Raw genomic sequence first — 117,014 nt, forward strand, 5'->3', positions numbered from 1 at the left:
CTCTGTTGCTGGGTTGTGCAAGTCAGCAAGAACTGCACAGTGACACAGAGGAAAAGTTCTGTCTCACAGCTCCAAAGACCTGGGTTCGATGTTGACCTCTGGTACTGTGTGTGTGTGCGCATGAAGTTTGCATGTTCTCCATGTGAACATGTGGGAACACCCCCCCCCACCCCTCCAATTCCTCCCACATCCCATAAATGTGTCAGCTGAAAGTCAAATGACCACAAGGTTGTTGGTGAGTGCTAGAATGGGAGGACAATTGTTGAACATGTGGGGAGGATTTAAAACATGGGATTAGTATGGGATTAATCTCAATGTGTTGGTGCAGACCATTTCTATGCTCTGTCTCTCCAATTCTATGACAAAACACTCTAGAAATCAGCCTCGCATATCTTGTCCATCACCTGTCACTTGTACTCAGGCAAGTGAGAGAGAATGTGTGTGTGAGACAGAAAAAGAGGTAGGCTGCCCAGATTTCTCCTGTGACAGCAGACACCCTGATGGGAGTTGTATACAGACCTCCAAACAGTACTAAGGATGCTGCCTACAAATTACAACAGGAGATAGAAAATGCATGCCAAAAGGGCGATGTTACAATAGTCATGGGGGATTTCAATATGCAGGTAGATTGGGAAAATCAGATTGGTGCTGGATTACAGGAGGGGGAATTTCTAGAGTGCCTATGAGATGGCTTTTTAGAGCAGCTCATGGCTGAGCCCACTGGAGGATCAGCTATTCTGGATTGGGTGTTGTGCAATAAACCAGAATTGATCAGAGAGCTTAAGGTAAAAGAACCCTTTGGGGCAAGTGATCTTAATATGAACAAATTCACTCTGAAATTTGAGAAGCTGAAGTCAGATGTATCAGTTATACAGTGGAGTAAAGGGAATTACAAAGTAAAGTTGGTCAGAACTGATTGGAAAGGAAAACTGGCAGGGATGACAGCAGAGTAGCAATGGCTGGAATTTCTGGAAGTAGTTTGGAAGGCAGAGGATATATACATCCCAAAGAGGAGATATATATATATATATATATATATATATATATATATTCTAAAAGAAAGATGACACAACTGTGGCTAAAAAGAGTAGTCAAAGTCAACATAAAAGCCAGGCAGAGGGCATATAATAGAGCAACATTTAGTGGGAAGTTGAAGGATTGGAAGTGTTTAAAAACCAATGGAAGGCAACTAAAAAGTCATTAAGAAGGTAAAGATGGAATATGAAAGTAAGCTAGCCAATAATATTAAAGAAGATACCAAAAGGTTCTTCAGATACATAAAGTGTAAAAGAGAGGCAAGAGTGGATATTGGACCACTGCAAAATGCTGGAGAGGTAGTAATGGGGCACAATGAAATAGTGGATGAACTGAATAAGTATTTTGCACCAGTCATCACTGTGGAAGACACGAAGTATGGTAGGAGTTCCAGGTGTCAGGGGGCATGAAGTGTGTGAGGTTACCATAACTAGAGAGAAGGTTTTTGGGAAACTGAAAGGTCTGAAGGTAGGTAAGTCACCTCAACCAGATGGTGTGCACCTCAGGGATCTGAAAGAGGTGGCTGAAGAGATCATGGAGGCATCAGTGGTGAACTTCCAGGAATCACTAGATTCTGGAATGGTTCCAAAAGACTGGAAAATTGCAAATGTCTCTCCACTCTTCAAGAAGAGAGAGAGGCAGAAGAAAAAAAAATATAGGCCAGTTAGTCTGACCTCAATGATGGGAAGATGTTGGAGTTGATTATTAAGGATGAGGTCTCAGTGTTCTTGGAGGGCACATTATAAAATAGACTGTAGTCAGTGTGGTTTCTTAAGGGAAAATCTTGCCTGACAAATCTGTTGGAATTCTTTGAAGAAATAATAAGCAAGGTAAACAAAGAAGAATCGGTTGATGTTGTGTACTTTGATTTCAGAAGGCCTTTGACAAGGTTCCACGTATGAGGCTGCTTAACATGGTACAAGCCCACGCTATTACAATAAAGTTTCTAGCATGGATAAAGCGGTGGTTGATTGGCAGGAGGCCAATAGTAGGAATAAAGGGAGCCTTATGAACAGTTGTGGGCCCACCACCGACCTCTGCGGCACACCACTCACCACTAATTGCCAACTAGAGTAATACCCATGTATCCCAACTCTCTGCTTTCTATTAGTTAACCAATCCTCTATCCATGCTAATACATCACTCCAAATCTATGCATCCTTATCTTATGGATAAGTCTTTCATGTGGCACCTTATCGAGCACCTTCTGGAAATCCACGTAGATAATGTCCATCTGTTCCCCTCTATCCACTGCGCTCATTATATCCTCAAAGAACTCCAAGTAAGTTTGTCAAACAGGACCTGCCTTTGATGAATCCATGCTGTATCTGACTGATGGATCCATTTCTTTCCAGATGCCTCGCTATTTCTTCTTTAATAATAGCTTTCCCAACTACAGATGTTAAACTAACTGATCTATAGTTACCTGCCTCTTGCCTACATCCTTTTATGAACAGTGGCATGATATTCACCATAATCCAATCCGCTGAGACCTGCTCAGAGTCGAGACAATTTTAGTAAATCATCACCAAAGCCTCTACTATAACTTCTGCCATTTCTTTCAGAACCCTGAGATGCATTCCATTAAGACCAGAGGACTTACTTATCTTCAGGCCCACAAGTTTGCTCAGCACTACCTCTTTAGTGATAGTTATTGTATCGAGGTCCTCACCTCCCATCGCATCCATAACTTCCCTCTTTGGCATGTTAGAGGTGTCCCCCACCGTGAAGACTGACGCAAAATAGCCATTCAAAGCCTTTGCCATTTCGTCATTACCCAATATCAAATCTCTCTTCTCGTTCTCCAAGGGAACTACATTCACTTCTCTGCTTTACTATCCGTTTTTATATTTTGTGCTAGTTTATATTCATAATCTAGCCTCTCTTTGTGTATTGCTTGCTTAGTGGAACTTTGTTGCTTTTTAAAGTTTTTGCAGTCTTCTAGTTTTCCACTACTCTTGGTAATTTTGTATGCAGGAGTTTTAGTTTGATGCCTTCTTTTATTTCCTTAGTTGTGTCATAGTGGGTGCGCTGGGAGGTGGACCCAAATGCAAGGCACAGACACTGAGGTACAAGGAACAGGACTAGGTTAGTCATGAAAGCAAGTGAAATGGGGAAGAAAGGTCGCTGGACATGACACAGGCCCTGGACAAGACAAGGATAGAGGGCCTGGACTAGGACTTGACTAGGATAGTGGAACCAGGACATGGAACTTAGAACTAGGATCCTGGGCTTGGACTCTGAGCCAGAGACTGGACAAGGACCCAGAACCTGGGACTTGACTCGGGCTCGAACTCCAGAACTAGGCGAGGACAAGATGTGGCTCCAGGGTGAGGACTGGCAAAAGGACTGGACGTGAGACTCCTGGATAGGACAAGGGAACCCCAGCACAGGACAAGGGAACCCCAGCACCAGGCTGGGGAAGGTACTCCTGGGCTGGGCGAGACACATGGACAAGACAAGAACACAAAGCCATGGCTTGGACAGGACAAGTTTCTTGGATCATGGCTAGGACTGGACAAGACCCTGAAGCCTTGACTTGGTCGAGGGAGAAACAGGAACGCAGAGCCTTGGTTGAGGGAGCGACAGCAATGCAGAGCCTTGGTTGAGGGAGCGACAGCAATGCAGAGCCTTGGTCGAGGGAGAGACAGGAACATGGAATACAGAGCCGGGACCCCTCCTTGGAAACAGGACGTAGGGCCGGGACTCATTACACAGAATGCAGAATACGTGGAGACAGGTAGCAGCAGACGGCCGGACCTACCTAGCAAAGGCATGGACACAGACAGTTCCCAACGTAAGGTAGCAGCAGACGGCCGGACCTACCTAGCAAAGGCATGGACACAGACAGTTCCCAACACAAGGTAGCAGCAGACGGCCGGACCTACCTAGCAAAGGCGTGGACACAGACAGTTCCCAACACAAGGTAGCAGCAGACGGCCGGACCTACCTAGCGAAGGCGTGGACACAGACAGTTCCCAACACAAGGTAGCAGCAGACGGCCGGACCTACCTAGCGAAGGCATGGACACAGACAGTTCCCAACGTAAGGTAGCGGCAGACGGCCGGACCTACCTAGTGAAGGCATGGACACAGAGACAGTTCCTTATCTTGCTCCAGCGATTGAACTTGAAGGCAGTGCAGGCAAGGGTTACACGCGAGGCACGGCTTGAGGTGAGGCAAGACAAGGCAAGGCAAGACTTGAGGCGAGATGAGGCAAGGCTTGAGGCGAGGCTTCAGACGAGGCGAGGCTTGAGACAAGGCTTCAGATACAGGTTGCAGGGGCATGGCAAGATTTCAGGAAGAAGGGGCAGAGAAGGGATTCAGGCAAGGGGTTAGGACAGGAACAATCCAGCAGCCAGAGGCTGAATCCTGAAGGTATTTATGAAGCCAGCCCAAACGAGGATCAGCTGCCTCAACAGAAACTGGGGAAAACTGGAAAACCTGGAATAAGGAACATGGACCAGACCATATAACCATATAACAACTACAGAATGGAAACAGGCCATCTCAGCCCTTCTAGTCCATGCCGAGCTCTTACTCTCACCTAGTCCCACCAACCTGCACTCACCCCATAACCCTCCATTCCTTTCCTGTCCATATAGCTGTCCAATTTAACTTTAAACAACAACATCGAACCTGCCTTAACCACTTCTGCTGGAAGCTCGTTCCACACAGTTACCACTCTCTGAGTAAAGAAGTTCCCCCTCATGTTACCCCTAAACTTTTGCCCTTTAACTTTCAACTCATGTCCTCTTGTCTGAATCTCCCCTACTCGCAATGGAAAAAGCCTATCCACATCAACTCTGTCTATCCCCCTCATAATTTTAAATACCTCTATCAAGTCCCCCCTCAACCTTCTACGTTCCAAAGGATAAAGACCCAACTTGTTCAACCTTTCTCTATAACTTAGGTGATAAAACCCAAGTAACATTCTAGTAAACCTTCTCTGTACTCTCTTTATTTTGTTGACATCTTCCTATAATTCGGTGACCAGAACTGTACATAATACTCCAAATTTGGCCTCACCAATGCCTTGTACAATTTCAACATTACATCCCAACTCCTATACTCAATGCTCTGATTTATAAAGGCCAGCATACCGAAAGCTTTCTTCACCACCCTATCCACATGAGATTCCACCTTCAGGGAACTATGCACCATTATCCCTAGTTCTTTCTATTCTCTGTTCTACTGCATTCTTCAATGCCCTACCATTTACCATGTCCTATTTTGATGAGTCCTACCAAAATGTAACACCTCACATTTATCAGCATTAAACTCCATCTGCCATCTTTCAGCCCACTCTTCTAACCAGCCTAAATCTCTCTGCAAGCTTTGAAAACCTACTTCATTATCCACAACTCCACCTATCTTCTGCATACTTACTCATCCAATTTACCACCCCATCATCCAGATCATTAATGTATATGACAAATAGCATTGGACCCAGTACAGATCCCTGAGACACACCACTAGCCACCGACCTCCAATCTGACAAACAGTTATCCACCACCAATGTCTGGCGTCTCCCATCCAGCCACTGCTGAATCCATTTTACTGCTTCAATATTAATACCTAATGATTGAACCTTCCTAACCAACCTTCCGTGTGGGACCTTGTTAAAGGCCTTACTGAAGTTCATATAGACAACATTCACAGCTTTACCCTCATCAACTTCCCTAGTAACCTCTTCAAAAAATTCAATAAGATTTGTCAAACATGACCTTCCACGCACAAATCTATGTTGACTGTTCCTAATCAGACCCTGTCTATCCAGATAATTATATATACCATCCCTAAGAATACTTTCTATCAATTTATCCACCACTGACGTCAAACTCACAGGCTGATAATTGCTAGGTTTACTCTTGTAACCCTTCTTAAACAATGGAACAACATGAGCAATACGCCAATCCTTTCTCACCATCCCTGTTTCTAATGACATTTGAAATATTTCTGTCAGAGCCCCTGTTATTTCCACACTAACTTCTCTCAAGGTCCGAGGGAATATCCTGTCAGGACCCGAAGACTTATCCACTTTTATATTCCTTAAAAGCTCCAGTACTTCCTCCTCTTTAATCATCATAGTTTCCATAACTTCTCTACCTGTTTCTCTTATCTTACCCAATTCAATATCCTTCTCCTTAGTGAATACCGAAGAAAAGAAATTGTTCAGAATCTCCCCCATCTCTTTTGGCTCCACACGTAGCTGTCCACTCTGATTCTCTAAGGGACCAATTTTATCCCTCACTATCCTTTTGCTATTAATACAACGGTAGAAACCCTTGGGATTTATTTTCACCTTACTTGCCACAGTAACCTCTCGTCTTCTTTTAGCTTTTCTAATTTCTTTCTTAAGATTCTTTTTACATTCTTCATATTCCTGGAGCACCTCATATTCTCCAAGCTGCCTATATTTATTGTAGATCTCTCTCTTTTTCCAAACCAAGTTTCCAATATCCCTTGAAAACCATGGCTCTTTCAAACTTTTAACCTTTCCTTTCATCCTAACAGGAACATATTGATTCTGTACTCTCAAAATTTCCCCTTTAAATGACCTCCATTTCTCTATTACAACCTTCCCATAAAACAAATTGTCCCAATCCACTCCTTCTAAATCCTTTCACATCTCCTCAAAGTTAGCCCTTCTCCAATCAAAAATCTCAACCCTGGGTCCAGACCTATCATTCTCCATAATTATATTGAAACTAATAGCATTGTGATCACTGGACCCGAAGTGCTCCCCAAGACAAACCGGAATGCGGATTTCATGGACCAGACCACGACAAGTTGTCCAAGGCTGGTTCTCCCCACCCTTACTGTCCTTGCTTTTAACTGCAATATACTTTTGTTGAGTACCGTGTAAAATCTCTTTGAAAGTGTTCCACTGTTCCTCAACTGTCCCACCATACAGCCCGTGTTCAAGTCTACACTAGCCAAATCCTCCCTCATCCCATTGTGGTCTATATTGTTTAGGCACAATATACTGGTTTTAGATTGAATTATTGCCCCCTCTATTTGTATGAGAAATTCAAATATACTGTGATCACTATTTCCATAACTATTTTAAAACTAATAGAACTATGGTCACTGGTGCCAAGGTGCTCCCGCACTTTTGCCCCTTAGCCATTTGGCCTCTATATATTGTCTAAAGAAAGCTACCCTGAATGCACTTAAAAAATCCAACCCCATGTAAGCACTTAGCACTATGGGAGTCCCAGGAAAATTAGTAAAGTTAAAATCTCTACTATGAGAACCTGAGTATTCTTACAAATCCATAAAATCGCCCTGCATTTGTTCTTTTAATTCCTGCTGACTACTTGGAGGCTGATAGTGCAATCTCAACAAGATGATCACCACCTAATTTCTCAGCTCCACCACAGTCTCACTCAATGATTCCTCAGTAAGATGGCACCGCGTGCAACAGCCGTGTTGCGAGCTCCATTCCAACTGTACAGTATACCGTTGATTTCTGCGATTTCCTTCGCATTCCTTGTTCAAGTAGCTGATCGTCACATCAGATATGATAGACTGACTCTCCTGAACCCTGGAAAGACGGCATTTACCCACTACATGCCGCCTTTTCTACATTGGGAACCCCTGCTTGCACGATCAATGGGAGGCTCACTTACCACTTTGCTGCTACCGCGAAAGCGACATCAGAGGCGAGGGAGAAGGGACGGCATCCTGGTGAGGTTGAGACGGCTGCTAATCCGCCACTGCTCCCTAGCATATCCCTGGCTAACATTCAGTCCATTGACAAAAAACTGTGCGAACTGAGAGCTAGAATCTCCTATCAGCGGGAAACAGAGGAATGTAACATTTTGTGCTCCTTGGAGACCTGGCTGATAGATGAAGTACCAGATCATGCCATTGAGCCCTCAGGGTTTTTTCTGTTCCATACAGACAGGTCAAAAAACCTCTCTGGGAGGAGTAAAGGAGGAGGGATATGCTTCATGGTCAATAATGTCTGGTGCGACCCCCGGAATGTGCATGCCCTCAAATCCTTTTGTTCCCCAGATCTGAAGTACCTGTTGTTGCTGTGTAGACCTTTCTGGCTGCCTAGAAAGTTCACTGCTGTTATTATCACAGCAGCTGTGTATATTCCGCCACAGGCTGATACTGACCTGACTCTCAAGGAACTGTACGAGACCATCAGCACCCTGGAGACCACACATCCAGAGACTGCCTTCATCGTCGCCGGTGACTTTAATAGAGCGATACTGTCTAAAGTCTCTCCGAAGTTTTGCCAACACATCCAGGTGAGCACACGGGGAGATAGCATACTCTACCACTGCTACTCTCCCTTCCGCCACACTTACAAAGAGCCCCTTCAACCCCGACTTGGAAAATTGGTCACTCCTCCATCTTGTTGCTGCTGAAGTACAGGCAGAAGCTGAAACAAGAGGCAGCCACAGTTAAAACCGTCCACTGTTGGTCCAACCAATTGGCCTCCATGCTGCAGTACTGATTTGATGATGACTAAATGTCGTTCATGATGAAGATGTCTCCGAGTTCACGGAAGAGGCCGTGAGTTTCATCCAGAAGTGCATCGAGGATGTTGTCCCCCAGAAATTGGTCAAGGTCTATCCCAACCAGAAACCCTGCATCATCGGTTCCGTGCAAACAGCACTTATCATGCAACACAGAGATTAAGTTGCTGGTAATCAGTAGGAGCTCAAGAAATGCAGCTATGATCTGCACAAAGTCATCAAGGCAGCGAAACAACAATACAGGGACAAGATCTGGACACAACTCTCCATCAACAACTCATGCAGCTTATGGCAAAGTCTGTACACCATCACAGACTTCAAAGCTAAACGCAGTGGAGTTTCCAACAATGCTGCCTCTCTCCCAGATGAGCTAAGTCATCATTTTACGCTCGATTCAATGTTGCCAACACTGAGCCCCTGAGGAGACCTATAGCTGATGCGACCTGCAGCTTGGTCACCTCTGAGGCTGAAGTGTGCTGGTGTTTCCAATGGGTGGACAGTCACAAGGCCGTGGCACCAGACGGCATCCCAGGGCGGGTACTTGGAGTGTGCGCAGCGCAACTGGCAGGTGTGTTTACAGACATTTTTAATCTCTCTCTATCTGTGTAGAGTGCCCTCCTGCTTCAAAACATCCACCATTATTCCTGTACCTAAAAAGACATCTCTAACGACTGGCGTCCTGTCGCAATCACCTCAATAATAAGTAAATGTTTTGAGAGGCTGGTCAAGGACTACATCTGCAACATGCTACCACCCACACTGGACCCTCTACAGTTCGTCTACCAGCACAACCAATCAACAGATGACGCAACAGCCACAGCTCTACACACCATCCTTACACATCTGGAGAAGAAGGATTCTTATGTGAGAATGCTGTTCTTGGGACTACAGTTCAGCATTCAACACCATAATTCCCTCCAGGCTCGACACGAAGCTCAGAGACTTCTGCCTTCACCCTGCCTTGTGCAGCTGGATTCTAGATTTCTTATCAGATCGCTGGCAGGTGGTAAGAGTGGGCTCCCTTACCTCTGCCCCTCAACACAGGTGCCCCTCAGGGCTGTGTACTAAGCCCCCTCCTTTACTCTCTGTATACCCATGATATGGTGGTGTTAAGAAAACGACTTCTCCCTCAATGTCACAAAAACAAAGGAGCTGGTTGTGGATTACAGGAGGAATGGAGACATCAATGGATCTGGGGTTGAAAGGGTGAACAGCGGCGTAAACATCACCAGGAATCTCACATGGTCTGTACATACCAACTGTGTGGTGAAAAAAGTACAACAGTGCCTCCTTCACCTCAGACGGTTGAAGTAGTTTGGTATAGGCCCCCAAATCCTAAGAATCGGTGCGGGAGCAAGGAGTGCTTGAGGTCAACGGATGACTGGAGATCGGAGGATCGGAGGATCAGCCGTTGTAGTTAGGGAATTGGAGCTGGAGCTGGATGAACTATGGATCATTCGGGAGGCAGAGACAGAGATAGATAAGAGTTATCGGGAGGTAGTCACACCAAAAAGACGGGAGGTAAGCAACTGGGTGACTGTCAGGAGATGGAGGGGGTGCAGGCAGAGAGAGCAGAGCACCCCTGTGGCCATTTCCATCAACAATAACTATACCATTTTGGATACAACAATAAGTATACCGTTTTGGATACTGTTGGTGGGGATGACCTACCAGGAACAAGTTGCTGTGGTTCTGTCTCTGGCACTGAGGTTGGACCCTCGACTCAGAAGGGGAGGAGGGAAGAGAGGACAGCGGTAGTGATGGGGGATTCTATGGTCGGGGGGCAGATAGGAGATTTTGTGGAGGAGATCGGGAGTCTCGGATGGTAGGTTGCCTCCCTGGTGCCGGGGTCTGGGACATCTCAGATCGGGTGCAGGTTATTCTCGAGAGGGAGGGCAAGAATCCAGATGTTGTGGTCCATGTAGGGACCAACGACGTGGGTAGGAAGAGTGAGGGAGTCCTGCGTAGTGAGTTCAGGGAGTTAGGTGCGAAGCTGAAGGTCAGGACCTCCAGGGTAACAGTCTCAGGATTGCTACCTGTGCCACGTGCGAGTGAGGAGAGGAACAGAAGGATTATACAGATCAATACGTGGCTGAGAGGATGGTGCAGGAGGGAGGGCTTCAGGTTTTTAGATAATTGGGCTTTGTTCCAGGGAAGGTGGGATCTGTTCCGACGGGACTGTTTACACCTGAACTGGAGGGGTACTAACATTCTTGCAGGAAAGTTTGCTAGTGCTGCTTGGGGGGTTTAAACTAAATTTGCAGGGGGCAGGGATCCAGAATGTGAGAGAGGATAGCGAGATGAAGTATAAAGGACAGGTGGGGACTACATGGTTCCAGAATATTAAGTGTGAAGTAGAGAAAGATGAGGCGGAACGAGTGATAAGGAGGATACACGTGCAGAGGGATGGTCTGACGGAGCATGGAGTTAAATGTGCAGAAAGAGTAGGTAAATTTAAGAAGGACAACAAAATTCAAGGGGTGAAGAGCCCGGTGAGAGTTCGGAGAGCTGGGTTATGCACAATAGGCAGCGATTTAAACAGAGAGAGGAGAAATGGGTTAAAAATTCTATATCTGAATGCACGAAGTGTCAGAAATAAGGCGGATGAGCTTGAAGCTCAGGTGCGAATGGGTAACTATGATGTTGTTGGGATAGCGGAGACATGGCTGCAGGGGGATCAGACCTGGGAGTTGAATGTACAAGGGTATACGTGCTATCGAAGGGACAGAAAGGTGGGCAGAGTGGGTGGGGTGGCCCTGTTGGTGAGGAATGAGATTCAGTCCCTTGCAAGGGGGGGGCATAGAATCAGGAGAAGTAGAGTTAGTGTGGATAGAACTGAGGAACAGTAAGGGCAAAAAGACCCTAATAGGTGTTATCTACAGGCCCCCAAACAGTAGCATGGATATTGGGTGCAAGTTGAATAGGGAGTTAACAATGGCATGTGGCAAAGGAAATGTTGCAGCAGTTATGGGGGATTTCAACATGCAGGTGGACTGGGAAAATCAGGTTGGTACTGGACCCCAGGATAGGGAGTTTGCAGAGTGCCTACGGGATGCATTTTTGGAGCAGCTTGTATGAGTGCCGACCAGGGATAAGGCTATTCTGGATTTAGAGTTGTGCAATGAACAGGATTTGATAAGTGATCTTGAAGTAAAGGAGCCATTAGGAGGTAGTGACCATAATATGATAAGTTTTTATCTGCAAGTTGAGAAGGATAAGGGCAGATCAGAAGTGTCAGTATTGCAGTTGAACAAAGGAGACTATGGAGCCATGAGGGAGGAGCTGGCCAAAGTTGACTGGTCGGATATCCTAGCAGAAAAGACAGTGGAACAGCAATGGCAGGTATTCTTGGGAATAATGCACAAGGTGCAAAATCAGTTCGCCCCCCAGAGAAAGAAGGATTCAAAGGGGGGAAACTGGCCACAGTGGTTGACAAAGGAAGTCAGAGATAGCATAGCATTAAAAAAGTATAACAGAGCTAAGGTGAGTGGGAAGACGGATGATTGGGAAATTTTTAAGGAGCAACAGAACTTAACTAAAAAGGCTATACGGGGAGAAAAAAATGAGGTATGAATGCAAGCTAGCTAGCAAAAGTTTTTTTTCGGTATGTGAAGAGAAGGAAGATAGTTAAGAACAATGTTGGGCCCTTGAAGAATGAATTGGGAGAAATTGTTATGGGAAACAGAGAAATGGCAGACAAATTTAATAAGTACTTTGGATCTGTCTTCACTAGGGAAGACACAAGCAATCTCCCAGATGTATGGATGGGCCAAGGACATAAGGTAACAGAGGAACTAAAACAGATTGACATTAGGAAGGAAACGGTGATGAGTAGACTGATGGGACTGAAGGCTAACAGATCCGCAGGTCCAGATGGTCTGCATCCTAGGGTACTAAAGGAGGTGGCTCTGGAAATTGCGGATGCATTGGTGATCATTTTCCAATGTTCCTTAGATTCAGGATCAGTTCCTAAGATTGGCAAATGGCTGACGTTATCCCACTTTTTAAGAAAGGAAGGAGGGAGAAAACAGAGAACTATCGCCCTGTTAGCCTAACATCAGTAGTGGGGAAGATGCTAGAGTCCATTATTAAAGATGAAATAGCGGCATATCTTGTTAGCAGTAATAGGATTGGGCCGAGCCAGCATGGATTTAACAAGGGCAAATCATGCTTAACTAATCTATTGGAGTTTTTCGAGGATGTAACCAGGAAGATAGACGCGGGAGATCCAGTGGATGTGGTGTACCTTGACTTTCAGAAGGCGTTTGATAAGGTACCACATAGGAGATTGGTGGGTAAAATCACAGCTCATGGCATTGTGGGGGAGGATATTGACATGGATAGAAAACTGGTTGGCAGATAGAAAGCAAAGGGTAGCAGTGAATGGGTGTTTCTCGGAATGGCAGGTGGTGACTAGTGGGGTGCCACAGGGCTCGGTATTGGGACCACAGCTGTTTACGATTTATGTCAATGATTTAGAGGAAGGCATTGTGAATAACATCAGCAAGTTTGCTGATGATACTAAGCTGGGTGGCAGTGTGACATGTGATGAGGATGTTAGGAGAATTCAAGGTGACTTGGATAGGCTGGGTGAGTGGGCAGAAACTTGGCAGATGGTGTTTAATGTGAATAAGTGTGAGGTTATTCACTTTGGAAGCAAGAACAGGAAGGCAGATTATTATCTGAATGGTGTAGAGTTAGGTAAGGGAGAAATACAAAGAGATCTAGGAGTACTTGTTCATCAGTCTCTGAAGGTGAATGAGCAAGTGCAGCAGGCAGTGAAGAAGGCTAATGGAATGTTGGCCTTTATTACAAAGGGAATTGAGTACAAGAGCAAGGAAATCCTTTTGCATTTGTACAGGGCCCTGGTGAGACCACACCTGGAGTATTGTGTGCAGTTTTGGTCTCCAGGGTTAAGGAAGGACATCCTGGCTGTGGAGGAGGTGCAGCATAGGTTCACTAGGTTAATTCCTGGGATGTCTGGACTGTCTTACGCAGAGAGGTTAGAGAGACTGGACTTGTACACGCTGGAATTAAGGAGATTGAGGGGGGATCTGATTGAGACATATAAGATTATTAAGGGATTGGACAAGATAGAGGCAGGAAATATGTTCCAGATGCTGGGAGAGTCCAGTACCAGAGGGCATGGTTTAAGAATAAGGGGTAGGTCATTTAGGACAGAGTTGAGGAGGAACAACTTCTCCCAGAGAGTTGTGGAGGTGTGGAATGCGCTTCCTCAGAAGGCAGTGGAGGCCAATTCTCTGGATGCTTTCAAGAAGGATCTAGATAGGTATCTTATGGATAGGGGAATCAAGGGATATGGGGACAAGGCAGGAACTGGGTATTGATAGTAGATGATCAGCCATGATCTCAGAATGGTGATGCAGGTTCGAAGGGCCGAATAGTCTACTTCTGCACCTATTGTCTATAACTTTCTACAGGGGCACAACTGAGAGCATCCTGACTGGCTGCATCACTGTCTGGTATGAGAACTGTACTTCCCTCAATCACAGGACTCTGCAGAGATTGGTGTGAACAACCCAGCACATCTGTAGATGTTAACTTCCCATTATTCGGAACATTTACAAAGCCAAGTGTGTGAAAAGGGCCCGAAGGATCATTGGAGACCTAAGTCACCCCAACCACAAAGTATTCCAGCTACTACCATCCGGGAAACGGTACCGCAGCATAAAAGCCAGGACCAACAGGCTCTGGGACAGCTTCTTCCACCAGGCCATCAGACTGATTAATACATGCTGACACAACAGTGTTTCTGTTATATTGACTTTATTATAAGTTACTATAAATGGCACTTTGCACATTTAGATAGTGATGTAATGTAAAGATTTTACTCATGTATACGAAGGAGACAAATAATAAAGTCAATTCAATAATTTCATCTTTTGCTGTGACATTGCCCTTAACTAAAATGCAATTTTCCCCCTCTCTCTCACCTCTGCCAAGCCACCTAAAGCACCTGGATTCAGAACATTAACCTGCCATCCTACCTCTCCCTTAGATGTTTCCATAATGGCTATAATATCCCAAGGCCACAGAGCTATCAAAGTCCAAAGTTCATCCATCTTAGCTGTCAGGCCTCTTCCATGGAAATAAGTGCACTTTGATCCAACAGGTTTTCTTTGCTCCTGGCCATTCTCATGTTGGTCAGTCCATTCAAATTGCTGTCACTGACTTCTGCATCACTTTCTGGTCTCTTATTTTCCTCCCTGAAGCTTGGCATCCTCTGCTAAAGGGGCTTGTCTGGTTCATTCTGGGGCAGCTCACTCACCTTTGGTCACTACGAGATAGGCAGCTCTCACCTATGGTTCCAAGTAGCTGCAAGACTGGCCACACCCCAGTACACCACTTTGACAGCTGGGTCTCATACCTGTGAGGTAGGGACATGGCTGTCCTAGCAGGTGAAGTCAGTTCTTAGCAGACAAGATGGATAGGATCAACAGTGGCCAGGAAAACTTTGCAGAGTGCAAACTGCATGACAAGGCACAGAAGTCACAGTCATCCACTGCACTCAAGGAAGATACCAACTGTGACAAATACTCCTACCACATTTCAATTTCTCCTGCATGTTTCTGACTGTCATCAGATATGACAGACAACCAATAGCACTAGGAAATCTGCCTGCCAGAATATTGCCAGGAATTGAGTAGTAAGATTATGCTTCACCTGAGGCATTGGTGAGACCATATACAGATTTGATCTATTTGAAGGAAGTAACAATTAGTAGTTCAGAGGAACTGAAGCTGGAATGAGAAGATTGTCTGACAAAGAAAGATTGAACCAATTAAGTTTATACTTGCTTAAGTATATTACAGAGAGATGATTTGAAAGACTGAATGTGAGAAGTCTAGAACAGCAACTCGGAGGTGGGATGTCATTGCTTAAAAATAAGTAGTCACCAAGAATGAGAATTCTTCTCCCCCCCCCCAAAAAAAAACATCATACACTTAAGGAACTTAGGACCTTTTAATATTTAAGGCAGAGGTGGACCAACTTGATAGATAAGAGGGTTAGAAAGTACTGCAGGTGGAAAGGAACATGGCATTGAGGTTACAAATCCGATCCACCAAGGATTTATTGAATGGAAAGGCAGGTTTAAGGGGGCAGGTGGTGTACTCTGGTTCCTAACCTGTACAAAAATGTTGATATTAACCAGGTTTTGGAAGGGGAGGAACTCTGCCCATGACTCTCTACAGAGGCACACTGGGCCAGTGGACACAGGGTAGCCCATGGGAGGTTTGGAGCAATAGGTGTGAAGTGGAAGCACTGATCCAATACCCCACTTCTCTAACCAAACCACTAACCTCAAACACCTCCCTGATTTGCTGCAGATTCAGGAGACATTCCCAGTGGTGAAAAAACCATGCTATAGCCAGTTACCTAGTTAACTACATCCTTGTACCTTTCTTTAAGTTGAAGACAGTGGTTTTGGACCAGACGCAATTGCTCTTGAACTTTATCTGGAATTCTACCCAATTTGTCTTTACTACTGCCTTGTAGATCTTGAACAAGACCTCTTGAACACACAACAAACACAAAGTGGTAAATATTTAACACAATGTGTTAACTTCCTTCCATCATTGGCATGTTTAAATTCAAACCTATTCTTCTGAATTCATATACCATGGGTGACATGGTTAAGCTGGTATTTAATGCTCATCCCCAATGTCCAATGGGATTCCCAGTACTAATACCAGGTGAACCAAGATGGCCACTACAGCTGTAAAGATGGAAGCAAAAGGTAACCAATTCTGTTCAGATAAGCTATTAATGTTAAAAGACAAGCAGAAATTAAAATAATTTCAAATTTATTTATTCCACAAAACAATTCAAGACAGAACAATTCATTCCACCTTAAACCAGCTGAAAACTGATTGGAATTAACAAATAATCTGATCATAATTTTTGGCTTAGCATCAAAGTAACTGAGATGATTTATTTTGCATTTTAATCCAAAAAGGTACAAATGCACCAGCAGTCAATTATCAGACAAGGTGGAGATCCTTGGCCACAAGACTAGCGGTGATCGGATGCATGCTGGGTTTGTTTTTCAGAAAGGTATCAATTGCTTGCTGACGGGCCTTCTCAAAGTTGTACAAATCCCTGTAACATTCATTTAATAACAAAGGTAATATTAATTAAACATGTAAACAGAAAAAGTACGGCACTTTAATCTTAACATTTAGTTTCATTCTAGGTTTTATACAAACACTAACAAATACAACACTCATTATATTGAAGGAAAGGTCTACCCCCCCTGACAATAAAATTCAAACTGGGTTTTACAATTGAAGGTTTTCTGACCACTGATAATTGTATTGGGATTAAAAACATTGTGGCCATTGCTGTCAATTCAGCATCAAAAATAAGAGGCGCACACCACATATTCAGATTTATTAGTTAAATAGAAGGAAGACACTTGCATTTCATACCGTGTTTACTTTGATATATCATTAAATTGTAGAAAATAAAACTGAATATTTTTCAATCCCACACAAAAATATTGGTAAATGACCCACTTTGTCAATTTAACTATTTGCATTTGCTGCATAATTATATATTTTTTTAAACATTTAAATCCTCAAGCTTGTATCTCCCCGCTTCCAACCTGCACCCAACAATACCTGAACAGCTGGTCCCAAGTAGTTCACATGGACTATTCTGGCTCCTCTGGCTCCTCTCCCTTTTTGGATTTCAAGGAGCATCATCCCACTTTCATACTTCTATGTAACCCAGACCTCTATCTTCCATAATCATTCCAGTAAATCTCAACTGTTCCCCTTAAGACCACTAAAGCATGGTGGCAAAGACAAGATAACTGAGTTTTAGAAAGATGCATTACTTCCTTGCTCTTACACTCTAAGACCTCTGCTTATGTACAAGAGCACACTTTTTTTTTATTTTCTCCAACAGCTATGGCATTTTTAACCATGCAAGTCCATATTCCTTTACATTTTTATACCCCTTTTAGAAATGTGCCTCTCTCATTTTATCAGAATTGTGACATATCTTGGCATTAAATTTCATAGACCAACCATCCAACTACTGACATCATACTGACAATACCTCTGCAAAGTCTTTGACTATCCTGACAATTCACTGGGCCTGCAGATTTTGCCAGAATCATCTGGATATTCAGAAATTATGCTCCATACACAATCAGTGATCCTTGAGGAACTTCTCTCCAGCCGGAAAAAGAACCTTCACTACTGTACCACAAATTTAAATGCAGTAATACGACCAAAGATGTATATACCTACTAATTAAGCATATATTAAAAATTTACACAGCAACTAATTGTCAAACTAAAAGTACCTGTAAAGGGGACGAGTGAACTTCATTCTGCCTTGCACAGTAACCATTTCCAAAGCAAGAGGAATGGCCTTCTCCCACTGACTCCGGAGGCATAATCGCAGCCACCTTGCATTGAAAAAAGAATGTTTTCAAAACAATTCCAGTAATTACTAAAAACATCATTCAGTTTAAACAGCAAAATGACATGATGCTGTTATGGGGAGATGGCATGTATAAGATCTAGGCAGTTCAGCTCAGATCAGATAGTCTGCTCTTGTGGTGTAAATTCAAGGGTCTAATCTTGATGAATCAATTTAATTCAATTCAGACCTTATTTTGTGTAATATAAATTACAAAACAATGCAGATTCAATGTTTACACTTCTCATCTAGGCCATTTTCCTCTGTTTAAGTTATTGTACAAATACTGTGGCCACATTAGGTCTGATGACAAGAATTTAGTAGCAAGTGACTTCCTAAAGCCTTTCCATTTTTGATGAAACACAAGTCAGGAATGTAACTGGATAATACATCTTGCTTGAATGCATGTACAGTGGCATGCAAAAGTTTGGGCACCCCGGTCAAAATTTGTTACTGTGAATAGCCAAACAAGTAAAAAAAAAACCCGATTTCCAAAAGGCACAAAGTTAAAGATGACACATTTCTTTAATATTTTAAGCAAGATTACTTTTTTTAATTTCCATCTTTTACAGTTTCAAAATAATAAGAAAGGAAAAGGGCCTGAAGCATAAGTTTGGGCACCCTTAGTAACACCCCCTTTGGCGAGTATCACAGCTTGTAAACTTTCTGTAGCCAGCTAAGAGTCTTTCAATTCTTGTTTGGGGGATTTTCACCAATTCTTCCTTGCAAAAGGCTTCTAGTTCTGTGAGATTCTTGGGCTGTCTTGCATGCACTGCTCTTTTGAGGTCTATCCACAGATTTTTGATGATGTTTAGGTTAGGGGACTATGAGGGCCATGGCAAAACCTTCAGCTTGCACCTCTTGATGGATTTTGAGTTGTGTTTAGGATCATTATACTGCTGTAGAAGCCATTCTCTTTTCATCTTAAGCTCTTTTTTTTCCTTTACAGATGTTGTGATGTTTGCTTCCAGAACTTGCTAGTATTTAATTGAATTCATTCTTCCCTCTACCAGTGAAGTGTTCCCCGTGCCACTGGCTGCAACACAAACCCAAAGCATGATCGATCCACCCCCGTGCCTAACAGTTGGAGAGGTGTTCTTTTCATGAAATTCTGCACCCTTTTTTCTCCAAACATACCTTTGCTCATTGCGGCCAAAAAGTTCTATTTTAACTTCATCAGTCCACAGGACTGGTTTCCAAAATGCATCAGGCTTGTTTAGGTGTTCCCTTGCAAACTTCTGACGCTGAATTTTGTGGTGAGGACGCAGGAAAGGTTTTCTTCTGATGACTCTTCCATGAAAGTCATATTTGTGTAGGTGTTGCTGCACAACAGAACAGTGCACCACCACTCCAGAGTCTGCTAAATCTTCATGAAGGTGTTTTGCAGTCAAACGGAGGTTTTGATTTGCCTTTCTAGCAATCCTACAAGCAGATCTTTTGGAAAGTTTTCTTGGTCTTCCAACTTGACCTCCACCATTCCTGTTAACTGCCATTTCTTAATTACATTACGAATTGAGGAAACGGCTACCTGAAAACACACTACTATCTACTTACATTGACTTCTCAAACTTCCGCTAATGCCCCACCTCCCCCTCATACAACATCCGTTATTTATTTATATACACACATTTTTTCTCTCTCTCCTTTTTCTCCCTCTGTCCCTCTCACTATACCCCTTGGCCATCCTCTGGACTTCCCCCCTTCCCCTTTTCTTTCTCCCTCGGCCTCCTGTCCCATGATTCTCTCATATCCCTTTTGCCAATCAACTGTCCAGCTCATGGCTCCATCACTCCCCCTCCTGTCTTCTCCTATCATTTCAGATCTCCCCCTCCCACTTTCAAATCTCTTACTAGCTCTTCTTTCAGTTAGTCCTGATGAAGGGTCTCGGCCCGAAATGTCGACTGTACCTCTTCCTAGAGATGCTGTCTGGCCTGCTGCGTTCACCAGCAACTTTTATGTGTGTTGCTTTTACTATCCTTTATGTTCTTGGCTAGCTTACCTTCGTACCTCATCTTATCTCCCCGTATTGCCTTTTCAGTTATCTTCTGTTGCTCCTTAAAAGTCTCCCAATCCTCTGGCTTCCCGCTCATCCTTGCTATGTTATACTTCCTCTTATTTTTATACTGTCCTTGACATCCCTTGTCATCCACAGTCACCCCTTACTCCCCTTAGAATCTTTCTTCCTCTTTGGAATGAACTGATCCTGCACCTTCTGTATTATTCCCAGAAATATCTGCCATTGTTGTTCCACTGTCATCCCTGCTGGGGTATCTTTCCAGTCAACTTTGGCCAGCTGCTACCTCATGGGTCCATAGTCCCCTTTGTTCAACTGTAATACTGACACTTCCGATTCTCCCTTCTCCCTCTCAATTAAAACTTATCATATTATGGTCACTACCTCCTAATGGCTCCTTTACCTTGAGTTCCCTTATCAAATCTGGCTCATTACGCAACACTAAATCCAGAATTGCCTTCTCCCTGGTAGGCTCTAATACAAGCTGCTCTAAGAATCCATCTCTGAGGCTCTCCACAAACTCCCTTTCTTAGGGTCCAGTACCAACCTGATTTTCCCAGTCTACTCACATGTTGAAATCCCCCCATAACAACCGTAGTATTACCTTTGTGACATGCCAATTTTAACTCTTGATTTAACTTGCACCCTATATCCAGGCTACTGTTGGGGGCCTGTAGATAACTCCCATTAGGGTCTTTTTGCCCTTACAGTTTCTCAGTTCTATCCATACTGACTCTACATCTCCTGATTCTATGTCCCCCTTGCAAGTGACTGAATTTCATTCCTCACCAACAGAGCCACCCCACCCCCTCTGCCAACCCGTCTGTCCTTTCGATAGGATGTATATCCCTGAATATTAATTTCCCAGCCCTGGTCCTCTTGCAGCCATGTCTCTGTTATTCCCACAACATCATACTTGCCAACTGAGCCTCAAGCCCATCCACTTTATTTCTTATACTCCGTGCATTCATATATAATACTTTTAATCCATTTAAAGTAATACTTTTACTCCCCTCACCTTTCACATTGATTCCTATTGCACTTGGCCATACTCTCTGATCCCTTCTTGAGCTTTCTGCCCCATTAATTCTGTTGTCTTTCTTAACTTTTCTTATTTCCCCCTTTCCCTTTCACTGCATCCTTATATTTCCAGTTTGTCTCCCGCCCAACTACTTAGTTTAAACACACCCGTGTACCAGTGGCAAATCTGCCTGCCAGAACGCTGGTCCCCGTCTGTTAAGATGCAACCCGTCCCTTCTGTACAATTCATCCTCACCCTAAAACAGATTCCAGTGGTCCAAGAATCTAAATCCCTGCCTCCCGCACCAGCTCCTCAGCCACCACACATTCAGATCCCTTATCTCCCTGTTCATGTCCTCTCCAGCACAAGGAACTGGAAGCAAACCGGAGATAACCACCCTGGAGGTCCTGCTTTTTGACTTTCTTCCAAGTTCTCTGAAGTCACGCTGCAGAATTTCTTTCCTCTTCCTCCCGACATCATTTGTGCCGACATGCACCACCACTTCCGGCTGTTCACCTTCACCCTTAAAGATGCCCTGCAATCGGTCTGTGACATCCTGGATCCTGGCACCAGGGAGGCACCACACCATCCTTAAATCCCGCCTGTTGCAGTAGAAACCCCTTTCTGTACTTCTTACTACAGAGTCCTCTACTACCACGGCTCTGCCCGACTTCTGTCTCCTCGGCTTTGTTTCAGCGCCAATTTTTGACTCGCAGACCTGTCCGCCTCTCAGACTGGCAGTGTCTTCTGTCCCGACAGCTTCCAAGACAGTGAACCTGTTTTCAAGCGGTACCTCCCCCAGGGTCTCCTGTACTCCAAGCATCCATCCCTTCCTCATCGTCGTCCCCCTTCTCTCTTCCGGTATCTTCGGTGTAACGACGTTGCTATAGGTCCTGTCCAGAAAACTCTCGGTTTCCTGGATGAACCTGAGGTCATCCAGTTGCTTCTCCAGTGGCTCAACACGGTCCTTCAGGAGCTGAACCTGGACACACTTTCCACATTTGTAGCAGCCAGAGGCACCATCAACGTCCCTGACCTCCCACACCATGCAAGCAGCACACTGAATCAGTTGACCTGTCATTTCCTCACCACTTCTCACCCTCTCCAACTGTGGCGAAGTCTCCTCCCGCAGCCTCCTCGCCGAAGACTCTCGAGACAAAGACTCGCACTTTTCTCACAAGGCACTTCCCTCTACAAGGCCGCTCCCAGACAGGCCGCTCCCCTAGAGCAAACCTTGATTATATTGGCTGATATTCTGACAAATTCGTTTCACTTGTCACATCTCGGCCGACCTCGAACGTTTGTGCTGCTGGATGGTCCCGACCGGTTTTTAAATCAACCGCTTCTTCTCAGCCAATCCCCTCACTCACTCCTTCACTTGGCGCACCTTGGCCGACCAAACTATCCATGTCAAAAAATGGTGTTGGGTAAACTGATGGGACTGAAGGTGATAAATCCCCAGGGCCTGATGGTCTGCATCCCAGGGTACTTAAGGAGTTGGCTCTAGAAATCGTGGACGCATTGGTAATCATTTTCCAATGTTCTATAGATTCAAGATCAGTTCATGTGGATTGGAGGGTAGCTAATGTTATCCCACTTTTTAAGAAAGGAGGGAGAGAGAAAACAGGCAATTTTTCGGGTGCCCAAACTTTTGCATGGTGCTCCTTTCCTTTTTTTCCCCCACACTAAAATTGTACAAAACAAAAATAATACACTAATCTTGCTTAAAATGTTGAAAAGAATGTTTCATCTTTAACTTTATGACTTTTGGAGATCAGTTCATCTTCTACTCACTTAACTATTCACAGTAACAGAAATTTTGACCAGGGTGCCCAAACTTCTGCATGCCACTGTAACTCCACCAGAACTACCCATGTGACAAGACACTTACAACTGTAAGATGCAATGTAGCAACTTAAAGCTTCAGCACGTCCCAAAATTTCAACCTTGACCACTTAGTGCCTGCTGCCTTTGTTCAACAATTACCTGCAAGTTCCCCTTCAAAACTTACATTATGTTAACTTAGAAATATATTACTATTACTTCATATCCACTGTTCAAATCCTAGAGGTCCTTTCCCAACTCTACAATTACCTGCAGAACAAAGACAGTGGTGTCATGGGTAGCAATTCATGGCATCTTTAATGGCAAATAGGGTTGAGTATTCATTATCGGCCTTACCAGTTGGACCCAAATCCTGTTAATGTAAAACATTTTTTGCTGAACCCATTGCCAGAATCTGCTTATATTAAACACTTAGAGTGTTCTCTGTTCATCGTGCCCTTTCATCTGAAAGAATTGTCTCCAGCAAGAATGCCTGTCCTGGTGTCCTCATTAATGGGTACTTTGTTCAACTGATCATTCATGTGGGGTTGTGAAATCAAGATGGACAGCTGTTTGGGCACACAAATACTGGAAAAAGTTGTTTTTCCCCAAACATGAATCTAACAGAACAATAATATAGTGGAAACCAATTGGTTTCCCACTTTCATCCCAAAATCATTCAAGGTTGGATTACCTTGACAATACAAATATGTCAGGATGCTGATTATTGACTATAGCTAAGCATTTAACACTACACTCCTAGAGCCCTGATCAAAAAGCTACAGAACCTAGGCCTCTGTACCTCCCTCTGCAACAGAATCCTTAGCTTCCTAACTGGAAGACCACAATCTGTACAGATTGGAAATAACATCTCTACCTTGCTGACAATTAACACTGGCACTCCACAGTGATGTGTGCTTTGCCCACTGCTCTACTCTCTCTACATCCATAACTGTGTGGCAAGGCAGAACTCAAACAGCATCTACAAATTTGTTGATGATACAACCACTGTTGGCAGAATCTCAGTTGGTGATGAGAGGGCGTACAGGAGTAAGATATACCAGCTAGTGGAGTGGTGTCGCAGCAACAACCTCACACTCAACATCAGCAAGACCAAAGAGCTGATTGTGGACTCCAGGAAGGGTAAGATGAGGGAACACAAATCAATCCTCAGAGGGATCAGAAGTGGAGGGAGTCAGCAATTTCAAGTTCTTGGATGTCAATACCCATGAGGACTTAACCTGGTTGCAACATATTGATGCAGTTATAAGGAAGGCAAGATAGCAACTACATTTATGATTAATTATGATTATGAGGACACGCAGTCCCCTTTTATTGTCATTTAGTAATGCATGCATTAAGAAATGATAAAAATGTTTTTCCAGAATATCACAAAAAACACATTACAAACCGACTTAAAAACTAACAAAAACCAGATAATTATAACATATAGTCACAACAGTGCAAAGCAATACCGTAATTTGATAAGAACAGACCATGGCACAGTAAAAGTCAGAGCCTCTCGAAAGTCCCATCATCTCACTCAGACAGTAAACCTCCAGCGTCGCCAACTTGCCGATGCAGCATCCCTGAAGCATCCGAGCGCAGTCCGACTCCGAGTCTGTCCAAAAAATTCCGAGCCTCCGACCACCTATTCGACACCGAGTACGATCTCTGCCGAGCGTTTGACCCCGGCCCCGGCAACAGGCGATAAGCAAAGCCAAGGATTTGGGGCCTATGTCTCAAGAGATTCTCGATCGCACAGTAGCAGCAAAGCAGGCATTTCAGAAGCTACTCCAGATGTTCCTCTGTGCTTTCACGGCTGTCCCCATCAAATCCGGATTGATGCATGGTCCCTAGTTACACATATCGATATTCATTTGGAACGGCCGCGCGCGCTGCGTCACGTCGCCATCTTCTCCTCCCTCCTCTCATTAGGAATTTGAGGTTTGGTTTGTCAATTAAAACACTCTGAAACTTCTACTAACGTACCACAGAGAGCAGTCTGACTGGCTGCACGGCCTGGAATTGGGGGGGGGGGGGGTGCGCTACTGCACACGATACAAAAAAAAGTTGCAGAAGCTTGTAAAATTAGTCAGCTCTAACATGGGTACCAGCCTCCTCAGTATCCAAGACATCTTCAAGGAAGGCAGCATCCATCATTCAGGATCCCCACCACCAGGGACATAACCTCTTCACACTGTTACCAAAGGGAAGGAGCCTGAAGGCACATACTCAGATTCAGGAACAGTTTCTTCTCCTTGGCCACCCAATTTCTAAATGGACATCGAGGAGGAGGAGAAGATGGCGGCACAACGCAGCTCGCAGCAGCCACTCCGGTGGTGATGTCTGTTATCTGTCAAGTAGGGTGCCATGTTGGAGACAGATGTGAGAGCATGAAGGATCATCTGGTGAAACTTTTGAAACGCCTTCTTCACTGCTGCTGCTACTGTGTGATCCAGAATCTCTGGAGAAGGCCCCGAATCCTCGGCTTTGCTCGTTGCTTGGCGGCCAGGGCGGGCTCGAAGTGCCCGGCAGAGATGGTGCTCGATGTCGGAGGGCTGGTCGGAGGCTCGAAGTTTTCGGACGGACTCAGAGTCGGCTGTGGTTGGGAGCTTCCAATGCATCAGCAGTTGTCAGCGCCTGGAGGTTTATGGCAGGGAGAGTTTCTCCCTTTTGCCACCTGCCATCGGGACTATCGGGAGTCGATCGGAACTTCGAGACCTTTTTTTTTTAAACCGTGTCCATGGTCTGCTCTTTATCAAATTGTGGTATTGCACTGCACTGCTGTAACTATATAATTATGTGGTCTTGCCAGTGTTAGTCTTTGGTTTGTCCCGTTTTTTTTGTTATATCACTCTGGAGGAACATTGTATCATTTCTTAATGCATGCATTTCTAAATGTCAATAAATGAGGACTGAGTGTCCTCATAATCTAATCTAACCCATGAACACCACCTCACTACTTTTTTTATTTGTTATTTTGCACTTATTTTAACTATTTAATAGACATATATAAACTTAATGTAACTCAGTTTTTCTTCTCTGTAGACATTTATCATCTATTTTATTGTACTACTGCCATAAAGTTAACAAATTTCACGACTTATGCTGGTGATATTAAATCTGATTCTGAAGATGTTCAGTGAATTTTACCTGAATTTTATCTCTGCATTTTTGACATCATCAAATTTGTACACTTCTTGCATTCTTTTCACACTGTTGAGTCGCAATGGAGGCTAAACCCAAACAGAAATATATTTACTGGAAAGAATTTGTATTAACATTAAGTGAACATTCTCACACGCTTTCAATGCCATTCTAATTCATTATGAACTGCCACTTTAAAAGCATTTTACATAATTTCTGAATTATTTTGTAACATTCTACAATTAATTTTATAGTATTAAACAGTTTACCATTTTAATGGAAGGTACAAGATGTTAATCTTCATTTTGGGTGCAATTATTTACTCCATTTAATAATCTAAACCTTAAAAGTTGTGTTGAATTTAAAATTGCTGTACAAAGGGTACATTCATAAAAGTGAAGTTCAGAAAAGCAGAAGTTTCAACATTATTTGCAGGAGTCAAAGGGGAGAAAACACTATTAAAACATTACACTTCTTTCCACCTTTAGATCTGTCCTTTTGAATAAATTGTTCAAACATAGAATCTCAGGAGGCTGAAAAGTGAAATGCTTTGGGGTTCCCATGTAAAATATCTGAGCATGTCTCATTACATTAAAGACACCTATATATTGTAAGTTGTGTGTGGATTTAGCTCTAATCACACATTTTAAAAACAATTTTCAAGATTAAGGAATCTGTAAATTTATGAACACCTTTGCATGACTCAGTGGTGCAAACAGATAGTGTAGATGTCCTACAGCTCCAATGATCCAGTTTTCTTTCTATCCCCTGCAGCTCTTTTTCTGGAGTTTGCACATTCGCCCCATAACCATGGGTGATTCCACTGGGTGCTCAGATTTCCTCCCACATCCCAATGATAGCTGCTTATTAAGTGAATTAGCTACTATTTTTTTGCCATAGTATTTGTGAGCTGTGATAGGAAATTGGAAGAGGAGTTATTAATAGAATAAGAGAACAAGGTTTCAAGGAATAAGTGGGAAAACAGGAATGATGGAATTGTTTGGCCAAATGGTCGCTTCTACTTAAAAAAAAAAAAAAAAAAAAAATTGCTATTTCTACTGCAATAAGTCAACTCAAGAAGCAATGTTTCCATCATCCTGGATGAATGCCCTTAGAATGTCTTAGATTATTTTCTTACCTTCTGTAGTAAGAGAGAAAGAAACTCTATTTTTTGGTGTGATGACATATCTTTCAGATCCACTTCACTAAAGCACCCCAGCTCAGAATCAGATGCCTGCAATTTATTTAACTTATTTTTGTCAAAATAATCTCCACATTCACTTATAAACGTACAGATACTACCAGAAGATTATCTTACAAAAGATAAAAATAACAGATTCAGAAAACTCTTTAAAATACCAAGCTAAAAGATATAGATTTAGTTTAGCAAGTACGTTATTGAAAGTAGTAAAATAAAAACCAATTTAATGCTCTGATGCAACAAATTAGCACCAAATTCCGATTAAGCTACATTACACTTCATCATTTGGAGTTGACGGCATCTGAATGAACCATCCTGGATTTCAGTGCATTAAAAGGGATAGAGAGGGCGGAAAAAGGGGAAGAGGGGTGGCATTACTGGTCAGGGATACTATTACAGCTACAGAAAGGGTGGGTAATGTAGCAAAATCCTCTTTTGAGTCAATATGGGTGGAAGTCAGGAACTGGAAGGGAGCAGTTACTCTATTGGGGGTATTCTATAGGCCCCCTGGTAGCAGCAGAGATACAGAGGAGCAGATTGGGAGGCAGATTTTGGAAAGGTGCAAAAATAACAGGGTTGTTATCATGGGTGACTTTAACTTCCCTAATATTGATTGGCACCTGATTAGTTCCAAGGGTTTAGATGGGGCAGAGTTTGTTAAGTGTGTCCAGGAGGGATTCCTGTCACAGTATGTGGACAGGCCGACCAAGGGGAATGCCATGCTAGATCTAGTACTAGGTAATGAACCGGGTCAGGTCACAGATCTCTCAGTGGGTGAGCATCTGGGGGACAGTGACCACCGCTCCCTGGCCTTTAGCATTATCATGGAAAAGGATAGAATCAGAGAGGACAGGAAAATTTTTAATTGGGGAAAGGCAAATTATGAGGTTATAAGGCTAGAACTTGCGGGTGTGAATTGGGATGATGTTTTTGCAGGGAAATGTACTATGGACATGTGGTCGATGTTTAGAGATCTCTTGCGGGATGTAAGGGATAAATTTGTCCCGGTGAGGAAGATAAAGAATGGTAGGGTGAAGGAACCATGGGTGACAAGTGAGGTGGAAAATCTAGTCAGGTGGAAGAAGGCAGCATACATGAGGTTTAGGAAGCAGGGATCAGATGGGTCTATTGAGGAATATAGGGAAGCAAGGAAGGAGCTTAAGAAGGGGCTAGGAAGAACAAGAAAGGGGCATGAGAAGGCCTTGGCGAGTAGGGTAAAGGAAAACTCCAAGGCATTCTTCAATTATGTGAAGAAAAAAAGGATGACAGGAGTGAAGGTAGGACCGATTAGTGATAAAGGTGGGAAGATGTGCCTGAAGGCCGTGGAAGTGAACAAGGTCCTCAATGAATATTTCTCTTCGGTATTCACCAATGAGAGGGAACTTGATGATGGTGAGGACAATATGAGTGAGGTTGATGTTCTGGAGCATGTTGATATTAAGGGAGAGAAAGTGTTGGAGTTGTTAAAATACATTAGGACAGATAAGTCCCCGGGGCCTGACGGATTATTCCCCAGGCTGCTCCACGAGGCCAGAGAAGAGATTGCTGAGCCTCTGGCTAGGATCTTTATGTCCTCGTTGTCCACGGGAATGGTACTGGAGGATTGGAGGGAGGCAAATGTTGTTCCCTTGTTCAAAAAAGGTAGTAGGGATAGTCCAGGTATTATAGACCAGTGAGCCTTACGTCTGTGGTGGGAAAGCTGTTGGAAAAGATTCTTAGAGATAGGATCTATAGGCATTTAGAGAATCATGGTCTGATCAGGGACAGTCAGCATGGCTTTGTGAAGGTGACCAGGCATATAGATGAGGGTAGTGCAGTGGATGTGATCTATATGGATTTCGGTAAGGCATTTGACAAGGTTCCACACGGTAGGCTTATTTAGAAGGTTAGAAGGCATGGGATCCAGGGAAGTTTGGCCAGGTGGATTCAGAATTGGCTTGCCTGCAGAAGGCAGAGGGTGGTGGTGGAGGGAGTACATTCGGATTGGAGGATTGTGACTAGTGGTGTCCCACAAGGATCTGTTCTGGGACCTCTACTTTTCGTGATTTTTATTAACGACCTGGATGTGGGGGTAGAAGGGTGGGTTGGCAAGTTTGCAGATGACACAAAGGTTGGTGGTGTTGTAGATAGTGCAGAGGATTGTCAAAGATTGCAGAGAGACATTGATAGGATGCAGAAGTGGGCTGAGAAGTGGCAGATGGAGTTCAACCCGGAGAAGTGTGAGGTGGTACACTTTGGAAGGACAAACTCCAAGGCAGAGTACAAAGTAAATGGCAGGATACTTGGTAGTGTGGAGGAGCAGAGGGATCTCGGGGTACATGTCCACAGATCTCTGAAAGTTGCCTCACAGGTGGATAGGGTAGTTAAGAAAGCTTATGGGGTGTTAGCTTTCATAAGTCGAGGGATAGAGTTTAAGAGTCGTGATGTAATGATGCAGCTCTATAAAACTCTGGTTAGGCCACACTTGGAGTACTGTGTCCAGTTCTGGTCACCTCACTATAGGAAGGATGTGGAAGCATTGGAAAGGGTACAGAGGAGATTTACCAGGATGCTGCCTGGTTTAGAGAGTATGCATTATGATCAGAGATTAAGGGAGCTAGGGCTTTACTCTTTGGAGAGGAGGAGGATGAGAGGAGACATGATAGAGGTGTACAAGATAATAAGAGGAATACATAGAGTGGATAGCCAGCACCGCTTCCCCAGGGCACCACTGCTCAATACAAGAGGACATGGCTTTAAGGTAAGGGGTGGGAAATTCAAGGGGGATGTTAGAGGAAGGTTTTTCACTCAGAGAGTGGTTGGTGCGTGGAATGCACTGCCTGAGTCAGTGGTGGAGGCAGATACACTAGTGAAGTTTAAGAGATTACTAGACAGGTATATGGAGGAATCTAAGGTGGGGGATTATATAGGAGGCAGGGTTTGAAGGTTGGCACAACACTGTGGGCTGAAGGGCCTGTACTGTGCTGTACTATTCTATGTTTCATCATTTCAATGCATTGCTTGAGTAAAAAATTATTTTTGGATTCTTATGGATTGCCTGCCAAAGTAAATAAGGACATGATCGGTCACCATCTTCAACGTAATTAAAACTATAGGATTTTTTTTAAAGAAAGCTAACTTCTTAGTGAGGATTGGACTCAAAGTTAGGTTTTTAATTTGTTCAAGTTTATATTTAGGTTCTCAATGAAATAAAAGTACACTTGCTGGGAATTGTCTAATATGATCAGATGATCAAAACTGCACAGGCAACACTACTCCATTGTGACAGGTTTAACAAGGTGCACAATCAGATTTGAAGTCCAGAAAGTATGGAAATATACAGATCTGAAGCACTGATGGCTTAAGTTATTAAAGCAAAAAGTGCAGAAAACAATGAGTAGCAACAATGGAAAGAGTCAACATTATCAGAACAAGGACACAACAGCAAAGCCAGTAGAACTAATGCCTCTCAACACGGGAGACGTGAACTCAATCCTAATTACAGGATGCTCGTGTGGAGCTTTCATCTTCTCCCTATGACCACATGGGTTCTGGTTTCCTCCCATGTCCCACAGTCACATGGGTTGGCAAGTTAACTGGCCACTGTAAACTGCCCCTAGAGTGTAGAATCTGAGGGAAGGTGATGAGCATGCTGGAAGAATAAAAATAGCAGGATATATATTGGACTGAAGTAAACAGACATGGCCAAAGGACTTCTTTCCATGCTGTACATTTCCGTGTCAATGAAGTGTCTCTGGCATTTTCTGTATTATTTTCAGATTTTCTAGTATCTGCAGTTTTTAAATTTTCATTTCAGATAGTCTAGGTGCTTCCTTAATCATTGACCATACATTTCAGTTTATAACTTGGGGGACGACAGCTTCCTATTTTTAGAATTTGTGGTTTCTTTTCACAGGATAGATCAATTTTACTCACTGCGATCCATCGTTTACAAAGACATAGGCTTTGGGGAAAGGCAAATTATGAGGTTATAAGGCTAGAACTTGCGGGTGTGAATTGGGATGATGTTTTTGCAGGGAAATGTACTATGGACATGTGGTCGATGTTTAGAGATCTCTTGCGGGATGTAAGGGATAAATTTGTCCCGGTGAGGAAGATAAAGAATGGTAGGGTGAAGGAACCATGGGTGACAAGTGAGGTGGAAAATCTAGTCAGGTGGAAGAAGGCAGCATACATGAGGTTTAGGAAGCAGGGATCAGATGGGTCTATTGAGGAATATAGGGAAGCAAGGAAGGAGCTTAAGAAGGGGCTAGGAAGAACAAGAAAGGGGCATGAGAAGGCCTTGGCGAGTAGGGTAAAGGAAAACTCCAAGGCATTCTTCAATTATGTGAAGAAAAAAAGGATGACAGGAGTGAAGGTAGGACCGATTAGTGATAAAGGTGGGAAGATGTGCCTGAAGGCTGTGGAAGTGAACAAGGTCCTCAATGAATATTTCTCTTCGGTATTCACCAATGAGAGGGAACTTGATGATGGTGAGGACAATATGAGTGAGGTTGATGTTCTGGAGCATGTTGATATTAAGGGAGAGAAAGTGTTGGAGTTGTTAAAATACATTAGGACAGATAAGTCCCCGGGGCCTGACGGATTATTCCCCAGGCTGCTCCACGAGGCCAGAGAAGAGATTGCTGAGCCTCTGGCTAGGATCTTTATGTCCTCGTTGTCCACGGGAATGGTACTGGAGGATTGGAGGGAGGCAAATGTTGTTCCCTTGTTCAAAAAAGGTAGTAGGGATAGTCCAGGTATTATAGACCAGTGAGCCTTACGTCTGTGGTGGGAAAGCTGTTGGAAAAGATTCTTAGAGATAGGATCTATAGGCATTTAGAGAATCATGGTCTGATCAGGGACAGTCAGCATGGCTTTGTGAAGGTGACCAGGCATATAGATGAGGGTAGTGCAGTGGATGTGATCTATATGGATTTCGGTAAGGCATTTGACAAGGTTCCACACGGTAGGCTTATTTAGAAGGTTAGAAGGCATGGGATCCAGGGAAGTTTGGCCAGGTGGATTCAGAATTGGCTTGCCTGCAGAAGGCAGAGGGTGGTGGTGGAGGGAGTACATTCGGATTGGAGGATTGTGACTAGTGGTGTCCCACAAGGATCTGTTCTGGGACCTCTACTTTTCGTGATTTTTATTAACGACCTGGATGTGGGGGTAGAAGGGTGGGTTGGCAAGTTTGCAGATGACACAAAGGTTGGTGGTGTTGTAGATAGTGCAGAGGATTGTCAAAGATTGCAGAGAGACATTGATAGGATGCAGAAGTGGGCTGAGAAGTGGCAGATGGAGTTCAACCCGGAGAAGTGTGAGGTGGTACACTTTGGAAGGACAAACTCCAAGGCAGAGTACAAAGTAAATGGCAGGATACTTGGTAGTGTGGAGGAGCAGAGGGATCTCGGGGTACATGTCCACAGATCTCTGAAAGTTGCCTCACAGGTGGATAGGGTAGTTAAGAAAGCTTATGGGGTGTTAGCTTTCATAAGTCGAGGGATAGAGTTTAAGAGTCGTGATGTAATGATGCAGCTCTATAAAACTCTGGTTAGGCCACACTTGGAGTACTGTGTCCAGTTCTGGTCACCTCACTATAGGAAGGATGTGGAAGCATTGGAAAGGGTACAGAGGAGATTTACCAGGATGCTGCCTGGTTTAGAGAGTATGCATTATGATCAGAGATTAAGGGAGCTAGGGCTTTACTCTTTGGAGAGGAGGAGGATGAGAGGAGACATGATAGAGGTGTACAAGATAATAAGAGGAATACATAGAGTGGATAGCCAGCACCGCTTCCCCAGGGCACCACTGCTCAATACAAGAGGACATGGCTTTAAGGTAAGGGGTGGGAAATTCAAGGGGGATGTTAGAGGAAGGTTTTTCACTCAGAGAGTGGTTGGTGCGTGGAATGCACTGCCTGAGTCAGTGGTGGAGGCAGATACACTAGTGAAGTTTAAGAGATTACTAGACAGGTATATGGAGGAATCTAAGGTGGGGGATTATATAGGAGGCAGGGTTTGAAGGTTGGCACAACACTGTGGGCTGAAGGGCCTGTACTGTGCTGTACTATTCTATGTTTCATCATTTCAATGCATTGCTTGAGTAAAAAATTATTTTTGGATTCTTATGGATTGCCTGCCAAAGTAAATAAGGACATGATCGGTCACCATCTTCAACGTAATTAAAACTATAGGATTTTTTTTAAAGAAAGCTAACTTCTTAGTGAGGATTGAACTCAAAGTTAGGTTTTTAATTTGTTCAAGTTTATATTTAGGTTCTCAATGAAATAAAAGTACACTTGCTGGGAATTGTCTAATATGATCAGATGATCAAAACTGCACAGGCAACACTACTCCATTGTGACAGGTTTAACAAGGTGCACAATCAGATTTGAAGTCCAGAAAGTATGGAAATATACAGATCTGAAGCACTGATGGCTTAAGTTATTAAAGCAAAAAGTGCAGAAAACAATGAGTAGCAACAATGGAAAGAGTCAACATTATCAGAACAAGGACACAACAGCAAAGCCAGTAGAACTAATGCCTCTCAACACGGGAGACGTGAACTCAATCCTAATTACAGGATGCTCGTGTGGAGCTTTCATCTTCTCCCTATGACCACATGGGTTCTGGTTTCCTCCCATGTCCCACAGTCACATGGGTTGGCAAGTTAACTGGCCACTGTAAACTGCCCCTAGAGTGTAGAATCTGAGGGAAGGTGATGAGCATGCTGGAAGAATAAAAATAGCAGGATATATATTGGACTGAAGTAAACAGACATGGCCAAAGGACTTCTTTCCATGCTGTACATTTCCGTGTCAATGAAGTGTCTCTGGCATTTTCTGTATTATTTTCAGATTTTCTAGTATCTGCAGTTTTTAAATTTTCATTTCAGATAGTCTAGGTGCTTCCTTAATCATTGACCATACATTTCAGTTTATAACTTGGGGGACGACAGCTTCCTATTTTTAGAATTTGTGGTTTCTTTTCACAGGATAGATCAATTTTACTCACTGCGATCCATCGTTTACAAAGACATAGGCAAGCATCAGCCAAAGAGGTGTCATAACTGCAAAACAAATGCCACAATACTCACTTTGATTGAACATATATTTAACAAGTTGGACGATTAAATGTTTCACAAATAAACTAATAATATACATTGGGACCTTTTCATTAAATGGAAAATTGAAAGATCATTGGTCCCAATATCAAATACAGACTCTCTATCAATACTGTACTTGATTTCCAATGGTAATACAATTAATAGAGCCACATCTCTGATCAAAATTCTGAATTTCAAATGTTGAATCATGTATGTTTAATAGCCTTGATTTTTACCTTTGACAGTCATGTTTTCAACTGTAACCTAAACACTGGAATTCCCTCTTAAACTGTTCTTCTCAAAGTCTGGAAACTCATCTCAGCACTGATACACATTTGCAAGTGCCCCTGTGAAGCATCTAGAGATATTTTACTGTATTCTTTTTATACAAAGTTTCAATATTGAAAGAACCAGTTTTCTGGGTTTTAATGAAGTTCAATTGTCTTTCCAACATGCAACCTAAAGAAACATTTTAAATATTTCTAAATGAAATTAGATAATTAAATTCTGGTCAACAGCAGATACTATTTCATCGGCCCATCACTCAGCTTTAGAACACCTGGACAGTTAAGATGCATACACCTACAGCTCAACATTCAATGCCATCATCCCCTCAAACGCTTCACTCAGCCCCAAGGCCAGGGGTCTCAATACCCCCCCTGTGCAACTGGACCCTGATTTCCACACTTGCAGACCCCAGTCACGTCAGAATGGCAATATCTCCACAATCACCATCAACACAAGGGCACCAGAAGGCTCTGTGCTTAGCCCCCTGCTTTACTCACTTTATACCTATGATTGTGTTGTGACAAAAGAACCAGTTATCAGAAAATTGATGCCGATAAGAGGACAATAGAGAGACGAGAGAGATTACCGAAAGGAGACACGGTTCTGAGTATTGTCAGAGACCGGTGGCTTTGAACCCTGAACTGTTTGAAGTCTGATGGACAGGCGGTACCCCAGCAGGAGGATAAAAAGGGACAGGTTCGCTAAGGCAAGAGACACGACACCATGAGGTAACGGGACCCTGGAAGCGGTGTGCCCCCCCCCCACAAGTTGGTGAGAGTTTTTGGAGGTCTGGTCACGGGACCAGCCATAGACGCACAGGGTGGAAAGATACGGTCGGGCGGGAACCTGGTGTGTGTGTGTCCACCCTTGCCTGGGTGCCGGGTTCACCGCAGAAGAACGATCGTATCTGGAACGGAGGGGTCACAGTCGGTGACCTCAGAAGTCATTACAAAGGGCTCGCCCGAAAGCTAACTGCGAGGAATATCGAAGGTCTGTTTGGAATCCGATTTGCATATTCATTCATTCTCTCTCTCTCTCTTCTCCCCGCCCAACGGCACAACAGCGATTACTGCGAACTGAACTAAATTGAACTGAACTTTGCGTCACTTGAAACTGATTATTTACCCCTCGACTGCGACAGAGCTTGATTGATCCTATTATCCTAGTTCTGTGTACATGTGTGTTTTATCATTGCTAAACTGTTGCATTTATATCCTTTTAATTAGAGTACTGTGTTGCTTATTTCTTTAATAAAACTTTCTTAGTTCCAGTAATCCAGACTCCAACTAAGTGGTTTTGCAGGTTTCTGCTGGTTTGGCAACCCAGTTACGGGGTACGTAACAATGTGACTAAGTACAGCACGAACACCATATTTGAGTTTTCTGACAACAAAACTGTTGTTGGCTGAATCAAAGGTAGTGACGAATTGGCGTATAGAAAGGAGATTCAAAATTTGGTTGAATGGTGCCACAGAAATCTCTCACTCAACGCCAGCAAAACCAATGAGTAACTTTAAATTCCTTGGCCTTAGGATCTGTTTTGGGACCCGCAGATAAGTGCCATTTCAAAGAAGTCTGTGCAGATTCAGTATGTCACCAAATACTTTGATAGATGCATAGTGGAGAGTATCACGGCCTGGTATGGGAACACCAATGCCCAGGAACAGAAAAGTCTACAGAAAGTGGTGAATACAGCCCCGTCCATCACAGGCAAAGCCTTCCCCACCACTGAGCATGTTTACATGGAGTGTCGCTATAAGAAAGCAGCATCCAACATCAAGGACCCCCACCATCCAGGCCATGCTACTGTATTTTCTCCCTACTACCATCGGGCAAGAGGGATAGGAGCCTTAGGTTCTGATCTCAGTGTTCTTTGTTATTTTTAGTTTATCTTCTTTTGCACATAGGCTATTTGTCAGTCTCTACATATAGTATTTTGTGTAAATTATGTTGTATTTTAGTTTTCTGCAAATACCTGTAACAAAATGATTCTCAAGGTAGTAATAAGGTGACATATGCACTTCTGATAATATATTTTGACCTTGCTCTAGTTTCTAACGTGAATGGACATGTAATTCTAAAGCCTTTCAGAATCTCTTCCAAATCAACTGCATATTTGATTTAAAAATTCACATCAGAAACGGTTTTACACCTTTTCTAACAGATTACTTAATCTAGTATATACAAATCTGTAAAGTTAAAGAACTAGATTGAAAAGTTAAAATCCAAAACAAGAAATGTGTAGGCACCAGGACATACCAATTATTGATCACAACATTCAAGCATTAAAAAAAATTGTATAATGTAACAAGATCTCAAAAGGTAAAGATGAGCTATAAATTTTTTTTTAAACAAAAATCCACTCAAATTATTACTGGTTACTACTTTATAGCAACTGTTAACTTAGATAGTATTTTAAAATAATGCATAGCTTGCTTTCTTTTCGTAAATAAATCAAAGTAAACTGAACCAAAACCTCTCAATTCAATCTACACCATTTTAAGCAAGGCTTTCTTATGGTCTAAGATCCAGTTCACTTGTATTCGAAAATAACTTCCGTTGAACTAAATCCTATGTGGTACATTTTAAAACAGTCAAATTTGGGGATTTTAAGTAGTTTATGAAGTTTATTTTATTTTAGTCTTTCCTGATAACATAGGCATTGAATTACTGGGTGAACATGCAAATTGACTGAAATTCCACTGATTGTCGGTATAACAAACGAAGATGACTCACTGTGGTGTGAATGGTGGTATCCCAGGAGAATGGAACCAAGCATTCCAGTCAACTTGATTCAAAACGTCAGTCTAGTAGAAAGTGAAATTATTAGTGAGGTACTGATTGCTGCTTTGAAATCCTGACTCCTTGTGCAGAAAAAAAAACTAAGCATTAAAGTAATTAATAAAAATTATATCAACACTGTGATTGTGTTGGGCTCCCAACATTTAAGCTCACATTTTATCCATGTTGGTCACTATTACAAGGAACTCTCATTGGCCAATCTTTCTACTTAAACATCAGTAAAAACTAAAGCATAAACAAATTAAACACTGGTTACATAGTCACTAGGGTGGAATTTAAAAAGGGCTCTCTCAAGTACAATAGTTACTTAACTGTACAACTCTATCTTTTTTCCTATCTGTGTCCTAACATTTTAATCTACACCAACCTTTCCAATTGGGGGAAGGGGGAGAAATTATAATTACTCGGGTCATATTTCCCTAACATGGTATTCAATATTTCACTGTTATTATTAACCAAATTGCCTAAGTGTAACAGGCTCACATTTTTTTTTAAATACACAGTCAAGGAAAACACTTCTGGAAAGAGCTTTTGAAGGAAGCATATATGTACCAAAGCAGCATGAATTTGGTCTTCCTAACAATATACTTTTTTCTAAATGTAAATTCAAGCAAGGATGCTCCAAAAGAGCATGTTCATTCCACCTCCCATTCAATATGCACAGTGGCTGATAAATAGGGAGGACACATCTGAATCACCAGGTAAGAGAGTCAACTTTTATTGCAACTTCATTTTCTTAGAAAATCAATATGTTGGAATAACAAAACAACTAAACTGTTAATTTCCAGAACTTTAGGTTATTTTAGTGGAAGGGGCAAAGGTTAGGTAGTCCTGTGGGAATAAAGTAATTAGTGCCCAACTATGTTACATTAATGCATATGTTAAAGAACTGAAGTGAACTTGGTATTTTAAATCAATGTTACAGAGCAAATGGATAACTGGCCTATTTCCAAGGCTATTCTAGACATATGGTAGAGATATGGAGAGATTCCAGTGTAAAAACTGCAATAATGTTAACAGGAAAGTTAAAAACAAAACTTGCAACCTGCATCCATAGTTTACTCTCAGATTTCTATTTTAAAGGATCAGTATGGTTTATTTTGACAAAATGAGAAATCAAAAATCATCACAATACTATTCTAAAGGCATTCACCTTATTAGAAAAATACGAATACAGGCACTTCTTCCACTCTTCTGTAGTTATGGCACTGTAGGCGAAAGTCTGAATATAGAACTTGAGGAAACCCATGAAGATTTCTAAAAGTAAATACATTGCACAAATTTGTTGCAATTTAGCTTTAAATTCCCAGTTAAGAAACTGAAGAATTTTTAACAGGTAATACATACCTGGCCCACCGAGCAACTCCTCCAAATGATAAAGTAAAGCAAATCCCTTCTCATAAGGAACTGAAGAAAATGCATCATCAGGGTCAGTGTCACGGAGGTCAGGAACAAGACTGGTCAAGGAATTAGAAGGACCAAAAGTCTCAATCTAATAGAAAGAATACATTTTAATTACATTTTTAAGATGACATTTGCCATAGCATGAGACTAAACAACCACAATAGATCCTATATATAGAAAATCAAACTGAAGTATCTAGTTTATGCTGATAGGACTTTCCTTCTTCAGAGTTAAAAAGCAGAATTACACAAATAAAATAATTTAAGGCTTTAAGTTACTTTCACATAACTGGTATTAACCTTCAGAATCAATTCCACTGCAGAAATTCTACTACTTCAGATATAATTATCATGGTACTTTTAGAACATAGAATACTGCAGCAGAGGAAATACCCTTCAGCCCACGATGTTGTGTCAACCTTTTAACCTATTCTAAGATTAATCTAACACTTCCTACCCACAGTCCTTCATTTTTCTATCATCCATTTGCCTAAGAGTCTCTTAAGTGCTTTTTAATGAATCTGCCTCTACAACCACATCTGGCAGGGTGTTCCATGCACCTACCATTCTGTGTAAAAAAGATCTATGACATTCCTCCCTTTTATACTTTCCTCTAACTGCCTTAAAATGATGCCCCTTTGTTTTAGCCATTTCTCCCCTGGAAAAAAGTCTCTGGCTATCCACTTGATCTACGCTCCTTATCATCTTGTACATCTCTATCAAATCACCTTTCATCTGCCTTCTCTCCAAAGAGAATGGCCTTGCTCACTCTACCTGTCCTCATAAGGCATGCACTTTAGTGGCATGCTATAAGAGAACATTGTATCCAAACACCTATTTCAAGTGCAGCCACCCCTCCCAGGATACATTGCTGTAGGTGGATATTTGAATTCCTTGCTACAGGTCCCAAGGGATGCCCACGAAATAGAAAAAACTATCAGACAAACATAAAATTATTATTAAATATGCACAAGTTTTGAAACACAGCAGATGGTGTGTTATATTCTGTGGAGATGAAAGAGACACCTGGATGGTATGTTGCCTCCCATCGTCAGGGTCAGGAATATCTTGAATCAGGTCCACAGCATTCTAAACGAAGATAGCTAAAAGCTGGAGGTCATAGTACATTTCAGTACCAATGACATAAGTAGGAAAAGGGAAGAGGACCTGAAGAAAGAATACAGGGCATTAGGTAGAAAGCTGAAAACCAAGACCTCCAGGGTAATAATCTCTGGATTGCTGCCTGTGCCACACGTTAGAGGGAGCAAGAATAGGATGTTTTGACAGATGAATGCTGAGTCTGAAGAGTGAGTGCAGGAGACGGTTTCAGATTTCTGGACCATTGGGATTCCTCTTCTGTACAAAACGGATGGGTTACACCTGAACCCAACGGGGACCAATATCCTTGCAGCCAGGTTTGCTAGAGCTGTTGGGGAGGTTTTAAACTAATTTGGCGGGGGGTGGGGGTGGAAAAAAACAGAATGAGGGCTGAGGATGGGTCAGTTGGTATACAACTAGATGCAGTGTATAGTGAGACTGAGGAAGGACAGGCAGATGATAAGACAAAGTTGCAGTAAGTGGGATGAGTTGAAGTGTAAAGGGGTCAAAATAGAAAAGGGTGGTGAATACAGGACTGAATGTGCGCAGTATACTAAATAAGGTAGATGATCTTGTAGCCTAGTTAGAGATTGGCAGGTATAATGTTGTGGGCATCATTAAGTCATGCCTGAAAGAAGATCATAATTCTTTACTTAACATCCAGGGATAAATATTGAAAGGATAGACTGGTAAGAAGAGGGAGTGGGGTGGTTCTGTTGGTAAAAATGAAATTGAATCATTAGAAAAGGGTGACATTGTACCAGAAGATGCAGAACCCTTGTGGGTAGAGTTAAGAAACTACAAAGGTAAAAAGACACTGCTGGAAGTTATACACAGGCCTCTGAACAGTAGCCAGGATGTGGGCAAGAAATTACAATAACAGACAGAAAAGGCATGTAAAAAAAGGCAATACTGTGATAGTCATAGGGATTTCAATATGTAGAAAGATCAGAAAAATCAGGTTGGTTCTGGATCCCAAGAGAGGGACTTTGTAGAATGCCTGTGGGATGGGTTTTTAAGAGTAGCTTGTGGTTGAGCCCAACAGGGAAACAGAAATTCTGGATTGTGTAATGTAATGACCCAGATTTGATTAGACAGCTTAAGGTAAAGGAACCCTTCGGAGACAGTGATCATAATATGGGAGAATTCACCCTGCAGTTTGAGAAGGAGAAGCTAAAAGTTATATCTATCAGTATCACAGTGGAGTAAAAGGAATTACAAAGGCATGAGAGGAGCTATCAATATTGATTAGAAGGGGGCACTAGCAGGGGTGATAGAACAGCATTGTCAGGAATTTCTGGGAGCAATTTGCAAAGCACAGGAAAGATACATCCCAAAGATGAAGTATTTTAAAGGGAGGATGAGGCAACCATGAGAAGTCAAGACAGCATAAAAACAGAGGGCCTATGATATAGCAAATATTAGTATGAAGGTAAAGGATTGGGAAGCTTCTAAATTCCAATAAAAGGCAACTAAAAAAAAGTCAAAAGGAGATAAAAAACATGAAACATGAAGGTAAACAGCTAATAAGAGGAATAAAGAATTTTTTCAGCGATATAACAAGCAAAAGAGAGAAGAGAGTGGATAGTGGACCACTGGAAAATGATGTTGGACAGGTAGTAACGAGGGATAAAGAAATGGTGAACCAACTAGTAAGTACTTTGAGTCAGTTTTCAATGCGGAAGACATTAGCAAAATGCCAGAAATGCTAGATATCAAAGAGCAGGAATGAGTGTCATTGCTATTACTAAGGAATAGGTGCTTGGGAAGCTGAAAAATCTGAAATAGTTAAATAACATGGATTACATCCCACGGTTTTGAGAGATTGTGGAGGCATTAATAATGATCTTTCACAGATCACTCTATTTGGGAATAGTTCCAGAGGACTGGAAAGTTACAAATGTCACAATAACAAGGGAGACAAAAGACACAACATTATAGGCCAATTTCCTGACTTCAGTGGTTGGGAAGATGTGAGAGTCCATTATTAAGGACAAGGTTATGGGATAATTAGAGGCTCATGACAAAATAGGCCAAAGTCAGCATCGTTTCCTTAAGGGGAAACCTCGCCTGACAAAGTTGTTGGAATCCTTTGAGGAAATAATAGGCAGGATAGTCAGTGGATGTTGTTCATTTCAATTTTTAGAAGGCCTTTGATAAGGTGACCCACATGACTCTGCTTAATATAATAGCCCTAACAAAGTATTACAGGAAAGTTACTAGCATGGATAAAAGATTGACTGGCAAAGAATGGGAATAAAGGGGGCCTTTTCTGGTTGGCTGGCGCGTGGCCAAGTGGTTAAGGTGTTCGTCTAGTGATTTGAAGGTTGCTAGTTCAAGCCTTGGCTGAGGCAGCGTGTGTCCTCGAGCAAGGCACTTAACCACACATTACTCTGCGATGACACCGGTGCCAAGCTGTATGGGTCCTAATGCCCTTCCCTTGAACAACATTGGTGTCGTGGAGAGGGGAGACTTGCAGCATAGGCATTGCAGAGCAATGTGTGGTTAAGTGCGTTGCTCAAGGACACACGCTCAAGGACAGAGCTGGTCTTCCACACAACCTTGCCCAGGCCTGCACCCTTGAAACCTTCCAAGGTGCAAATATATGGTCTCATGAGACTAACGGATGCCTATTACTATTCTGGTTGGCTGCCAGTGACTAGTGGTGTTCCACAGCACTCAGTGTTGGGACCACTTCCTTTCATGTTATATATCAATGCTTTGGAGGAGGGAATTGATGGCTTTTTGGTCAAGTCTGTGGACAAAATGAGGTGGAGAGGCAAGTAATACTGAGGAAGCAGAATGTCTGCAGGAGAATTTAGACAGATTAGGAGAATGGGAAAAGAAGTGGTAGATGGAATACAGTGTAGGAAGGTGCATGGTCATGCACTTTGGTAGAAGGAATAAAGGTATAGACTATTTTCTAAATGGGGAGACAATTCAAAAATCAGGTGCAAAGGGACTTGGGAGTGCCCATGCAGGATTCTTTAAAGGTTAACTTGCAGATTGAGTCAGCTTGTCCTCGAAACGTCAGTTAAAGTTGATACCCGTACCTGGCTGGATGCCCGAGAAGAATTTATTCATTGCATACACCGGGAGAGCACTAGATCCTGAGGTGTTTTATGTTTAGTAAAACTCGTAACATTTTATTGAACTCCAAAACCTAAACACAAAATGGCGCTAAATATCATTAACATAATAATATCATGTTAGACCAGCCCCTTACAGTGAAACCCCAACTCACTGCCAGTGGTTGTGACTTATGTACATTTCTCCCAATTATGTTGCCCTACAATTTCACAATTTAAATTATCTGATCTTCCAGTTTTCCCTTGAAAGTGGATGAGCTTGCAGTTACCAGCTCTTCCCAATCATTAATGTATGTACATCATGAACAGTTCAGCAGTGACCCATGTGGGACTCTGTTCACAGCTGACCACCAACCAGAAAAATGTATTTATCCAACTCCCTGCTGTCTATTGGATCAATATTAGTATTTATCAATTCATCTATCCACACTAATACATTAACACCAACTACATGCATCCTTATATCTCATGGGTAAGTCTTTTATACAACACCTTATCAAACGCCTTCTGGAAATCCCAGTATACATCATCCTGTTCCCCTCTATGCAATACACTCATTATATCCTTAAAGAGCTCCAGTTAGTTTGTCAAGCAGGACCTCCCTCTCATGAATCCATGCTGTGTCGACCTGATAAAAGCAGATTTGCTGCTATTTCTTCCCTAATGATAGCTTCAAGAATTTCCCCAACTAGACATTAAACAAACTGGCAATAATTACCCTCCTTTTTTCTACATTCTTTTTTAAACAGTAGTGTGACGGTCGCTGCCTTCCAATCCACTGGGACCCACCAATAGTACTGAGAGCTTTGGTGAATTATCACAAATGTGTCCAGTGTAACTTATGCCATTTCATTTAGTACTCTAAGATGCATCCCAGGGCACTAAAAGAAACCTTGTCTACCTTTAAGCCTATTAATTTGCACATCATTACTTCTTTAATGACACTAACTTCCCATCACATCCCATGCTCTTTGGCGTGATAGATCTGTGAAGGTCAGGACAAAATAGTCGTTTAAGGCCTTGGCAGTTTCTACATTATCTAATATGAATTCCCCCTTCTCAGCTCATCATCCACGTTTATTTTAGCCACCCTTTCCCATTTTATACAATTTAAAACTTTTACTGTTTCTATACTTTTGTTATAGTTTACTTTCATAAAGTATCTTTCCTATTGTTCCTTTATTTTTTGCTTTTTCAAGTTTTCCCAATCATCTCGTTTCCCACTACTCTCGGTGACTTTGTATTAAATTTTATTCTGATGCCTTCTTTTATTGTCTTGGTTATCTAAAACTAGCTCTTCCCACCCTTACTATCCTTGCTCTTACTTATTTAACGAGATACAGCACAGAATAGGCCCTTCTGGCCCTTTGAGCCACACTGCCCGACAACCCCCGATTTAATCCTGGCTGAATCACTGGACAATTTATAATTATCAATTAACCTATTTAACCGGCAAGTCTTTGGAATGCGGGAGGAAACCACATTGAGAAAACCCACGCATTCTAATGGGAGAACAATACAGACTCCTTACAGATGACACCAGAATTAAACTCTTGACGTCCCAAGCTATAATATCATTGTGCTAACCACTACGCTACTGTGGCTTTGAATTAGAATATACTAGAAAAATCTCTGTTCTTTCAACTGTCCCTCCATTTAGTCTGTGTTCTCAGTCTACACTGGTTAGTTCCTCCCTCACCCCATTGTAATCTCCCTTATTTAGGCATAATACACAGGTTTTAGAACAAACTACTGCACCCTCCATTTGCATGAGAAATTCAATTGCTACTGTGATCACTACAAGATTGCTCATTTTACCCATGTCAATGCACAGGACTAAATCTCAGAGTATTTTCCCTTGTAGGCTCACTAATATGCTGTTTGAGAAAGCCATCATAAATGCATTCTATGAAGTCATCTTCAGGACCAACTTGATTCACCCAGTGCTCAAGCTGAAGGCCGCTTATCACAATTGCTGAACCATACTCGCAAGCAGATATTTCTTGGTTTATTACCCATTAACTGTAATGCTAATATTTGGTGGTTTCTCCGTGGATTGTCACCTTGTCGTGGTGGAGAAGCTTGTGTGATCCTGTGATCCCACGAGCTATGCTGTCTGGATCTATGCTCCTGGTAGGGTCACCCATGGCGGTAAGGTCAAGGGTGAAGTCCCTAACAAAGAACAATCCAATCAAGACCTCAATGGTGGAACAGGCGGATGAAGTTACTTTGAACTCAACAGCTGTGAAGGTGGATGAAGGCTGCAACAAATCCATCAGCTCCAATCGTCGTAGTTTCCATGCCACTGGAATCAGTTGGTTGATTTGTGAAGTATCGTGTGCTTCTTGGAGTGCATCATCAAGTACACATTAAACAAATACATGCACAGGTGTCCTCACTCTGTGGGCCACTTCTTCAGAACGAAGACCATCATCCTCGACCTCGAGGGATAGCCATGACGACGATTTGATGGATTATTGACAACCCCCAGTGACTTTTTTCACTTTACTATTCCTAATCTCGACCCAGATGGACTCAACATTCTGCACCTTAGATCTTGTATTGTCTCGTTATAGCCCTGAATTCATCCTTAATTAAGAGCACTATCCCACCTCCCTTACTTCCTGCCTATCCTTCCCCATTATCCGATATTCTTGGATATTTAATTCCCATTCATCTCCACCCTACAACAGTGTTCCTGTAATAGCCACTAAATCACTCCTTTGTACTGATTTGTGCCATAAGTCCACTGACCTTATTTCAATACTATAGGCATTCAGATGGAGTGCCTTTACACTCAAGTTGTTTTAGAATGTAGTAACCTTTGTGCTCTTTGCATTTGACTTTGCTGTACTCCACTCTGACTTTCTTCTTTTCTAACTTTTCCTTTGATTTCTTGATTGCTTTGCTCTGACTTTCTACCTGGATCCCCATCCACCTGCCATATTAGTTTAAATCCTCCCCAACAACACGAGCAACCAATCCCCCTTGGACAAAGATTCTGGTCCTGCCCAGTATAGACCGCCTGGTTGATACTGGTCCCACCTCCCCAGAACCAGTTTCAATGCTCCAGGAATCTGAAACCCTCCCTCCTGTACCACTGGTCAAGTCACATATTTACCCTATGTTGCTATTCCTACTCTGACTAGCCTGCAACACAGGAAGCAATCCTGAGATTATTACCATTGAGGTCCTACCATTTAATTATCACCTGGTTCCTTAAATTCACCTTGTGCTACAAGAAAAGAAATTTACAGGCCACTTACAGAATCTGATATGGGAAATAGGTTAGAATCCATAATAGCATATTCAACAGTTTACTGAAAGGGAAATATAGAATACTGTGGTGCACAGCAAATTGTGCATTGCTGTACACAAATCAAAGTTAGCAAACAGGTATAGTAAGCAATTAGAAGTCGAATTAAATATTAGCTGATATTTGAAAGGGCATGCAGTTTTAAAGTATAATGGAAATTTTACTGTACTTTACAAGGTGTTGGCAATATAACATATCTTTGATTCTCCAACGAGAGCAGTGAAGGTGGAGCCTTTCACGGAACTCAACAATTAGAGAAAGGAGGAAAGCTAGGTTAGATTAACTTTGGACTCAATGCACAATGGAACAGGCGCAAGAGGCTGCCCCTGTATCTTGTATTTTCTTGCACAGTAACGAACAAGACTACAAGTAATTGTAGATAATGTATATCTCAATTTTCCCTCCCAATTATCTGTGGAGTGATGTACACCAACACTTCTGATGGAAACAAAATACACTACAGCTACAGAATAAATGCTTATTAGGGTTTGTTTAATTATCATGTACTTACTGCTTGCAGTAGATCTTTCCAGCCTCCCATAGCTACAAATTGCCTGAATTTCTCATCATACATACAACGAGCTATCATGCGTTCCAGGTACACCGTATGGCCTTCATTTAACCTAATGTCAGGAATAAAGAAATCACTGGTTCGTTCCATCAAAAGGGACTCCAAAACTTGTTATATGTACTGGAATATAGCAGGCCAACACAAAAATATTGTAGGCCATTCTACATGAATGTCAGAACTGGAAGAGTAGCTAATCCAGTCATGTGGGGCATGATTTAAAATCAGCAACATCTAATTGGCACAGCAAGGTTTCTGTGGCAGCAGTATTGGATTATGCAGATGTACTCGAGGATAACAGAATAAAAAATTAAGTATAACTAGTAACATGATTTTAAATGGTAGTTTACAATGAAATTACATTACATAATACAGAACAGGCAAGAGGTAACAGAACCATAGAACATTACAGCACAGAAACAGGCCTTTTAGCCCCTTTTGGCTGTGCCGCACCATTTTTATGCCTAATCCCACTGACATGAACCTGGACCATATCCCTCCATACACCTCTCATCCATGTACCAATGTTAAAAGTGAGCCCCCATTTACCACTTCATCTGGCAGCTTGTTCCACACTCCCACCACTCTGTGTGAAGAAGCCCCCCCCTAATGTTCCCTTTAAACTTTCCCCCTTCACCCTTAACCCATGTCCTCTGGTTTTTTTCTCCCCTAGCCTCAGTGGAAAAAGCCTGCTTGCATTCACTCTATCTATACCCATCATAATTTTATATACCTCTATCAAATCTCCCCTCATTCTTCTACGCTCCAGGGAATAAAGTCCTAACCTATTCAGCCTTTCTCTGTAACTCAGTTCTCAAGTCCCGGTAACATCCTTGTAAACCTTCTCTGCACTCTTTCAAGCAACACACATCAAAGTTGCTGGTGAACGCAGCAGGCCAGGCAGCAACTCTAGGAAGAGGTGCAGTCGACGTTTCAGGCCGAGACCCTTCGTCAGGACTAACTGAAGGAAGTGTTCAGTTAGTCCTGACGAAGGGTCTCGGCCTGAAACGTCGACTGCACCTCTTCCTAGAGATGCTGCCTGGCCTGTTGTGTTCACCAGCAACTTTGATGTGTGTTGCTTGAATTTCCAGCATCTGCAGAATTCCTGTTGTCTGCACTCTTTCAACCTTATTAATATCCTTCCTGTAATTTGGTGACCAAAACTGCACACAATACACCAAATTCGGCCTCACCAATGCCTTATATAACCTCACCATAACATTCCAAATCTTATACTCAATACTTTGATTAATAAAGGCCAATGTACCAAAAGCTCTCTTTATGACTCTATATACCTGTGACACCACTTTTAGGGAATTTTGTGTCTGTATTCCCAGATCCCTCTGTTCTACTGCACTCCTCAGTACCCTACCATTTACCTTCTATGTTCTACCTTGGTTTATCCTTCCAAAGTGCAATACCTCACACTTGTCTGCATTAAACTCCATCTGCCATTTTTCAGCCCATTTTTCCAGCTGGTCCAAATCCCTCTGCAAGCTTTGAAAACCTTCCTCGCTGTCCACTACACCTCCAATCTTTGTATCATCAGCAACTTTGCTGATCCAATTTACCATATTATCATCCAGATCACTGATATAGATGACAAAATAACAATGGACACAGCACTGATCTCTGTGGCACACCACTCACTAGTCACAGGCCTCCACTCAGAGAAGCAATCCTCCACTACCACTCTCTGGCTTCTTCCATTGAGCCAATGTCTAATTCAATTTACTACCTCTCCATGTATACCTAGCGACTGAATCTTCCTAACTAATCTCCCAAGTGGGACCTTGTCAAAGGCCTTACTGAAGTCCATGTAGACAACATCCACTGCCTTCCCTTCATCCACTTTCCTGGTAACCTTCTCGAAAAACTCTAATAGATTGGTTAAGCATGACCTACCATGCACAAAGCCATGTTGATTCTCCCTAATAAGTCCCTGTCTATCCAAATACTTGTAGGTCCTATTTCTTAGTACTCCTTCCAATAATTTACCTACTACCGACATCAAACTTACCGGCCTATAATTTCCCGGATTACTTTTAGAGCCTTTTTTAAACAACAGAACAACATGAGCTATCCTCCAATCCTCTGGCACCTCCCCCGTAGATACCGACATTTTAAATATATCTGCCAGGGCCCCTGCAATTTCAACACTAGTCTCCTTCAAGGACCAAGAGAATACCCTGTCAGGTCTTGGGGATTTATCTACTCTGATTTGCCTCAAGATAGCAAGCACCTCCTCCTCTTCAATCCGTTCAGGCTCCATGACCTCACTACTTGTTTGCCTTATTTCCATTGACTCCATGCCAGTTTCCTTAGTAAATACAGACGCAAAAATTCCACTTAAGATCTCCCCCATGTCTTTTGGTTCCATACATAGCCAACCACTCTGATCTTCAAGAGGACCAATTTTATCCCTTATGATCCTTTTGCTCTTAATATACCTGTAGAAGCTCTTTGGATTATCCTTCACCTTGACTGCCAAAACAACCTCATGTCTTCTTTTAGCCCTCCTGATTTCTTTCTTAGGTATTTTTTGCACTTTTTATACTCCTCAAGCACCTTATTTGCTCCGTTTCCTATACATGTCATACATCTTCTTTATCAGAGTTCCAATATCCCTTGAGAACGAAGGTTCCTTATTCTTATTCACTTTGCCTTTAATCCTGACAGGAACGTACAAACTCTGCACTCTCAAAATTTCTCCTTTGAAGGCTTCCCACTTACCAATCACATCCTTGCCAGAGAACAACCTGTCCCAATTCACGCTTTTTAGATCCTTTCTCATTTCTTCAAATTTGGCCCTTTTTTTTTTAAATATGGAAAAATGCAAAAGTAACAGTAGTTGTCGTGAGTGTCTTTAGCTTCCTGAATATTGACTGGGACTCTTAGTTTCAGCAGCTTAGATGAAGCAGAATTGGCGAGGTGCCTTCAGAAAGGTTTCTTTACACAGAATATAGATAATCCTTTCAGGGAAGGAGTTATACCAGACCTTGTATTGGGAAATGAGCCTGTCCAGATCATCAACTGTTCAGTGGGAGAGCATTTTGGGGACAGTGATTATAATTCCAAAAGTCTTCAGACAAGTATAGACAAGGATAAGGCTTTGATCTTTTAGGGGGGGGGGGTAAGAAATGGTTGGTAGGAGAGCAAAATTAAGGAAAGACTAATTACAGCAGCATTATGCAGGAGATGAGGAGAGTAGTCTGGGAGCACCACTGATATGGAGGAGTAATTTAAAGGCCAGCAAAGCAGAGTTCAGGACCAATTTGCTCCTGTTTTGAAGAAAGAGAGCAATGGCAAAGGTCAGGGAGCTTGGATGCCAAGAGATATTACAAATTTCCTTGAAGTAAATAAATGGAAGCATATACAAGGCTTAGAGAGTTCAAATACTCTAATTTCAGAAATATAAGCAAGCAGGAGAGCTGACTTGTCTTTGGCAAGTAGGATTAAAGACAATCCCAAACATTTTACAAATACTGTAAAATAAAAGAGCCAATTAGGGAGAGAGTAGGACCACTGAGAGATAAGGGAAGTCTTGAGCCAAAAGTAGGCAAGGTGATGAGATATTCTCAGCAGTATTCACCTAGGAGGACATGGAAAATAGCAAGATCAGGGAGGGAAATGCTGATATTGCAGGGTGGTGGTATCAAGGTGGTGATGGCACTAGGGCTTTTGAAGGACATTAAGACGGATAAATCCTCAAGGCTTGATAGGGTCAAGCCACATTATTGAGAGGCAAAAGATTGCTGGGGTCTTGACAGATTTTCATTTCTGAATTTAAAATCAACACTTCATACTCTTCCACATTGCCAGGTGTGAAGCACATGCATTTACAAATGAGCTGAAAATCTACCCTCTGATTAGATCAGGGGTTCCCAACTTTTTATGCCAGGGGCCCCTATCATTATCCGAGGGCTCCATGGATTCCATGTTGGGAATCCCTGGATTAGGCAATGAATGATGAAAATTTAAGAAACTGCATCATCTATCAAAAGTGTTTAATTACATGATTAACATATAATACAAGAATCCAGTCATCATTCACGTACATACCAGAAATGTTCCCAAGTTTTGTTGGTGACCAGATTTCCAGTCCAACTGTGGGAAATTTCATGTGCAATCACCTACAAATACAAATTGTTTATTCAATTAATACTTTGACATTTGACCTGCATTCAGTCCCTCACAGACTATAATGTCCAGCTTCATTTCACTTCCGCCCTTTCTGAATATATCTCAGCCTAAGTCAACATGACCAAATCTCAACTACTCAAAAGACAAAGCAACTGAGCCGAGATGAAATTTATAAACCATGGATGGGTGCACAATTGTTCATCTCCTTCACACAACAAAACTTTAAGCTGCAACATGCTGGCAAATGTCAAATTGGATCTCTGTGCAAGAAATGCCCCAACAGCCTTCAGGTTACCAACAGCACACCATACCACTTAATTTCCTCACAGAGTGTGAATTTGCTAAAGGCGAGGTAATGTGTGTTTTCAATCCAAACACAAAAACATTTAAATGCTTTAAATCATTGACACATTTAATTCTTTCACTTTCAGCGACAGTCAGGAGTATTAAAATTCTTCAGTGAATTTGAAAGATGTCCAAATTCAGGGGCATATCAGTGCCTTATCCATCTGTTAGTTTCTCCCTTTCTACAAAGGAAGTTTGTCAGTGCTGCTGACGTGACAATATTTTGTCACAGGAAGATGACCCCAATGGAAACGAAAATAGCAAGTTTATATTTGTCAAGTACTGTAGATCAGCTGCAAATACAGAAGTCTCACCGCTGGTAGAAATTTCTGACCATTAAATTGAAAAGCTTTTAGTTTAACACTATATAACTTGAGATTTTAAGAGAATTGTAGATTTTGCAATAATAGACCCAAGTTTTTATTTCCTTGGGCACCAATGCTGATTTTCAGAGTGCTATGGGTGTCCAATCCCGAAGAGAAGGCAGTAGGGAGACAGCATCAGTAGTACAGCATAGAGGTTAAGGATAGAATGGGTTGCAAAGGCCGGAGACCATTAAAGTAGGAAAAGTGAGGAATGCAATGTATTGTGGGCAGACATTTGTGAGAGTTGGCCCAGCACAAAGGCAAGAGGTATTTAGCAGGTCAATGGGTACAGCTCACAGGAATGGTGAGGGAATGAAGCTGTCCCTTAACCACAAGCCATCATTACCACTCTGCTCAGCGATGACCAGAGAGGACAGCACCCAGTGCTCACCAGAAGTCAAAACAACTTTAGTTACAAGTGTAAAATTATTTTTAAAAATTTCATGTGTTTTTATGGTTTATGTTCTTTTTTCTCCAAGAAATATTTGACCTTAGCAAATCACTTTCTTTAAAGTCAATTTGTTCACTGTGACATTAGCTGACAATATGTAGTAAGTTCTATTTTCAGTAAATTTTATTTATAAGTAATCACAGAACTTCCGGCAAGATACATTAAAATAAAACGTTTACTTACATTAGAAAGACTTTTATCACCAGCCTAGGAGAAAATAAAAGCAGATTATACATTCGGCAAACTGGAAGTGAAAATTCATTATTGGCAGGAACACAAGCATTTTGGGAGATCGTCAGAAACCCAACAAAATGAATATTTTCATATCTTACCAGCAAGGTTGGTGTTACAAAAGTGAGACATGGGTTCTCCATCCCACCATATGGAAACGATGGAGGAAGGACCAGCAGATCACACTGTCCCCAGACATATGCACCTACAAGATTTTCAGCGGTTTTCAACATGGTTTCAGTCTATCAAAGAAAATAGTAAGGATTTCAGACAAACTAAACACAGGTATTTTACTTTCAGATATAAATTATTGGAGAGAAACTCCTAGTATTTAATCTTTTAGAACCTCAAAAACATAGAAAACCTACAGCACAATACAGGCCCTTCGGCCAACAAAGCTGTGTCAAACATGTCCTTACTTTAGAACTACCTAAGCTTACCCATAGCCCTCTATTTTTCTAAGCTCCATGTATCCATCCAGGGTCTCTTAAAGGACCCTATCATTTCCGCCTCCACCACCGCTGCCAGCAGCCCATTCCATGCACTCACCACTCTCTGCGTAAAAACCTTACCCCTGACATCTTCTCTGTACCTACTTCCAAGCACCTTAAAACCATGCCTTCTCGTGCTAGCCATTTCAACCCTGGAAAAAAGCCTCTGATTATCCACATGATCAATGCCTCTCATCATCTTGTACACTATTTTTTATTTAAAAGATTTATTTCTGCTTTGAAATGAGACAGCATTACCATTATAAACCATAAGGACATAAGACGCAGGAGCAGAAGATACCATTCAGCCCACTCTGCCATTTCATCACAGCTAATTAATTATCCCTCACAACCTCCTTCTTGTGCCTTCTCCCCATAACCTTTGATACCCTTACTAATCAAAAGCCTATCAAACTCTGCTTTAAATATACCCAAAGGCTTGACCTCCACAGGCATCTGTGGCAATGAATTCCATAGATTCACCACTCTCTAGCTAAAGAAATTCATCTCCATTCTAAAGGGACATCCTTTTATTCTGATGCTGTATCCTCCTGGTCCTAGACTCACCCATTATTAGAAACATACCCTCCACAGCTCCTAGGGCTGTTAATAGTCAATAGTTTTCAATGAGAACCTCTCATTCATATGAACTCCAGCGAGTACAAGTTCACAGCCATCAAATGCTCCTCATACCTTAATCCTTTTATTCCCTGGATCATTCTGGTGAATCTTCTCTGGACCCTCTCTATCGCCAGCACATCATTTCTTATGGTGCTAAAGACTGCTCACAATACTTCAAATGTGAAGCCTCAGCATTACATCCTTGCTTTTATATTCTGGTCCTCTCGAAATTAATGCTGACATTGCATTTGCTTTCCTTCTTACCAATTGAACCTTCAAATTAACCTTTAAGAAAACCAGCACGAGGACTCAAGGCCCGCTGCACCACCAAATCAGTGGAAAGCTCCCAGTTTGTCCTACCATGTCCGTATTCTAATGATTATTAGCCCAGCTTCACACCTTCCACCAAAGCCACTCAAATGTCAAACTGCCATGGTACTCATGCTATCAATGATAGGGCACTAGGGAGTATAATTGAATAGATGGACCTAGGAGTATAAGTGCATAGCTTGTTGAAAGCAGCAGCACAGGTAGGCAGGATAGTGAAAAAGGTATTTAGCATGCTGGCCTTCAGACACCGAGTACAGAAGTTGGGACATTATCTTGCAGCTGTACAAGACATCTGAGATTCCACATGGTACTGGATACAGTTTTGGTCACCCTATTATAGGAAAAATGTGGTTAAGCTGGCAAAAGTTATACATGGATGTTGTCAGGACTGGAGGGTCTGAGGTATAGGGGGATATCGGCCAGGCTAGGTCTTGTGGCAAGTGGGAAACTACAGTACTGTGCAAAAGTATTAGGCACCCGAGTTTCTGTATATGCATTTTGTTTTAGATGTTTTCTTTTGTCTTCTACATTAACGTTGAAATAAAAAAGACAAATTTTAATTTCCAAACAGCATGCCTATAATAAGTATTCACCCCCCTTCAGAAGTTTTCATGTTTTATTGTCTTACAACATTGAATCACAGTGGATTTAATTTGGCTTTTTTTGACAATGAACAACAGAAAAAATCTCTACAAAGTAATCTAAATTAATTACAAATATAAAACACAATAATTGATTGGATAAGTATTCATCCCCTTTAATATGGCACTCCAAATCATCACTGGTGCAGCCAATTACTTTTAGAAGTCACATAATTAGTTAAATGGAGAACTGTTTTTGGAGACCTGTGTGCAGTCAAGATGTTTCAATTGCTTGTAGTAAATCTACACCTGTATTCAGAAGGTCCAACTGCTGGTGAGTCAGTATCCTTGCAAAAACTACACCATGAAGACAAAAGAACACTCCAAGCAACTCTGCAAAAAGGTTATTGAAAAAGCACAAGTCCAGAAATACAAATAAATACAAGAAAATTTCCAAGTCACTGAATATCCCTCGGAGTACAGTTAAATCAATCATCAAGAAATGGAAAGAATATGGCACAGCTGTATATCTACCTAAAGCAGGCCATCCTCAAAAACTGAGTGGCCATGCAAGAAGGGAACTAGAGAGGGAGGCCACCAAGAGACCTATGACAATCTATGACAAGCATTACATGCTTCAATGACTGTGAAAGGAAAGACTGCACATACAACAACTGTTGTCCGGGTGCTTCACCAGTTGCAGCTTTATGGAAAGTGGCAAAGAGAAAGCCACTGTTGAAAAAAATCTCACATGAAATCCTGGCCAGAGTTTGCCAGAGGGCATGTGGGAGACTCTGAAGTCAGCTGGAAGAAGGTTCTATGGTTTGATGAAACCAAAACTGAGCTCTTTGGCCATCAGACTAAACGATATGTCTGGCGTAAGCCAAACACTGCACATCATCAAAAACACACCATCCCTACCGTGAGCATGGTGGTGGCTGCATCATGCTGTGGGGATGCTTCACTGCAGCAGGCCCTGGAAGGCTTGTGAAGGTAGAAGGTAAAATAAATGCAGCAAAACATAGGGAAGTCCTGGAGGAAAACCTGATGCAGTCTGCAAGGGAATTGTGACATGGGAGAAAATCTGTTTTCCAGCAAGACAATGACCCCAAGCCTAAAGCCGAGGTTACACAGGAATAGCTTAATTACAACAACAAAATGAATGACCTGGAGTGGCCAAGTCAGTGTCCAGATTCAATCCGATTGAGAATTTGTGGCTGGACTTGAAAAGGGCTGTTCACTCACGATCCCCATGCAATCTAACAGAGCTTGAGCAGTTTGGAAAGAAGTTTACTCTCAATGCTAGGGCATATGACATGCAATTCAACAACTCTCCCTCCAACTTTCTTTACTTTCCTACAGAGGAAGAAAAATAGGTCTGGAGGAACCATCTAGAAAGGTACCAATTCTCACCAAAGTTGAATGTATTTTAAAGGAATCACAGCAAACATACTTTGAAGAAAAATGACACACGGTTGGAATGAACTCTAAGAAGCACTGGATCACTTGGTGTAGGTAGAGTTGGGTGATACAGGTTGAGTACCATTAACTGAAATGCTTGTGGCCGGAAGTGCTCTGGATCTCAGAATATATGAGATAATTTGGGATCGGCATCATTTCCAACTCTGAATTTATGTGATAGTGGTACACACGTCTTACACACGTTCATCACAAAAGGAGGTCCTGAAAACAGAATACAATAAGTTAGGAAGTGGAGAAGCAGGAACTCAAGGGTAGTAAAGTTGGGATTGCTGTCTGTGCCACGTGACAGTGAGGACAGGAATAGAATAAGGTAGCAGATAAATTTGTGGCCGAAGAATTGGAGCAGAGGACAGGGTTTCAGACTTCTGGATAAATGGGATCTCTTCTGGGGCAGGTGTGAGATAACAAAAGGGATGGGCTGCACTTGAATCTGAGGGGGACCAATACCCTTGCAGACAAATTCACAAGAGCTGTTGGGAGTAGTTTAAACTAATATGGCAGGGGGATGGAAACCAGTATGATCGAGCTGAGGATAAGCCAGCAGGTTTACAAGTAGATGAAGGGTGTAATATGAATGTAAGGAAGAACAAGCCAATGGTTGGGCACAAATGTAGACAGTGCAGAGTTAAATTGTACCACAGAGGTAAATGCAAAAGGGCAAAGATGCTGTACTTAAATGCACAGTATTTGGAATAAGGTGGATGAATTTGAACTCAGGCACAATTTAAGGTTGGTCAGTATGATGTTGTGAGCATCACCGAGTCATGGATGAAAGAAGGCCAGAATTAGGAGGTGAACGTCAAAGGATATACTTTGTATCGAAAGGACAGGCAGGAAGGCAGAGGCGGCAGTGTGCCTCTGTTGGTAAGAGATGGAATTACACCTTCAGAAAGAGGTGACATAGGGTCAGAGAATGCCGTATCTTTGTGGGTGGAACTAAACTGCAAAAGTAAAAAAAAACATTTTGGGAATACATATAGTCCTCCAAATAGTATCCAAGATGTGGGGTTGAGATTGCAAAGGGAGCTGGAAAGGGCACATACAATGCTGGCATTTATTTCAAGGGGAATAGAATATAAAAACAAGGAAATAATGCTGAGGTTTTATAAGACACTGGTCAGGCTGCACTTGGAGTATTGTCAACAGTTTTGAGCCCCATATCTCAGAAAAGAGTTCAGAGGAGGTTCACGAGGATGATTCCAGGAGTGAAGGGGTTAACATATGAGGAGCATTTGGCAGCTTTGGGCTGTACTCACTGGAACTTAGAAGACTGTAGTGTGATCTCACTGAAACCTACCGAATATTGAAAGGACTAGATCAGGTGGATGTTTCCTATGGTGGGGGTATCCAGAACTAGAGGGTACAGCCTCAAAATTGAGGGGTGATCCTTTAGAATAGAGTTAAGGAGGAATTTTTTTTAAGCCAGAGAGCAGTGAATGCTCTGCCACAGACAGCTATAGAGGCCAAGACCACAGGTATATTGAAAATTGATAGTTTCCTGACTGGTCATGGCATGAAAGGTTATGGTGAGAACCAGGTGAATGGGGTTGAGTGGGATCCGGGATCAGCTATAATGAAACAGGGAGTAGACTCGATAGGCTGAATGGCCCAATTCTTCTTTTAGGCTGCAGACACGAGGACATCTGCAGGTGCTGGAAATTCAAGCAACACACAAAAAATGCTGGTGAACGCAGCAGGCCAGGTAGCATCTACAGGAAGAGGTACAGTTGAGGTTTCGGGCCAGGACCCTTTGTCAGGACTAACTGAAAGAAGAGATAGCATAGTAGGTCTATCTAATACCTAGGTCTATACTAGGTGTACTATATCTTTTAGGTCATATGGTCTCGTGTCCTGATGGAGCCATTCAGCATGTAAAGATTTTCATCAGCAACAATCTTGGCAAAATCAATGAATTTCTCTGTTACTCTGTGATCCGCAGATGCCTTATCACCACAAATCTTTAAAAATTTAATTCTGTGTTTTTTAATATTTCTGCCACCACCCTGCTGAATATTCACAATTACTCTCAATTTTTAGTTCATCATGAGAGAACTTTGTTTCATGATCAGCATATCATAAAGCAGCATATGTTCACTCCGACACTGACGAATGCACTCTTTCAAGATCATCTTTCACTTTACCCAAGATTTTTCTATTTTTCATTAACTTATTTTCATTACATATGAGAGGTCACTTCTCAGAACTGCCTGTGGTGCCAGCACCTCGTGGAATTTTCCATTTATGATGTCATGTCATCACAAAAAATTTGAGATCTTTGGATTTTGGAATTATGGATAAGAGGTACTCAACCTGTATTAGTATATTACATGAAAACTAACCAACCTTCAATCACATTACCAAGGAACTATTAGCAAATCAAACTGTGGCAAGGAAATGGAAGACAACAGAGATAAAATATAACAAAAGGAAATGTTCTGGCTGTGACTTAATTAGAAGAAAATGAGCCAATTGGTCAAATAACAAGTGTATTTCCACACAAAGAATGCAATGGTACCACTCCAGATACTTATCCAAAAGCACTCGAAACAAACCTCTTCAAATTCATATGCAGCAGCATCCACCATTTCTTTCTCAGACCAGACACGAGACCTTGGACCAATCACCCTGCAAAGTAAAGGACATGTTTACAGGATTTAACAAATTCTTTTAATTACCAAAAGGCACTGTGAACTGGATATGGTAGTTAATGACTAATCTTAAGAGTAATACAAAATCCTTTCCCTGTCCTTCAATAGAATCCAAGACAAATCTAGAAAGCCCTCCTCAAAGCCATAAGTGTACTTTCCTGCAGATACTGTAATGCACAAATTAGGAAAAGGAACTGACTTAGAAGAGATTGGGCACTGGCAGCATGCTGATATTTTATTGCTGTAATTTTAATATTTATTGGCAGTAATTTAAGAAATTTCACAAACAACAGTTACTAAGGGACCGTCACTCAGATATATGCAAGGATGTTTGTTTTAAACTGACAACTGCAGCAATGGCAATCTTTGATGGAAGTGTCTATTGTTGCAATTTTTGATCAACAGACAAATATCAAACTACTATTTACAAGCCTTTAGAACAAAGCTGGATTCAGATTGATACCATTACTGTTATCATTGAGATTGAGTGTAAAATTCTATATTGTTGAATTACTGAAGTTCCAGGGACCACAACCTTAATAAGGGCATGGAACTGTTTACTTCAGTGATCTGCCGTTCCCCATCACTTCTGCAAGTGAGTTCATTATTAATTCTAACCTTCTGGATTTCAGAACGTTTCCCCTTTATTCTCATTTATCACAATTGTTCATAATTTAGCATACAACTATAATGTAGCAAGTTTCCCTGTGCTCTTTTACATGAACATTTTGGCAGTCCCTATGATCAGAATCACATCTTCTCCTTTACTTTACTGTGACACTTGCTTTTCTACTCAGGTACTCTGTCCTCCAAATTCTTCTGCCAATTCATCTGTCCGAGAGAGAAAATACAGCATGGAAACAAGTTCTTCAGCCAACTCATCCATGCCAACCAAAACGTCCATCTAAACCAGTACCATTTACTTACACTTGGCCCATATTGTCTTTTCTATCCATGTATCTGTGCAAATGTCTTTTAAATGTTATTGTTCCTGCTTCAGCCACTTCCTCTGACAGCTGATTCCATATACAGTGGCATGCAAAATTTTGGGCACCCCAGTCAAAATTTCTGTTACTGTGAATAGCTAAGAGAGTAAAAGATGAACTGATTTCCAAAAGGCATAAAGTTAAAGTTGATACATTTCTTTAATATTTTGATTACTTTTTTTATTTCCATCTTTTACAGTTTCAAAATAACAAAAAAGGAAAAGGGCCCGAAGCAAAAGTTTGGGCACCCTGCAAGGTTAGTACTTAGTAACACCCCCTTTAGCAAGTATCACAGCTTGTAAACGCTTTCTGTAGCCAGCTAAGAGTCTTTCAATTCTTGTTTGGGGGATTTTCACCCATTCTTCCTTGCAAAAGGCTTCTAGTTCTGTGAGATTCTTGGGCCGTCTTGCATGCACTGCTCTTTTGAGGTCTATCCACAGATTTTCGATGATGTTTAGGTCGGGGGACTGTGAGGGCCATGGCAAAACCTTCAGCTTGCGCCTTTTGAGGTAGTCCATTGTGGATTTTGAGGTGTGTTTAGGATCATTATCCTGTTGTAGAAGCCATCCTCTTTTCATCTTCAGCTTTTTTTTTTTAAACAGATGGTGTGATGTCTGCTTTTAGAATTTGCTGGTATTTAATTGAATTCATTCTTCCCTCCTACTAGTGAAATGTTCCCCGTGCCACTGGCTGCAACACAAGCCCAAAGCATGATCAATCCATCCCCGTGCTTAACAGTTGGAGAGGTGCTTTCATAAAATTCTGCACCCTTTTTTCTCCAAATATATCTTTGCTCATTGTGGCCAAAAAGTTCTATTTTAACTTCATCAGTCCACAGGACTTGTTTCCAAAATGCATCAGTCTTGTTTAGATGTTCCTTTGCAAACTTCTGATGCTGAATTTTGTGATGAGGACGCAGGAAAGGTTTTCTTCTGATGACTTTTCCATGAAGGTCATATTTGTGCAGGTGTTGCTGCACAGTAGAACAATGCACCACCACTCCAGAGTCTGCTAAATCTTCCTGAAGGCCTTTTGCAGTCATACGGGGGTTTTGAATTGCCTTTCTAGCAATCCTACGAGCAGTTCACTCGGAAAGCTTTCTTTGGTCTTCCAGACCTCAGCTTGACCTCCACCATTCCTGTTAACCGCCATTTCTTAATTACATTATGAACTGAGGAAACGGCTACCTGAAAACACTTTGCTATCTTCTTATAGCCTTCCGCTGCTTTGTAAGCATCATTTATTTGAAATTTTAGAGGGCTAGGCAGCTGCTTAGAGGAGCCTATGGCTGCTGACTGTTGGGACAAGGTTTGAGGAGTCAGGGTATTTATAAAGCTTTGAAATTTGTATCACCCGGCCTTTCCTAACAATGACTGTGAACAAGCCATAGACATAACAAGCTAATTAAGGTCTGAGACCTTGGTAAAAGTTATCTGAGAACTCAAATCTCTTGGGGTGTCCAAACTTTTGCATGGTGCTCCTTTCCTTTTTTTCCCCCACTCTAAAATTGTACAAAACAAAAATATACACTAATCTTGCTTAAAATGTTGAAAAGAATGTTTCATCTTTTAACTTTATGACTTCTGGAGATCAGTTCATCTTCTACTCACTTAACTATTCACAGTAACAGAAATTTTGACCGGAGTGCCCAAACGTTTGCATGCCACTGTATACACCACTCTGAATGAAGTTGCCCTTCAGATCCTTTTTAAATCTTACCCCTCTCACTTTAAACCCAAGCTCCTTGGTTTTTGGTTTTTCTGTGAAAACACTATGTGCATTCTCACCCATGGATCTCATGATTTCGTAACCACTGAACAATCATTCCTCAGTCTCCTGTGCTCAGAGGAATAATCTGAACATGTCCAATCTCGCCCTATAAATGATTTGCTCAAGTCCTGACAATATTTATTTTTCATCTTAATGACTTTATTCCTGCAACTAAATAACTGAAACTGTATACAAAACTGCAAGGATGGCCTCACCACTTTGTACAACTGCAATACGTCCCCACTCTCATTCCTCTAACTGATGAAGAAAAACATGCCAAATGCCTTCTTCAATGCACTTTCAGAGAATCACACACTTGCACTCCTAAATCCCCTGCTCTACAATACATACCAGGGTCCTACCATTAACTTGGAGTGTCCTTCCACGATGCAACTTCTTAAAATGTAACACTTCACAATTAGCTGAAGTGAACACTAGTTGTCATTTCTTGGCCTACTTAAAATCCGCTTGCATTTTGATAATCTTCTTCACAGTCTATGATACCACCTATTTTAGTGTCACCTACAAATTTACTAACAATGCCTTATACATTCACACCCAAATCATTTATATAAAAGACGAACAACCAAGGGCCCATTGTTGACTCCTGTGGCAATGCCACTAGTCACAGGCCCTGAGTCCGAAAAACAATCTTCCACCTTCACTCGCTGCTTCCTACCATCAGGCCAATTATGTATCAGATTAGCCAGCTCTCTCTGGATCCCATGTAAACTAACCTCCCAAACTAACCTTGTCAGGGACTTAAGTCCTTATAGACCATGTTTACCACCCTGCCCTCAGCAATCTCAGGGTTACCTCTTCAAAAAACTGCACTTTCCTGGTAGTCATCCAACTGCCTACAGCCTATACCTTCAGTGTGATCACCTCACCAAAACTCCTATCAATCATGTGCAATGCATCCCAGAGAACACTAAGCATACCAATACCAGCTCTTGTTCCTTGACAGAGTCAGCTAGGAGCTACAGCTATATGTGCTCCCCACAGGTGAAGTCACCAAGGACACTGGAAACTTCCCTAATCCCTGACTTCCAGTACTAAAACACTGCCTTTCATACCATTCCAATTACGCCTAGTCTGTAATTACCTCAAAATCCAACAATTTACCTTCATTACTTCCCTTGGCATTCTTTGAAAGACTTGTTGCTGTCTCAATAACAAATAAAGTAATTGCTCATCTTGCTCTCACTGCTCATCTCTCACACAGTGCAGCCATAAGAGATTAACTCACCAATCTACGTATCTATTCACCTTTCGCATTCACCTCACTGCCTATTGTCAGATTAACTAGGACAAACTCTTTCCACATCTCATGGAATTCACATTCAATTTTTAAAAAACTTTGTCAACAGTTTACATCAACTTACGGCCCGGTTATACCTCAGAAAATATTCAACTCTGCCCTCTATCGGTACAATTACAAATACTTAGACCAATTTTTTTCGGTAAAATAGACCGACTACACTCTTCTGGATAGCCTTTCTTCTTGCATCCTATACAAGAACAAAATCTGTACCTCAGCTGAGAAATCCTGATCATAAATAATCTGATTTACATTTGCTCCCTGGTTGGAAAGGAGCAGAGTAATGATGATGCTAAACAACGACTCCTGCACTTGCATTTTCGGAAACAGTTCTATTTCCATCTTTAATATCTTTATTTTTCCCTTTCAGAGTTTTTTTTTTGAAGACCGTGACCTGGAGTTACACACTGACTTCTGTTCTTAGCAGGAATGAGACCCACTCACGGGGTTTCACTACTGGACGTTGTTCAGCACACCAAGAGCTTGGCCTAAGAGTCCAGCTTGGATTTGGAAGCCCAGTATCTCAGGGCTCTGGAGACAGGCGGATGGAGAGTCGCTGTCACTGAAGGAGATCGACAAGTCGTTGGGGGGAGTCTAAATATCTATGGCTGTGTGGCTGCAGACCGGGGATCTTTGAGATCTTCGCGCACAGAGCTCAAAGAAAGCGATGTAACTGACTTTGAGCAAGGCTCAAAGGGGTGAGAGGCGGGCAGGTGAGAGGCACCACCTACCTGAATATTATTACATTTGTAAACAATACAAATCTAGAGATTCAATTTTCCCTCAACAGACCAACTAATTGCGTGAAAGATGTCAGAAGGACCAAATGAAGAAACACAAGGTTTCACTCTCCTGAAGTTACAGTAGTCTACCAAAAATAATTCCACACTGACTTTAGAAAGCTGATTAAATTTCCACTGAACACAAACTGAAGTCCAAACCCCAAACAATATTTTTTGAATCATTAGGAAATAATCCAAAACTGCTGGCTGGAGTGCATTATGACACTAAGAAATGAGATACTTGAAGGTGATGAAGACCATAAGACCATAAGACAAAGGAGCAGAAGTAGGCCATTTGGCCCATCGAGTCTGCTCCGCCATTTTATCATGAGCTGATCCATTTTCTCCGATTTAGTCCCACTCCCCCGCCTTCTCACCATAACCTTTGATGCCCTGGCTACTCAGATACCTATCAATCTCTGCCTTAAATACACCCAATGACTTGGCCTCCACTACTGCCCGTGGCAACAAATTCCATAGATTCACCACCCTCTGACTAAAAAAATTTCTTTGCATTTCTGTTCTGAAAGGGCGCCCTTCAATCCTTAAGTCATGCCCTCTCGTACTAGACTCCCCCATCATGGGAAACAACTTTGCCACATCCACTCTGTCCATGCCTTTTAACATTCGAAATGTTTCTATGAGGTCTCCCCTCATTCTTCTAAACTCCAAGGAATACAGTCCAAGAGCGGACAAATGTTCCTCATATGTTAACCCTCTCATTCCCGGAATCATTCTAGTGAATCTTCTCTGTACCCTCTCCAACGTCAGCACATCCTTTCTTAAATAAGGAGACCAAAACTGCCCACAGTACTCCAAGTGAGGTCTCACCAGCGCCTTATAGAGCCTCAACATCACATCCCTGCTCCTATACTCTATTCCTCTAGAAATGAATGCCAACATTGCATTCGCCTTCTTCACTACTGAAATTGATTTAAAAACACACATATATATATCACCTACAATAACTGCTCACACTCAAAATAGTAACAGTTGGATAACATAGTTTCCTGGAAGGCAACATTTAGCAAGTGTGAGATCAAGGTTCCTGACAAAATGGAATGTAGGGGAAAGCATTTCAATGGTTGGGGTCATACTTCACACAAAGATTAGTGGTTGTTGGAAGTCAATCACTCCAGCTCCACCATTTGCAAGTTCTCCTCCACATCATACACAATTTCAGTTTCATGCAAAATCAAAAAATACTTAATAAGAAATTTCATTTCATTTACTATTTAAGATGGCAGAGTAGCGGTTAGCACAACACTATTACAGCTCGGGGCATCCTAGAGTTCAGAGTTAAGTCTGGTACTGTTCTGTAAGGAGTCCGCCCATGGAATGTGTGTGTTTTCCCTGGGTCCTGCGGCTTCCTCCCACAGTCCAAAGACGTATCGGGTAGGTTAACTGGCTATTGTGATTTGCCCCATGATTAGGTTAGGGTTAATTAGGTTGGCGTGGCTTGAAGGGCTGAAAGGCCTACCCTGTGTTCCATTTTCGCCTTCTAATGCTCCACATTGAAATCATTTCAATAAATTAATTACCTGCTTTCCAAACATCCGACCACCAGTGCAATTAAGTAGCTTGGCATCGGAACCTACAGAAAAGTATAATTACATTATAGAGTTTATATTTTATTGCACTAGTTTCAGAAATTGACAGACTTACTTAGAACAGTGACATTCTTTGATCAGACTATGTAAAACAAAATGCACTTTATACTTTGATAATAGAGTATAATAATTGAAAATGTTTCTATTGCTAACTGAACTTACATAAAAGTTTACATTCTAAGCGGATTCACAGGACATTCACAAGTGGGACATGTGAAAATGTACCACTGGAAGTAAGAATAGGAGACATAGCCTTGGAACCTTTAATAGTGTTGGTGGAATTACCCAGGGAGAAGAAACATATACTGGGGAGTGATTATATGGCCAAAGCAAGGCTTTGTTTTCACCCAGTTAATTGTATGATTTGGCAGATACCAACTGGCATGAATAACATACACCACATGCAGATCCCAGCAGGAGAATATCAGATTAGAATATTCACAGTGGGTGCAATGTAGATAAAACTGGAGGAAATTAGCAATGATCAGAAGGTGCAGCAAATTTTACTGCACAGAGCTCAAGAGTATTGGACAGTAAAAACATGACTGCAAAAGATGGGTGGCAGTGTGTGCATTCAAGGTCCAGACCCCAAACTATAGAAGCAATATGGGTTCTCCACCCCCCAAAAAAAAAAAACAGCAGAGGAAAATGTAGGTAAGGTAATAGAGAGTTTGGTACAATAAGGGATACCAATGCCAGTAACCTCCACTAATAACTCACCCATATGGACAGTGAGGAAATCATATGGTAGTTGGAGATTGACAATAGACTATCAAGAGCTGAATAAAGTAATCCTGTTAACAGCCCCAAATGCAGCAAATAATCTGGAGACAGTACTCAAACAGAATGAAAGAGCACAATGGTTCAAAGTTTTAGACATAAATAGTGGTCTATCCCACTGGAATGAGTGTGTCAATACAAGTTTGCATTTACCTTTCAGGGACAGCAGTATATATGGACTGCCCTACTACAGGGGTTCCATAATTCCCCATCTATAATTCATCAGTGCTTAGGGGAAGGGTTAAAACAGTTTTCAAAACCCGAGCACTTGGTGCAATATGTAGATGATCTACTTCTGCAGACTGAAACCAAGTAGGAACATTATCAGTTATTGATGGAACTGCTGCAATTATTACATGCATTGGGACTAAAGGTAATCCCTAAAAAATTACAGGTGATGAAACAAATAGTTAGTTATTTGCGAATGATCTTGTCACCGGGAGAAAGAGAAATTTACAAGCAAAGAGTAGAAGTGGTTAAGAAGCTGCCTATTCCCCTGAGACCTCAAAGAGCTGCAGTCCTTTCTAGGGCTGATAGGATATTGTAGGGATCACATTAATGGATTTTCCACTACGGCAGCTCCTTTACTGGAGTTACTGAAAAAGAATGTGATGTGGGAATGGAAATCAGAACACACCCAGGCCATTACAGCTCTGAAGTGTTAGCCACTGTGCCTGCTCTAAAAACCCAAAATCCAAATGAGCCATTCTCATTGGAGGTAACAACTGATAACCATCCTCCCAGCAGTGCTATTACAGGAGGCACATGGGACGTTAAGATCAGTTGCATATGCATCACACATGCTCTCACCAGTAGAAAAGAAGTATACTGTATGTGAAAAACACTTGTTAGTAGTTTTCTGGGCAGTACAACATTTTGCCTACATAAAGGGATATATCCATTTTGCCTACATCCACTTACAATACTGACAGAACACACCCCACACAATTACTGTTAGATAGAAGGATTAAAGATGGTTCAGTAAGCCAAAACAGAATTGCTAGATGGACATTGCTGCTGCAAGGAATATTAGTGTGAAGCGAGTAAACACAACCTCTATGCTAGTCAATAACCTGGTATACCAAGGAAGTGAACACGAATATCAAGTTATGATAGCAAATAATCCCTAGGGACCATTTGCATCAAAACAAAAAGGAGGGATGGAAGCAGATCAGATAAAATAATGCCTAAGAACAAAGACACAAAGCAAAAAGAAAAACCCTATTTTAAAATATGGCTCATCAGTACAGGATGGTGAGAGGAGAATTGGGTGCAGCATGCTGGGAGAGGATGAACATAGCCAGGAAAGTTGTCCAAACCCATGAGTGCACAGGCAGCTTAATTGGCAGCTGCAGCATATGTGGTTAGCCACCCAGAATGTTTCCCACCCAGGTCAGTCATACACACTGATAGCATGCATGTTTGTAACAGACTCGCAGAACATTTGCCTCTGTGGGAAGCCCCTCTTATTTACTGCTTTATTACAATATAGATTTGAGGCAGCAAAGGTAAAAGAATATGGAGTCATAAAGGTGAAAGCCCACTCTTAATTATCTCCTGAGGGAAATAGAAAGGCTGATGAATTGGTGAATAAAGGTACCTTAATTGGGCAGGAATGGCAGCCATTAATTGGGAGGCAGAAGGAACAGGAGATTGGGAGGCAGAAGGATCAAGAGATTAAGGTTATGGATTTAACAGAGGAGCAGAAGAAAGAATGTTTTAAAAATAGTAGAAGGAGCAGGGTCTGAAATGTACAGAGCACAAGGGAGTGTTTGTCAAAGATGGAGCTGTCCTTTATGAAGGAAAGCTTATGGTTCCGGAGAGAGGAAGAAACCAGATGATCCATTGGTACCATGATCTACGGGGACACCAGACGTACGAAAGCACCTGGGAAAGATCAAAGTGGGCTGGTGGCTCAAGATGAAGGATGATGTGGAGCAAAGCTTGCTTATCTGCGCACAACAATATCCTGACAGAAAGGCAAAGAAACGATCCCTTCGACACATCAGACCAGTGGAAGGGCCTTGGACTAATTTGTAAATAGATAATATTGGTTCTTCACCACCTGCCCCAAGAGGGTACAAACAGATACCTTTATGAAGTGGGCGGAAGCTTTCCCAGCTAAGACAAACACAGCAAAGGCCACTGCAAAAATCTCACTGGAAAGGATATTCACTCGCAGAGTATAGAATTGGATCAAGGCATACATTTCACAGACCAGATAATGCAGATGTCATGGCACTTTTAGAGATCAAGCGAAGATTTCATATCCCCTTATAGACCAGCCTAGTGGAATTGCAGAAAGGATGAATCGAACACTAAAAAATATGATTGCAAAAATGGTGCAACATGGAACAACATGGCAGGTAGTTTTGCCTTGTGCCTTGATGATAATAAGGATACAGTGGCATATTCAACAGGTTACACCCCTTATAAACTCATGACTGGAAGAGATATGAGAAGATTGGAGGAGTTGTTAGGATTAGATTTGTCAGAACCCGAAATCGATGGAATTGTTTCAGAAAAGTGGGTACAACAATTGGTAGAAACAGTGAAAGAGACCAATTTTGTAGCAGCCCACCAAATAGGAAAGAAGCAGCAACATAGTAAAATCTACTTTGACTCAAAAGTCAGTCTGACAGAATTAAGCCCAGGACAAAGTGATGATTAGAATACACCAACACCTCATTTTTAAATCAAAGCTTTGTAGGGCCCCATGAATTTACAGACAAAGCATGCCCTTCAGTGTACAAAGTGCTAACTTCTCCAGATAAAAGTGGGCAGTACCATATCAACCAGCTGAAATTGGTGGGGGAAAAACAGGAATGTTATCACCATTGGCACATAACAATTGATGTACATGGCCCCGATTTGGAAGACTTGAGGATGGAACAACTGTTCCAAGAAGATGGGGACAGGTCTTATCAAGGGGGTGATTTTCAGTTCCCCTGTCCTGAAAACCAGGGGAGTTTTGTCAAAAAATCAAAGGAAAAATATGCCAGTGCTCAACTTTCCTATCCAGAAACAAAAATGGATGAGGAAAAATGGGTGCCATAAGTCCAAAGACAATAGGGAGTCCAGTTTGGATGGTCTAGAAAAACAAATAGAAAATATGGACTTAAAATAATTTAAGATATAAACCCAGAAATATAAGCAGAAATTATCCTTGTGTGTTACAGGTTTAATTCAACATGCAGAGAGCAATATATTTTGTTACAATGGAATTAACCATAACTGGGGCCATGATTCAGAGACTGTCTCTGGGCAAACCTGTCAACAGTGATGCCATTGCTTGGAGAATACTCAGTGAACAAAAATCTTCTCAAAGGACACGGGCAGTGCGGGCTAACAAAGGAAAAATTGAGGATTCAAGTTTGTATTATAATGGGGTAGATGGTTTGACATGTGTGGACAAAACTACATATTCCAGAAGGTACAAAGGTAGACTTCCTATGCAATAAAATTCTAGATGTGACATTAATTAGTATCTCAGAGGGGATAATCATGTCAGTCTGTAGCTCCAATTATTGAGCAGTCTTTGGGCAATGATGATCATGGTAAGATTACAGTTCTGTGGGATCACACTCATGTGAATATTCAGTGGGGTAGTGATCTACACAAGAAGTATATCAAGTGGGGTGGCCACCCCAAGTGTTTCTCAAAGGTTGCTTCCATCATTACAAACTGCCCACAGGAGAATATAGTAAATGGGGAAGAGTAGAAAGGTGAAGGCATCCTAAAGGACATGGAGAATCAGGGCTCAGGCCCTCTCCAGGTTTTCAAAACTATTAGGAAAATCACTACACTACACCCACAAATGACGGAAACTACACCAGAGCCGAAATGTAATGAGACCCCACATATACTAACAGGGTAGGATTAGTGTTATAAAATACAGGGGAATTTGTCACTTTGGTACCAGGTATAAGCATGTGCAGGTAATCTAACTGAAATAACAGTGCCTGAATGGTGCTTGCCTACAACGAAACTGCTATTTACTCACTAAGCAGGAGCGAGTTTAAGTCAGTCAAATGCAGAGGGAAAAGAAGAATTGGAATTAGTGGGAGCAAGTTATGTATCAGGGGTAACAACAGTCAACACCCTAGACATTGCAAAATCAGAAAACCAGATACAGTCCCTCCAGCAGAAAATACGGGATATTACTGGAGAAAACTATCAAGATAAGGTACAAATTAATCAGATTGGTCAAGATGCATCCCAGGTAACTCTGGATGCAGTTAAAATTCTGAAGCCCCTTCAAGACAAAACTAATCTGATTACTGGTGGCATAGATCTCATGTCTAAGGAAATGCATAAAACTGAGATCTGTGCTACATATGCTGGTTGGTTGCTTACCATGACTGGCACTAATTTATTACAACTTGATGCACACCAAGTACCAAATGGGTATCAAATGAGCAGCTAAAAGGATGGGTTGGAGAAAGGTAGAAGCCTTACAATAACCAGAGTGATGGTGGTAAAGGAAGGTTTTATGTCAGAACAGTATTCTACATTCTCTGACATGGAATAATTCAACCTCCCTTTGAAGAGGATTCACAATGTTGGTAAATTTCATGAGAATACATCAATATCTTTAAGTAATCCACCAACACATGCTGAAAGGTCTTGACCCGAAATATTAACTGTTTACTCTTTTCCATAGATGCTGCCTGGCCTGCTGAGTTCCTTCAGCATTTTGTGTGTTGCTTGGATATTCAGCATCTGCAGATTTTCTCTTGTTTGTGAACACATGCTATTGTTAGGGGAGACCACCAGTCTTGCCCGGAAGAAATGACAAAGCAGAAACTTACAAATTGTGGTTTCAGTACTTATAAAAATTGTTCATTGCCTATTTTGCCTGTGAATAATCAGTCTTTCTTATAATATGCATTGGTGGAATAGAAACAGTGGCCACAAGTTATAGCAAGGGGTGGAAACGATGCCCTTTGGAAAGTCACAATGTTGCCATAGAGAATGCAACTTTAGATCTGGCCACTGGAGGCCAAACTTTATCTCAGCCAGAAGGAGTCATAGTAATGAGGAACTTCAAGATCCAAGGCACAACACAGATGAATAGCTGTGGGACTATGCTGTTAGTGAGTTGCCACCAATTCCTCACTTGATTGCAGACTGGACACGTGTTGTGGAGAAGGTAAGGGAGATAACCCATCAATGGATGCAACACTAAAATAATTAAAACACATGCTGGTAAGGTAAATTGAGTTACCCCGGCTTTTGGAATAAGTTTTGGAATTGGGGAACAAATGTTCAAATTCACCTGTGGGTGAGAATAGTATCACATGCTGCTGTAATTATGCACTGATAATTGTAATGCTCAATGTATATCAAATGAGAAGGTGGAAAACTGAAACAAGAGGACAATGCTTTCATGAAACAGCACAGATGATCATCAGTCTAAAGTGGGTGAATTTAGTTAGTAAATGTTATTACTTATAGAATGCAAGCGTTGCACACCTACTGAGGTTCCACGGCAGTCCTATAGGCAGTCAGCTGAATCAGAGGAGGATAATGATCTTAAGATAAATCTCTTTGGATCAAAAGGAGGGAGATGTTGGCCAGAAGGAACTAAAATCTACAAATTAGTGGATTTGATAAATCAAGGACTAAGGTGATTCTTGTATCGCTCCCTAGCCACCCTTTTTATTCTTGAGATTTTCCTTAACCTTACCTGCCAGATACACCTTTGTTTTTCCGATTTCCTCTTGTATATTCTTAATCTTTATATAGTCATCAAGGGATTAAACAGGTCTCTGACACATCTCAATCTATGCTTCTGTGCTGAAGGGTCTCAGCCTGAAACATCAACTGTAATCTTTTCCATAGATACTGCATGGCCTATTGAGTTACTCCAGCATTTTGTGTGTCTATACTCTTCTCTAGCTCTGCTCTAGTTTAGGGCCCTAACAACAGTATACCTTTTCTATCCTTTCCTATCACCGTCTTAAAACATAGAATTATGTTTGCTTGAGCCAAGGTGCTCCCTGACTGCCGCCTTGGTTAGTTACCCATCACATTCCTCAGGAGGAAGTCCAGTATTGCACCGTATGACTCAGTAAACTTTCCTGGATACATTTCACAATTTCTAACCCATTAAGGCCTTAAGCGCTCTGTATGATTCATTCAATACTGGGGAAATTAACATCTCCCACTAACATAATCCTGTTATTCTTACAACTATGAACAGTCTCTCTGCACATTGCTCAGGTTCCTGCTGACTATTGGGGATCCATAATACAGCACCACTAGAGTGACAGTTCCCTTCTTGTTACTTTTGAGACAACTCCAATGTTGTCATCTCTAAGAACTATGACACTGCCCTTAATCAAGAAGAGAACACACCTTCTCACTTATCTGTATCTCTGTCACATCTGTAAACTAGATATTAAGCTGCCAGTCCTGCCCTTCTCACGGCGCTATTTTAGTTATGGCTATAACATCCCAGACCCCGGAACTAATCCACACCGAGTTCATTCACTTTACCATTCAGTTTTGTGCATTGAATAAATGCAGCTTAACTGAGTATCCCTTTCCTAATTACAAGACTTGCTCTTGCTGTCTACTGTCTTATCCCATAACTTGCTCCTTCTCAGAGTCCCACCCCCCCCCCCCAAAATATATTGTTTCTATCTTCCCATTTTACACAAGCAAACTTCCCTGCAAGGACATTGGACCCTCTCTGGTTCAGGTGCAACCTGTCGCTCTTGTATAGAACAGATCTGAATGGTCCAGTATACCAGCTCATCAGCCTCAAATACATCTGGCCTACCTTTCAATCGCTGACCTCACTTACGCATGGCACTGTGGTCATTTTCTCCAAGGTCCTGCTTTTTACTTTTTACTAAACACTCTATACTCACTCTGCTACCCACGGTCTACCAATGTTGATTGTACCAGTGTGTAGCTCGGCCTCTGGCCAATCATCCTCCCACTCTGGAATGACACCTGGGTTACAACACACCATTCTGGCATTTCTTCTGCAGCCACAGAACCTAACTATCGAGTATCCCATCACAATCTCTCTGCACCCTTCTCTTCTGAGCCTCAGAGCATGAGACCTGCTACTAGCCCCTTAAAGATTATTCCCCTTGGCAGTATCCAAAGAGATATACCTGTTAGTGACACACACAAAATGCTGGTCACAGCAAGCCAGACAGCATCCATAGGATGAAGCACAGTCGACACTTCGGCCCGAGACTCTTCGTCAGCCCTGCATTTTTTCATCACCTCAATGTCCTTATGTACGGAATGATCTGTCTAGATGGCAAACAAGTTTTTTTTAATATGTTCATTGCAGGATCAATATGTAAAGCTTGAGAAGTTTGGCTGTACATGTATGCAAATGGTACAGAGAGCATTGGTTCAGGCACAGATTGATAGGACTATGCAGAATAATAGTTTGGCATGGACTAGATCAATGCTTTATATCTCTGTGGTAGAGCAGCACGTGACAATAAATAAAATAATCACAAATTTAAAGAACTTCAGGGACTTTTCAACTCCTCTAACTTTTTCAACAAACCTAATTTAGTCCTCAGTAGTACAGTTGTTCAGTTGATCATGGATTCAAAATTTCCTTCCACATGGTTGCAGAATCTCTATTGAAATGAATGGATTTGTATTTCTTGTGCCAAGCCAGTCAGGTAGAAGGCACTTGTTCCACCTTGGCTATGTACAGCCAGTATTAAAGTGTAACTCGGGAAATACTGGTGAAATCAGCACAATCAGAACCAGGTCTTTGAGGGGATGTCACCCGTTGTAGAAATGCCCAAGTCATTCAATTTTCCAGATATCCCAAAGTGCTTCATTTGCCTCTGTCATGCAGTCAGCAAGTCACTTTTGTGTCTACATTTAAACACATCAGATGAATTACATTTGGGTTCTTTTTCTGATCTTGCACAACCTTGCTGATGCTCAAATTATGAGCAACACAATCCCAATGGCAGAATTCCAAACCCAATTTCCAGATACTAGTTTTTAGCCACTCTCATCCCAAAAGCTACCCAATTCAACATATACACATAGTTCCCCATATATAGGGACAGTTTTAAGTACCATTAAAGTTCACTGCTTCAGAAGTCTAATTGTACTAAATCACTAAAGTAAATTATTTCAACTCTTTACGGAGTGAGCTTGTTGTGAAATGTTACGTATCCCATTACTTACAGTTTGCTGAAAACGATAAATCTTTCTACTGTCATCAAGATTATCAGGCATTTCTCCATCTCTATTAGCACTCATAAGAGCAACCAATTCTTTTGGAACAGATACCTAATAGGAAAAAGAGTGTTCACATTCAGTCACTTTGAATGTATTCTTACAAACTGTAACATTTTCCTCACGAAGCTTTAATGATACCTATTTACATTAAGCACTTTCAGTGCTGTATTCCAAATAAAATTTCAACAAAATCCTGTCCTCCCATTACTTTTATTAAAACCAATTTTTAAAAGAGCATAAGGATTGATAGACCTGGGAATTAACGTACACTTTTGAAAGAGTTGATTATTAAAGGAAAGAAACATTGCTGCCCTTAATATATTGTCATTAAAATAGTGTTTATTCTAAGCAATATGAAAAACATCAGAGCCATTGAAACTAAGAGATTTATCAAAAGCATCCAGATATTCTGTTTTTTCGGAATGACCACAGAAGCCAAAGAAAAATGAGAAAATCTAATATCTGAATAGCTTGAGCATTCTTTGTATCGAACTCTACCAGAACAAGGAAAGAAATTAATCAAACCCAGACAGCCGTAACATTCTGTGTACAGAAGGTATAACTGAGAAAAATAACTAATTCTCACATATTCTTTTTCTTTTCAAATCTTTTTATTGTTATATTATACAAAAGAAATAACACGAGTACATTGAAGTAACAACACTTACAATGTCTCAAAATAGACATTATCTTAAAGGTTAAAAAAAATGTGATAACAAAAAAAACCTACTAAGCAGAAAAAGGGAGGCAAAAAAACCATTATGTGTACAACCCTAGAGCCATGCGTCATACAAAAAGCTTCTAAAAATAAACACCAAACCGCCAGCAAAAGAAAATATACAAAAAATTTACAATTAAATCACGGAAAAAATCTATCAATTAGCTCAAATGATAATAACGAGCAAATGAGTCCCATCTTTTCTCAAAATCAAATAAAGGTTCAAAAGTTCAACTTCTAATTTTCTCCAAACTAAGACATAGCATCACTTGAGAGAACCATTGTGACAAAGTGGGAGCTGATGTATCCTTCCACTTCAACAAAATGGCCCTCCTTTCTATCAATGTAACAAATGCAATAACATGTTGGTCAGACACAGAAATACCATGAGTATTTTGAAACGCAAACAAGAGGAATTCTGCAGATGCTGGAAATTCAAGCAACACACATCAAAGTTGCTGGTGAACGCAGCAGGCCAGGCAGTATCTCTAGGAAGAGGTACAGTCAACGTTTCAGGCTGAGACCCTTTGTCAGGACTAACTGAAGGAAGAGTTAGTAAGAGATTTGAAAGTGGGAGGAGGTTGCCTCTGCCATTGATCTCGCCGGCTCCAACACCTCAGGGCATATTCAAAACCCGGACTCCAGCAACGACCATGGACACTTTCACAGCGATTGCGCAACCATCAACTGCGACGCCAGCCTTGAACTCCAGGCTGGGTCTTCATGTGCTGCTATTGTGACTCCCGTCTCCCCTCCCCCCACCACCACTCTGCAATTCCCATCTCCCCCAGATCCCATCGTCAGCTCCTGGGTACTCAGAGGCTCCATCTTCTTCTCACCCCAACCCTCCCCTCTCCACTGACACCCCCGGCCTCCCCCTCCCCCTCTGATCCCAGCTCTCATCCATGCTGGGTCTTTACCACCTCCTCCGACCTTCAACTGTCTGAGGCAGAACGCTCTGTCCTCAGTAAGGGCCTCACCTTTGTACCCCTTCGCCCACACCTCAGCAGGTTCCGTGTTCGCCATGATGCGGAACTCTTCTTCCACCGTCTCTGTCATCGAGCCTACTTCTTCGGCAAGGACTCTTCTACCCCCACCGATGACCCCTTCTCCCCTCTTCAACCCTCCTCTTCTTCATGGACACCCCGCTCTGGTCTTCTGCCTGCTCTGGATCACTTTATTGCTAACTGCCGACGGGACATCAACCGTCTCGATTTCACCGCACCTTGTTCCCATTCCAACCTCACTCCCTCAGAACGCTCTGCTCTCCACTCCCTCCGCACTAATCCTAACCTTATTATTAAACCCGCCGATAAGGGGGGGTGCTGTTGTAGTCTGGCGTACTGACCTCTACCTTACCGAGGCACAGCAAAAACTCACGGATACCTCCTCTTATTTACCCCTCAATCGTAACCCCACTAAGGAGCACCAGGCCACTGTCTCCCACACCATCGCCGACTTTATCTGCTCAGGGGATCTCCCATCCACTGCTACCAACCTTATAGTTCCCACACCCCGCACTTCCCGTTTCTACCTCCTACCCAAGATCCACAAACCTGCCTGTCCTGGCCGACCTATTGTCTCAGCTTGCTCCTGCCCCACCGAACTCGTTTCTGCATACCTCAACACGGTTTTATTCCCCCCTTCTTCAATCCCTTCCTATGTTCGTGACACTTCTCACGCTCTTAAACTTTGATGATTTTAAGTTACCTGGCCCCCAACCGCTTTATTTTCACCATGGATGTCCAGTCCCTATATACTTCCATCCCCCATCAGGAAGGTCTCAAAGCTCTCTGCTTCTTTCTGGATTCCAGACCTAATCAGTTCCCCTCTACCACCACTCTGCTCCGTCTAGCGGAATTAGTCCTTACTCTTAATAATTTCTCCTTTGACTCCTCCCACTTCCTCCAAACTAAAGGTGTAGCTATGGGCACCCGTATGGGTCCTAGCTATGCCTGCATTTTTGTTGGCTTTGTGGAACAATCTATGTTCCGAACCTATTCTGGTATCTGTCCCCCACTTTTCCTTCGCTACATCGATGACTGCATTGGCGCTGTTTCCTGCACGCATGTTGAGCTCGTTGACTTTATTAACTTTGCCTCCAACTTTCACTCTGCCCTCAAGTTTAACTGGTCCATTTCCGACACCTCCCTCCCCTTTCTAGATCTTCTGTCTCTATCTCTGGAGACAGCTTATCCACTGATGTCTACTATAAGCCTACTGACTCTCACAGCTATCTGCACTATTCCTCTTCTCACCCTGTCTCTTGCAAAAATGCCATCCCCTTCTCGCAATTCCTCCGTCTCCACCGCATCTGCTCTCAGGATGAGGCTTTTCATTCCAGGACGAGGGAGATGTCCTTTTTTAAAGAAAGGGGCTTCCCTTCCTCCACCATCAACTCTGCTCTCAAACGCATCTCCCCCATTTCAAGCACATCTGCTCTCACTCCATCCTCCCGCCACCCCACTAGGAATAGGGTTCCCCTGGTCCTCACCTACCACCCCACCAGCCTCCGGGTCCAACATATTATTCTCCGTAACTTACGCCACCTCCAACTGGATCCCACCACTAAGCACATCTTCCCCCCCCTCCCCCCCGCTTTCCGCAGGGATCGCTCCCTACGCGACTCCCTTGTCCATTCTTCCCCCCCATCCCTCCCCACTGATCTCCCTCCTGGCACTTATCCTTGTAAGCGGAACAAGTGCTACACATGCCCTTACACTTCCTCCCTTACCACCATTCAGGGCCCCAAACAGTCCTTCCAGGTGAGGCGACACTGCACCTGTGAATCGGCTGGTGTGATATACTGCGTCCGGTGCTCCCAATGTGGTCTTCTATATATTGGCGAGACCCGACGCAGACTGGGAGACCACTTTGCTGAACACCTACGCTCTGTCCGCTAGAGAAAGCAGGATCTCCCAGTGGCTACACATTTTAATTCCACATCCCATTCACATTCTGACATGTCTATCCACTGCCTCCTCTAATGTAAAGATGAAGCCACACTCAGGTTGGAGGAACAACACCTTATATTCCATCTGGGTAGCCTCCAACCTGATGGCATGAACATCGACTTCTCTAACTTCCGCTAATGCCCCACCTCCCCCTCATACCCCATCCGTTATTTATTTTTATACACACTTTCTTTCTCTCACTCTCCTTTTTCTCCCTCTGACTATACCCCCTGCCCATCCTCTGGTTCCCCCCCAACTTTTCCTTCTCCCTGTGCCTCCTGTCCCATGACCCTCTCATATCCCCTTTGCCAATCACCTGTCCAGCTCTTGGCTCCATCCCTCCCCCTCCTGTCTTCTCCTATCATTTGGATCTCCTCCTCCCCCTTTCAAATCTCTTACTAATTCTTCCTTCAGTTAGTCCTGACGAAGGGTCTCGGCCTGAAACGTCGACTGTACCTCTTCCTAGAGATGCTGCCTGGCCTGCTGCGTTCACCAGCAACTTTGATGTGTGTTGCATGAATATTTTGAGGAATTATTCCAAAAAGCACAGTTAATTTATTAGGTTGTAGATTAATTGTTGAAAAACTGACTCCCAGATCTGTTCCTATATAGAACAAGACCAAAACATACGTGTCAGTGTAGCTATCTCAGTTTTACACCTACCACGATAACTATCAACATTAAAAAAGATTTTAGAAACTCTCTCCTTCATCAACTGATAACGATGTACAATTTTAAAATGAATCAATGAACGGCTAGCACAAATTGAAGAGTTAACCAACTTCAAAATCCACATCCAATCCTCTGTCATAAAAGACAAATTGAGTTCCTTTTCCGAATCCTGTTTAATCTTAGATAAAGGACGCTTATCCCATTGTAATAATAAATTATAAATTCTTCCAATAGAACCCTTGATCAAAGGATTCATACTCAATAGTATCTAACAGGTCAGTCTCCAATATGTAAGGAAAACTACTTAAATATTTTTGTAAAAAGTGTCTAACTTGAAGGTATTGCAGAAAGTGTGAGTATGAAAGAGAATATTTATCAACTAATTCTTCAAAAGACATCAATCTTCTTTAAATAAATCCAAAAAAGAATTAATACCTTTATTTTTCCAAAGTAAAAAAATTGGATCACTCAAAGGCGGCTTAAAAAAAGTAATTTTGATAAATTAAACTACAAAGTTTAAATTTTTTATTAAAAAAATTGCGGAACTGGAGCCAAATTTGTAAAGACTACTTAATCACAGGATATAGGTTTAAATTAGCAACTTTAGCTAATTGTATAGGTAAAGCAGCTCCCAATAACGAGGTTAAATAAAACTGTTTTTACAACTTTCAGTTCCAGGTCTACCCAAATTGGCCGATCACTCTTATCAACCCAATATAACCAAAAATACACGTATCGCACATTAACAGCCCAGTAATACATTCTTAGATTAGGCAAAGCAAGACCTCCAACCTTTTTCAATTTTTGTAAGTGACATTTACTAATTCTTGGTCTTTTATTATTCCAAATAAAAGATAAAATAATAGAATCAATCCGATCAGAAAACTTCCTAGTCAAAAAAAACAGGGATCTTCGGAAATAAATATAAAAATTTTGGTAAAATCATCATTTTAACTATATGAATACGACCAACAAGTGAAAATGTAAGTGGACTCCATCCACTAAATAAATACTTCATAGAGTCTGCTAAAGGAACAAAATTAGCTTTATAAAGATCCTTATATTTTTTAGTTATAATACCTAAATATCAAAAAGAATCCGTGACTTTAAAAGGAGTATTATCATATATAGACTCAGAATAATTTAAAGGAAACAATCACTTTTACTGAAATTTATTTTATATCCTGAAAAATCTCCAAATTCATTAAATAATTTTCGTAAGGCAGGAATAAATTCGTCAGGATTAGATATATAAACCAATAAATCATCAGCGTAAAAAGAGATCTTATGCATGGTGTCATTCACAAAAATCCCATGGATATTTTTAGCCTCACCAAGAGCAAGAGCAAGGGGTTCTAATATTAAATTAAACAAAGGACTTAATGGACAGCCTTGCCTTGTCCCCCCTGAACACTTGAAAAAAAAAGGAGACCTACAATTGTTAGTGACAACTAGCAATAGGGGCTTTATATATCATTTTAATCCAATTATTAAAATTAGCACCAAAGCTAAATTTCTCTAAAACATTAAATAAATATTTCCATTCGACTCAATCGAACGCATTTTCAGCATCCAAAGATACAACACATTGTGGAGTTTTAAAAGAGTTTTAATATATAATGTTAAATAGTCTCCGAACATTTGAAAAATAGCGACCCTTTATAAAGCCTGTTTGATCTTTAAAAATAATTTTACCCAAAATATTCTCCAACCATTATCTTTGACAGAATCTTAGTGTTGACATTCAGTAATGAAATAGGTCTATATGAAGCACAGTCTTTATCTTTTTTTTAAAGAATTAAAGAAATAGAAGCCTCATAAAAAGTAAAGGGTAAGTCATCTTTCACAAAAGAATCCTTAAACATTTCCAACATATACGGAGAAAGCAACTTTCCAAATATTTTATAAAATTCTACAGGATAGCCATCAAGTCCTGGGGACTTACCAGATTGCACTGAAAAAAGTAGCTTTATGAATTTCGGCTTCAGTGATTTGAGCATCAAGAGTTTTTTGATCCTCAGCCGAGATTTTAGGAAAAACAATCTTTTCTAAAAAAAAGCATTCATTTCAAAGGAATCTAGCGGACATTGAGATTTATAAAGTTCAGCATAAAAATCTTGAAAAATCTTATTAATTTCTTCATATTCCTGAGCCAAGGTACCATCTTTCCTACAAATTTTCATGATTTGCCCTTTGACTGCAGCCATTTTTAATTGAGACGTGAGCAGTTTATTATTTTTATCTCCAAATATATAAAATTGGCTCTGTAACTTAAGCAAATAGCCTTCAATGGGATGAATTAATAACAGGTTATATTGTGATTGAAGTTCCACCCTTTGTTTAAATAAATCAATATTGGGGGAAATTGAATAGATATTATCTAAATCTTCAATTTGTTTTGAAATTCTATCTAATTCTGCTTTAGTCTGTTTTTTAAGTTTAGCTGAATAAGAAATAATCTGACCACATAAAAATGCTTTAAATATATCCTAAATAATTAATTTAGACATACTTCCTATATTATTAAAATGAAAAAAATGCTTTTATCTGGGTTTCAATGAAACTGACAAAGTCAGAGTTTTGCAATAATGTCTGAGACATGCGCCAAGGTGGGCGGCCAAGAATGACATCATTAAATTCAAAAGACAAACTCAGAGGCGCATGTTCAGATATAGCAATAGCATCATATTCACAATTTTTAACACGAGGCAAGAAGCAGGGATCGATTACAATATAATCGCTCCTCGAATATTTTTTTATAAACATGTGAGAAGAAAGAATATTCTCTGTTATCAGGATGGAGATACTTCCACAAATCAATCAACCCAAAATCAAATCAATAAATGATGTGGAATGATTTGGAAGTCGCTGATTGGTTGAGCTCTTATCATAGGATTTAAGCAGCAGTTAAAATCCCCGCCCATTGTCAGCATATATTCATTTAAATCAGGCAGTAAAGCAAATACCTTTTTTTAAAAAAGGATCATCTAAGAAAGGACCATACAAATTAACCAAAACAACTTTTCTGTTGCAGATTGTTCCTTTAACAATTAAAAATCTACTATTAGAATCTGATTCAATATCCTCTTGAATAAATATATTAGATTTAATAAAAATAGACACGCCTTTTGTTTTACTCTGAGAAGTAGAGTGGAATTGCAAACCATTCCACCATTCAAAACATCTATTTTGCTCTCCCGCCCTGATACGAGTCTCTTGACCAAAAATTATATCAGGTTGGAATCGGTTAATAATTTTAAAAGTCTTTTTTTCGTTTAATAGGATGATTCCAACCATGTACATTCCAAATTATTATATTAATCCATTTAAATACCATACTATAATTTTATTCTACTTTATACATGCGCAGAGCACATACCAATACGGGATGATCAAAAATGGCGGAGATGAAGAATACAACCAGATAGAAAATACGCATCCAGAACCACCCAATGGGAAAAAGCACATAACTCTAATCCCACCCCCCTTCCCGAAAACCCAAGAAAAAGGAAAGCAATCTATGACAGAGTTCAAAGCCACTGACCGCTCCGTCTGTATTTTCTTTCCCTCCCCCCACGCAGCTGAATTTTCAAAAATACTAATTAATAATAAGTAATTAAACCCTCCCAAATATATATATAAATATAAAAAAAAGCCCTATTAGTAGGGGAAAAGAACTACCAATTAACTGGTTAAAAAAGAAACAAAAAACTCAAACCAAGTATTAAATTAAAGGAACAAATCCCCTTATCTTCTTTTCTCAGTCAAATGTCCGGATGATCTTTTAGACAGTCATACTTGAGCCATAAATCTTCTTTCAAAAGGAAAACCAACAATATGCAATAATGAACAACTCTCCTTGTCTTCTTTAATTAGTCTCTCAATGAAATATACAAATGACTTTCGTAAATCTTCTTTCCAAGATGCGAATAATATACAGATAGCCAAACAACCTTTCAGATAGTTCATTCAATAGCGGGGTCAGTAACAGCAGCGGGTATAGCCTGAACAAAGTCCAGTGCAGCTTTTGGATCAAAAAAAGTACGGGGAGGAGAATTAGCAGGAAAACTTTAATCTTGTCCGATATCTCAGAGAGAGAAACAGTTTTTTAATCATATGCCTGTTTCATTACCAGGGCAAATTTTTGATCTTTGTTCCATTACCTCTCTCGGGTAATCTTCGTAAAAATGAAGCTCAGACTCCATAAAACTAAAAAAATTGTTTTCTTACCTGTCGCATTATTTGATCTTTAATTCTAAAGTGATGAAAGCAAAACCAGAACAGATCTTGGTTTACTAGAATCCTTCAATTTCGAAGTAAACGCCCTGTGTGCCCTTTCTACAGCAGGCAGCTTTAATAAAGTGTGGAAAAGCTTACCAAAGTAAGCAGTTAAATTTCCATCTTCAGCTCCTTCATGCAGCCCAACAATTCGTATATTCTTTCAGCGAGACCTAGTTTCTAGGTCTATAATCTTATTTTGATATCTTTCCAAACGAGTAGCTTCAGACAACTTTTGCTTAGTTATCTTCAATTCCTCTTCATATGTAATAACTTGAGTTTCCAGGTCTTTAAGTTTTCCCAGAAATGACTTCATTTCATTACTATTCTTTTCCAGTTGGTCTTTAATTGATCCATTCTGATCCTTAATTGAATTCAGTGTCCGAACGATATCTTCAGCCCACGATGGCATTTCATCAGATCTTTCCTTCTGCACCTTTCCTTTCCCATTACCTTTATCATTAGGTTCAGGTAAATTCTTCCCACTTCTCGTAGACATGGGTATATTGTTCCCCCGCAAGAATCAGCAAATAAAAATTTTAAATTCAAAGTTTAAACTAGGGGGAGAGAAAGAAAACCAAGAGCAGCACAAAATTACTGTTACTCCATTTGCAGACAGAGGCGGTCCTCCACATACTCTTGAATATCTACTCATCCTTGGTTAGTCTTTGAAAACCATTATCTGGGACAGATTGCTTTCTCAACATTTTGCTTTCCAGTCATATTGGTCCATGTGAAAATAAAATGTAGATGAAGCCTAAATTGCATAAATTGAGCAAAAAAAAAGTAAACAAGCCAGCACCCTGATGCTAACAAAAACATACTTCACCTCTTTTACAGAAAGTTAAGTACCCACCTTTGAAGTGTAATGGCACCAGTATTGCTAATTCTCTACTCTCAATACTATGGGTGTCACCATTGACCAAAAACCCAGCTGGACCAGCAATACAAATACCGTGGCCACAAGAATAGGCAGAACTCTTCTCTAGTAAAGACTTCCACCATTTGCAAGGTGCAAGTTTGAAGTGTGATAGAATACTCCCAAATTGACTGGATGAGTGCAACTCCAAAACCTCAAGAAGCTGATACCATCCAGAAAAAAAGTAGCCTGCTCAATTCTACCTCATTAACTAGAGTATATGCCTACAGGGTGCACTATTCCCAACATGCACTGCAGTTACTTGGCAAACCTGCAACCTCCAGGGCGCCAAGTATATAGGGACCCGACATCTGTAATTTAAAAATAATCTGCAATGTAGAAATATATATGTGGTCCAAAATACTCGTTTTCCCCAAAACACTGAGTACTTTCCCCAGAAAGACACCACCACTATCTCCTCCAAAGAGCAATTAGGACTGGACAATAAGTGTTGGCCTAACTACCAATGGCCAGATCCCAAAATAAAATTAAAATTGGCCAGTACATCTATTTTATGCAGTTACATACCCGTGCAGAGTAAGTACTTTTCACAGATGGAGTATCCTGGCAAGGCACCATACTTCTGCAATGTATAGCCTATAGAGGAAAAAAAAAACAATATTGATAATGACATGTCTTTAATATATAGCTTTAATAGATCAAGTGAATATAGGTGTTGGATTAATTATACAGGACATTATTCCAAATGTTTATGATTAAGAACTTTCAAGCAAAATTACAGCCCAAAACAGTGCCATGCTGGAGGGCATCTGTCAAGAGTAACAGGACCTACAACATGAGAACCATTAAAATAAACTAAGATGGACCAGTAGCAAGTCCAATTGGAAGTCATGTTTAAGCAGACTAGCATTTTCAGTAATGCTCCAGCTTTCATCAATTCGGAGTAGCAATAATGAACCAAATAACCAGAAACTTACCTCTTTCAAATATCACCCTCCTTCCATGCACATGCCACACAGCAATAACTGTTCTCCACAGAAGAATTAAATAAACAGCATACTTGGGTAAAACTCACTGTATTCTCCTTTATGACTGGCTCATTGTACTGCTGAATGTTACAAAAGCTTTACTTCATTTTATATTGGCATATTTCAGTCACCTAGAGCAAAACGACCACCTTTACCCAGAAAGACTAATTTTTAGTCTCCAAGTTCAAGCCCAACTTTGGAGCAAAAACTAAGCTGTTATAATAGTCTATTTGGAATACACTGGCAGATGGAAACCAAAGATTCGGTGGAAAGGTATTCTGAGCAAAAGGAATTGTTCAGGTGTGGCTGTGGCCCGACATGGTTTCTGCTCTGTATTTCACTTTTGTACAGACTTGTCATTATATTTTGTCTATATTCTCAGTCTTTAACTGTTTTAATTCACACTTCAGCCAGATATCCTTGCTTACCCCTTATCCCCATGGTCATATCAGTTTTACTCAGTGACATTTCCCCCTCCCTGCTTGCAGATCATCAAGCTTCTTCTAAGTCTGTTTCAAAATATTAACTGCTTTTCTTCCCACAAACGTAGACTAACTTGCTGAGTATATTCAGCATTTTCAGTGCCCAACACTATTCACTCAATCAGCACCACCAGACATGATCATTCATTTACTTGTTATTTGTAGAACCTTTGTGTACAAAATTGGTTAGAATGTGTTCTTGTTTAAAAGCATTTTCTACTCAAAAATAATTTTGGCTGTAAAATGGTACAGTGATCCAGAGCTTTATATGGTGCTATATAAAGAATGTGTTTATGCAAACAATAATTGTCCTTTAATTATCATAATTTTTTTAAATACAAGAGATAAACAGGTCTGTAATGACTATGATAATGCTGTAGCCTAGATATTAAACATGTGTCCGTTGCACAAAAGTTATATAATCTATTTGTTAGATGTTTCCGACACAGTTTCCATGTGAAATCAAGAGAAGAGATTGCTGCACCTTTGTTGGTGAACTTTACATCCTCACTGGCCACAGGAGTGACGACTGAAGGGTGGTAAACGTTAGTCATTTGTTCAAGAGAGAAGGGATAACTTTGGAATTATAACCAGCAAGTCTTTCTTCAGTGGTGGGCAGATTGGAGGTAACTTTTAGAGAAAGGATTTATGAGCATTTGGAGAAGCAGATTAGGGATAGCTAGTATGGCATTGAAAGTTAGGTTATGCCTCATGAGGCTGATTGAACTCTTTGAGGATGTGACAAAGCACATTGATGAAGACAGCAATGGATGTGATGTATATGGATTTTAGCAAGGCATTTGATAAGGTTCCTTATGTTAGGCCGATTTAAAACGTCAGGGGCAAGGGATCCTGGGAAACTCGGCTTTGTGGATTCAGATTTGGCATGTCCATAGAAGGCAGAGGGTGGTTGTAGATGGAGTGTATTCCGCCCAGAGATTGGTGACGAGTTTTATTCTACAAAGATCTGTCTTGGGACCTTTGCTCTTTGTGCTTTTGTAAATGACTTGGGTTAAGTAGCGATGAGTTAGTAAGGTTGAGGATTCCAGGAAGGATGGTGAACTTGTGGATAGTGCAGAGGGTTGTCATAGATTGCAACACTACATTGGTAGGATGCAGATCTGGCCTGAGAAGTGGCAGATGATGTTCAACCTAGAAAAGTGTGAGGTGGGGGGCGTCATCTGATGACGTGGGATTGAGACGTGTAAATCCAGCTCTCCCGCAACAAATCAGCAAAGTACCGTTTAAATAAAACAAAGTTGGTAAATATTTTCTCAAAACTATTTATAAACTTTGTAAGACTACTTTACGATATGCCTCCTAAACTGCAACAAAAGAAGTCTGCTGTTGCGAAGCAGCCGCGAGACGGGAAGAAAAAAGGGCCTACTGCAACGATGGAGCCTCGGACTCAGGTTGGATCTCCTTCGGTAGAACAGGGAGCAATGGCGGTGGCAACGGTTTCTCCGAAGAAGACACCGGAAATGCGCATGCGCAAAGAAGAGCGCATGCGCAAATCGACACAACGCAAACTACAAGAACCGACACCCACTGCAATTGAAAATGACTCAGAGTCAGAATTGGACTCTGCAGAGAACACAGATGAAGAAGAGGAGGAAGAATTGGAAGCGAGTGGAAGTAAAGGAGATGATAGAGACATAAGAGAGGCTGTATTGCAATCAACGGCTGAATTAAGAAAAGTAAGAGAAGAGCTTAGAGATACGAAGAGGTGCTATAATAAAGTTATGGAAAGACAGGACAAAATGGAAAAGAAGCTTCAGAAGATGGAAAGAGAAATGGGGCTTATGAATGATAGAGTGGAAAAAACAGAAAATGATTTGCTTGTTTGGAACTCGGAAAGAAACCGACTCTTGGAGAAAGTGGATATGTTGGAAAATTTCAGTAGACGTAATAATATAAAAAATTGTTGGTCTTACAGAAGGTATGGAGGGAGAAAAGCCAATAGAATTTTTTCAAAGATGGATCCCGGATGTTTTGCAAATGGGAGAGGAGGCTCGACCAATTGAAATTGAGCGGGCACATAGAGCTCTAAGTCCAAAACCAAAAGATGACCAATATCCACGACCGATTTTAATAAAATTCTTAAGATTTCAAGACAAGGAAAGGATTCTACAGGCAGCTGCTCGAGCTGCCAAAGATAGAAAAGGGCCATTGATAATTAAAGGGAACAAAGTTTTTTTCTACCCTGATATAAGTTACGAACTTTTGAAGAAAAGGAAGAAGTTTAATCCAGTGAAAAAAACCCTATGGGATCATGGTTATCAATTTATACTGCGTTATCCTGCAACTTTGAAGATTTTTTTGCCTGGTGGAGAAAAAAGATTTTTTGATGACTACCAGAAAGCAGAGCAGTTTGTGCAAGATTCTCTGAATATTCACCAGATACAAGAACAAACTCAGGAGAGAGAGATAGATTGAAAATGAAGATTGGGTTAAGGAATGGACTTGTTGGATTTTTGAAGCTGGATGAATGTATAAATATATTATTAATTATATGAGGGGGGTAAGAAAGGTTAACACTGGAGGAAATTAGTTGGGAATAGTAATACTAATTTTGTCTATATAACTTTTTTTGTTGCGGGGGAGCTGGAAGAAGCACTGATCGATTGCTACGTTAATTATGTGTGCGTGGCTTTTGCCGCGACCCGTAAAATGGAGGGGGATAGTGTTGTGTATCCTTTCATTCACAACATTAGTGGGGGGGTATTTTGTTTTTTTCTTTTTTTTTTCTATCTTTTTTTCTTTTTGCCTGGAAGGTTGGGGGGGGGAACACATAGCAACATGAAGTTTAAAGAAATTCCCCAAGGAACTATGAGAGTTGAGAAGATAAGTAATGTTTTAGATTGGAGTAACTTTGTTAAGAATAATGACTAATTTATTGAATTTTTTGAGTTTTAATGTTAATGGGCTTAATGGACCAGTGAAAAGAAAAAGAATCTTAACATATATTAAAAAAATGAAGATAGATTTAGCTTTTTTACAGGAAACGCACCTAACAGAAATAGAACATCAGAAACTAAAGAGAGATTAGTGTTGTTACGGCCTCATTTAATTCAAAAGCGAGGGGAGTAGCAATTTTGATCAATAAAACATTACCAATTAGAATACAAAATGTAATAACTGATTCTGCGGGGAGATATGTGATTATACATTGTCAACTTTTTTCCGAACTATGGACTTTTATGAATATTTATGCACCAAACGAAAATGATGCAAAATTTATACAAGAAGCTTTTTTGAATTTGGCGGATGCACATGAAAAAATATTAATTGGAGGAGACTTAATTTTTGCTTAGACCCAGTCTTAGATAGATCAACCAAGGCTGTTATAAAATCGAAGGTAGTAAATTTAACTTTATCATTGATGAAAGATTTAAATTTGATTGATATATGGAGAAGAATCAATCCTAAAGAAAGAGACTATTCGTTCTATTCCCATAGACATAAAACTTACTCAAGGATAGATTTTTTTCTATTATCAATGCATATTCAACACAGAGTGAAAAATATGGAATATAAAGCAAGAATATTATCAGATCATTCTCCTTTATTAATGACAATAATAATGGCTGACAAGGAAGAAGTGGCTTATAGATGGAGATTTAATTCAACATTATTAAATCGTCAAGATTTTTGTGATTTTATGAAAAAGCAGATTCAATTTTTTTTGGATACAAATTTTCATTCAGTGGAGGATAAATTTATATTATGGGATGCGATGAAAGCATATCTTAGGGGCCAGATAATAAGCTATACGTCTAAAATTAAGAAAGAATATATGGCAGAACTAGATCAATTGGAAAAAGAGATTACAAGAATAGAAAAAGAATCTCAAAGATATATGTCAGAAGAAAAACGAAGACAACTTCTCAATAAGAAGTTACAATATAATACGCTTCAGACATATAGAACGGAAAAAGCAATTATAAGAACTAAACAAAGGTATTATGAGTTAGGTGAGAGAGCACATAAAATTCTTGCCTGGCAGTTGAAAACAGAACAAGCTTCCAAAACAATAAATGCAATTAGAACAAGGGCAAATAAAATATCTTATAAACCTCTTGAAATAAATGGAACCTTTAAAAATTTTTATTCTGAATTGTATCAATCAGAATCCCAAAATGATGTTAATGAGATAGAAAGGTTTTTATCACAAGTTTCTCTTCCAAAATTGAATTTGGAAGAACAGAGGGGATTAGATATGCCTTTTACATTAAAAGAAGTTGAAGAAGCTTTAGGATCACTCCAAAGTAATAAATCTCCAGGAGAAGATGGTTTTCCACCTGAATTTTATAAAAAATTTAAAGATTTATTATTTCCTCTTTTTATGGAACTAATACGTCAAGCAGAAAAAATACATAAACTTCCAGAATCTTTTTCAACAGCGATTGTAATAGTATTGCCAAAAAAAGACAGAGATCCTATGAAACCAACATCATACAGGCATATTTCTTTATTGAATACGGATTATAAAATAATAGCAAAAATTTTATCGAATAGATTATCTAAATATTTACCAAAATTAATACGTATGGATCAAACAGGATTTATTAAAAATAGACAATTGGCAGATAATGTAACTCAGCTACTCAGTATAATTCATTTGGCACAAAAAAGGGATGAGAAGAGTATAGTAGTAGCTTTGGATGCAGAAAAAGCATTTGATAGATTAGAATGGGATTTTTTATTTAAAGTATTAGAAAAATATGGGTTAGGAACATCTTTTATAAATTGGATTAAAACTTTAAATTCTAACCCTAAAGCTAAAGTAGTGACAAACTCTCAAATTTCAATACCATTCCAGTTAAAAAGGTCAACTAGACAAGGTTGTCCACTATCACCTGCTTTATTTGTATTGGCGATAGAGCCATTAGCAGAACTAATTAGAATTGATCCAGATATTATGGGTTTTAGAGTTAACCAAGAGGAATATAAAATTAATCTTTTTGCCGATGATGTTTTGATATATTTAACAAACCCACAACATTCGTTACATAAATTATCTTCTAGATTGGATGAATATGGGAAGGTATCAGATTACAAAATAAACTGGGATAAAAGTGAAATTTTACCTCTTACTAAAGGAAACTATAGTCAATGTCGATTAGTAACCCAATTTAGATGGCCGGTAACTGGTATAAAGTATTTAGGTATAAGACTTGATAATGATGTAAAGAATTTATATAAATTTAATTATTTACTGCTGTTGAAAAAAATTCAAGAAGATCTTGACAAATGGATGATACTACCAATAACATTAGTAGGTAGAGTCATTGTTGTAAAAATGAATATATTTCCTAGATTACAGTATTTGTTTCAAACATTACCAATACAATTGCCACAGAAATTTTTTCAAGAGTTAAATAAATGTGTGAGAAAATTTCTTTGGAAAGGTAAAATGTCAAGAATATCATTGGAAAAACTGACATGTAAATTTGGGTTAGGATTACAACTTCCAAACTTTAAAAACTACTATAAAGCAAATCAACTTAGATTTATTGCATCTTTTTTCGATGATCAAAAACCAGCATGGATTAAAATAGAACTAGACAAGATAGGAGGAAATAAACCTGAAGATTTTATATATAAATGGGAATCCAAATGGATACGGGAAAAGAAAGAATCTCCTATATTAACACATTTGATTGATCTATGGAATAAGATAAATGTTGATAAGGAAACACAGAAATCTCTATTAGCAAGGAGACCTTTGTTCCAAAACAGACTTATTCCTTTTACAATGGATAATCAACTTTTATATAATTGGTACCAAAAAGGGATTAAATTTATAAGAGACTGTTTTGAGCGAGGTATATTGATGTCATTTGAACAATTAAAGGATAAATATAAAATATCTAATAATACTTTCTTTTGTTACTTTCAATTAAGGGCTTACTTAATAGGTAAGCTGGGTCAAACAATGTTTTTGCCAAAGCCTAATGAATTGAAATTTTAATTCAAAAAGGGAAAATTAAAAAATTTATTTCTTGTATGTATAATTTGATTCAAGAACAGACAATTAAACAAGGAATCCATAAGTCAAAGCAAAAATGGGAAACAGATCTGAATATTAATATTGATGAAACAAATTGGTCAAGACTTTGTCTTGACAGTATGACAAATACAATAAATGTTCGACTTAGATTAGTACAATATAATTTTTTACACCAATTATATATTACACCACAAAAAATAAATAGATTAAATTCAAATCTATCTGATAAGTGTTTTCGGTGTAATCAAGAAATTGGTACTTTTTTACATTCTACTTGGTCTTGTTTTAAAATTCAACCCTTTTGGATAAATTTAAGAGTCTTATTGGAACAAATTACTGGAATTCAACTTCCACATAATCCTGTATTATTTCTATTAGGTGATATTGAAGGGATAAAACCGAAACTTAAATTGAATAAATATCAGAAAGAATTTATAAAAATTGCATTGGCAGTAGCTAAGAAGACTATAACAGTTACTTGGAAATCTGATTCGTATTTAAGTATGGATCGTTGGAATAATGAAATGGCTAGTTCTATTCCACTTGAAAAAATTACTTATAATTTAAGAGATAAATATGTAACATTTTTCAATATTTGGCACCCTTATTTACAAAAGGTAGGATGGCATATTTAAGTGCTCCGATAAAGATTTTGGTTACTTGGGGAAAGTAACAAATAATTATACCAAATTTATTTTGAATCCCATGGAGCATGTGGAAACCTTCCAATACCCAGGCGGCTCTTTTCTTTTTTTTCTCTTCCTTTCTTTTTAGGTAGGACTATATATGGTGGGGGGGAGGGTTAAGGGGAGGGGGGTGGGTAGACTTTATCTTTTCATGTATCCTTTTTGAAAATTTAATAAAAATTATATTAAAAAAAAGAAAAGTGTGAGGTGATTCACTTTGGAAGGTTGAATCTGAAAGCAAAATTTAGAGTTAACAGCAGGATTCTTAGCAGTGAAGAAAAAGCAGGATTTTGGGGTCCGTGCCCACAGCTCCCTCTAAATTGCCACACAAATTGATAGATTAGATTATGAGGCCACTCAGTCCTCGTTTATTCTCATTTAGAAATGCATGCATTAAAAAATGATACAATGTTCCTCCAGAAAGATATCACGGAAACACAGGACAAACCAAGACTAAAACTGACAAAACCACGTAATTTTAACATATAACGCAAACAACATTTTAACATATAACGCAAACAACTATTTTAACATATAGTTACAACAGTGCAAAGCAATACCGTAATTTGATAAAGAGCAGACCATGGGCATGGTAAAAAAAAAGTCTCAAGTCCCGATAGCCCCATCATCTCACGCAGACAGAAGCGCTGCAAACTTGCTGATGCATTGGAAGCACCCGACCGCAGCCAACTCTGAGTCCGTCTGAAAACTTCGAGCCTCCGACCAGCCCTCCGACACCGAGCACCATCTCTGACCTCATCCCGGCCACTAAGCAACAAGCAAAGCCAAGGACTTGGGGCCTTCCCCTCTGGAGATTCCGGATCACACAGTAGCAGTGGCAGCGAAACAGGCATTTCAGAAGTTTCACAAGATGTTCCTCCGTGCTCTTACATCTGTCTACATCAAATCAGGATTGTGCATGGCACCCCACTCGACAGATAACAGATATCATTCACCGGAGTGGCTGCTGCGAGCTGCGTCGCGCCGCCATCTTCTCCTCCCTCCATGAAGGATCATGAAGGCAGCGTATGGTGTGTCGGCCTTCATTAGTTAGGGGATTGAGTTAGAGCACCTGGTAATGGTAAATAGTACCTTGAGTTCAAGGAAACAGTACAACTCTAAAATCCTGGTTTGACCAGACTGAGTATTATATTCAGTTCTAGAATTATAGGAAGGATTTGTAAGTTTTAGAGAGGATGTTCAGGAGATTTATCAGGACATTGCCTGGTTTAGAGCACGGCTTGAGTTTAGATTGAGCAAGCTAGTGTTTTTCTCTTTGGGGTAAAGAAGGATGAGAGATGACTTGATTTAGATGCACAAGAGGCACATGTAGAAGTAGTGGATAGCCAGGGACTTTCTCCAGGGTGGAAATAGCTAACATGAGGGGGCAAAATTTTAAGGTGATTGGAGGAAAGCTTGGTGGGGGGGGGGGAAAGAGGGTGAAATGTCAGATGCAAGTATTTTTTTTAAAAATGCAAAATGATGGGTGCGTGAAATGTTCCACTGGGGTGGTGGTAGTGATGGATATATTAGGGACGTTTTAGAAATTCTTAGATAGGTACTTGGATGATAGATAAATGGAGGGCTATGTAGGAACAAAAGGTTAGATTGATCATAGATTAACTTAAAAGGTCAGCACAACATTGTGGGCTGAAGGGCCTGGACTGCACTGTTATATTCAATGTTCTATGAAACTATTGGATCAAGGCAGATCAAATTAAATTTTAGTTGAAAGAGAGCACGTCCAAATTATCCATCCCACATAGATACTCTGTGATACTCTTCTAAAAGTTTCTTTTTCAGCTAAAGTAGTGGTCACCAACCGGTCAATCTTTGAGACTTTCCCAGTAGATCCCAAAAAAAATGAAAAATAAATAAATACACAAATACTATTGTAATGTGAGCATTATAAAAATAAGTAATACTAATTAGGATAATGATAATAAAGCAATACTCCAGCTACTAAAAGCTGTTTGTAAAGAGAGATTGTTTCCGGGTTGCAGGGTTTTAGTTCCGTTCTTTCTGCCCAGTGCGCATGTGTGTATAGCTCCCTTGCCATGCACCGCAGTAGAAAACACCAGAAGTAAAACCTCGCAACCCGGAAGCAACCTCTCTTTACAAACAGCTTTCCGTAGACGCGTAGCTACGGAATTGCTGTATTACCATTATCCTAATTTGTATTAACTTATTTTTATAATGTTCACTTTGCAACACTTCTCCCCCTTTAAATTCCAACATTCCCCAAATGGAAATAACTGGGAATAACTTATACTAGTGTCTCAGTAACAGCTTACCAATACAGAACACCTGAAAAACGTGGCAGATTCAACATTCAGTCTAACAAAGGAAACTGTCCATTCAAATACTCAGTCTGTCAGAAGGTTTGTGAGGGCGCTGCGCTGCAACAGATGAAAATTATGAAATCTAAGTACTGGAGCTGTCTTACTGTCAGATACCTCACAGACTGTCTCAGACTTACTGTCTGTAGTTATGAGCCAAGTCTCAGGGAACTAGTAGAAAGTATTCAGCCCCAGCCATCACACTGAGTGCAACAGTCAATTTTTATTCATTTATTTTTCGTGTTGAAATAAAATTAAATAATGAAACATACAATTAAAGGTGTTGTAATGTGAGCATTATAAAAATAAGTAATACTAATTAAGATAATGATAATATAGCAATACTCCAGCTATTGAAAAATGTTTGTAAAGAGAGTTTGTTTCTGGGTTGTGGGGTTTTACTTCTGGACTTTTCTGCCCAATGCGCATGTGTGTGACTAAATGATTTAGTGGGCTGATCTTGCCTTTCACTGAGGCCGAGGTGGGGGATCTTGGGCTTAAAAAGGTTGGCAACCACTATGCTAAAGTATCAAGTTACATTTGAAACACTTAATCCTGAAGATAAAACTATAAGTGGCTTCCTTTTCGTTTGATAACTCAGTTCTCAGGTTTAAATGTGAAAATAAACATCAATATAGTTCATGATGGGAGCTGCTGCATGCTTACATTGGAGCTTCAAGGGAATTGCAAGCATAAACCAAAATTTGGAAATTATCTATTGCAATTCCAAGCAGATACCAGAGACTGCTGCTCATATAAAAACTTCAAGGTTATCAGCGATATTCAGTGAATTTAAATCATAAAATTTAAAGGAAATATAATTTTATTAGTCTCTGAAGAATGAGAAAGATCTAATTAAAATTGTACAGTTACACTTAAAACCTTGCTTGCTAGTCAATGAAGCAACACATGCTGAAACAGAATTTAAATTATTAACTGAAACGTACAATGGTTAAGAGAGTATCATCGAACGGAGAACACTGAAAATTGCTGCCTCAGATTAAGGTTTTTATGAGTATTGACCTGTTACACGTCTAATTAAAGTTAAGATATTCCTTTGGATCATCTGATGATCCTGAATGAAGCTTATAAATGAACAGCAGTCTCTCATATCAGCTTGAAATTGCAAGTGATATTTTCCCAAACTGGTCTGTTTCTAATTCCCCTGAAGCTCCAACTTCTAGCATGCATCAGTAGAACTACAAGTTTCTGGCTATATACTCAATCTATGCCTCTTAGCACCCTGAGCAGTTCTAACATGTCACCTCACATCTGCATTCTCCCCAGAGAAAAGTCCAGGTTTGCTCAAACCATCCTTGCAACACATGCTCTCCAATTCAGACAACATCCTGGTAAATCTTCTCTGCACACTTTCTAAAGCCTTCACATTCATATAATGAGTGGACCAGAACTGAAAACAATACTCCAAGAGTGGTCTAACCAGGGTTTTACAAAGCTGCAATTTTAGTTCATGGCTTTTGAACTCAATCCCTTAACTAATGAAGACTAGCACACCATATGCCATCTTAACCACTTTATCAACTTGTGTGGCAACTTGAGGGATCTAAGGACCCTCCATTCCCCTTCACTGCTAAGAATCCTGCCATTAACCCTGAATTCTACCTTCAAGTTCAACCTTCCAAAGTGAATCACTTCACACTTTTCCAGGTTGAACTCTATCTCCTGTTTCTCAGCACAGCTCTTCATCCTATCAATATCCTTTGGTACCTACAAAAAAACCTTTTGCACCTTTCCAAAATCTGCCTCCAGATCTACACCTCAGTTACTATTCTCTGTTACTATTACAGTGTCTACAGAATACTCCCAATACAGTGATTGCTCCCTTCCTGTTTATAACTTCCACCCTCACTCAGTAGAGGATCGGTCCACATAGTCACAGTCATACTTTATTGATCCTGAGGGAAATTGGGTTTCATTACAGTTGCACCAACCAAGAATAGAGTATAAATACAGCAATATAAAACCATATATAATTAAATAATATGTAAATTATGCCAGATGGAACCAAGTCCAGAACCAGCCTTTTGGCTCAGGGTGTCTGACGCTCCAAGGGAGGAGTTGTGAAGTTTGATGGCCACAGGCAGGAATGACTTCCTATGACGCTCTGTGTTGCATCTCGGTGGAATGAGTCTCTGGCTGAATGTACTCCTGTGCCCAACCAGTACATTATGTAGTGGATGGGAGACATTGTCCAGGATGGCATGCAACTTGGACAGCATCCTCCCTTTCTGCAGCTGCAACACTATCCCTGATTAGCAATGCCACCCCCACCACTTTTTACTTCCTCCCAGTCCCTTTTGAAACATCTAAACTCCATTACATCCAGTAGCAATTCCTACTCCTGTGACAGCCAAGTCTCTGGAATGACCATGTCATTGTTCCATATACCAACCCATGCGAGAGGTTCATCACCCCATATTCTTTTTTCAACACCTCATCCCTTGTCCTACCTATGTAGTTGGTACTAATGTGTACTACGAGTTCTGGCTGCTCATCCTCCCCCATAAGAATGCTGCAGACCCGATCTGAGACATCTCTAATCCTGGCACCTGGGAGGCAAAGTACTATCCGGAAGTCTCTTTTACATACACAGAATCTCCAGTCTGTTCCTCTATTGATCCCCCATCACCACTGCTCTCCTCTTCTCTCCCCTTCCCTTCTGAACCACAGAGTCAGACTCTGATTGCCAGAGACCTGACTGCTGCAGCTTTCCCCTGGTAGGTCATGCTCCCTAACAGTATTAAAAGCAGTATACTTGTTGCTGAGGGGTACAGCCACAGAGGAAATAGGCACTATCTGCACATTTCCTTTCCTGGTGCAGTTCAGAGGAACCACCTACCAAAACCGTTCTAGCACAACATCAGGATAATCATCAAGTTAACCTCATTAGAAATAGTTATCAAACACAGCAGTTGTACCAGTTAACTTAGAGGAAATCATTGTGTAACATTTTAAGATCAAAAGAAACAAGACATGCCTAGGTCACAAAGATAGTAGAACGAATAATAAAATGACTGTTTTTGTGGTCATGTAATGTGATAGCTCAATTTCCTCAACGTTCAATTGTTAAACATCACATAGTGAAAATGATCTCAATTTCAACATCAATCCAAACTTGGGACCAACAATATACCCAGATGCATTATTTACGTCCCACCCAAAGACCAAAAAAACACAGTTTGTTACTTTCATAATGATCATACCTGACATTGGCTGAACAGGTAAGGGTGTTTCTTCCCAGAAGTTTGCTCAGCAGTGAGCCACTGTAGAGCTGAAGATTTTGGAGATGTTGCATATGATACCTCCACCACTGCCTGTTGGCCTCTAAGATTAGAAATTATAGAGATCAGTACAGAGTAGAATTTGGTTTATGCCAAGGATATGAAATCAGACTAGAAAATAAACAGAAGGCCACAAAATAATCAAAGACGACCTCAAACCTGCTTGACAATTAAACAAGATCTGCTTCAATTCCACCCTCCTCCAGATCCACATACATCCCAATCTCCCTGCATTCCAAGAATCTATTCCACACTTGGCCAAACTAAGTGGCAGACAGAATTCCAAACATTCTGAACATGGATTGTAACCAATGTTTCCACCACCACTGCAGACACCTTTCAAAAGGTTGGCCATCAGGTGCAGGGGGTCCTCACTCTCATCTTTTTTAGAAGATGTATCATTGCATCTCTGACTTTGTGTTTCAGACTAAATTGGTAATACAGCTTAGACAGCTTTTCCCCCTCACATCTCTGTAAATGACTTCAGGTTTAAGATTCTATTTTCATGCAAGAGTTTCCACATTAGCTTTGTGACCTTGTTACGATGATTGCTCTCCTGGAAGATTTTGCATGCAATTAGCAATCTCAATATTCAAATCCAAATAACCTGTTGTGTGATGATTCCATCAAGTAATATATTTGAGACAATTTCTGATACAACAGAATGACTGCATAACTTTTTTTTTTAAATGCATGGTTATTATTTCTTGATTAACTATCTTTGAAAGCTCTTTTTATGTTTTTATGAAACAGAACAATGTTATTTGCTGCTTTTTATTCCACAACTATTTCAACTCCTTCTAGTCCTTCATTCTCTCAGAGGAACGAATTCCCTACAGCTGCTGTGCATTTTTTATCCTTTATATTCCAAGCTCTCTTATACATTTCTCAACTTTGGAAGGCATTCTGACTGGTTGCATCATCAGCAGGACTGGAATGCAAGAAGCTAAAGAGAGTAGTGGACACACCAGTTCCATCACACATACAACTTCTCCATCAAGTACATCTACAAGAGGTGATGTCTCAGTCATTAGGGACCTCTGCCATCTAGGTTATACCAGTTCTGGATACTGCCATCAGGCATAAAGTACAGGAGCCAGAAGACAAAACCTCAAGGTTCAACAACAGATTCTTCTCAACTGCCATCGCTTTCTTGAACAGGCTTAAAAAAACCCTACCTCTATCTCTGGCTGTTAAAGTTGAACCTGAATAAAACTCGGGAGACCAACTTTTTATAGCTACAACAGTTTATTGAGCACCCTCCTGCAGAAGTTTGAAACCCAGTTGTCAGAGGGACGGCACGCAAGTACTGCCACCATCCGACAAGTGGGCCCATCCTCTCCGGCTACAGCCGTATATTTATACATAGTAAGCCCCATACATTACTGTTGCAAGATGTCATTTGAACTGGTACACCCACAAAGTCTGTTGGTGAGAAACTTAGTTACAGATACAGCTAGATCAAGGCTTAATTACAGATGGATGTGCTGTCCAGTCCTTATCAGTTATTCCCTTTGCTAGGCCCTGACTTAATTACAGATGGATGTTCATTCCTGTCCTTATCGGTGAGTCCTCCTCCCCACTCAAATGAAGGTACAATGTACAATGTTATCAAACTTTCAATGTCTCTCTGCAAACCAAGGGAGAACTGGTATAAGCCGGTTTTAGCTAACTGCTGAAGGCAGAGTTTACTTCAGTTCAAAAATTCCTATTCAGTCCCAATTATTCTTGTAGCCAGAGGTTACATAGGTTCAAAATTATTTTTTTTATATCAATTCCTCATGGCTCTATTTCTTTTCTCACTCTCTCTCAACTTGCACTAATGTTGTGTCCCTTTACTTTTGTCGTGCAAGAGCAAAAGAAGGGAAATCAGGAGGGCTAACTACTACTACTACTACTAGTACTACGACTATGTCGACTCAGCCCTAGGGGGCCGGCATCGGCACGATGACGGACTCTCCACTTCTCCCTCTCCCTCATCAGTGTGTTCAGTTCATCTACATTAGCTGCGTCGCTGTCTTCTAGGAGCGTGTTGACCATAGTCTTGGGAGGGTGCCCAGGGTTCGTCCTCCCATGCTTGGGCTCCCATATGATGACTAGGCTGGCAGGTAGCTCGGGGTGGCGTAGACAATGCCCTGCTAGTTGCAGTTGCTAGGAGGACTAAAAGAACACACAAAGTCGCTCTGGCAGACAAAGTGAAGGAGAATCCCAAAGGCTTGTGCAGATATCAACAGTAAAAATACAGCATGAGATAAAATTTGACCACTTGAAGATCAGCATGGTCATCTATGGATGGAGCTGAAGAGATGGGACAAATCCAAATGGATTTTTGGCATCTGTATTTACCCAGGAGAGTGACATTCCATAGAACTGAGTTGAAACAGCAGTGAGGTAATGGACCAGAACTGGGTTGCAGAAGTAGCAGTTCTGCTGCCTTGAGGTAACAGTACCTGCAAGTCCTCAACCCCTCGGACCTTGTGGGAGGTTAGTGCAGAAATTGCTCAGGCCCTAACAGATATTTAAAACATCAGCCATGTGTAACAGAATAGCTATTGTTGTTCCATTGTTTAAGAAAGGCTCTAAGAATAAGCCAGAAAATTATGGGCTGGTGAGGCTGACATCAGTTGTGGGTAAGTTATTGGAAGGTATTTTAAGGGACCAGATAGGAGTATTCACATAGGTACGGTCTGATTAGGGATTGTCAACATGGCTTTGTATATGCTAGGGTATATACAGTTTTGAGGAAGTTACCAGGAAAGATGATGAATGAAAGGGAGTAGATATTGTTTAGATGGACTTTAGCGAGGCCTTTTACAAGGACCGACATGGCAGGCTGGTCAAACAGGTTCAGGCATTGGCATTCAGGATGAGGTAGTAAACTGGATTCCACACTAGCTTTGGGAAAGAAGCCAGAGATTGGTACTGGGTGTGTTGTTGTTTGTCACATATCAATAATCTGAATGTTAATGTGGTAAGCTGAATCAGCAAATTTGCAGATGACAAAAAGATCGGGGGTGCAGTGGACAGTAAGAAAGGGTATCAAAGCTTGCAGTGGGATCTGGTCCAGCTGGAAACATGTGCTGAAAATGGTAAATGGAATCTGATGCAAACAAGTGTGAGGTGTTGCACTTTGGGAGGACAAACCAGGGCAGGTCTTGCACAGTGAATGAAAGGGCAATAAGGAGTGCGATAGAACAGAGGGATCTGGAAATACTGATCCATAATAACTTGGAAGTGGCATCACAGGTAGCTAGGGCAGTAAAGAGAGCTTTTGGCACATTGGCCTTCATAAATCAAACTACTGAGGACTTCCGCCTGTAGCTCGATGGAGTAATACATAAATTTTGTGGCTGCCTTTAATTCCTCCTTTTCCCCAAACTAAACCTTGAATTATTCAACTTTTATTTTTTGGATCTTGGTGGGAAATAGTGGTCATCATGTCGTGTCCTTCAAGAAGTGGAAAACAGCTTTTTGAACCTAGCAACGGAAAGGGAAAAACTTCGAAAGAAAAATCAGAAGATATGCCTGTCTGGGCTGAGCATTTGGAACGTGCGTTGATGGGTCTCGATAACAAAATGGACAATAACACTTCTGAGTTGAAGTCGTTCCGACAGAGTTTACAGACTATTGAGGAAAATATTGTTTCCTTGAATAATGAGTTAAAGAATCGAAACGTCAGATTGTGGATATTTCAACCCGATTGGAACAGGCTCAACGCAAAATTGTCGATTTAGACGCAAGATTACGTAGGAATAACATTCGTATTGTGGGTCTTAAAGAAGGTTCCGAGAATGGGAATTTATTGGATTATTTTGCCAATTTGTTTCAATCTCTGTTTCCAGATATTGTATCTCAGCCTCCCGATATTGAAAGGGCTCACAGAATTTTCACTTCGTCAGATAAAGCTCGACCAATTTTAGTCAACTTTCTTCGCTTTAAAGTTAAAGACCAAATCATAAAATGTGCAAGAAAACAGAAAGTTTTTAAATTTAACGGTTCCGAGATCCGTTTTTATGAAGATTATCCACAGGAAGTTATGGAACAATGGATCAAATTCATATCAGTCATGAATATCGCACGAAAAAAGCCTCTTTCCATCCCTGAGATACTCAGTGAGATTAAAGTTATTTCCTAAAGATTCTACCCGTCGTGTCTTCTTGGATCCCCAAGTGGCATCGGATTTTGTCAACTCTATTGTGGAATCGGCTGATGTATGAAGGATATTAGAGTTTTTGAATAATTTTCTGAAAGAAAACAGGCTTTGAAGATTTCGGTATACTGAAGATATCCTTTGATCGATGGATTACTTAAAGAAGAGGTGATCTTCTTGGTTTGACTAAAGAATGACTTTTTTCTTGAAGACTGTTTAGTATACAGAGTGAATTAATACAGCGGATAGATTGTGAACTGGTTTGGTTATCTGTTTCTATTTTTCTTTATTAAGTGGTAGTTTGCTTACAGTTTATATCGACTTTTTTCTTATACTATGGAGTGTTTAGTAATAGATAATTAGCTTTAGTTCTTTTGTTAACTGAGGTAGTAAGTTAAAGAATAATGGCGCTGCTTTTCTCTCTTTAGAGATTAAACTGTTTGGGTTAGTAGTATTGCTTTGGCATCTTTGGAGACAGTTTTCGCATTCCCTAGTTTATTTTCAATGATTAAGTATAAACATTTTTTTCTTCTTTGCTGGGCTTTCTTACCTTAAGGTTACGTATTTTCTTTGTAAGGGGGTGGGGGGAATTGAGAGAAAAAACTTTCAATCATTATTTAAATTGAGCAGCACGTGGAATTCCATTCTTATGCTTTTCTTCTTGGGGATGCATTCCAGCTTTTTTTCTCTTTTGCCGGATTTCCTTCTTTGGGGATGGTGGGAGGTTTGGGGGTATTTTTGTATTTTGGGGTTTATTGTGGGATTTTATTTGTTTCACACACACTTCCTGTATTTTTTCCCATTACGGAGTTCCGGAGCATGCCTGTTTTCTATTTGGTTATATTCATCACCGCCATCTTTGATTAGCCCGCAATGGTATGTGCGTATTGTCATGTTTAAGAATAATATCCAATGGTACTTAAACAGATAAACGTTATTAGTTGGAATGTAGGTGGCTGGAATCACCCTATTAAACGAAGGAAGACTTTTAAAGTTATTAATCGATTCCAGCCAGATATAATTTTTGTTCAAGAAACGCATATCAGAACGGGCGATCAAAATAGACTTTTTAAAACATGGAAGGGCCATGCTACTTGTCAAAATAAAACAAAGGAAGTATCTATTTTTATTAAATCTAATATTTTATTTATCCAAGACGACATTGTCTCAGATAATAATGGTAGATTTTTAATTATTAAAGGAACAATTTGTAATTGAAAAATTGTCCTGGTCAATCTATACGGACCTAATGTAGATGATCCTTTTTTTAAAAATGTATTTGGTTTATTACCAGACTTAAATGAATATATGCTGCTGATGGGAGGTGACTTCAATTGTTGTTTAAACCCTTTGATTGACAAGAGTTCAACCAATCAGCAGCTTCCGAGTCATTCGGCAACACTCATTAATTCCTTTTTAATTGATTATGGTTTGATAGAAAACTGGAGAAATTTACATCCCAATGACAGAGATTATTCTTTTTATTCACATGTTCATAATAAATATTCGAGAATTCTCTTACTCATCTTCCAACTGACTTGCTTTCATATCCAATTCAGTTTGGGAGTTATTCATGAGCAGAAATTTTAAATCCAAGGCCATGCTCAGCTTGTCCAATGTCATAGCGTTCTTTGCTATACTGTTCTATATACTTATGTAACTGCAGCAAGTACTATACAGGCAGTTTCCATTTTGAAGCGGAACACAGAAGCTTATAAAAGAAGATAAAATAAAGGACATAATGAAAGCTTTTAAAATTAGATCAGATCTCTATAACCTGCAACATTTAACCCCATCTCTTCACTTACATCTGCACTGCCATGAAATTGCTTAGTACAATTGATGTTCATGAGCCAAATTAGGATTTCAACAGTTAATATCCATACCGTAATAATTCAAATGGAAAGGAAATGGTCAAGGGTGTTCCTTTAAAGCTGTGCTCATCTCCAAGTGAAAACTTTGCTTCAAGTCCATTGCTAGTAGCCTTGATTATTTCAAGGTCTCGAGTATCCAAGATCTGTAAATAAAATACAAATACTGAATCCATAAAGTATGGAAAATTACACATTATTTTCTGAGTTTTACAAGGTGGTAATTAAATTAACTTTGTGGATGCACCATTTAAATTGTGAAAATGATATAAGTGCCATTAAAATATTGTTTTACTTCATGAGAGCAAGTGAAAACCTTTTCCTGCAAATTAACTACATCACAAGAACGCAAGCAAATAGGAGAAGACCGTCATGTTCTTCGACGCTGCCCCACCATTTTATTCAATTATGGCTGATATAAGTTACCATCAACTACTCTTCTAAGCTATTTCGATATACTCTTCTATAATCAAACATTTATCCACAGCCACTTTAAATACTTCTGAAGATCCAGCTTCCACCACATGCCAGGCAGAGAATTGCAGAGATTCACCACCCTGAGCAAGAACACATTCTAATTAGCTCACTTTTAAATGACTGGTCCCTTATTTTATCACTATATTCCCTTCTTCAAGACTCCTTACACTAGTGAAAACATCCCAACATCTATCCTGTCAAGCTCCTCAGGATATTACATGTTTGAACAAGGTCATTCTTCTGAACTCTAAGGAATATGGGCCCAAATTACTCCGTCTTGGAATATCAACCCTCTAAACCATGAATCAGCCTTGTGACTCTCCTTGGTACCATCACCAATGTTACTGTAGCTTTTGTTTTTAGGTAAAGGGACTAAAACTGTACACAGTATTCCAGATGGAGCCTCACCAATACCCTGTACAATTACAACATCTCATCTTTAAATTCCAATCCTTTTACAATGAAGTCCAAAATGCTGTTTGCCTTAACTACTTGTTAGACCTACCTGCTAGCTTTTTAGAGATTCATGCACAAAGATCCTTCTATGTATTCCAATTCTGTTTTCGATGAGATAGCCAATTTTCACTCCATTCTAACATTTCCTGATATTGTGAACTTCAAATGTATGCAGCAGTCTCTTACTTGGCCTTTTGAAAATGTAAGTACCCTGCATTCTGTTTCACCTCTACCAACTCTCATTACATCCTCAAATTCAAGAAAATTTACCTAACATGATTTACCTTCCATAAAACCATGTTGACTATGTATCCAACTTCACTTTTTAAGATTAAGTCAATTGTTTTCAAACAAACATATCATCACAACTCACGAAATATTCCTTTTGAAAGTAACACACAAAATGCAGCATCTATGAAAAGGAGCATAATTAATGTTTCCGGCCCAGACCCTTCATCAGGGTGCTGAAGAAGGACCTCAGCCGGAAACATCGACTGTACTCTTCTCCAAAGATGCTGCCGGCCTGCTGAATTCCTCCAGCATTGTGTGCATGGGGTTTGGATTTCCTACATCTGCAGATTTTTTCATTTTTCTTTTGACAGTATGTTTTAGTTTAATTGAAACAGTACCATTCCATTGTGAATTTGTCAAGATTAGATGCATCTTTTTAGGCACAACATTAAACCTAAATCAAAGACAACTTTTAAATAATAAACCAGTAGAAATTTTGAATAAACTATACTGGGATTGAAATATGTAAGTATTGTGGAGGATTTTCTCCTAAAGTAAGAACTTTGGCTTTTAACATCAGAAATATCTTGTATAAAAGGATTGAGATATTAGTGGACTATGCTTCACATCACTTGTGGACAGCAAAAAAATAGGATAATGGGAAAACATTATGGTTGGCATAATTGAGTAGGTGATACTCTTAGAGATCTATAGAATCTTAGAACCTCAGCTCTTCACAATACAGTGGAATCTGGTTCACTGGACCAACAGTCAATCTTACTTGGGACAACTCTTAAAGAACAAAAACAAATCAAGAAAATAGCCAGGATTCCCTTTGCTTATTTGAGACAGGAGACTGTTACTGAACACTTGCTAGCTAATGTCAGTGCCTGCGTGTCGCATGGCCATCAAACAGTATACCTGGCTTAGAGCAAATAGCTTTTAAAGAGCTTCACTTGCATGTTTGTGTTCAAAAAGCAGTGATTTTTGTCACTGATAGTTGGCCAGTAATAAACAGCAAGACAATTCAGAACTGTTTTACTCACTGTGGCTTCAACCATTCAGGTTTGGAGATGCCAGAAATGGCTGGGAGTGAAAATGAAATGATTTCACTACTTCAACAAGTTAGGTACTAGGAAGAATTAAGATATTAACAATCATCTTGACTGTTACAATTAAAGTGAAGATTTGAAGGATGCAATTATCATAGGCCCTGTTTGGAGGCAACCTACTACCTCACCATTCTCACGTACGGATGCGAGACGTGGACACTCACCAAGACGATGCGAAAGTCTCTAGATGGTTGCTATACACGAATGCTCCGGATGGCCCTTGATGTGAGTTGGCAATAGCACATGACGAACGTTGAGCTCTATAACAACCTACTAATGCTCTCCACTAAAATAAAGGCGAGAAGACTGCAACTAGTGGGGCACTGTCTACGCCACCCCGAGCTACCCGCCAGCCTAGTCATCATATGGGAGCCCAAGCACGGGAGGATGAACCCTGGGCGCCCTCCCAAGACTATGGTCAACACGCTCCTAGAAGACAGCGGCGCAGCTAATGTAGATGAACTGAACACACTGATGAGGGAGAAGTGGAGAGTCCATCATCGTGCCTGACACCGGCCCCCTAGGCTTGAGTCGACGTAGTAGTAGTACTATCTGCACTAGGTGTCTGTGCTGAGTTTGTTCATTTACAGTCAAAAGAACACATCAGCATGCACTGAATGAATTCTTCTGTCAATAGCGATTAGGAACTAAGCTTTATAGTAGCTTTACAATAGTGCAGTAGTTTTGGTTACATTCCAATTTATTCTGTATTGCATTTAAATACATAATTTGTTACTCAGTTAAATAGTACGTTGTTTTTAATACCTTATTAATAATTTCATGAGACTGGCTAATTGGGGCAGCCACTTAATTAAGCCAAAATGTACTGGCTCCCATGTATCCAAATCAACCAGAATCCACTATACATTTCAATGACTTGGCTGATCATAATCACCTTAATGGGATCACCTTCTCACGCAGAAATGTTTGTTTTTGCCCTTTATACATTCGAAACACAGTATTTTGTATAACTACTATAAAACTATCACTTGGACTTTGTTTTGTAATTCTTGACTTCAGTTTACTAAAAATCTTAGCACTGGACTCCTATCTGACTTTTTGTCTGCAAGAGTAAAAAATAATGGAAAGCTGTTTACTGTTATACAGTAATTATTTTTGCAGAACCAAGGGTCTTTTGGGAATGGTACCGTTCAATTAATCTGTGGCAAGATTTTAACATAGCAAGGTTTTGTGTCCACCCCTGGTCATCCCGCCAGCAGCGACATCTGTCCTACATCTCCGAGTACACGACGGACATCCGGCATGTCTCTGGAAAGGACAACGTCATGGTGGACACACTATCCAGACCTACCATACAGGCCCTGTCCCAGGGGGTGGACTATGCAGCACTGGCAGAGGCACAATAGGCAGACGCTAAGATCCCCAGTTACAGGACTGCAGTCTCCGGTTTGCAGCTCCAAGACCTCCCCGTAGGCCCAGGTGAGAGGACCCTACTATGTGACATAGTTACCGATCAACCCCGCCCCGTCGTCCCAGCAGCCTGGCGCCGGCGGGTTTTCAAGTCCATTCACAACTTAGCGCACCCCTCCATCAGGACAACCGTCCAGTTGGTCACCAACAGGTTCGTGTGGCATGGACTGCGTAAACAGGTCAGTGAATCGGCCAAAATGTGCATGCCATGCCAAATGGCCAAGGTGCAGCGGCACACCAAGGCTCCGCCGCAGCGGTTCGAACCCACCCGCCGGAGGTTCGACCACATCCATGTGGATATCGTGGGGCCCCTGCCAGTGTCACGAGGAGCGCGGTACCTCCTAACTATGATAGACCGGTTCACCAGATGGCCAGAGGCAGTCCCGCTCACCGACACCACCTCCAAATCCTGCGCCCGAGCACTGATCGCAACCTGGGTAGCCCGCTTCGGGGTACTGGCCCACATTACCTCCAGCCTGTGGTCGGCTATGGCCAACCTTTTAGGATCTCAGCCACACCACGCAACTGCCTACCACCCACAGTCGAACAGACTAGTGGAGCATTTCCACTATCACCTGAAATCGACTCTCATGGCCCGCCTGGAGGGGCCTAACTGGGTGGACGAACTTCCCCGGGTCCTGCTCGGAATCCGCACGGCACACAAAGAGGATCTGCACACCTCGTCGGTCGAGTTGGTGTATGGCGCACCCCTGGTTGTCCCAAGAGAGTTCATACCAGCCCCAAGGGGGACAAGAGGAAGAGCCCACAGCAGTCCTGGACAGACTACGTCAGAGGCTCGGTAACCTGGCCCCCATCCCCACTTCACAGCACGGACAGAGCCCGTCCTGCGTACCCAAAGACCTGCAGAACTGCAAGTTTCTTTTTGTACGACGGGACGGACACCGGGCACCGCTACAGCGGCCCTACGAGGGGCCGTTTAAGGTGATCAGTAACAACGGGTCCACATTCGTGCTGGACATTGCAGGGAGAGAGGAGGTTTTCACAGTGGACCCACTCAAACCGGCCCATGTGGACTTGGCGCAGCCGGTCCAGGCTCAGGCACCGCGGCGCAGGGGCAGACCTCCCAAACAGAGGCCGATCCAGACTGTGGACATTGGGGAAGTATTGCCGGATCTGGGGGAGGGGGGTGGGTATGTGGCGACCCACTTTCTGGCACACACGAACCGGCTCACAACAATGCGCGCAGGCAGAGGGCCGGCCCCAAAAAGAGCGCCAGGCCACCTTCACCAGCAGGGGAAAATCCTGCGCGCGGAAAGGGTCTGCGATTATGCATTTCCCACAGCAGTCTCGCCCAGGGAGGGCGGGAACGGGAAGGTTTTAAAGCAGGCCGCGAAGTTTGAATAAATCTCTTTCATCGCAACTCTAACTCACCGACTCCGTGTGCTTATTCTAGCGCTGTGTGTAGCACACTGCTACAGAAAGCTGTTTACTGTTATACAGTAATTATTTTTGCAGAACCAAGGGTCTTTTGGGAATGGTACCATTCAATTAATCTGTGGCAAGATTTTAACACAGCAAGGTTTTCAGAGGTTTACAGTTAGGTAGGAGTGGGACTTGGAAAGAAGTTTAATAAATTGCAGACTTTTTATGAATCGTAATAAAGTGTCTACATTGACATTTTTTTTACAATGTAATAAAGTGTCTACATTGACATTTTTTTTACAATGTAATAAAATATTGACATCTACAATTTATTGCCCCTTTTTGATGTCAGCAAATTTCAGAAAGATAATATCAAATCAAAATGTACAATCCAAGGGTCAATCCAACAAGTTGTCAAAATTAACTCATTGCTTACTCCACAGTAAATGCTTTGAGTTTTCTCAGGTGCTCTGACGCAATTTTCCCAAAAATCCTATTAAAAGGGATGACCAGACAGAAGTGTGCTTTCAATCAAGTTTACTAAAGCGCTGACCACACAATTCTTTAATATCTGTCAATGCTTTTCAAATCCAGCTTTCAAAAATGATTTTAAATTTCATTGACAATACACAAACTGCAGAATTTTAAAAGGAAACATTTTTCCCCAAACCTGCCACATCCCCAGTTTTAGCAAAGTTAATTGTTTAAACACATAAATGGAAGCAGTTTCGCTGCAACTTAGGAACTGAGATCCTATCAACAGTTCTTTGGCATAGAGGAACAAATAATGCTGATTAACTGCCAGCAGATTGCACAAGAGAGAAAAAAAGCATCAGTTACCAAGACAAATAGCAATTGCAAATTAAAAGACATAATAGGCAAAAATAAGACCTGTCCAACCAGTTCGTAAGTGAACACAGCATAAAACACCTGTCTTTATTAAAGATATTTCCCAGAAGTCAGAAAATAGCCATAACATTTCAAGTGTTTTTCTAAATATTCAGCGTTGACAGGTGTTACCTCCAGCACTCCTTCAGGTTGCAACCACACTGAGAAAATATTCCTAGTAACACCCCTCCCAACCTTATGAGGAGTAACATTCGAAACGAGGGAAAGTGATTACAGGGATTAAGTTGAACAGTTCATTGATTACATTTTCATATTTTTATATATTTCTTTCTGATACTGCGGGAAGTCATTCATCATACCAAGCCTCTCTCGTCGATTCAATTCTTCCACACATTGTCTCGAAGGCTATTGTCTCCCAGATGCCTCTAAACTTCTGATTCCACTACCGGCCACATAGACTATGAATAATTTATGGGCCAATCAACCTTCCAGCCAGCACAAATTTGGGAGACGGACAAGAACCCACTTGGAGAACGCCTACAGATTGGCACACCAGACGTCCAGATCAAACCAGTTCACTGAAGCACCACTGCATTCTCCTCCTGACACAAGAACTATACTGTGTTGTTTGTTTGGCAATGAAAGAAAAGATCAAGATTTAGTGAGCAAAGCACCTTAAAGCTCATCCATGCGCCTTATGCGACACCTTCTTCTAAGGCGATAGAGGCATCATAATAATATATTTGCAACCTAATACACAGGGGGACGCAACTAGGGCAACAAAAGACCACCATACAAGAACTATATAGGAACCACACCAACCTCCGGGTCTCAGCGCTCTCCAAAAGTTACCGCAGCCCCAACATCCCATTTCATCCCACCTCGTTCAACCTGCCAGCCGTCACCAATCTCTCCCATCGCTCGCCCGTCTACAGAGGGAAGGCGAGGCCGAGGACCGGGGCCGAAGGGCAGCCCAGGACAAGCCAGGGCCGGTAGTACCGTACACCGGTCTCGGGAAGAAGCTCCGCTCCCTCACCGTTCCCCACCCCAGGAAGAAGCTCCGCTCCCTCACCGTTCCCCACCCTGGGAAGAAGCTCCGCTGCCTCACCGTTCCCCACCCCGGGAAGAAGCTCCTCTCCCTCATCGTTCCCCACCCCGGGAAGAAGCTCCGCTCCCTCACCGTTCCCCACCCCGGGAAGAAGCTCCGCTCCCTCACCGTTCCCCACCCCGGCAAGAAGCTCCTCTCCCTCACCGTTCCCCACCCCGGGAAGAAGCTCCGCTCCCTCACCGTTCCCCACCCCGGGAAGAAGCTCCGCTCCCTCACCGTTCCCCACCCCGGCAAGAAGCTCCTCTCCCTCACCGTTCCCCACCCCGGGAAGAAGCTCCGCTCCCTCGCCGTTCCCCACCCCGGGAAGAAGCTCCGCTCCCTCGCCGTTCCCCACCCCGGGAAGAAGCTCCGCTCCCTCGCCGTTCCCCACCCCGGGAAGAAGCTCCGCTCCCTCGCCGTTCCCCACCCCGGGAAGAAGCTCCGCTCCCTCGCCGTTCCCCACCCCGGGAAGAAGCTCCGCTCCCTCGCCGTTCCCCACCCCGGACGGCACCTACCAGACAGGACAGCCCATCCCGCAGCGCTTCGACCGTCAGCGCGGCACGGGCTTGCAGCCGGCGGGACTCAAAATCTACACGCAGTGTCAGCGCCAGGTGCCGTGTGGTCCAGCCAGACGGGTCCGTGAAGGAGGTGCTGTCCCGGGGCTGGGGCTGGGGCTGGGGGTGCTGGTGCTGGCACTGCCGCTGCTGCTCCATCTCGCTGCCGACTGCCGACTGCCGCTGTGCGCGCGCATCACCGCCGGCGCCCGCCCTCTGATTGGATGAAGGACGCCAATTTCCCATCAGACCTTGCAAACCTCGCAGCGCGGGAGGGATCGCACGAGTTGAGCTTTGTGCTGAGGACGCGAGTTCCCAAAGGGTTTACGGTCATGGTGGGTACCTGAAAGCCTTGGAAGATCCACATATCTTCCTCGTCGAGCCTTGTAAGAATGTTGTACATTTCAATGATTTATCTCTCATTTTTATAAACTCCAAAGAGTAGAGAACAAACCTGTCCAATCTCTTCATATAATTGACCTGTCACCCTTCTGAGTCTAAGCTACACTTCCCCTGTAGTAAGAATATCCTCTCTTTTGAAAGACTACTTTCAGGAAACCAAATTGCACACGATACCTTAGGTGTGATTTCACCAAGGCCCTATATAATCGAAAATATAAGTTAACTCTTGTTTTCCCTAATGGAGAATATCCTCTCTCTCATTTAGAATATCACTTAATCAGAACTGTAAATGCCTAACAGATCAGGTGTTTCATTCCCTTAACTTTGTTTCCCTCACCACATAATACTTTTTATAATGCTGTTTGCATGCTGTTATTCACATTTTATTACATAGCCATACTATAACCTCTAACTGATTTTCATATAATTCTTTATTTTTTGGAATTGTTGCACATTGTGCCAACACACCACAGTCAGTTCATAATATATGTAAATGCATATAGCAAATAAAGTTGATCTTTGATCCTTCAGTATTTGTGTACCTACAGTACATCCAGCCAGATATTTCATCCCCTTCTTCAAAAACGTTAACATTTTTCCCTGCCACATATCGCCCTGTCCTGATCTGCATATTCAGAATTGCATTTCTAGTTTCCAGCAACTGCAATTTTCTGCTATTCATTGCTCCCTGTCCTTTAGTCATCCCAAACAGATCATTCATTGGTCCTCTATATTTAAGGGAATTTAAATCTACTCTTTAAGTTTAACAGAGATTAGCATGCACCACGTCTGACATTGTTTATTGCATTTGGTGCTTTCAATGTGGCTTCCTCTACATACGAAGGCATACAGATGTGGTGAATTGCTGAGTGCCCGCAATCCATTGATATCTGGAGCATCCAGTTGCCAGCCATTTTAATTCCCATTCCCTTTTTCACACTGACCTGCCTGTCCACAGCTTCCTTTACCAGCATGCCAAACACAAAGTAGGAGAGCAGTACCTCATGTTCCACCTGGGTAGTCTACAACTTCATGGCACAAATACTAAATTGTCCAATTTCAGGTAATCTGCCTCCTTTTTTCTTTATTTTTTTTCTATCACTTTTTTCACTGATCATCCCATCCTTTAGCTGCTCATCAGCCTGCTTATTTCCCCCTTCCTCCATCTAGTCCATCTATCCATCACCTACACACTCCCACTAGGTTCCCTTCCCCCCACTGTTCCCATCTGCCTGTCAACCTCTCTTATTTGATTCCATGCTCCCTCTTCCTTTCCTCTTAGCTTCCATCATCTACAGCCATTTCGCCTCCCAGCCCTATTTCCACTCTTCCCAACTCCATCTGCCTATCATCCCTCCTCACCTAGCATATATTATTTGCCAACTCTTAGAGTCGTAGGACACTAAGGCACAAAAACAGGCCCTGCAGCCCATCCAGTCCATACTTTATTTTCCTTTGGTTATTTTCCTTTGCAAACACAAGAAAATCTGCAGATGCTGGAAATCCAAAGCAACACACACAAAATGCTGGAGGAATTCACCAGGCCAGGTAGTATCTATGGAAAAGGGTAAACAGTCAACATTTCGGACCGAGACCCTTCATCAGAACTGAAAAGGAAGAGGAGAAGTCAGAGTACAAAGGGGGAGGGGAGAAGTACAAGGTGGCAGGTGATAGGTGAAACCAGGAGAGGGGGACTGATTGAAATAAAAAGCTGGGAAATTGATATGTGAAAGAGATACAGGGCAGGAGAAGGGGGAATCTGATGGGACAGGACAAAAGACCATGGAAAGAAGGAAAGGGGGAGGAGCACCAGGGGGGCAGGTAAGGTGAGGGAGGGAAACAGGAATGGGGAATGGTGAAGAAGAGGGGAAGGCAATTACCAGAAGTTGGAGAAATTAAACCTCCCTCCTCCTGATTTCTATCACCTGCCACCTTGTACTTCCTCCCCTACCCCCAACTTTGTATTCTGGCTTCTTTTCTTCCTTTCCAGACCTGATGAAGAGTCTTGGCTCAAAACATTGACTCTTTACTTTTTTCCATAGATACTGTCTGGCCTGCAGAGTTTCTCCAGTATTTTGTGTGTGTTGCTTTGGTTTTCTGCCCAGGTCCCATCTTGCTCCACCCCTTCCCTTCTCTTTATACTGGCTATCTTTAGTCTCGTTTCAGGCTAGTTGAGGGTCTTGACCTCAAATGTTGACTGTCTATTTCCCTCCACAGATCTTACCCGACCCGCTGAGTTCCTCTTACTTTTTACTCTCTTGTTAACTCTGTCTTCATTATTATAAGAATCAGAATCAGGTTTATTATCATCGGCATGTGACGTGAAATTTGAAAACTTAGCAGCAGCAGTTTCATGCAATACATAATATAGAAGAGAAAAAATAAATAAAATGATAATAATAAATAAATTACAGTATACATATATTGAATAAGTTTTAAAATGTGCAAAAAACAGAAATACTGTATATTAAAGAAAGTGAGGTAGTGTCCAAGGGTTCAATGTCCATTTAGAATTTGGATGGCAGAGGGGAAGAAGCTGTTTCTGAATCACTGAGTGTGTGTCTTCAGGCTTCTGTACCTCCTACCTGGTGGTAACAGTGAGAAAAGGGCATGCCCTGGGTGCTGGAGGTCCTTAATAATGGATGCTGCCTTTATGAGATGTCCTGGGTACTTTGTTCGCTAGTATCCAAGATGGAGCTGACTAGATTTACAACCCTCTGCAGCTTCTTTCGGTCCTGTGCAGTAGCTCCTCCATACCAGACAGTGATGCAGCCTGTCAGAATGCTCTTCACACTTTTAATATTATCTCTCCTCACCCTATTACTGCTATCTTTGGACGACCTAAAATTTCCAGTAATCTTTCTCCTTCAGCCCATAGAATGATTGCATATCTTACTTTAATGGCGAAAAGATGTATCTTACAACATTGGAAAGAGCTTAATGCTCCAACTACCTTTTTTTGGTTTTCTCAGACGATATTATGCTTGAATTTGGAAAAAATTAGAAGCAATCTTTATGATTCCTCACTTAAATTTGAACAGACCTGGAGATCTTTTATTCAATATTTTCATTTAATGTAATTTTTTTTTCTCCTCTTTTTTTGCTCCATATTTATATACCCTTCTTGTTTTTTTTTCTGTTTTTAATGGAGGTCGGGATTGAGGATGTGATTTTAAGTTTTTTAACTCTGCTTGGTACCAAGTTAGCCCATTGCTTTGCTTTGCTTTTAGTTAGTTGCACGGTGGTTTTTTGGGGTTTTTTTTTCCTTTTCTCTATTGGTATATATATATAAAAATTAGTATACTATTATGTTACCTTAGTATGTTATGTTTAAATTACATTGTTTGTATCATTTTTTTTGTATTAATATCTCCTGTAATTTTATTATATTCTAACAGTGTATTAGTGCCTATATGGCTTACCTTTTTGTATACTTATTCAATAAAAAGATTTAAAAAGAAAGAATGCTCTCCACGGTACATCTATAGAAGTTTTTGAGTGTATTTGTTGACATGCCAAATCTTTTCAACTCCTAATAAAGTATAGCCGCTGTCTTGCCTTCGTTATAACTACATCGATATGTTGGGACCAGATTAGATCCTCAGAGATCTTGACACCCAGGAACGTGAAGTTGTTAACTCTCTCCGCTTCTGATACCTCTATGAGAATTGGTATATGTTCCTTCGTCTTACCCTTCCTGAAGTCCACAATCAGCTCTTTGGTCTTACTGACGTTGAGTGCCAGGTTGTTGCTGCAGCACCACTCTACTAGTTGGCATATCTCACTCCTGTACTCCCTCTCATGCTTGCTTCCTGAAGAAAAAAAAACAGATCAGAGAAATCTGTATGGAACAGGTGAAAGAAGTCTATGGCTTGTACAATTCAGAAAAATGTCAAATTCCCTTTTGATTTATAGACCAAAATTGTGTAAGATCCATTGTTGTAACATGATTAATTATTAGTTTTAAAGGACGTAATTTCGGTTGAAAACATGATGTGGCAAATGTCAATAACCAATAAACCCTATTCTTATAATAATACGGGAGCAGGCTACTCAGCCATACTTATTATGAATGGGTTCTACTCAAAAGTTGTTGATTTTGGTTACTGTTAAAGCTCTAAAATATATCTAAGGATGCATTTTCTTAATCCACTCATGGTCTGAGGGCTGGGTTGGCAAGGCCAACTTTTAGAACATTCCAGCACAGTACAGGCCCTTCAGCCCACAATGTTGTGCCAACCCACATTAACTTATTCCATGATTAATCTGACCCTTCTTTCCTACACGGTCCATTATCCTCTATTTTTCTTTCAATCATGTGCCTATCTCTAATAACTGTCCCTGGTATATCAACCTCTACCACCATACCCAGCACCCGCTATTGTCTGTGTAAAAAAAAACAGCAATTTTGTGCCTAAGTGCCATAATCTTTGATTTCTCAGTAGTCCAGAAATCTGTCTGGATTAAATATTCGTACTTACTGATCATCCACAGCTTTCTGGGAGAGAGAATATGGATCGCAATCCCATTTCCCCTCTCCTTATTTCCTGTATCTCTGACTTATTCTCGTACATTTGTGCATCAGCTTCCCTCAGGTAGCATGGTGGTGAAATTGTCAGTGTGCTGCTTCAGGGAGCCAGGTTTAACCTTGTTTTTGCATACTCTGTACATTGAGTTTGCATGATCTCTCCCGTGACAGTCCGGGCTTCCGCTGACTGCTCCAGTTCTACGTCTTCTTCCAAAGAAGAGTCATCTGAGGGTGGCATAGCGGCATAGCAGTTAGGTTAACCCTACTACAACACCATAGCTTCCACTGCTGTATGAAAGGAATTTCTATGCCTCCCCGTAACCCCGTGGATTTCCTCTGGGCGCTCCAGATTCCTCCCATATTCCAGAAACGCTTGGTTAGATTATGGGCATGCTATGTTGGTAGTGGAAGTGTGGCAGTATTTGCTGCTGCCTAGTATAATCCTTACCAATTTGATTTGACATATTTCACTGTATGTTCCGATGTACATATGACAAATAAGGCAAATCTTTATCTTTAAAATTTGGCCACTGTAAAAAATATTCCTTGGTGCAGAAAGGATCAAAGGAAAGTTAATGGGCATGTGTGGGAGGTAACACATTGCAGGCATAGAAGGAAATAAGGAGAGCTGGAATGGAACTTGGTGGGCTTGATCCCCCTCGAGATAGTTGGGTCCTGATGATCTTCTGTTACAGTTAGATTCCACCGGCTGCTGATAAACTCAATAGCCAATAGAGGGCACTCATGTGGAGCTGACATTTAAAAAGCTGCTGTGAAATCAAAAACATTAAGAGCAGTGTCTGCCCTCTAATGTACAGAATACATGTACGTTAGATCTGTTCTGCTGTTCTAGACCAGATGTCAGTCATCAGAATTTTTAAAATGTAGCTTTATGTCTCTGCCATCTTAAATATTCTTCTCTGTAAAACAGTGAATATTAAAAGGATGCATGGAATCTACTCACTTCTTCAACTTGTTGGTATCGGTGCTGCTCAGTAGTGAAATTCTGAGCTCTGTTTAAAAGTTATCATGTACCTCTCCAGGCTTGAAGGAGTGTGACACTATTGGAAGTACGAGCTTTGGAAAGAGATCTATGGAAAAGATCTGATAGCATT

At 41.1% G+C, this 117,014-nt stretch overlaps 1 protein-coding gene across 1 annotated transcript; it reads right to left on the reverse strand.

Annotated features, from left to right (window-relative positions):
- Window positions 1-16,370: 16,370 nt before the first annotated feature.
- Window positions 16,371-111,148, reverse strand: lta4h (leukotriene A4 hydrolase). The gene is made up of 19 exons (XM_072241372.1): window positions 110,931-111,148; window positions 103,405-103,535; window positions 97,291-97,411; window positions 84,086-84,154; window positions 73,963-74,067; window positions 64,930-64,982; window positions 58,434-58,506; window positions 52,478-52,618; window positions 52,329-52,352; window positions 50,904-50,974; window positions 46,785-46,896; window positions 38,715-38,859; window positions 38,521-38,624; window positions 37,302-37,372; window positions 34,188-34,242; window positions 27,130-27,225; window positions 25,998-26,080; window positions 17,864-17,968; window positions 16,371-16,651 (listed from the first exon to the last, which is right to left on the reverse strand). The coding sequence occupies exons 1-19, from the start codon at window positions 111,126-111,128 to the stop codon at window positions 16,534-16,536; spliced, it is 1,875 nt and encodes a 624-aa protein (XP_072097473.1). The 5' UTR covers window positions 111,129-111,148; the 3' UTR covers window positions 16,371-16,533.
- Window positions 111,149-117,014: the final 5,866 nt, after the last annotated feature.

The sequence above is a fragment of the Mobula birostris genome, chromosome 23, assembly GCF_030028105.1.
Source record: "Mobula birostris isolate sMobBir1 chromosome 23, sMobBir1.hap1, whole genome shotgun sequence".
NCBI lineage: Eukaryota > Metazoa > Chordata > Chondrichthyes > Myliobatiformes > Myliobatidae > Mobula > Mobula birostris.

Coding starts and splice junctions, on each gene's coding strand:
- lta4h (XM_072241372.1), bottom strand. CDS start 111,128: ATGGAGCAGCAGCGGCAGTGCCAGCACCAGCACCCCCAGCCCCAGCCC. Junction 74,068..84,085: donor AAAGTACTTACTCTGCACGG/GTATGTAACTGC, acceptor TTTTCCTATTAG/GTATCTGTTCCAAAAGAATT. Junction 50,975..52,328: donor GTGATAAAAGTCTTTCTAAT/GTAAGTAAACGT, acceptor TTGTATTTGTAG/GTGATTGCACATGAAATTTC.